The sequence below is a fragment of the Triturus cristatus genome, chromosome 7, assembly GCF_964204655.1.
Source record: "Triturus cristatus chromosome 7, aTriCri1.1, whole genome shotgun sequence".
NCBI classification, from domain to species: domain Eukaryota; kingdom Metazoa; phylum Chordata; class Amphibia; order Caudata; family Salamandridae; genus Triturus; species Triturus cristatus.
Window position 1 is genome coordinate 304,015,279 of NC_140590.1, and position 144,179 is coordinate 304,159,457.

A 144,179-nucleotide genomic window follows, 5' to 3' on the forward strand; every position below is an offset into this window, starting at 1 on the left:
TCTATATTCTCAGAAAAGTAATGCGCAACCTGATTGCAATAATCAGTTGAGGGGGTAACATCGACAGAGACTTGCTCAAGAGAGGTGAGAGATTTAACTATCTGAAAGATCTCCCGAGAGGAGATTTTTGATAGCTCAACCTTCTGAGCAACAATGTGGTCCTGGTACTTCTAATCCGTTCATGATAATCCTTTAGCTCATATGGGTAGATGATTTTATCATCTGCTCTATAGCTTCTATCACACAGGCATTTCTAGTCATTTACATGCCTTTTTCATAACCAAGAGTTCCTCGGAGAACCAGTCTGCTGTCAGTTTAGAGCGAGTGCAGAAGCATGATTTCAGAGGAGCTAAGGTAGGGTAGGGTAGGGTAAGACTTAGATTCAGACAGCGAGGCAGTCTGGGTCACCAAAACAGGGATATGTTGTGATCCCGATGGCACAGCCTGGGGTGTGGGGGGTGATGGGGGAGTTCGCCCAGTTGCATCTTTAGCTCCCAAATCTGCTAATGCATTACCCCGAGAGCAGGGGCCACTAGCAAATGCTAAAATTGGTAGGGCGAAGCGCGCCGAAAACTCACCGATATGTTATCTCTCTAGACGGTGACAGGACGACAAGCAAGGAGGAAGGTGGTTTACTTCTTGCTTATGAAACTAACCAATCCTGGAGTTGCTGAAAGCAGCTTCAGGATTGGTTGGAGCAGGCTAACCCAGTGCTCCTTTTGAGGCTGGAGGCCTGTGCCTGCAATCCTTCTGTTGTTTTACAGAACTGGGATTGCAGGCTTTGAAGCGCAGATGACAGATTGACTGGCACTGAGTAGTCATCCTGCAGTACAAGGAATCTGCCTGCCCTGCCCCCATCATCAAGGTGGCACTAGCGCGTCCGGCAGCAAACAGAATAATAAAATGGTAATTACCATTGTATTATTCTGTGTGTACCTGCTGTACTCACAGCAGGGGGAGCCAACGCTCCTCCTCCTTAACAGAGGGGCCGCCCCTGCACGAGACCCAAAATCCTGTCCATTTTTATGTGCTGCACATTTCACAACTACCACTGCCCGTAGTAACATAAGTGCGTCTATTAAAGCCTCTAGGGAATTCCTAGGCATAGGAATCCTCCGTCTGACTTAGGAAACCTCCCCTGCTCCATCTAATAATTCTAGAATGTACAGTGGTAGTCACATAAGCTGAATCTGAATAGATCGTGGTGACTTTTCCTGCTCCTTGCTTAAGAGCCGCTATCAATTCTATTGCTTGTGCAGAATAATGTGCTGGTAGTGTTCACTGCTTTACTATGTTGAGTGTATCTGAAGAATTATGCTGCTCTGACTACTGCTGCACCTGTGTGTCTCACTCCTGTATCGAGGTCAATAGTAGAAGAACTATCAACAAAATAGACAATGATGCCTGGAATAGGGTCCTTTCTTGCTTGACTAGATTCATTAGGAATGTAAGTAGCACAGTCAGGTGCATCATCCTCAGAGCCTAATATAGGATGAGCAAAGAATGTCGCAGGATTTACCGTATGACACTTCATAACCTTCAAAGACGGTAGTGACAGAATCACCTCATATCTTGACACTCTCTATGTAGTCAGAGTAGTCTTGGCCTTCAGAATGATAGCAAACACGGCATGCTCTGCATACAGCATCAAAGGTACCCCCATGACAATGGGGTGCTCTTCTGCATTGCAAAGGCTGCAGTGGCGAGGGCTTGCTCACAAGAAAAATGTGCTCTCATCTCTGAATCCAACAGTTCACTAAAATATGCAATGGGGTTGTGTCCCAAAGAATATCTCTGCATAAGGATAGCTGTCATCAATTGACCATTGCAATGACAAAAGCGATACAACTCCTTGGTATGATCAGGAGTTCCCATAGTTGGGGCATATGTTATCTCAGTCTTCAATTTCTGAACAGACTCCCTCATCTCTGATCTCCATGATATCTAGTCATTTCTGTATTTAGCTTGTTTGATAGAAGACAGCAAAGGCACTATTAAAGTGTTCTAATCAAAAACCCATTGTCTCATATAATTACATAGACCAAGAAATCTCTGCATTCATTTAACGGTTTCTAACTCAGACATTTGATGAATAGATGCAACTCTTTCAGGGGTTACTCATCGACCAGAAGCTGACTATCATTGCCCTAAATAATCGACTTCCTTTTGCACTTAGTCTCTCTCTACCCTGTATCTTCTCTATTCAAGAGTAACCAGAAGATAGATGGTATCTTTCCTACACTGCTGTTATGTAGGACTACAAACTAGTATGTCGTCAACATACTGTAACACTGAAAGTTTGACAGAGCATTTTTCACCACTCTGTTGAAAATACTAGGGGACTCACACTATTCTTGGGGTAACCAAGAATACAAATGCAAAGTCCTGCAATAGGAAAATGCTGTCCATAATGGTTGTCTGGATGGACAGGGATGCAAATAAAGGCCTTCTTCAGATCGATAACAGAAATGTTCAGCATCCTGAGGAATATTTGTCAGAATGATGGAGGGGTCAGGAACAATTGGAAATTCTGATCCCACTACATTGATCAGAGGGCGCAGGTTTACAAGGTGTTACAAGGAGATACTCCAGGGTATATTGCTCCTTGCTCTAGCAGTGCCTGCATAGTAGGAGCAATGCCCTCATCTGTTTCTTTAGAACGAGGACACTGCCTCACTCTAGGTAAGATAGCACCCTCCTTTAATGTAATTCTAAATAGTGTTATAGTACTGGTACTTGGGTAAGATCTGCTTCCCTAACAGAATCAAAAGCTTTACCTAGGGTGGGCTTCCTTACTTCTAACACTGTCCTCAACTGCATGTCATCCTGAAAGACCACAACTGTTTTTTTAGAATCATCATTAAACAGTTGATCATCCAATATTTTCCTAACCATTTTACCTGTCTCAATGAATATAACACATGTCCATAAAACATGGTTATGATCACTGGCTATCAAAGCGTCATATGTTGGTGTTACCTCTAAGGCCTCTATTTACAATTTTAACTTAGTGTCCGGCATCCAAGAATGTTGCCTTTGTTGCCGGAAAAGGAACTCTTTAGGTAGCTGGAACTCCCTTCCAAGTAACTCTGGCGTTTCTGCTATGATTGTATACAGTGTTGCTCTAAATGCTTACATATCAGCAGGTCGTGCTTTAATTTATTCTCCAGTAGAGAATCTACTTTTACTGCCATAATCCTGGAGTAGAACAAATCATGGTGCCGTCAGACTGAAAATGAATAGTCATATTTAACTTTGTCATAAGATCTGTCCATAAGAGATTAGCTGGGGCAGCTAGAAATAACAGAAAACAGCCATCAATGAACCTCCCTCCTATGTCCATCTCCACTGGTTTAGTAAATGGAACCCTCATTACTTCCCCAGAGAATCCTTGCGTGTCCATTGATCTATTAGAGATTGGTAAGTCTCCCTCTCTAATACAAGAATGGGTTGCTCCTGTATCTACGAGGAATGCATACCTCTTTTTATTGATAGCTACCATCACAGTTGGTTCCTCAACTGGCCTGTGTGTCATTGACAATACTAGACACATGGAAATACTCAGTGGACTCCTTCACTGCTTGTATCCTTCCACATAATTTGTCTGGAGAGGATTTCCTCCTCTCACAATAACACATCCCTGTCCACCTTGCTTTGAGGTGCAGCCACCATTGGCAGTGCCTAATAACTTTGCTGTAGCGGCATTTGTTGCATTTGGGGCATCGTGGTTTAGGGTTGCTGGCTTGGCTGGCCAGGTTGAGTTGGTCCACTTATGGAGCTTTTTTCAAAGATGTTCCAAAGTTCTCCAAACTTCTGGAACACATTCCTGAAGTTCCATTGAGGGTCCCAAAGTATCCAAAATTACTCCAAGGGTCTAGAAGCTCCAAGATGGTCCTTGAAAGTTTGGGACTTCAATTCCCACAATCTACTTGGACGAAACCCTTACAAACTCACTGGTAGTACTCCAGGCTTGGGAATCTTGGTGCTGATGATCCAGGTAAGCTCTGTTAACATGTAGCTTGCAGGGGGTCCACTCTTTACTCCTTTTGAATCAGGTTTGATCCACAAGGCTGTAGTTCCAGATTGTGCAGCAGGTGCAGTTAGTCAGGATGCAGGGCCTGGTTGGTGCAAATCAAACTTCCGGCATGGACCCTTCTTCTTCATTTATTTTCAATCTGCAGATCTGAGTGGTACTGCCCTTCTCAGATACTTATTCAGTGTTCTTGGGGATCACACCGGAGGGCACTCCTGTCCAATGAGGTAAAGGGCAACACCCCAAGCATGACCATATCCTCCAGTGTGGCACAATAGTCTCCCAGAGAGCACAAGTTCTCCAAAATTCAATATGGCTAAAGTATCAGCAGAGAGGCAAGAGCTGGCAAAACCAACCTCTAGGAGGGGCCATCTCAATAGACCCCCACCGACTGGCACCTGCACATTCCTTCCTTAAGCCTCCCATCAGGCTGGATTCAGAAGGTAGGGGCATAAATGAAACTGATTTCTTCTCCTGTCTCCTCTTTCTTTTGAAGATCATTGTTTATGACCCATCACCCTTGCTCTGGCATTCCTATGCAGCAAAACCCTCTCTGCCCAGAATGGCTCTTTCACCTATGGGGCTACTTATCACCTCATCAAAGCATGCTGGCTCATCCACTTAACTCTGACCAATTAGGGCAATTCACTGGAAAGTTGTATTTTGGCTTACAGACAAGAAAGACTTATAACTTGTCTGTCCATCTTAGGATACATTCAACAATTTTAGGATACATTCAACAATTGCCTATTGTTGGATTTATCAATACTATTCTAGTAAGTCCTTGCAAGATATTTCTGATTTTCCTAGTAGTTAATAACTTCTTGCCATGTTAACCTATGTGGCTGGGGATCTTCAATGGGAAAAATGAACTGGACAATTTCTTCAACACCATGGCTTATAAAACATCTTTTATAAGGACCCTGCCTATATCTACAAAACCTCTCACCACTGGAACACCTAGGGAGACTTTAGGGGTTCTGAAAATATAAAAATATTTCAGATACTTACTCCACAGTGCTCCTAGCACAAAAGTCATTTTGGGAAGCACTTTACTACAATTTGGGAAGTGAAATGTGCAACTTCACTAAACCCTTAGCATGTAAAACCTATTTTATAACTACCTGACCACCACCACTGGGACACCTTTAGGAGACCCTAGGGGTACCTAATATGACTAAATATTGTACTTTATTAATTTTTAAGTGCCCTAAACATCAAAGTCGAGTTTGGGCACAATTTACATGTTAAAAGCAGTGCAACACAGAGCTGCTTTTAACCTGACCTCAGGCCTCCACAGTGCACACATGCAAGTGCAGAAAGGGCTGCTGGCCTCTAAACTGCCAGGCCCTATTATATACTAGGGACTTAACTGTAGTTTTGACCTCCCCTGCCCTATTATGTACTAGGGTCTTATAGGGGACGCCATGCCAATCAGAGGTCAGCAGCCTCAAAGACCTGCTTGTTGGGCTAAAGTCAGGACAAACAGAAGCATACAGCAAGCTTAGTTTTGCAGCACATCGACCAGATAGTGCAAAATTGATTGGCTTAGCGCGAGGAAGCTTAGCAACCAAGATGACATCCAGCACTTGTCACAGGCAGATCGAATCTGCTGAAACTCCACGCATGGAGATGTAGGTTGTGGAGGTTCGGTACAGAAAAATGCCCTGTCGCTGGAAGAGCAGGTCCTCCTAAAAAAGAAGGCAGAATGAGTGGGGGACTGACACTGAGACACAGCTGATCAGAGTAGCAGAACCTCTGAGCCCAATCTGGGTCTAACAGGATGAGCTGAGCTTGGTCACTTCTGTAGTTAAACAAAAAAAGAGTGTATCCTATAGGACTGAGAATTAAGAAAGTGAATCACTGTGTTTTAAAAGAACCCTCACTCACCAACCTGGTTGGTGACATGCTTCATCATAGGGTTCCCACCAGAGAGGCCGAATGCCTCTCCGGTGTGCTGCGACGCCTGATTTACAGCGGAGCTGGATTAGGTGAAGTCAGTGCAAATTGTGAAAGTGCAGTTTAAAAAGGTGTCACAATTTCATCCAAAGATAATTTTAATAATAGAAAACTGGACACAGTTAAAAGGGGTGAGGTGGACGTGTAAGCTCTGGCAATTATTAGACCAGCTACATCCTAATATATGTGAAAGGTGGTCAACATGTTTCTGCTTCTGGAGATATTAAGTGAAGCATTCGTCAGGACCTTAGTTGACTACCACGGCGGTATGCACTCGCTAAGGCGCACCCTAACCTGTTGTGTCTAGAACCGCTTGAACTTACGGTTTTTAAATGTGGCCTTCAGGATTTCTGAAAGCTTTTGATCTCTGTTGAAACAAAAATAATAATAAAAGGACAAACAAACAGTAATTCACGACATAAATATCGACAGATAGACAATGTATATAGGATAAATATGTCTGTAAATGCTCTACATTGGTCTTCATGGTATTGTATATAAGAGCACATGCATGCATACAAATACTCTATTCCCAGTCGATAATGGTATGCTTAGCTGGTAGAAAAACAGTAGTGACTGTATCACTACTTAGTATCAATAATTCGAATTAGAACACTCTTACACATCAAGAGGAAACCTGACTTAGGGTTTTTCTGGTTAATAAGTCTTTTTACTATAGCTTAGACTTGTAATAGAAAGGAGCGCCGTCAACAAAACTCAGCGCCAAATTGTTGTACTGAGAAAATGAGGCGACAAAACAGACTTAAAATCTAGTGAAAAAACGTAAGGCTTATCATACTTGATCCGATCGGGTTAGCGGTCTAGTGTTTTTTCACTTGCGCGCATTTGATCGTTAATACGTCAGTGCGTTTACGTCACGCCCTCCTCCCCACAAACAGGACACTTCCTATATTACCCTCGCGGTTTACGGACGTGTCAATATCCGAGTCCTCAGGTGGGATGAAGCAGGTGTCCCGCGGGCGGAATGCTTTGATGTAGTAAGTAGGTGGTAGAGCTCAACGTTCCAATTTAAACTGAGCATGAAAAGTCTTCACTTTGGAGACCTTTTCTAAACCCCCTCGCTTTTTCCTACTTAGAGTGTGACTACAAGTCTCGCCCCCACCAGGACTCATGTTGTGATGTGCAATCCCACTTCATGTAAGCGTCAACCATAAATCCAAATTCTTTCACTTTCCCTGCCATTACGATCGGATCAAGTATGATAAGCCTTACGTTTTTTCACTAGATTTTAAGTCTGCTTTGTCGCCTCATTTTCTCAGTACAACAATTTGGCGCTGAGTTTTGTTGACACGGCTCCTTTCTATTACAAGTCTAAGCTATAGTAAATAGACTTATTAACCAGAAAAACCCTAAGTCAGGTTTCCTCTTGAAGTGTAAGAGTGTTCTAATTCGAATTATTGATACTAAGTAGTGATACAGTCACTACTGTTTTTCTACCAGCTAAGTATACCATTATCGACTGGGAATAGAGTATTTGTATGCATGCATGTGCTCTTATATACAATACCATGAAGACCAATGTAGAGCATTTACAGACATATTTATCCTATATACATTGTCTATCTGTCGATATTTATGTCGTGAATTACTGTTTGTTTGTCCTTTTATTATTATTTTTGTTTCAACAGAGATCAAAAGCTTTCAGAAATCCTGAAGGCCACATTTAAAAAACGTAAGTTCAAGCGGTTCTAGACACCACAGGTTAGGGTGCACCTTAGCGAGCGCATACCGCCGTGGTAGTCCACTAAGGTCCTGACGAATGCTTCACTTAATATCTCCAGAAGCAGAAACATGTTGACCACCTTTCACATATATTAGGATGTAGCTGGTCTAATAATTGCCAGAGCTTACACGTCCACCTCACCCCTTTTAACTATGTCCAGTTTTCCATTATTAAAATTATCTTTGGATGAAATTGTGACACCTTTTTAAACTGCACTTTCACAATTTGCACTGACTTCACCTAATCCACCTCTGCTGTAAATCAGGCGTCGCAGCACACCGGAGAGGTATTCGGTCTCTCTGGTGGGAACCCTATGATGAAGCATGTCACCAACCAGGTTGATGAGTGATCGTTCTTTTAAAACACAGTGATTCACTTTCTTGTTAATTCTCAGTCCTATAGGATACACTCTTTTTTTGTTTAACTATATTAGCCCAGGGGGATTAAGAGTGGCTCCAGTAATTTCCCTCTCTCTCTTGTTGTTAAGTTATACTTGGTCACTTCTGCCCTTCTTCAGGACCCAGGGATGCAGAAACAGAACACAAAAGTGTAAGGGAAACAGTTTCCCATGGACGGTGAACTTGTATACCCGGAAACCTTAAGCTAGAAACTCTAGAGCACATAAGCCTGACAATGAGCACACCTCACTTGGCAAATATGCCTTGAACTACCTGTGTGTGAAGATGCCGCTCAGGATCGTCTGGATGGCATCTGCTGAACTCATCTGCTCTAGCGTTCAAGGACGCTGACAGTCGAGGAAATTCTCTTTAGTTTCAGCCGAAGCCACAACTTCTGCAACTCCAGGCACAGCAAACATTACATCACATTGCCCTGTTTGTTACAGTACCACAACGGTCATGCTATCCAATAACTTGACCAGAGCTGGGCTTGATGAAAGGAAGACAGCCTTGAGAGCCAGCCAGATGGCACGCAACTCCATAAGACTGTTGCCGTACCTCTGCTCCAGGGGAGACCAGAGAACTATGATATACACCTCATCTAGGTGGCCTACACAGCCCAGGGTCAATGTATCCTTCAACACTGTGAGATCTGAATGGGGTAGGGAGAGTGGACAGCCACAATTCATTTTAGAATCCTTTATCGGCCACTGAAGGTCCTAGGATTCACAGGGATGTTGTCCAAGAGGCACCCACAGTACTGAGCACATTGAAGACAGAGGGTCCTACTGCAGAACTGGCATACAAAAATGGCCAGGAAACCAAAAAGGCTTAGATATGCCCGGGCCAGAACACAGGACCAATCCCCATACATGGTAATCATATCCTGAATATCCCAGATGTGCTGCGTGGGAAGAAAAGTTTTTGAACGCCACAGTTTTCAGGATGGCCATAAAGAGAATCCTCTGTACTGGCCAAAGGTGAGATCTCACCTCTAAATGAAGTATGGAGTAAGGTGGTCTGTGACTGATCGTGAGAAGCTCACTTACACAGCCATTCATCAAAGTGCAGGGATACATTTACTCCCAATCTGCAAAAATGGGTGCATCCACCGCCATCATCTTGGTAAACAACCCAGGGGCTGAGGTGAGGATAAGGGACAGGACGGTAAACTGAAAGTGTCCCTACCCCAAAATAAAGCAGAGGAAATGCCTGTGAAGCGGGAGGAATGGTACATGAAAGTATGCATCCAGCAAGTCCAAGCAAACCATCCAATTCCAAGGATCTAGGGCAGAGTGGATCTGGACCAGAGAGATCGTCCTGAATTGTTAAAGTATAATAAGAGCCTGTATTTTATTTAGCACTTCATACAGCACTTCTGCTGTTAATAAGTTCTGGAAATAACAGGAGTTAGTATTTAATCTAAGGTGCCAATCCAACCTCGAAATGATGGTCTTACCAGGATTCTACTTTTTGATCCACAGATCAAAATAGATGTCAGCAACAAGCCTTAACGCACGGATCCATTTTGCCTGTATCAGTTATGGATGGATAATGGAAACCATGTTAGTTGATAGTCTTATGTGCTGCTGAGCTTTTCCATTAGTACATCTTGGACCACAGAGTCAAGCGAGCCTCAAGTTTGAAGATGGTCTATTCACCCTCAGACACAATCAGCAGTGAGTGGAATCAGATAACGAATCCTGTCATCTTAAACATAAAGAAGGGAGAGCACTTGGTCTGGGCCGCATCACTGGCAGCTGCTTCCTTGGGGGTCCCGGTCCTATTCTCTGCAGAGGAAGGAGTGGCTCTCAGCCTGTGGACCATAGGGTGCCTTGGGATCCAAGCAGTGGAGAGTACGTGGGTAGACATGTTGGATCATTACATAGAACTGAGGGTGGGTGTGGGTATTGGGCACTGTGCTAACTAGTGTGTGTATGTGCATGTTGGCTTCCGTCCAACATGCACATAATTATGGAAATTATGGTTTTGGTGTCTACTTAGTCCAATGTCTTATAGTTTCCCTGAAAAAGGTAATTTGAAAATCATTCCTTTGCTATTGATGGACAGACCCTGACAGTCAGCTCAAGATAATAACAAGCATTTTCGCAATTCTTGGAAAATTTCCCAGTTGAGGGAAGCCGCTAGGATCAAGAGTGTTGTGCCTGGTGTGAGGAAAAACCTAGGGAAACCAGATGCCATCCTGGTCCCCATACATCCTCTTACGTATGTGGAGAGCCGCATGGGCAGGTCTGAATGTGATCCCCCATGTGCATGTGTACATAGTGAGACTGTAGACCAAGTCCAGAAGGTCTGATGTGCCTCATCAAGCGGACCCCTTGCTGTATTTTCTCCCTGTAGGAGTGCACCCTGCACACAAGCTGGACATGTGGAGATGTTATACGTGAGCTCATTGGGAGTGAGATAGTAGATGTACAGTTTAGGTATTGGCACATTGTATGGTACACAGCCACTCTGACTGTTTAAATCCACTGGTCGCCTTACTGTCTGTCCCTGCCCTAAGGGGCATTGGAAACAAGGCCTCACCTTGTTTCTGCTATACCTCTCTCACAGGGGTGTCGTCAACGACAGGGGGATGTTTGAAAATATTTTTTTTAAACGCACTTAACTTTTCCGCCTGCCGCGTCTCTCCTCCGCTTCTCTGCTCTTCCTGACTCCAGTCCAGAAGAAGCTGCAGGAATCACCCAGGCACACAAGCTCCTCCGAGCCAATCACAACGCTGCATTGCAGCGTTGCGATTGGTCTGAACACCCTGGATTGGCGTGCAGATCGGGGCAGCGGACCAGTGCATATTCCCTACCAAGCTATCTGTTAGATCTGGGGGTCTCTAGTTGGCAGAGGTAAGTACCTTAGACCAAATAGGGACCCTTGCTTCTAGTCAGAGTACAGGGACACATACGGTAGATAACCCCTGCTCACCCTCTAGGTAGCTTGGCTCGAGCAGTCAGGCTTATCCCCAAGGCAATGTGTTACGTATTTGCACTCAATTCCACAATGACCCCCCCTCGTACACCACAAAGGTAGACCACACAGGTATATATCAAAAATATATCTTTATATAGTGTAGCAGGGGAAAATATGATCACTTACAGGATATGTTGCACACGGACTTAATGGTTGCACTAGGTTACTAGGAAGTTTCTTCTATGTTAAGAACAGTCTCAAGTCTCTACTCGCTATCGTAGGGGGGTATTACAGCAGGGCTGTAATATCCAGTCAGCTTGTCTCACCGTGCGCGTTATGCTGCAGCCTCAGCGTCGGCAGATCTTCCTTTGACAGCCCCGGCCGGTCGCGTCCGCCCTTCCGCCCGCTCTCGACAATCCAACGAGCGGCGGGAAGGCAGTGCGGCCCTTCTCTTCTTAGGTTCACAGGCTGGGGGCACGCTGGATACACTCGCTGCTCCTTCAATGAAGACTGGTCACGCAGATGACTCGGGCACCACTCTGCCGGCTTCTCGGGACGTCCTGAGGTCACTGACCAATCCCAGCGCGGCGTTAGTGAGGGGGCTCGATCCTCTCAACCAATGAGAGGACAGCGGGCTCGATCTTCGCTTCGGGAGCCTCGGCAAGGTACGGCGAGATTGCGGGGCAATGTGCGGCCCTCTGGCAGTGCAAAATCCTCACGGCAACAGGGATTTTAGCAGCTGCAGGCAACTTCCCACTCCAGGCCGGTGCAGCACAATCTTGATAGCTTAGTTCAGTTTCTTGGGAACCTTTTAACCCTGGGTTCCAGGACAGGAGGCCAGCTCTTCTCAGGCCCTTGGAGATTCAGTTTCAGACACAGCACACAGCAAAGTCTTGGTAGTACAAGCAGGCAGGGGCACAGCACACAGCAAGCTCTTCTTCTCTCCTTCAGTTGAACAGCAGAACAGGTCAGCCCTTAGAGCACACAGCAAGGCAATCTTCCTTCAGTTCCTCAGCGGTCCTTCTTCTGGCAGAGGTTCCTCTTGATTGTAGAATCTAAAAATCTGTTGTCAGGGGTCCTTTACTTATACCCCTAAAAGTCTTTGAAGTCTTTGTGCAAGTGGGCCCTGAGCCCGGTCTGATCCAGTTCTGGGTGTTGCTGGAGCACTTTGTTTTCCTGTCTTCTTCTCTCCTTTCAGAGTGAGGGGCAGAGTCGTCAGCCGCCCAGCAGGAGGTGGAGCCAGCACTGTGGCAGGCAGGCACATCCCTATTCACTCCCAGGTGCTACCTCCTCCCTCCACTCTACTTGCACATGTCGCCATTCAGCAAAGGGCCGACTCAGCCAACCTCCTGGGGGATCCCCAGCCCCTGTCACTCTCAAACCAGACAGTCAATCCACAAGCATGCCCAGGCACACAGAAGGGTCAGACAAGAGAACAGCTACTCTCTAGAAAGTACTATTCTCCAACTCAGGATTTAAAAACAACCTCTCCTAAAGGATGTGTTATTAAATGCTGAGCTCAGGGATATCAAACACTCATGTCTTATCTTGTTCCTATGAGAAGATAGGCTGATAGCCATTGGCACCAGCCTCCCCCATGTTAGCCTATGGAGCAAGATAACCTTGCAGCAGTGAACACACAAAATGGCTGCTGTTCACTACCAGAGCATGGTACCTGCACTAGTACATGCTCTACCTTTTACATACACTGCACCCTGCCCAGGGGGGTACCTTGGGCCTTCCATAGGGATGACTGATGTGCACAAAAAGGGAAGGGTTAGGCCTAGTCAGTGGGGACACTGACCAGGGTGACATGGCAGTCCGGGGACTGCAGGCAGGCCTGCGGTGGCAGGCCTGAGACACCATTTTAGGGCTACTCATGTGGGTGGCGCAATCAGCGCTGCAGGCCCACTAGTAGCATCTGTCATCACCAGCCCTGGCACACACAGTGCACTTTACTAGGGACTTCAGGGTGATACAAATATGCCAATCAGGTATATCCAATCAATATGATATTTTACACAGGGAGCACTTACACTCTGGCACTGATTAGCAGTGGCAGAGTGTCCAAAGCATCTAAACCAGCAAAAACGAAATCCAGCACAGCATCAAAAATCCAGGTAGCAGAGGCAAAAGATAGGGGAAAAACCCACGCCAAGGATGTCAGGTCTAACACGTGTCCCCTCCAGCTGAAAGTGGGGAGAACTACCCACCCTCTTGGGAGTTCTCATCACTAAGGCGCAAAAACCTGGACAGACCATCAGCATTGGCGTGTTCTGTACCGGGACGGTGTTCCACCGTGAAGTCCATTCCCTGTAGGGAGATGGACCACCTCAACAGTTTTGGATTCTCACCCCTCATCTGCATTAACCATCTGAGGGGCCTGTGGTCGGTCTGAACACGGAAGTGAGTCCCAAACAGGTAGGGCCTCAGCTTCTTCAGGGCCCAGACCACAGCAAATGCTTCCCTTTCAATAGCGCTCCACCTCTGTTCCCTGGGGAGTAGCCTCCTACTAATGAAAGCTACAGGTTGGTCCCCGCCCTCGTCGTCCATCTGTGAGAGTACTGCTCCCACACCTTGCTCTGAAGCGTCTGTTTGCACAATGAACTCACTCGAAAAGTCAGGTGCCTTCAGCACTGGCGCTGTGCACATTGCAGTTTTCAGGGCATCAAAAGCAGTTTGACAGGCCTCGGTCCAATTGACTTTCCTGGGCTGATTTCTAGAGGTTAGTTCTGTCAAGGGGGCAACAATGGTGCCGTATCCCTTGATGAACCGTCGGTAATACCCGGTGAGTCCTAGAAAGGCTCTCACCTCGGTCTGCGTCTTGGGGGGTTCCCAAGCCAGAATGGTATCAATCTTAGCCTGTAGGGGTGCCACCTGGCCGCTCCCCACCTGGTGTCCCAAATACACCACTGATCCCTGCCCTATCTGGCACTTACTGGCCTTGATAGTGAGGCCTGCCTTCTGCAGAGCCTTCAATGCTTCACAGAGGTGTTGCAAGTGTTCCTCCCAAGTGGAGCTGAACACAGCAATGTCATCCAAGTACGCGGCGCTGAATTGCTCCAGCCCGGTCAGTACCCGGTTGACCAGTCTCTGGAAGGTGGCAGGGGCATTTTTCAATCCAAAGGGCATGACGCGAAACTGGAAGTGCCCCTCTGGTGTTGAAAATGCCGACCTCTCCTTAGCCCCCTCAGTTAAGGCAATCTGCCAGTACCCCGAAGTCAAATCAAAGGTGCTGAGATACCTGGCAGCTCCCAACCGATCCACGAGCTCATCAGCTCTGGGGATGGGGTGCGCGTCAGTCTTGGTGACCGCATTGAGCCCATGGTAGTCCACGCAAAACCGAAGTTCTGGCGGGCCACCGGGTGTAGCAGCTTTCTTGGGAACGAGGACCACTGGGCTAGCCCAGGGACTGCTGGAGGGCTCAATTACCCCTAACGTCAACATCTTGGAAACTTCTTCCTTGATGCTGGCCCTGACCTTGTCAGCTACTCTGTAAAACTTCTGTTTCACCGGTAGACTATCTCCAGTGTCCACATCATGGACGCACCAATTGGTGACACCTGGGGTCAGGGAGAACAGGGAGGCAAACTGACCCAACACCTGGCGACAGTCTCTCTGCTGTTCTGGGGTCAGGGTGGGCGAGAGGACCACACCATCCACTGACCCGTCTTGCTCCTTGGTTGCCAGGAGGTCAGGGAGAGGATCACTATCCTCTTCCCCACCATCATCTGTAGCCATGAGCATTGTCACTTCAGACCTCTCAAAGTGGGGCTTGAGGCGGTTCACATGCAAGACTCTCAAGGGCTGCCTAGGAGTCTTCATGTTGATCAGGTAGGTCACCTCACTCTTGCGCTCTACCACCTCATATGGCCCGGTCCACTTGTCATGGAGCGCACAAGGCTCCACCGGCGCCATCACCCACACTTTCTGCCCAGGATGAAATTCAACCAGAGTGGTATTCTGGTCGTACCATCTTTTCATCTCCTCCTGGATGGCTTCTAGGTTCTCTTGAGCGAGCTTCCTGAAGCGCTGCGTCTGGTTGCAGATGGCCAGCACATAGCTGAACACATCCTGGGGGGTCTTCCCACGGGATTTCTCCCACCCCTCCTTCACCAGTGTGAGTGGTCCTCTAACAGGGTGGCCATACAGCAGTTCAAAGGGGCTGAACCCTAAGGACTTCTGAGGCACCTCCCTGTAGGCAAACAACAGGCATGGTAACAAGACGTCCCACTTCCGTCTCATGGGCTCCGCTAGGCCCATAATCATGCCTTTCAGGGTGCGGTTGAACCTTTCAACCAACCCATTTCCTTGAGGGTGGTAAGGAGTGGTGAACTTATAAGTTACCCCACACTCCTCCCACAGAGACTTCATGTACCTAGAGATGAAGTTGGTATCCCGGTCGGAGACCACCTCTCTGGGGAACCCCACGCGGGAAAAGATCCCCATCAATGCACGGCCCACCACGGGTGCTGTGATTGTCCTGAGAGGGACTGCTTCCGGGTACCGGGTGGCGTGGTCCACCAAAACCAGGATGAACCTGTTGCCTAGGGCAGTCTTGGGGTCCAGGGGCCCTACGATATCAATGCCCACCCGCTCAAAAGGGGTGCTCACCACCGGAAAAGGTTGGAGGGGTGCCACGCACTTTCCTCCGCTCTTACTACTGGCTTGGCATGTTTGGCAAGACTTACAAAAGGTACTGACGTGCTTCTTCATCTGGGGCCAGTAGAAGTGGGTGACAAGCCTGTGATAGGTCTTGTCTTGCCCCAGATGTCCTGCGAGAGGCACGTCATGAGCCAGACCCAGTAAGAAGTTCCTGAAGCGCTCGGGTACCACCAGCACACGGGCTGCCCCGGGCTCAGCAAACTTAGGCTCACTATAAAGTAAGTCATCCTCCCAGTAAATCAAATGTTCTTTGGACCCTAGGCCCGCTGCCTGGTCTGCAGCCTGCTGCCGCACACCAATGAGAGAAGGGCAGAATTCCTCCCTGGAGGGACCACCCTCTTGCTGCCAATGGGTCAGCTCAGGCAATTCCCCCAGTCGGCCACCTGTTCCCCTGTAGGTTCCAGGGCATCCCCCTCAGGTTCTGCTTCCTCCTGGACCGTGGGAACAGTGGGGGCCGGTTTCCCGCGCCCTCTGCCCCTTCCTCTCCTGACAGGTCCCTGGGCCATTGTTCCAGGCTCCAGTTCTACTAATCCACCCTTACTGGCTGTCATGGCACGTGTGGATACACAGATCCACCATGGCAGTCCTAACATCTCCAAGTGAGTTCTGTGCTCTACGTCCTTCCATGGAGAACTCTCCAGGTCGTTACCCAACAGACAATCTACTGGCAAGTTATCACTGACACAGACTTCCAAGGTACCAGAGACTCCCCCCCATGTAAAGGGAACACGCGCCATCTTGCAGAGGCGCACTGAAGTGTCAGCGGCCACTACTGGGCGGAGCACATTGGGAATGACTTGCTCTTCAGACACCCACTGACACCTGACAGATGTCACACTAGCCTCGGTGTCTCTCAGAGCCTCTATCTCCCTCCCATTGATGGTCACCTTTTGCCCGTATTTTTTAGTGTTAGCGGGTATCAAGGTATCCTGGACCATCTCTTGGTCTCCTAAAGAGACAAGGGTCATCATAGCTAATCCCTCCTCCCCACTGGAAATCAAATCCCCTCCCAAAGCTACACTAGCTAGCCCTGGGACTGGAGCAGCAGCTGGTGCTGGGGGTTTCTTGGGACATTTAGGGGCGATGTGTCCCACTTCCCTACAAGCATAGCAAGTAGGCGGTGGTCTGTTATCCTGTCTGCCCTTATGGGGCCAAGACTTCTTAGGCTTGGGGGCTTGGGACTCCTTTTCCTGGGAACTGTTTTGGGGCCCTTTAGAGAACTCCTTATTGTTACCCTTGTCCTCCCCACCTTTCTGCTGGGGACCCTGTCCACCCTTGGCTGGGATACTTACCACCCCTTTGTTGACCCTGGTGCTAGTCCAGCGGTCTGCCTCTTTAGCAAGCTCACTGGGATCAGTTAACTTGCTGTCTAAAAGATGCTGGCGCAGCTCTGGAACACATAGACTACTCAAGTGCTCCCAACTAATCAAGTGACACAACCCCACATAATCAGTAACTTTGCTGCCCTTTATCCAACCTTCCAGTGCACGCGTGTACATACTCACACACTCCACCCAAGTACTTGAATCAAGTTTCTTGAAGTTCCTAAACTTCTGGCGGTACTGTTCTGGTGTAAGCCCATACCTGAGGCATAAGGCCTCCTTCATAGTGGGGTAGGTTAAGGTACCTGCTGCTTCTAAGGGTGCTAAGACATCCCTCCCAGAGGCCTCAAAATGCTTCCACAAACCTGCTCCCCAACTCTTCTCAGGCACTTCATTCATCTTCAAGGCAAGCTCATAGGATCTAAACCATGCATAGATATCCTCACCCCTCTGATAATTCTGCACCAAATCTTTCGGTATGTATACTTTACCCGCCTGTACTGGTTGTGCGCTGTCACCATTCGGACTGGACTCCACCTGTTTAGCTTTAATGTCCAGCTCCCTCATGCTCAACTCGTGAGCCAACTGGAGTTTTCTCTCTTCCAAAGCGAGAGCATTCCTCCTCTCCTCCGTCTTCTTCTCACTGTCAAGGCGCAGTTTCCTCTCTTCTGCTTGAGCTTTGAGCTTAAAAAGTTCAATCTCATGGGCCCTAATCCTCTGATTTTCCTCCAGCTCCTCTGGAGAGAGGCCCCGACTGGAAGGGGTGCTGCCAGCCCTAGACGCTGGTCTATTCACTGGCAAATCACTGGATCCAAATCCATTCTCCTGTGCACCGTCCTCTCCAGTCAAATCCTCTGGCTCAACATGTTTGGCCTCCCACCAGGCCCTCAGAGCTTTCTGTAGCTCTTCTTTGTTAGCTAGCTGCTTGCAGAATTGCTTCAGCTGCTCTTTTTTGTATGAGAGCAACTCCTTTACTTCAAATTGCAATTTCATCTCCTCGCCTGCTCCATTCAGAGACATGATGCTTCCTAGGCCTTCCAAAAATAGGTTTCAAAAACTTTGTGCAATGCAACTGCTAACTAGACTAGTGATGTACAACGAATCACTGTAGGTCAAGTGCAAATACTGGTTCTAAGCCGCACCGCTGCCACCAATGTTAGATCTGGGGGTCTCTAGTTGGCAGAGGTAAGTACCTTAGACCAAATAGGGACCCTTGCTTCTAGTCAGGGTACAGGGACACATACGGTAGATAACCCCTGCTCACCCTCTAGGTAGCTTGGCTCGAGCAGTCAGGCTTAGCCCCAAGGCAATGTGTTACGTATTTGCACTCAATTCCACAATGACCCCCCCTCGTACACCACAAAGGTAGACCACACAGGTATATATCAAAAATATATCTTTATATAGTGTAGCAGGGGAAAATATGATCACTTACAGGATATGTTGCACACGAACTTAATGGTTGCACTAGGTTACTAGGAAGTTTCTTCTATGTTAAGAACAGTCTCAAGTCTCTACTCGCTATTGTAGGGGGGTATTACAGCAGGGCTGTAATATCCAGTCAGCTCGTCTCACCGTGCGCGTTATGCTGCAGCCTCAGCGTCGGCAGATCTTCCTTTGACAGCCCCGGCCGGTCGCGTCCGCCCTTCCGCCCGCTCTCGACAATCCAACGAGCGGCGGGAAGGCAGTGCGGCCCTTCTCTTCTTAGGTTCACAGGCTGGGGGCACGCTGGATACACTCGCTGCTCCTTCAATGAAGACTGGTCACGCAGATGACTCGGGCACCACTCTGCCGGCTTCTCGGGACGTCCTGAGGTCACTGACCAATCCCAGCGCGGCGTTAGTGAGGGGGCTCGATCCTCTCAACCAATGAGAGGACAGCGGGCTCGATCTTCGCTTCGGGAGCCTCGGCAAGGTACGGCGAGATTGCGGGGCGATGTGCGGCCCTCTGGCAGTGCAAAATCCTCACGGCAACAGGGATTTTAGCAGCTGCAGGCAACTTCCCACTCCAGGCCGGTGCAGCACAATCTTGATAGCTTAGTTCAGTTTCTTGGGAACCTTTTAACCCTGGGTTCCTTGACAGGAGGCCAGCTCTTCTCAGGCCCTTGGAGATTCAGTTTCAGACACAGCACACAGCAAAGTCTTGGTAGTACAAGCAGGCAGGGGCACAGCACACAGCAAGCCCTTCTTCTCTCCTTCAGTTGAACAGCAGAACAGGTCAGCCCTTAGAGCACACAGCAAGGCAATCTTCCTTCAGTTCCTCAGCGGTCCTTCTTCTGGCAGAGGTTCCTCTTGATTGTAGAATCTAAAAATCTGTTGTCAGGGGTCCTTTACTTATACCCCTAAAAGTCTTTGAAGTCTTTGTGCAAGTGGGCCCTGAGTCTGATCCAGTTCTGGGTGTTGCTGGAGCACTTTGTTTTCCTGTCTTCTTCTCTCCTTTCAGAGTGAGGGGCAGAGTCGTCAGCCGCCCAGCAGGAGGTGGAGCCAGCACTGTGGCAGGCAGGCACATCCCTATTCACTCCCAGGTGCTACCTCCTCCCTCCACTCTACTTGCAAATGTCGCCATTCAGCAAAGGGCCGACTCAGCCAACCTCCTGGGGGATCCCCAGCCCCTGTCACTCTCAAACCAGACAGTCAATCCACAAGCACGCCCAGGCACACAGAAGGGTCAGACAAGAGAACAGCTACTCTCTAGAAAGTACTATTCTCCAACTCAGGATTTAAAAACAACCTCTCCTAAAGGATGTGTTATTAAATGCTGAGCTCAGGGATATCAAACACTCATGTCTTATCTTGTTCCTATGAGAAGATAGGCTGATAGCCATTGGCACCAGCCTCCCCATGTTAGCCTATGGAGCAAGATAACCTTGCAGCAGTGAACACACAAAATGGCCGCTGTTCACTACCAGAGCATGGTACCTGCACTAGTACATGCTCTACCTTTTACATACACTGCACCCTGCCCAGGGGGGTACCTTGGGCCTTCCATAGGGATGACTGATGTGCACAAAAAGGGAAGGGTTAGGCCTAGTCAGTGGGGACACTGACCAGGGTGACATGGCAGTCCGGGGACTGCAGGCAGGCCTGCGGTGGCAGGCCTGAGACACCATTTTAGGGCTACTCATGTGGGTGGCGCAATCAGCGCTGCTGGCCCACTAGTAGCATCTGTCATCACCAGCCCTGGCACACACAGTGCACTTTACTAGGGACTTCAGGGTGATACAAATATGCCAATCAGGTATATCCAATCAATATGATATTTTACACAGGGAGCACTTACACTCTGGCACTGATTAGCAGTGGCAGAGTGTCCAAAGCATCTAAACCAGCACAACGAAATCCAGCACAGCATCAAAAATCCAGGTAGCAGAGGCAAAAGATAGGGGGAAAACCCACGCCAAGGATGTCAGGTCTAACACTATCCATTACAGCCTGGTGGAGAATATACAAAGTGTAACCCAGCACCGCAGCAACCAAAAATAAAATGATAATAACGCTCAGTTAATATCATTTTATTTTCCCCTCTTTCACTGCTCTAAGAGCAGTGGGTGACACTCCACCTTAGCAGCCACTGGTGGATGGATGAGTGAAAGAAGGGATGAGTTAAAGGGAGGGTAGATGGATGAGTGAGAGGATGAATGCATGGGTGGATGAATGAAAGGATAAATGAGTGGATAGATGGATGGATTAGTGAAAGGGTAAATGGATGAATGGATGAAGGGTGCATGGATGAGTGCAAGGATGGATGGTTATGTGAAACGGATGGATGGATGGCTGGGTGAAAGGGTGGATGGATGGAGTTGTTAAGTTATTTATTTTTCTCGAGCACTCAATTACCCAGAAGGCGTCTGGGCCCTAACTGAGATAAAGAAAGATGCCCCAAAAGAAAAATATTATTGAACATAGAAGAGCCATGTTTTCAATGCCTTCCTAAAGGCCAAAAGATTTGGCATAGTTTTAATACAAAATGGAGTGAAAGGGTGGATGGATGGATGAACAAAAAGGTGGATGGATGAATGAGCAGATGGATAAAAGGGGGATGACAAGTGAAAGGATGGATAGACGGGTGGGTGGGTGGATGAATGGATCAAGTGAAAGGATGGATGGATGGGTGGGTGCGTGGATGGATGAATGGATCTAAGTGACAAGGAAGCTCTTCTGGGTAGGGTCGCAATATCTTGCTTTACTTGCTTGGGGCTGAAGAGCTTTGGTTCCAAGTGGGGGGGTAATTTCATTTTCTGGCTACTCCCTTGCTCTCTTACGTACCACTCTCCTCTCTTCATCATCTGTCTCTTTCTTCTATATGACGTCTCTTGTCCTCCATTTAGCTCATTTTCTCTTCCCGTTTTAATCTTTGCTACGTTCCCTCCGGCCTCACACTCCCAATTTCTTTATTTTCCTTTTTGCTGTCTCCGCTTCTTTTCTTCATCCCACATATCTTGGTTTCTCTGCTCTTTCCTCTCTACTTTTATGTCTATTTCTCCCCCTCCTTTCGCTCATCACTTCCTCCGTAGGTCACTCCCCAACTTATTTCGCTGTTGTTCCTCGTGCCTTCGTCACTTTTTCCCTTTTCTAGCTTATTTTCATGCTCCTTCCTCTCCCTCGTTACTTCTTCATCTCTCTCCTTTGTTTTACCTATCTCCTTTGCCCTAACCTTTCCTTCCTCTAGTTTCGTTATTACAGCCTCTCTCTCTTTGCTTCTCTCCTCTCTTGCAGAACTCCCCATCTGCTCTTTCTTTTCCCTCAGGTCTCCCCTCTCTCTTAACGTATCATTTCCTTTTCTCTTTATTCTCAGGCTGTTTTACTCCTTCCCCTGGCTCATTTCCCACATCTCTCTTCGACACTCCTTTCCCTTCTCTCCCTTGCCACGTGTCTCCTCCTCCTCACTGCCTTGTGGCCGTGTTATCCCCATCGCCTCCATTCTCCTTGTCCCCGACTCCCCACCGCCGCCTCTTCCTCTATCTCCTTTTACTTCTCCCTCCCCCGTTCTCCTCTTGCGAAATGTATTTCCCTGACATGTGTTGGCCCCCTTCCTTAGCCTTGACTCTCTGCCCAAGCCTCGGCCCCAATCTGGAGGACATTACGGACGAAAGAAAACAGAAGAAACCCACTTTCAGGAAATTCCAGGAATGGCCCCAGGGGTCAAAGAGCGATGGCTCTTTTCCTGGAATTCCTCAAATGTCCGCTTGGAAAGAGGCAGCAGATTTTCCTCCAAAGCCACGTCCAGAAGGAGGTCCGTGCAGAAGGCGCCCTGCCCCAGCCCCTCGAGGAGGGGCTTCGCCACATAAGAAAAGATACGGCGAGAGGGGGGCGGTGTAACGAGTAACATTTGGGGTTTTCGTTTTCTACTTCATAATGCACGGGCTGGGAAGGAGCTGCAGGAAATGAGGTGGGGGTGGTCTGACATGGCTCCAAGCCTCTTAACCCCTGGCGGGCCGGGCTCAGCCTGGGTTAGACAGAGGAGGGCTCAGGCGCCTGTTACTGAGAGGATTAGATGCGTCAGAAAACAATCCTTTTAGCCCAGGTTGACCAAATGATCCATGTCGCCGGGATACTAGTTTCCATCCTTGTCCAATGCTTTCTGTTAGCAAAGCAGTGCATTCTGGTAATAGTAATTTTGGTTCCATTTGGCACACCTGAAAACAGCTGAGCTGGCATAGCCCTCGGGATGACGGAGGGGACACGTCGACACGGTGAAGACGCGGGAGGGGGGCGGGGACCCTGGCTGGGCCCTAAAGCTGGGGTCCTGTATATGGCCGCTGCTATATGATATTATATAAAGGTGTTCCTCGTCGCCGCCTCGTAATTATTACACAGCTGCAATAAAGTGGTAGCTGCCACTACACAGACGAGAGCTGTCTTGGGTCTGATATATATATTTATATATATTATATATATATATATATATATATATATTCACTGAAAAAAACATAGTTTCAGGGGCGTTATAGTTAGCTGAACATTTCACTAGTACAAAACCATAGAAATTCCCCCGTTATAGTTAGTCCAGCTAACTATAACTCGCGCGCCCGCAATGCACTGCTGATGACGTCACATATTACATCACTCATGACATGGTCAGTGACATCACTCATGACATCACTGATGACATCTCAAATGACATCACTGATGACAGTGCATTGCGGGCACGCGAGTTGTAGTTAGCTATAACGGGGGACTTTCTATGGTTTTGTACGAGTGAAATGTCCAGCTAACTATAACGCCCCTGAAACCTATGTTTTTTTCAGTGAATTTCTAAGGTTTTTTAAATTCGAATTCCTAACTATAACATGTCTGAAACCTATGGTTTTTCAGTGAATTGCAAAGGTTTTTTAAATGCTAATTCCTAACTATAACATGTCTGAAACCTATGGTTTTTTCAGTGAATTTCAAAGGTTTTTTAAATGCTAATTTCTAACTATAACATGTCTGAAACCTATGTTTTTTTCGGTGGATTTCAAAAATTTCTTAAGTATCAATTTTTAAATGTAATAATAGTTATATTTATTTTTTTGATACTGATTTTCTACATTTTTTAAACTATTTATTTTTACTTATTGTAATTTTTAAATTACATTATATATTTTTTAATATAAATGGAATTAAAAAAATATGTATATTGAAACTCCAATTTTTTTGTTTGATATTTTCTTTAATATATTTATATTATATTCTTATTTTTTTCTTTCAATTTCTTTTTGGGATCGTGCACCCAAAGCGTACCTTTCTCGATCACTGCGCGGAACCTAGCCACCATTTTAGGATTGTTGTGTAGGATCCGCGTAAGATGTGCGATGGGTGCATGTTTTTGTGCGCGATCGATATGCGACTGGTACACCACTCCAGGCGCATACGCGACACATTCCTATTACTTTACGTGATGCTTGCGTGCTTGCGCGTGACGTCATATACGTGTTCGAATTGCTGGGTGCGCGACTCCTGAATTTTACCGTAAAAAAAAATTAGCACCTACCACTAAATTCTATTCTCCCCGGGGACCCCATCCCCGGGGCCTATATACAACATTGGGGACAGTGGGGGAGCCCCAATGCCCCCACGGTCCCAGCCGCCTCCCCGCCTCCTTCGGGAGCCGGCATTGCTTTTCCACATGGGGAGCTGCTAACATGCAGTTCCCCGTATGGAAAAGCAATCTGGTTTGCATTTTGAAAGAGAGAGCAGGTTTCCCTGGTCTCTCTTTCAAAATCCAAACCAAGTTTGCTATTGCAGGGCGGGAGCTGCGAGGCTCCCACCCTGCCATAGCAAACTACAGTGTCCCGGAGGTGGGTACCCTGGGACACTGCAGGAGCCGGGCCTGGGTGGTGGCGTCCCCAGGGCCATCAAGGGCTCCAGGAGGGGGGCCGCACGGCCCCCCTCCCACCATTTTTTAAAAAAAGCCCCGGGGGTGTCGGTCCCCAGGGCTGCGGGGGGGGCCCTGAGCCCCCGCATATATTCTAAAGTAGCCCGGGGGTGGCGGTCCCTGGGGCTTGGGGGGGCCTTTGAGCCCCCACCCATTAATATTGAAGCCGCGGGGGGTGGCGGTCCCCAGGGCTAGGGTGGGCTGTGAGCCCCCGTGCATAATTTTATAAAGCCCCGGAGGGTGGCGGTCCCCGGGGCTGGGGGGCCCCTCTAGGCACCCCATCCACATAATATTATTGCCCCCGAGACTTGGCCCCCCGGGGGCTATTTACCAACAAAGCCCACGCTTCGTTTTTTTTAGTTTTTTTTTTAAATCGGCAGGATCCGTGCACCCTGAGCGCATCTTCGCGTTTAGTCCTTGTGGGACCTACTAAGCAGGCCTAGGGGGTCAGGGTGTTTCTACCCTGCCCCCTTTTTGCGTTTTGCGCACTTTTTTCAATGATTTCTTGTGCCTCCGTTCTACCGAGGCACAAAATGGCTGCCAACACTTCCTGGCCTCTGATGGGCTGCTCCATTGAGCAACGTGGCCTTATGGGTCATGTAGTCCGCAAAATAAAATCCCAAATGGGCGCCTGGATTGTTGACTGGTGATAAAAGTTTAAAGCCCTCAGATGAGCCTCAGCATGCCGTTTTGTTCATTAATCCACACCCGATGTCCCACACAGCAGCTCCGTGTGATACGAAGTTCGTGGCCCCCAATTGTAGCAGGGTGGTGCATCTATTACGGCTGGGCTGCCGCGAAAAAATCAGGTAGCAGTAAGCCATTTATTGGTAAAGAACAGCAACAGCATGCCAATTCGTAATTCCAGCTTCTTGTCGTCGAATTGCCTGTACTTAATGGCAGTGGTTCCGCTGTGCCTGCAAGACTGTCGAGCCTCTGAAGAAAGTGCTAAAGGCACTGAAACGCGTCAGGCAATTCGACGACAAGAAGCTGGAATTACGAATTGGCATGCTGTTGCTGTTCTTTACCAATAAATGGCTTACTGCTACCTGGTGTGGAGTGCATCTATGCCTAGGGGGCAATCTTGGAGCTTTGATTTTTTCGCGGCAGCCCAGCCGTGATAGATGCACCACCCTGCTACAATTGGGGGCCACGAGCTTCGTATCACACGGAGCTGCTGTGTGGGACATCGGGTGTGGATTAATGAACAAAACGGCATGCTGAGGCTCATCTGAGGGCTTTAAACTTTTTTCACCAGTCAACAATCCAGGCGCCCATTTGGGATTTTATTTGCGGACTACATGACCCATAAGGCCACGTTGCTCAATGGAGCAGCCCATCAGAGGGCGGGAACTGTGTACTTAATGGCAGTGGTTCCGCTGTGCCTGCAAGACTGTCGAGCCTCTGAAGAAAGTGCTAAAGGCACTGAAACGCGTCAGGCAATTCGACGACAAGAAGCTGGAATTACGAATTGGCATGCTGTTGCTGTTCTTTACCAATAAATGGCTTACTGCTACCTGGTGTGGAGTGCATCTATGCCTAGGGGGCAATCTTGGAGCTTTGATTTTTTCGCGGCAGCCCAGCCGTGATAGATGCACCACCCTGCTACAATTGGGGGCCACGAGCTTCGTATCACACGGAGCTGCTGTGTGGGACATCGGGTGTGGATTAATGAACAAAACGGCATGCTGAGGCTCATCTGAGGGCTTTAAACTTTTTTCACCAGTCAACAATCCAGGCGCCCATTTGGGATTTTATTTGCGGACTACATGACCCATAAGGCCACGTTGCTCAATGGAGCAGCCCATCAGAGGGCGGGACATGTGTACTTAATGCCAGTGGTTCCGCTGTGCCTGCAAGACTGTCGAGCCTCTGAAGAAAGTGCTAAAGGCACTGAAACGCGTCAGGCAATTCGACGACAAGAAGCTGGAATTACGAATTGGCATGCTGTTGCTGTTCTTTACCAATAAATGGCTTACTGCTACCTGGTGTGGAGTGCATCTATGCCTAGGGGGCAATCTTGGAGCTTTGATTTTTTCGCGGCAGCCCAGCCGTGATAGATGCACCACCCTGCTACAATTGGGGGCCACGAACTTCGTATCACACGGAGCTGCTGTGTGGGACATCGGGTGTGGATTAATGAACAAAACGGCATGCTGAGGCTCATCTGAGGGCTTTAAACTTTTATCACCAGTCAACAATCCAGGCGCCCATTTGGGATTTTATTTGCGGACTACATGACCCATAAGGCCACGTTGCTCAATGGAGCAGCCCATCAGAGGGCGGGAACTGTGTACTTAATGGCAGTGGTTCCGCTGTGCCTGCAAGACTGTCAAGCCTCTGAAGAAAGTGCTAAAGGCACTGAAACGCGTCAGGCAATTCGACGACAAGAAGCTGGAATTACGAATTGGCATGCTGTTGCTGTTCTTTACCAATAAATGGCTTACTGCTACCTGGTGTGGAGTGCATCTATGCCTAGGGGGCAATCTTGGAGCTTTGAGATATATATATATATATATATATATATATACACACACACGCATCTTGTATTAAGTTCAGAAGAGGGTTATAAAATGTGTGTGTGTGTATATATATATGAACATATACACGTACTTTTAATAACCCTCCTCTGATATTAATAGCAGATGAGACCAGATCTTTCAAGCACTTTGAGCGTCACCGCTTTTGGCCTTTATTTCACTGGTTCCACTGGGGTTTTGTAAGTGTCTTTTGGGCTCTGCTACCCACCCCCATATCATCCCCAAATACTCTGTGGATGTTCAATATAAGGTAATTAATCCGATCTTCTTAAAACTTGGTGCGTGCATTCCGAACCATATTTAAGCTTGTTAGAGTCATAATCTTTTTTGATAGAGTTTCATAATTATGTTTTCGATTCACGCCGATTCGGATAACTCGGTATAGGATGTTTCTTTGAAGAGCAAAGCGTGTCAGCCAAAGGTTTTCCACCTTCTGGTTGCGTTGGGAAGATTTGTGGCGCTACGGCCAGGGCCACTGACTACGGAGTGCAGGGGCTCACGGTTTGATCCCCGGTGCCGGTGGCAGCTCAGACCCGCACCATGTGACTCTGGGCAATAACTCGCTACTATTCCTGACGACCCCCAGCGCCTTGACACCCTCCGGTAATTAATCGCGCCTTACAAATACTGGACATTTAGTTTATCCCTGATTACACCTGTGCTGACTGGGTGTCAACATCTCCTGCACTCCAGCTGCCTTGTAATTGGGACATATGTATTTGTGATCACACTGTCACTTCTTTACATTTCATAAGTGATTACTGCTACCTCATGTAGCTGCGAGAAGTGTTCATTGGCCCATTACAAAAAATGACTTCCATCAAATATTGTTATTGCTTTTATGTAACGCTTACTACTCCTGACGAGGCGTTGAAGCGCTTTTCGGCGAGTAGCATTCTACTTTTGAACCCAAAGGTGGATCAGTGGTGGATCGGTAAGGGGACAACAGATTGTAAATATTTGAGACCAGTCTCCTAAATCCAATTGTAAGGTGGAGGACTTTGCAGTCTTGATCTTGATGGAGATGCTCAGTTATTGTGCTGTAAAGTCAAGCACACTTGATGGTTTTTGGTCGACTAGGATTTGCACCAGCTGAAATGTGTCACTTTCTGTGGGAATTTATGGTACATAGTGTTGCATCAGACCACTTTAGCACAGGAGTGGCTCTAATAAGATTATTTAGATCTACCAAACAAAAAGTGACAGTGCGAGGCCACCATGCATTTGATTGCACTTGCAGTGCAAACGAGAAGTTGTTGTCTAGCATGTTTTTGACTGCAGATACCATGGTTTAGAGCAGGACAAATAAAATGAGTGGATTCCTTGTTCTACTTGTTAGAAGATAACAGTTCCTGAATATTTTCATTCAAGACTACTGTCTTTCATCCAGCCTCATGAGTGGGACAATCATGTGACTTTTGACACTGACGGGGTAACTTTCTTGTCCTATACTTGCAGTGAAGGGCAGTCTGCCTGTATTTAATTAAATCAGATGCGTGTGCTTAGCCCCAGTCAGTGGGAGTGATAGCTACGGAGAAGAGGGCGGCCGGGGGCTGGCCCTTCCCCGTGGGAAGATTGTGTTGGCAGTCGATATGAAAGGGCCCATTGGGGCATATTTCAGAGGGTTCGAGAACAGAGGAGAGACAATGCCTCCTACGCCACGAAAGAGCATGTTATTATCTATTGAATCGAAGAACAGCAATAGAGTTCATCCTGATGGGGACTGCTTAAGAATCTCTGTCGAGCGGTGCAAGGGTTAACGTCGCTTTCCTGCTGACTGTTTGCAGGACACAGCAGTGGCTGCCAGCTGTCCAACAGGGAGTTGTCTGATGTTTATGATGGATGCACATTCCAGGATTGCAGGGCGGAAATAAATATTTGATGTTTGAGACAATCAATAGATTTTGTTTTGGTTTTTGGGTAGGGGGTATACTGCAGTGGCGGCTGCTGGGGCATTAAAGTGGTAAGGCAGTGCACGGGAGGCAGCGCAGGGGAGGGACAGCGCGGGGGCTAGCACTGGGAAAATAAGTAAAACAATGCTTACTTGCGATCTGCAGCGTCAGTGCTCTTCTGGCCTCTGCTCCTCGACTCCCGGCATGCCACAGGCTCCCCTACGCCAGTCCAGACGCTGGTTTAATACTGGTATTACCCAGCATGAGAGCAGTGCCGTGACTGGTGTGAGCGCCCTAGTTAGGTGGTCACTAAGGGACTATCACCCTGTACTTGCTCTCTAGCCGACTGTGAAGCACAGCTCGGGTAGAGAGATCGAAGTGAGCATGACGGTTTGGCCGGCCTTCGACAGCCGGCCATACTGTCATGCACGCTTGAAGCTGCGCCACCGCTCCTCCTCCTTCCTGCAGCTGCGTCGTGTCAGATTGAAAGGCCCCGCCCTGCCCTCAGCCCGGCTACAGGAAGTCAGTGAGGAAAAGTAAAATGATAATAACCTTTGTTATTATATTTTTCTTTTTCAATTTTTAACTGCTGAAAAACAGTGAGGCGGCGCTCCTCCGCCTTAGCGGAGGAGCCGCTACTGGTACTTTCTTGGAAAGAAGCACTCGTGATGGCATCAGCACTAACGTCAACACTCCCCAAGCTAGGGTTAATAAAACTTAAAGGCACATTCAATTCTGGGTTTAAAATCTAGGACATAGGCCACTTCAAGAGGGTAGATATTAGAACCTGTGAATGGCTTTCATCACGCATCCAAGTCCATAGAGGAGACATTTTTGACCGAGGGCTCACCAATGGTTTAGAACTTTTAAATCAATCCGGAAACTCTGACTTAGAACTTTAAAAATGTGAGCTCTCGATTAGTATAGCTTGAAGTGGAACCTAAAACACTGTGTATTCCTCAGTTTTTCCACTCTGTGAAATACGGTGTCAAGGTAATCATTTTCTTTCATGAAACTACGTCTAAACGTGTTTCATTTAGTGATGCAGGGTTCTGAGTGTTGTTGCCATCTTGCTACGGGAAATGGTCATAATGTCAGTTGTTCAGTGGAACAGTCATCACACTGTTCATTGGAGGGGTCTTAGAACTGGTTCAATAGTAATTCTTTCATCCTACCCCTTAAGGAGATGGATGGTTGAGCAGTACTAATTTATGGGGAGATGTTGTACAAAATTATTGGTGCTACCCCAGAAAATGGGTTTGCATTATCTGAAGTTTTTTCAGTGGCTTTGGGTGCAAGGGGGAACACCTCTGGGGAGAACCATATTTGAATACTAGCTTCCAGTGATTCTTGCACCAATTACTTCATCTCCTCGTGCCTAAAAATATGTAACTTAATCTGGTGCTCATGTAAAGCGCTGTGATGGAGCAGGTAAAACAACATTTTGTATACCTCCTCTAATTTGCATGAAATTATTTACGTAATAATTCTAAATCTAACGTGTACTAATTGGTTTGACGTGAAATTTTCTAACCAACTTTTACACCTTGATAAACACGAGATACACGTGGGACTAAAATGCTATTTGCATGGCAGAACAATTAATTAATTAACTATGGTACGCAAACTAACTTTAGATTGTGGTGAAATACCAAATGGTGAGCATTTTCGCTTTAAATGTTGCTACAGCTAGGGAAATACTAATATATATTGGGATTAGTGTGGGTGTAAACATTAGAATCTCCATTTCAATATTTTAATTACTGTTATGTCTGTTTTTGCTTAAGTTGGCATTCGGGCCTACTAGGCTGCAGTACCCAAGATGGAGTCTCCCCCGTGAACGCCACCATGTGAGCGCGATGACTTTTGCGCAGAATCGGATGGCTCTGGAGATCTCCAAATGACCTTAGATCTGTGACACCGTGTTCCTTGTCAAGGATGAATGTGTTTGGCTGCCAACTGGCTATGCTGTGAGAGCAGAGAAGGGGACAATACAGAACCTGTACTGAAATGCCTTCTCTTCTTTTCAACATTACATTTGCAACTTTTGCCTGTGAATCGGCACTCTGTCTTTAAAGCACAGGAAATATGATAAGATAAAATTAAAATTTAAAGGCACCTTAAACCTTTATTGCTCATTCATCTTCTCAACTCCTGCGTGGTTATTTTGGGGGTGCTACTGCATCCCCACTCAACCCTACTTCCAGCGTTTGTGACCAGTTACTGCCCTGACTAGTTTCCAAAGCCACAAACATGGGGGGCACTGATACTTGAAATGGGGTAAATGGGCTAGCAGCCTCTGTCCGTCTCCTGAGAGAACTAAATGTAAGGAGCCCATATCTTGCGAATGGCGTGTTGCTGTAAACCTGTTCAGGTGTTAGGGGTAACCACAACACCTAAAGCACCAGGGTGACCCAGGAGCTTCCTAGTAGGGGAACTGAGATTTAGGAGCCAGCTAAATTTTAAATCACAATATCTCGGGAACTTGAAACACAAGAAAGAGTATTAAAAAATGGCAACCAGTCTCTACTAACAGGCCACAATCCTAAAACGTAGTGGTAAAAGGAAAGCTCTTCTGTCCTTCTTAGGCTTTCAAAGCAGCGATACAGTCTCTCATAAAGTCAGGGATGGTGTATGCCAGTACATGAAGGGCAATAATATCACGCTGCAGTTATAATGGATCTAGTATACCTCCTACCACTTCATCATTATGCAAGTATATTATTAGTTCCACCTGTATATCAGCGGTGTAACCCTATTAACTAGTGCATGCACCTATTATACTTAACCATACTGCTGATGTAGTGATATGACGATGTGGGGAACAACCTTTACAACGCAACTTTTACAACGCACTACACTTACAACGCATTTTTTACAACGCACAATCCATTACAACGCATGACATTACAACGCAGGACACTACAACGCATTTTTAAAAACTACCTTTACAACGCATTCCATTACAACGCATACTACCATTACAACGCATACCATTACAACGCATAATATAGTAATATACTATCCAACACTTACCCTACTGTTGCACCCCCTGGAGTTAGAATAGTAATTTTTACCCCTATACTATCCAACACTTTCCCTACTGTTGCACCCCCTGGAGTTAGAATAGTAATTTTTACCCCTATACTATCCAACACTTTCCCTACTCTTTGCACCCCCTGGAGTTAGAATAGTAATTTTTACCCCTATACTATCCAACACTTTCCATACTGTTGCACCCCCTGGAGTTAGAATAGTAATTTTTACCCCTATACTATCCAACACTTACCCTACTGTTGCACCCCCTGGAGTTAGAATAGTAATTTTTACCCCTATACTATCCAACACTTACCCTACTGTTGCACCCCCTGGAGTTAGAATAGTAATTTTTACCCCTATACTATCCAACACTTACCCTACTGTTGCACCCCCTGGAGTTAGAATAGTAATTTTTACCCCTATACTATCCAACACTTTCCCTACTGTTGCACCCCCTGGAGTTAGAATAGTAATTTTTACCCCTATACTATCCAACACTTACCCTACTGTTGCACCCCCTGGAGTTAGAATAGTAATTTTTACCCCTATACTATCCAACACTTACCCTACTGTTGCACCCCCTGGAGTTAGAATAGTAATTTTTACCCCTATACTATCCAACACTTACCCTACTGTTGCACCCCCTGGAGTTAGAATAGTAATTTTTACCCCTATACTATCCAACACTTTCCCTACTGTTGCACCCCCTGGAGTTAGAATAGTAATTTTTACCCCTATACTATCCAACACTTACCCTACTGTTGCACCCCCTGGAGTTAGAATAGTAATTTTTACCCCTATTCTATCCAACACTTACCCTACTGTTGCACCCCCTGGAGTTAGAATAGTAATTTTTACCCCTATACTATCCAACACTTACCCTACTGTTGCACCCCCTGGAGTTAGAATAGTAATTTTTACCCCTATACTATCCAACACTTTCCCTACTGTTGCACCCCCTGGAGTTAGAATAGTAATTTTTACCCCTATACTATCCAACATTTACCCTACTGTTGCACCCCCTGGAGTTAGAATAGTAATTTTTACCCCTATACTATCTAATACTTACCTTAAATGCAATTTAATATTATGCGTTGTAATGGTATGCGTTGTAAAGGTAGTATGCGTTGTAATGGATATGCGTTGTAAAGGTAGTTTTTAAAAATGCGTTGTAGTGTCCTGCGTTGTAATGTCATGCGTTGTAATGGATTGTGCGTTGTAAAAAATGCGTTGTAAAGGTATGCGTTGTAATAGTATGCGTTGTAACGTCATACATCCGACGATGTAGTACATTCAATTGTCATGCAATATAACACATATAGTACAGTAGGGAAGGCTTTCAGTGAATAGTGTGGGTCAAGTCAGGCAAAGACAGGCTTACCACACTCATGGCCCTGGAACGTGTCTTGCTGGTACTACTCTCTTACCAAACAGAAGCCTTCTGATAACTTTGAAACAATGTGGATGCAAAGACCTCATCAGTCCTCGTTCACTAATGTCTCGAGATGGCCTCCATGCATGCTTCATTTAGCCCAGCCTTGTGTCTTATCCTGCTAGCCTGGTTAGAGGTCAGCTCCTCTCCCCATATCAAAGAGTACAGTTTCCACTTCTTCAATGGATGTCACAGCAACCTGGTTTTCTCTAGAGTCTTGTTCAAGGTGGCTTGTATATATCTTTGGAGAGGTGTGGCGCAGCGTCCAGAGCGGCTGATTTCGGAGCGCAGGACTCGCGCTTAGATCCCCGGCGGCAGCTCAGCTCAGCATCATGTGTCTCTGGGCAATAGCTCAATCTCCCCGACGGCCCCCAGCGCCTGGATACCCCTAGGGGGGATAAGTTTGCGCTTTACAAATATGGAATTAGTTAAATTACAATCTAGAACTGGGAGCAGTGGTCGGAAACCAGGTCCAATCAAGCTGGGATTACGCTTCAAGAATCTTAACCAGGCCACACCCAGACTTACACATAGAAGGGGAATGGCAGGCACCAACTCATCATGGAAATGTGGGTTCCCTAGGAGTCACAGCAGACTGCATGAGTGGGGTCTCTACACATTCTAGACAGTTCTCACCACAGCACAAAAGGTCGTAGATGCCAAACCACCAGAGGCTGCGGGAGTACATCTCACGACACTCGAATGCCCCCTAAGCAGGAGTCAGCTTATTTCCAGGCAGAGGTGCCAAGCAGCATAATCAGTTGTTGCTCGCATAGTTAGGTAAAGGTCTGTGGTAGGTTACAACTACATAAAGTAAAACTGCTATCAGTCTACAATTGGTTGAACTGTCAAGTGGCTCCAGATTTTAGGAATATTGTGGAAATGATAATATAACTAGAACATTACACGCATCACCAGGGGTGTAGCTTCGAAGGGGGGGTTTCGGTTGAGACAGTCCCCAAATAAATGCCTTCTTGGTTTGGTAGTTGGGTCTGGAGGCCCTGAGTGGGGTCTGCTCTCTCTGTTTTGGATTATTTTGGTCGTTCTCAAAACTCAGATGTTTTTATTTGTTTATTTTTAAAATCGGAAACTTAAATATAAAAAGGGACCGGTTTACCAACAAATGAGTAAATCTGCACTCATACAAGTACTCCTTTAATGAGTGCAAATTACTACTTTTTGGAGGTCACAAACATTGGCAGTAGTAGGTTTGGAAAGCTGTGCCAGTTTCAGATTCTCAGGCCTACTACTGGCAATCAAACACCCAAATATTGATGGGATGAATGCTTGCAAATAGTCTTGCCATTGGCAGTCTCTCAGGGTAACATCCAACTCTTTGTTTTTCGCCCACTGTTCCAATTTAGACAGAGGCCCACCTAATGTAAACCAATACTGAGCCTGTTCCTCATGGGAACACACCAGTCCGAACCGTTATCATCTCGCCCGTCCACCCAGCTGTCCTTCGCCTTTTTTAGTGTGCCAGGCAGAAATTTAAATGACACCAGCATAATTTGTGTAATTTCAGGAATGTCACATTACCCTTGTTACGTTACACTTAAAAAATTACAGAATTACACCACATTGCATAATTCCATTCCATTCGCTGAAATAATGTACTGCAAATGAGCCATCTGAGGTAAAAATTTACAGCAAATGACCAATTGACTGTAAAACTTTACTATAAACCAACGAGTGCAACAGAATGAGCGCAGCTGTTGCTCAGTATCTTTTTTTTTCATGTCTAAACAATTGGCACAACCGCACATTGTGTGCTCACATACACAGCTTAATGAGGGATTTGCATATCATATAATTATGTGTAATTTTTCCTGCAAGTTTCGAAAACCACTATTTTTTAGTTGGTAAATTTGAGCCTTACCCCTCCCCCGAATATCACTGACTAAGCTTCACCTCAGAGCCTCACTTCCTCCGCCTGCTTTTGCCAACTCTCAAAGCAGGGGATTTTTCAGTATTTTGTCGAAGAATCGCGCCCAGAGTGACGCAGGTGAGCTTAAGACAGGTATTTGTTGTTTGCTCTTGCAGACACCCTAATTACTTGAGCCAACAGACACCCCGGCTCCCCTGCTGTTGATTATTTTAGCATCATGTCACTGCACCACTGAAGCAGCCCATCTCTTGGGCGAGGACGGGGACATGTAGCAACCACCATCACTTCAAGTTACTCACTGGTGGACTTTGTGGTTATCTCTCTTTAGTCAACATTGTGCAGCCTTCTGCTTAGTCAAACAGATAGAGAACAATCATGCACTGCAGGCCCTACCACTGGGTCGACAAAGCACCCCCCTGGACGAACCACTGGCCATGGACTGAGTAAGTGTGTCTCTAAACCCGATGGACTCTGTATTCAACCGGATGGACAGGACACTCCCAGGCAGGTACCAGTCGGACGTTTTGCAGCTGATCAGGCAGTGACGTAGCAAGGGCACCAATGGTCCTAACACATGAAAATGGCCCTGTTTACTGTTGGTGAGGTAGTATAATACAACTTTAATCAAAGGTCAAAGGGCCTGTTAAGACTCTGGGCCACAGTGCCACTGAACCTGCTGCACCACCGGCCGCTACGCCCCTGTGATCGTGCCAAGTTGAGCTTGGGCAATGCAGGTACTGGTTTACTCTCCATCATTTGACTAAAAGACCTTAAAACTAATCCTTGTGGGTCTGTCAACCAGGTTGGTTTGACCAACAAAAGAATATGCAGTACATCTACCCTGGGGGCCATTTGAAAAACACAAAGTAGATTGACACCGTAGCAAAAGATGGAGAGAGTGTGGCCATCACGAAGGTTTGTTTTTTTATTGCACTTTTGAGAAAGCTGCAGCTTCAGAAAAACAAATAGGCGAAGACCTTGGAAACATTCAGGCAAGTAATGTAGTGGTTTTTGGAAACTTGTCTTTATAGAAATATTCCAGCCATTCTAAGTTCCTGGAATTGTGACATTTTATTCCCAATATTCAGCAAAAGAACTAATGATAGTCATGCAAGTTATAGTCGGCTAAATGTTGAGACAGATCCAGCTTTCAATGTCTGCACAAAAACTATGAGCTGTACAAAATGGAATGCTTGAATTAATCTCAGCTGGCTATTACGCAGGCTGCATCCCAGTCCATCCTCATTTTGCACGCCATGCAACTTCAGTGTGGACCCAGACATATGCAAATCAATCTTGGCTTACCCCTGCCACTGAGATGGCTGGTGTGGAAAATGACATTGGACTGGGATGAGGCCCAGAGTTATTACCAGTGGTTGAGTTTAATTCAAGCATTCCATCTATCACTTTTCTTGAAGACTTCACTGAACTTCTGGTCACCCATTTACAGAACTGGGTAGAGGAGAAGGGGCTAATCAACATATATTTTATTAGGGACATTATTTTAATATTATGTAGTCTAAATGTCAGTCATTAGTGCAGCTCAAGGCTGTCATGAAAAATCATTCCCCATGCAGATGCCCTCCCCACATACCACACCTAACCCACCTTCACACAAAGGCTGATTTTTCCCCCCACTTTTTTGGTTTGACCTACAAACTTCTTTAGCTGTCACCAACCGTGTGTTAGAAAAAATCACAAGCAATAAAAATACATACATTTATACCCACACAAAGGTACCTTGAACCACTGTTTTAATTGTTTTTACAGAAGAACAATATAAAAAAAGAAAACAAACACTGGCAAAGCCAATAAGTTGCGCTTCTACAAGAGCTATTGACTTTGCCAATGTGTTTTTATAAGTGTTGTACACAATCTTGGCTGCTATTCAGCATGGCTAAATGTTTGTGGTTTAGGGGAGAGTGGCCTGGAGTGTCGTAGAGTGCAATAGAGTGTTGTGGAGTAGAGTAGAGAGTCGTAGAGTAGAGTGGAAAGTCGTGGAGTTCTCCACGTGCCTTGCAGGGGGGCCCCCTCGAAATTCGTTACACCAGCGGTGGAGGAGAGTGGAGTGAGAAAGAGTGGAGTGGTGTGGAGCAGAGTGTTCTAGAGTGGCATTGAGTGGAAGGTCAGAGAGTGTTGTAGAGTGTTGTGGCATAGAGTGGAGCAGTGGAGTAGAGTGTTTTAGATTAGAGTGTCGTAGAGTGGAGTGTTGTAGAGTGTTGTGGAGTGGTATAGATTGGATTTGAGTGGCGTGGAGTGCTGTAGAGTTGTAGAGTGGAGTGGTGTAGGGTGGCGTAGAGTTGAGTAGAGCAGAGTAGAGGGTCGCATAGTAGAAGGGCATAGAATTGAGTGGCGTAGACTGGAATAGAGTGGCATAGAGGGGAGTAAAGTGACCGGGTGTCGTAGAGTGGCATAGAGTGGAGTAGAGTGGCCTAGAGTGAAGTGCCATAATATGGCTTAGAGTGGAGTGGTGTCGAGTGGACTAGAGTGGCGTAGAGTGGAGATGAGTAGCCTAGAGTGAAGTGGCGTAGAGTGGAGTGGTACAGAGTTGAGTGGAGTAGATGGTTGTAGAGTGGAGTGGCATAGAGTGGCGTAGAATGGAATAGAGTGGCGTAGAGTGGTGTAGAGTGGCATAGCGCAGAGGGGAGTAGAGTGTTGTACAGTGTTGTGGAGTACAGTGTTGTAAAGTGGAGTTGCATAGAGTGTAGTATGTATGGTGCAGTAGCTCACTGCCATTACAGGCAACACATTTTATATTGAAATGAGTGTTACATTTGCAGAAACAGTTTTACTGATAAAACTGTGCAGCACACAAATGATAATGTATGGAAATGGCATCACCTAGTGTGCTTTTTTTATCGTATTCAAATATCTGTTTCCACCACGCATCAGTGTTACAGAAAAATGTGCTTCATTTGGGCTTTCCTAATTCTGATATAGTCTGAAATATTTGCACAGTTTATTTACAGACATTTAAATTTTGCTGTGTGCTATAACAAAATAACATCCTACAGCCTTTCATCCAGCATACACTTGGTAACCAGCAACATTGTCATGTAAATCCTCTCACTTTGAAGTCAGGTAGAGAAAAGTTAACACCAAGCTTTCTTGGAAGACAGAGCCTGATATCTGACCGATGTCTTAGAAAAGTTAACACCAAGCTTTCTTGGAAGACAGAGCCTGATATCTAACCGTTGTCTTTGAATACACAGCAAAGGTGACAAGATGAGAACAACATTTAAAGGCCTGGTCACAGAAAGTGAGCATTTGTGGAAGAATACAGTAATCAGACTATGCTCCATGGAAGGGACGCAGACATGCTAAATAGCCTAAAACAAATAAAACCAGGAAATAGAAATCAAGCAAATGTGATTTACAAACCACAAAGCCAATGATGAGCAATGGGCAAAAAACATTCCCAGGGAAGCTTTCAGAATGTCCGCAAGTAGTCTTTAGCCTGAAAATTAATATTTTTAGCCCTCTGATCCACATGAGAATAATTTGCAGACATCTTTTTTCTTCCACAATCTATTGCTGACATGCCTGTGCTAGGATAAACAAAAATCTTAACTCTGTTTCTTTCCTCATAAGTGCCTCGGTTGCAGAGCTCTACTCAAAAGTGATTTCACATCCTTTCATTGCTCCATTAACCTTTTTCAGAGCTGAGATTGTTCAGTCATTAATTCAACAGCAATCTAGTATGCAGTGATGCCCGCACAGGTTCTCTGTGTGAGCATATAGTCACCACCAAATTAATGTAAATCTGAACAGTTGATGGGCGACTCAGGGTAATTATTGTATACATTTCTTTTAACTGAGTTATTATTTCAAGATAAAAATGTCCAAAATATGCTGTATTATGGATTCTGCAAAGGCCTAAGCATAAAATAGTTCAGAAATTGAGTTAACACACCCTATGGGTGCACTCCAACAAATTAACCCCTACAAGCCCATGAAAATAATACATGAACACCATGTGAGAAAAATATAAAAATTAATGGAACCTTCCTAATTTGTCAGGATGTTGCCATGTAGATCTTTGTATTTTTTTTTTTGTAAAGTGCTCATAGGATCAAAGGCAGCTACAGAGCTCAGAGTAGGAAACGCAATCAATAAAATAATTAGGACCCTGACATTAGGGGGGGGGTTTCAGGTGTTTGCGGAATGAAAGAAATGTGGCTTCCTAGTGGAAATGCAATGGAAGAGAGTACTCGAAGGCGCAGCCTGGTTGGTGCAGCGATCGTGCTCTAACCCATTTCATTTTTGACATGGTGGTTGACAGACCATGTTGGTAGGCCATACTTAGGCTTCTAGTTAGGCAGAGCAGAGTAAATATTTTAATAAGTTGGTCTGTCCAGGGCTTTGTGAACCAAGAAAATGGTTTTAAATGTAATCATTTTTAGGTCTCACTAGCGGCAGCGCATGCACTTCATGTGTTCTTGTTTGCCAGAGATATTGTAAACAACAAAAGGCTTACAGTCCGCCCACTGCTTAACATTTGTTGGTTTGATTGTCACTCCTATTTACTGCCTTCTAATTGCCCAGCGCGCACTGGCTTCACTTCCTCTTCTTTCAGCTGGAGCATGGACCGAGTGCTGACTGCTTCAGCTTGATTGCTGTCCATCTGCTGATCATGCTGTGATTGAGGTACTACTTTATTTTGTCATCTTTCCTGTCATCCTTGCTGTACCTTTTCCCATTTGTAGCTATGTTTTACTATTCCACATACACTTCAAAGAAGCCCTGTTTTCCCTTTGGAATAGATGTTTATTTTGACAACAGATGCTATCTGCTTTAATTGTAACAACAGATGTTAACTACTTCAAAATATATTTTCACTAAGACATGGAAAGGGTGCCTATTGCTTTAAGTGATATGATTTTCTGACAAATGTCATATTTTTTTCTTTTTCATACATTAACTGATTTATTCAGAATCACAGGGGTGTTGTGCGGAGGCCTAACAAGCATTGGCATATTCAGTAAATCGCGCCTTTGGGACTATTGGCTCTGCCATTACTTTTTTGTTCATGCTCTACAACATGGGCATTACTTACTTTGGTAAACATGATGTTTTTATTATTATCACTTTGACAGCTGTGCAATAATGAAGAATATTATAATTTAATCATAAATTCATTTTTATGTAGCACAAGTGCCCGCCATCTAATAGGAAGATGCTACTAATCGTCCTGTTCCGTTCATGTCTCCCGCCGAGTATGGCTCCAGAGTATCCAGGATACTCTGGAGCCGTACTCGGCAGGAGCCATGATTGGAACTCACTACATAAATATGGATTTACAATTAAATTGGGACCAGAACTAATATTAAGGACACTCCTATAAGAGGTCATTTACAAGTTGACTTAAAGACTATAAGGGTTACACAGAAGTTTCGGTGCATGCAAAGTGAAATATCCTTGCAGTTTTTACCAGGACGGAAGTAGAACTGGCTGGGAGATATAAATAAGTGATATTCCATGAATACAGCCCTGATGAAGTTAGCGGGAACACCCTAAACGATGAAAGACCTGTTGGGTGGCTGAGCAAAAGAGAAAGAAAATTAAAGACCAAGAGGAATACAAGAAACGCGTCATAAAATCTGATTTGCTTGATGGGACAGAGTATGTGCTCGGGAAGTGCATTATTGTTACGGAAAGATCACCTGTGGTCTCAATCGAGGGGGTTGGGTGATTCCCCCTTCCCTTGGAGCACTACTATTTAGGTGGATAGAAGAATACTCACACCCGTAACTAGGGAACCCCAGAATAACCCGGTGTATCATCACCCAATAGTGGTGAATCAAATTGGGAGTTATTGAGGATGCTATGCTCCTCCATGTGAGCAGAGGCTGTGCCATAAGAAAGGCACAGCTGCCATGGCCATGGCCTTATAGCACTATCAGCAGCCCCTGGGTCTGCAGTCCGTGAAGTCCATGGGTCTACAGTCTGTACAGTACGTGGGCCGATGGTCCAGACAGTTCATGGGTGACTACATAGGTTTCTATTGCAGAACCTTCAGTTGAAAGCCCTGAACCGAGTTTGATCAGGAGATTACTAGCTTTGCTAGCCTGTGGGTTCTCATCCTGTGTGAATCCAACCGCCCCCTCCACCTCTCAGGCACTCATCCCAGCAATCTACCCACAGACTGTAGCTGCTTTAGGATCTCCCAGGAACCCTGACACTGCCCCTGGACTCTTATCTGACCTTGGCCTATAAACAAAACCTGGGTTCTGCCCCCTAGGCCTTCTTCTCTGCGTTGCTCCCCATGTAATCCTTTCTGCTCTGACCTCTTGCTGCTTATATCTTTGCCTTCTCCTCCTGTAAATGTAAGGGGCTAGTCCCTTCAGGGTCTGATGCATAGCTGTCAACTTGGCCTTTTTGATGAGAGTATTCTTCAGCCAGACCTGGTTTCTTAGCAAACGGCACTTGGCATTCTGGGACTTGTAGTTTATTTTATCGCATTATGCGCATTGCAGAACACGGAGTGCTGTTGGCTTAATAGCAGTACTGGCTAAAGGTGCAAATCATCACATGTGGAAAATATCACATATGTTGACTGCTAGGGTTACCAGCTCCCTTTATGTACAACAAAAAACTATATATATCCAGAAACAGAGTTTACTTTTATAAGTAATCAATTAAGACTACAACCCCCAACATGAACTGGTTTCTTGACTGACAGTCCGGACCTGAAAGTACCTGAAGTGCTCTATTAATCCTAGTGAAATCCCTGCTATAAACAGGGTTACGCCCCCACTCACCAGCTCTCTGAATCTGTACTTGTCCTGCCAAGTGCCCGCATGTGGTTGTCCTGGTGGTTTGCCTTAGTTTCTAAGCGTGCCCTTCGTGTGCATGCATGCATGTAAAAGAAGCATCCTCTCTCTTCATGGTTTGGGCTTTCCCCTGCGGTCTGTGATGTCTCCTGCTGTCCTTGAAATCTGTCCCCTAGTTCAGTGACTTCATAATCTCCAAGCATGGCCTTGTGTTAGAAAAAGCTGCAGTGGCCCTGTGGCCTGCATGACATCTTTAGCCAGCAGAGGGTTAGCAAACAGCATTTTGCAGGATTGGGTTTTTAAGCCCATGCTTATAATGGTAGGAAGAAAACTCCAAGACCCCAAAAAGCAAAGTGATAGTGGCTTTGACTCTAGCAGTAGCTGAAGGTGTGAGACATGCAAGGGCTCAAGCTCGCGAAATGGACAGCGTCCACCAGGCCTCACCTAATGTTTCTGCGTGGCATAATCTGGCATTAGTAAAAGCAACATACATGTCACAAGTACATTTCAAAGAGAGGTTATATCAAATTGTGTTTCATTTTTGCTCCGGAGCACCCACTAGCATCCTTGCAAGTAGAAACTGTGTATTGACTGACTTTCTATGTTATAATCTTAATTGTGATCGTCCCGGATACATGACCTTCTCCCCTATTCCATTGTCAATAAACTCAGTCACATCATCGCTCCAACTTGGACGAACATCATCAACTGCTCCTTATCCAACGGCTCCATGCCGGCCGCCCTTAAACTCTGCCAAATCACCAACCTCCGTCTACTTGCTAAAACCGTCAAAAAATGTGTCCCATCTCAACTTAACAATCACAATGAGAAATGCAACTTGCACAACACATTCAAATCTGGATTTAGGAAAGGCTGCAACACAGAGACTGCAATCCTGAGTATTGACCTTCACAAATCCCTTATCCTCATCCTCCTGGACCTCTCAGCGTTTTTTGACACTATCAACCACAACACTCTTCTCAACACCCTCGCACAACGGGGCAGGCAACAACAACACCATCCTACAATGGCATTTTACCTGAACGAAAGATCGAACCTAATCAAAATAAACAAATCCACATTAACAATAACACCAGTCACCTAAGGAGTCGCCCCAGGATCAATCCTATCCCCGATCCTCCTCAACCTCTACATGGAACCTCTTGCACAGATCCCGAAACAGCCAGAATTGCCTATCATCTCTATGCAGATGACACCCAAATCTATTTCAAAATTGCTTCACTCAAAGACATCCACCATCTCAACAACACTCTCTCCCTGATACTCACCTGGCTCAACAACAACCACCTAAAAGTCCAAACAGAACTAAACTCCTCCTCTTCCAGCCCAACAAAATCCTCACTCCATCACCACTGGCTTGACAGTTTAACTGCAAACTTTCTTCATCGAACTCCGTCAAATCACTTGGGATTACACTGGAAAAAAGAACATATGAATATAGATATGAAAGAACATAACAGCGCCACTGCTAAAAGTGTCTTCTACACCCTGAAACACATGAAAAAAATCAAACCTTAAATCCCCTCTGAGAACTTGAAGACTGTAATCCAATCCCTTGTGCTATTCAAGCTGGACTACGGCAACGCTACGATCATGGGCACTCCTAAAACTCACCTTCTGCCAATGAAGTCCACACTCAAGGCAGCGACCAGACTGATCTCCGGAGAGGGACTATTCCACCACGTCACTCTCACCCTCAAGAAACTCAACTGGCTACTAATCGAAGCAAAAAGTATATTCAAAACAGCCTGCGATACACACAAAGCTCTGTACTCTGCTAATCCCACATACCTCGCTAACAAACTCACTTAAACTGGCCTCAAAAGACTACTACGAAGCTCCAACACCATTCTCCTCATCCCTTCCAAATTCAAGAACACCAAGATCCTCACTCAGTCCTTCTCTGGTAACACCCCAAAAAAATTGGAATGCCCTTCCTAAAGAACTGCGTGACAACCAATCCTACCTTCACTTCAAGAAAAACTTAAAACTCTCTCCTCAATAAATTCCTAACTAATCCACCTAAACTACCCTGCCTGACCTACCAAGTACCCTGTTTAACAAACTCACTGATCACTTGAAACTTGATCTCAACCCCTCCCCTGGACACCCCACAACTGCCATATATTTGCTCCCCTCCTTTATCCTTACCCTGTAAACGCGCCCTGTTTTAATGCTTCCTGCCCTATATTGTATGCCTTTTCTCTCTCTATACTGTATGGCACTTTGCTGCGCCTACTGCAAACGGTGTAAACGATGCACATGCAATTCTTGTAAAGCTTTATACTATGGTTATCGTTCTTGTAATCAATCTTTATGTAATTCTTCTAAATCGCTCTAAGGCCCTTGGGTATAGTTCACGCTATAAAAAACTCAGATAAAACCAAATAACATGTTTGGGTACTTGTGATTTGTTCCTGGAAAGACTAAACAATAATCTATTACAGTGGAAAAAACATGACATGAGTCCAGTTTGCCACTAATCTCTCTGCAGCTGCTGCTACATGCTGTGCTGGTGAATGGCTGTTACATAGTAATATTAAAACTGGCCCCGCCCTCTGCCTGCTTCTCTAGTTACCTGTCTCTTACTTTCTGGGAGTCTGTCTATTCCTGTTGCACGTAGGATTCCATCTTCTGCCTGCCCCGCAGATTTTCTGAGCTAAGATATTGAAGGAAAGTGACGAGTTTATTAAAGAGATGCAGGTGAATATTATGAGCAACTTTTGTCTTGCCATAAAATATGAGTCAAGGGTGCCAAACTTTTCCTTAGGAGTCCAAAGCTGGCACGACCCAGAGCCAGGATTGCTGGGTATCAAGTCTTCCCAGGCTTGATGAAACCTCTTGCATCTTTCTTCCACCACCCTACCCTCCATGCCGCTTCATCTCACTCTTGTAGATTATTTTTCAGTCGTGATTTCCCTTCCTAACCGGTTTTTCCTCTCTCGTCCCCGTTTCTGTCTTTCTCTTACTCTGGGTCAATCAATCAATCATAGTATTTATAAAGAGCGCTACTTACCCGTGAGGGTCCCAAGGCGCCGGGGGGGGGGGGGGGGGGGAATGGGGCTACTGCTCGAAAAGCCAGGTCTTGAGGAGTCTTCTGAAGGTGAGTAGGTCTTGGGTCTGCCGTAGGTGGGTGGGGAGGGTGTTCCAGGTCTTGGCGGCGAGGTGGGAAAATGATCTGCCGCCGGAGGTCGCTCTTCATATGCGGGGGACAGTGGCGAGGTCGGCGGAGCGTAGCTGGCAGGTGGGGGTGTAGAAGCTGAGTCATCTGTTGAGGTACGCTGGTCCGGTGTTGTGGAGTGCCTTGTGTGCGTGGGTGAGGAGCTTGCAGGATATCCTCTTGTTGACGGGGAGCCAGTGCACGTCTCTCAGGTGGGGTGTGATGTGGCTGCGGCGAGGGATATCGAGGATCAGGCGTGCCGAGGCATTCTGGATGCGTTGGAGTCGTTTCAGGAGTTTGGCCGAGGCTCCTACTTAGAGGGCATTTCCGTAATCCAACCTGTTGCTGACGAGGGCCTGGGTGACCGTTCTTCTCGTTTCGGTGGGGATCCACTTGTAGATCTTGCGGAGCATGCAGAGAGTGTTGAAGCAGGAGGACGAGACGGCGTTGACCTGCTTAGTCATGGAGAGTGGAGTCGAGGATGAACCCTAGGTTGCGTGTGTGGTCGGTGGGTGTTGGTGCTGTTCCCAGTGCGGTCGGCCACCAAGAGTCGTCCCAGGCAGAGGGGGTGGAGCCGAGGATGAGGACTCCTGTCTTGTCCGAGTTCAGCTTCAGTTGGCTGTTCTTCATCCACTCGGCGACGGCTTTCATTCCTTTGTGTAGGTTGGTGTGGCGTAGATCCAGTATGCGACATACCTCTTTCATGAGTCGAGAGATGAAAGGGGTTCCCTGATCCGTCAATATTTCTTTTGGGAACCCCACTCTGTCCGTGACCTCCGGCACCTCCCACCAGTCCGCCCCATGCAATCCGGTGTCCCGGCTCGCCTCGTGACAGTTGGTTTAGGCGGTGTGGGAGTCCTTGGTGAGGGAGAGGATCAGCTGTGTGTCATCGGCATAGGAGATGATGTTGAGGTCGTGCAGTCGGACGACCTCAGCCAACAGCATCTCGGAAGACCTGCGATGTCTTAGAGGGGAGTAAGGTGAAATGAGAGGATGCAGTTTTCCCAAAATATTCTGTAAGCGAGAGCTTTAAAAGCAAAGCGCTTCTTTACCAGAAGCCAATGAAGTTTCAGAAGTGCTGAGCCCATAGAGGACCTCTTAGCCAAACTTAATAACAGCCGAGGTGCTGAATTCTGGACACGTTGGAGCCTACTCAGTTGTGATTGCGGGACACCCGGATATAAGATGTTGCAGTAATCTAACAGCGAGAAGACTAGGGCTTCGATCACTGTCTTTGGAGCCGAAACTGGATGAATGCCTGTGCTGCCATCTGCCACCACCTCCCACCTGTGACTGCATGCCGAGGGTCAGCGTATTCTCGCCGCCTCTATCTGCTCCTTATGTGATAACGAGATCTCAACTTTCCCACGTCCAAGTGTGAGTAGTTCACTAAGCCCAAGATTGTATATGCATTCCGCTACTTGTAATTCTGTTGCGCTCACAAAAGAAGGGACTACAAGTACCAGAATGCAAAGGGAAAAAGCTGTCCTGTGGACCTGGAAGACTTGAGAGTTCTTATGGAGCTGCCATTCACAAGCCACAAGTGCCTGCTCAGGCAAAACTGGCTTTAGCGAGTTACTGCGCCGGCCACTCAGGCTGTGTGCCAGCCCCTGGTCTGCACTGCACACACCCCTACCTGGCCTGCCTACTACCTGGTTGCCTCTCAGTGCATCACAAGGCACTTTTAGAAGGACAAGTCGGGCAAGAGTTGACATTTACAACGTGAAATACACTAAATATTAGTCTACATCAGAGTTCTTCAATCTGTGGGGCGCGACCCTCAAGGGGGTCCTGGAGTCCTGGAAAGGGGGTTGTGCATTCCCCAGCTTCACTTGTCCCTGCAATCCAAAAGGTTTGCTTTCCTTTTGGAAAAAGACAGCTGTCCTAGGATAGTTAATTTAGATCATTATCCGCTGCTTGCCTGAATGAACTGCAAATCAGTTAACCCACCAAATGTAAAGGATGAGCAGTTCTGGCTTCAATTGATAAAAAACACCAAGGTTTGTAAAGACAAAAAAACAAATCTCTTAGATGAAGTGCAAAGAGTTAACAATTGGGCTGGGAAGTGCTTACTTGTACTTTTAACTGCATTTACACAGCCCTTAATACACCTAAAGAGGTGTTGAAGGGGCCGTTATGTAAAAAAAGAAAATTGCACTATATAGGCTGTAGTATTACTAAAATCTACATTTTGGAAGCACCATTTCATAGTAAAACTACTTGCACGTTTTGCAGCACTCTATCTTACACTGTGTGTAATGCAAGTTTAAAATAATGATTGCATATTTACAGTGCTTTCTGTCACAGGCAGGGACCTCGTTGCACTAAAAATACACATCACTATTCTCCACTGCACCAATCCAGATCTGCTTCTGTAGCTCTCTGGTGACACACAGACCTCTGCAGTGCATTAACTAATAGAAGGGCCATAATGTACTACAGTGCATTTCCCACTGAGTATCAACTTTTTAAATGTATTTTTCATTTACGCTACCCATTATTTTATATGTAGATAGCTGGTGGTTAAAGACCTAAAAAACCTACAGAATATATTCGTGCTTATTAATGAGAGACTTGCATCGCTAGAGCATCACTTTTTTTACGCTGCCTATGTTGTTGCTAGGCAGCAATTTGTGTGCCAACACAAGGGAAGAGGAGAGGAATTCACCGTATTTCATAAAAAATGGTGCATTCCTGCCCTTTCACATTGGCATAGGGCAGCACAGCAAGAAGACTTGAAGCGCTGCCCTACGCCAATTCCTCATAAACGCGGTCCCTTTGTTTTTAGCTACACCTTCGACTACACCCCCATGCTCACTGACCTTTGGTTCGCTAAACACTGTTTAATATTATTTCCCCACCCCAAAAATTATTTGCTGTTGGGATTGGGGGCTTTTATGGTTGTGGATGATGAGGAGTACCAGGTTCTAGAACTTTTTGTCAGACGGGGGTCCTTACGTCTAAAAAAGTTTGGCAAGGGGGGCTCAGCATCCAAAAGTTTGAAGACCTCTGGTCTACATGGTAATGGCTGTTTTAGTAACAAAGTGACATCGTAACGCTTTTGGTGACCAGCATAAACCTATTGGCTGCATTCTCTGACGTCCTTGTATAAGGCATTTTGTTTTTTGGGGGCTTACTTAAAAAAAATGTCAATTTTCTCTGTCTCTATATTTACGCATGTCCTCTGGCTGCATTCGTCTATTCCATGCCCATCTTCCTGTTTCAGGTAAAATGATCCCTTAGCCCCGCCCACTGCTCATTCCAAGCCACATGCCCCCAGGACAGGCGAGGGCCCCTCGCTGCTCCCTGCACCCAGGGCGAGAGGACCCCTGCGGTGCCCGCCAAAGGGATCAGAGGGGCGCCGAGACGGGGGGCGGACTCTGCTGCAGACAGCGCTCTGCAGCCCCCAGGGCAGTATCCCAAGGCTGCGATTGCCCGCTCCCCCGGCGAGCGGGGGAAGGGCAGGGGGTGGAGAGGGAGGTGAAGGGGAGGAGAAAAGGAGGAGGGAGCGGAGGGAAGAGGAGATAGAGAAGGAAAACTGTATTCGGGCAGGACAGAGGAAGAGGAGGACTGGGGAGTGCTACAGGCAGGGCAGCTCCCGAGCAGACCGAGGTCTGGCAGCTGCAGGAAGCAGGGTCCTGGAAGGGGAACGCGCCCCCACCCGCAGGAGAGCAGCGGCTTCACCAGGTGAGCTGATCGACTCCCAGCCCGAACGTGTCCCCTTAGATAACGCTTCCACGTGACGTGAGGCAACCCCGCTCCGGCCCCACCGACATGCTGCCCCCACTCCCGCTACCCATGGTTTGTAGGGTCCTGGCAGTGCCCTATCCCCAGGAAACAAACCCACTGGACTGAGCTGCCCGGGATTGGAGGAGGCAGAGCCCATGTAATATTGTTAAAAATACTATACTTCTTTGAGGCAACAGTAAAAGGTTTTTTGAGAAACTCCACTTATATTTGTTGCGCCAAAGGTTCTTTTGTAAAAAATATTGTTCTTTTGGACTTGTTGATTCTGTAGCAGTAGGCGGCGGGGCGCAGGGTGCCCTCTGGTTTTGGTTGCTGGCACTGTGCTCGGCGCTGGGAACTCTGGAGGGGGGTGATAATAAACGCTGACGTCAGCTACGCTCCCCCAGGCTCATCCTGCCGGCCCACTTCCTGCCTTCTATTGACACACAGACCGGCTCTAGCAATGCTTTGAAGAGTGGAGTCTCGGAGAGCGAAGTAGGTGCAGATACTTTCGAATAGCGCCGGTAGTGCGAACAGGTTACGACTGCAGAGCACGGAATGTAGCGCGCGTGAGTACTCTCCGCCAGAGTACTCGCTGAGGGAACTCTGGCACTCATTGATTGGAGGTCCTTGCAAAATTGCTCAACTCGGGATTTGGAAATTTAGGTTCCAATCCCAGCGTCGACACCTAACAAACAAAAGTGTGATTTGCAGCAAATCGCTCATTTTCTCCACCTCTGAAGTGTAATAATGGAAAAGGTAGCTGTATTGCCCCAATTAAATGCTCCCATCCCATGACTTCCTGCTTTATATAACCCGAACGGCCTTCACGCCCCTTAACCGTCCCAAGTACCTGAATGAACATATTGCAATAAATCTTTGAAAAGGTTTAGCTGCGCGTTTGGGGTTGGACATATAATAAAAAAAAAATATGTTGCTACAAAACCAGCAGGATCAAAGGTACATGTTAGGCGCTAAACATAGCTGTGTTGTGAGTGGTACTGATTTCCGGGTGTTTTAAGAGTACTGATTGTTTTGCGTATAGAATCGTGGAGTCCTAAGGTTTGCTCGGTGTGGATTGCATTTGTCTAAGGGCACAAATTGGTACTGGAAAGTACTGTTTGATTACCGTTTATTAGTAGAGAAGGATACAAACTGCAGAATACCGCCTGATACCTATGCCGGGTATCTAATTGTATCGATTACCTGGTACGAATACCATGGTAATGAAGCTTGCTGGGAGGTAGAGGGGGTACTGATGGATGAGTACCGAAGGATGTTGCTTGCAGGATGCTCATTGTTCGTGGGCCCGTCATGTGATACGTCGTTTGATACTGACTGAAGGGTACTTTAAGGTTCATATTTGCCGGGTCGGTTGGTGCTGGACACCTCTCCTTGGGTGTGGATTGCTGGATACCAGGCAGTACTAGTTGAAGGCGCCGACGGGTGGGCGGTGAAGGGCAAGGCACTGCTGGTGGTTTTGCAAGTTGCTGTGCGCCGTTCTGTACTGCTGCGAGGTCGGGAACACAGGCTGCTTGTTCAGTGTTTATTTTTTGGTACCAAGGCCCCCCCCCCCAGCTGGGAACTGAAGGGTGCTGATGGCTGGTACTTGAGAGAGTCTGCTTGTGGGGTTCCGATGGTGCTGAATGCTGTTTGGGGTCACTGGCTGTGCACTGTTATTAGTGGTGGTGGGTGGAGGTTTACTGATGAGCACTGAAGTGTATGCTGGTTGCCCAACAGTACTTATTGCAGAGTACTGAAGGGAACTTAGTGAACGGTGTACTCGGGGGCTGTGTTTGCATGGTGCTGTGGAGAGCTCACTGTTGGACACTAGGGCACTGGTGGATGTGTATTCCAGGGTGTCGATACCTATTAACATGTACAGATTGATTGGTACTCTTTGCTGGGTACCTGATGCGGGCCCTGCTAGCTGGGTAAAGAAAAGCTACCGTTTAATTTCTGCGTGGGGCCTACAGGGTACTCCTGTGGGGTGCATATTACTAGGTTTTGAGGAGCATTCTTCGCTGGGCATAGGGTGGAGCTGACAGGTACTGAATTGTACTGCGAGCATGGCTGAGTATGACGAGCAAGTCTAGCCTGCACTGAAGGCTACGGATGGTACGGCACTGGCAGCTGCGGACGCCTTTGTGTCCTTAGGGTTTTTAATTAACACAATCGATTACCCAGAGACCACTTCTGTGAACACGTGGGGACACTTAAAAAAGAAAACACAGGTGTATGATGGCGATGCTGGATACTGCGCTGCCCGTTTGAGGTACAGGACTTGCCGGCAGTGCTTTAAATGGGCCGGTACGTAGTACTGACACTTTTTATTTTGAGAGGAAGAGTACCGGCACTAATCAGAAACAAGTACGTACTGTGGTACGGAGTACCTGCACGTCTGGTTTCCCATTCCAAGAACTATTTGTCGGTACTGTGTCCCGGGGTAGCTTGTGGTGAGGGGCAGGTCTCCAGAACACTCCGCCCACTGCTCGTGACATCACTGTGATAAATGATGAAGTAATGTGGGGCGTTGCACTTCATTTAGTGGGGTGGCATCGTAGTGAGTAGATTGTGAATCTAAAATCCAGCATGCATTATTGACTAGACAGAAGCGTAGGGATTTATTCCACTTTTAAGCCTTCTGCAAGTCTACCTCCTCGATGCCAATTTTAAATTATTCGGTTGTTTTATTGATTTCAATGTTGGGGTTTCACGTGCACTCCCATTCTGCCAGGGCGCGGCCACGGCAGTGGGCAGGGCTAATTCTGGGCATTGCACTTTGAAAGGGGTGCTACTATACACGACCCATGATTACCTTTCACTGGCCGTCCCAGAGACCCTCTGCCATCCCAGAGGACCGGGCAGATCAATAGTCTAGACATTTACGTTTTAGTAACTTTTGGCCATTTGAACTAGAAACATTGTTTTGGTGAAATACGAATGTTATGCAACAGAAAATTGATTATATGGCAAATCCATAGTCCAGCACAGAACTCTGACTGCAGAATCCTGTAATTCCAGTACCCGTCCTCGTACTATTGTACTATAGTTTCTTAGTTTGAAATGCAAATAATGGCACTTGATCTGAATTGCTACACTGTGGTTCAAAGGTCCTCTTCCTTTATTGCTGTTGACCTCCTAGTAAAGTGAACTAACGTTTTTAGCAAGATACCCACAAGAACCTGCTTACCAAGGCACTATGGCCAGAATGCATTGCCGGACTACTGGATGTCACCAAGCACCCCCTATCGCGGTTTATTTTTCCTGTAAAATCTAGAACTCTAGTGCAGTTGTTTTACTTGAAGTGAACTAGGATTACAAGCCCCACAATGCATAAGATAGTTAAAATAAAAGCCCAAGATCTAATAAAAATGTTGGTTGCATGGGCAGTCCTGTTCTTCTGGGCTAATGGTGCCATTAGAGGAGCATGATCAGATGGCTCAGGAGAGAAGAAAACTTTGTTTGAGACACAATCTTGCATCTTGTTTAAACAACACACATCTTAAATTAACCCGGTTCCCTAAAGGAGATATAGCCCACGGTCCCAACATAATTTCCCACGGTCTCAACATCATTTCTTACGCAGATGACACCAAACTCATCCTGTCTCTCACAAATGACTCCATCACTACCAGAACCAACTTCCACAGATGCATGACAAATGTTGCTGGCTGGATGAAGAACAAATGCCTGCAGCTGAACACACACGAAGGAAGTACTGGTCTTTGGCAGCAACAGCATCACATGGAACGACTCCTGTTGGCCATCAAATCAGGACCCGCAACCACTCCATCCAACTATGCCCGAAACCTCTGAATCATCATTGACAACAAGCTCACCCTGAAAACAGTCTCCTCCACCTGCTTCCTTGCTCAGCACATGCTATGTAAGATCTTCAAGTAACTACCCCTACACATGAGCTGACCATGATCCAAGCCCTCATCACCAGCCAACTGGACTACAGCATTGCCCTCTACTTGGGAGCCACAGCACATCTTCTACAGAGACTTCAGACCATTCAGAACGCTGCAGCCAGTCTTATCTTCGGCCAGCCTTGACAAACCCACATCACACCCCACCTCCGTTAACTCCACTGGCTCCCCGTACAAAAGAGATGCCAATTCAAGCTGCTGATCCGCACACACAAGGCTCTGCACAACAAAGGACCAGCCTAAATTAACCACCGCCTTATCTTCACCAACCATTGAGAAGACTACAGTTCACTTCCCTCTCACTTGCCCATACTCCCTGCATCTACGGAAACAGAAGTGGAGGACGTTCCTCCCACATCACAACAAAGACCTGGAACGGCTTTCCCCACAGACCTCCGGACCAGCCGCGGTCCACGCATGTAAGAGCGGTGGGGCCGGGTGGGGGGATTTTGACATACAACCATGAGGGAAATTTAATTATTTATTTAATTTTCCCTCGCGGTCCTATGTTGAAATCCTCTGCCCATCCGGCCCCACCGCTCTAACAGTATGTATGTAAAGCGCTCTGGTACCTACGGGTCAAGCTAGCGCTATATAAAACTTTTAAAATAAATAAATACCTGCACGGACCACGGCTGCTCCGGGCCATCACCTCACTTCCGGAATTCCAAATGGGCCGCAAGACCTGGCTGTTGGAATGAGCCTCCAGATCCTGCAAGCACCTGCATACGCTTTGGGGTAACTTGCCGCACTTTTTAAGTCTTGATTGATGGAAAGAATTACATATTTGAATTTTGAAGACTTTAGTGTAGATTTACTTGTGGGTTGTACGTAGTATCTGCATTCCAAATACTTTATTGGCTCGTGGTTACAGCCATGCCAGACCCTTGGCTTTACTCGTGTTGTTATTTTATTTGATCACCTACCCCTACCTAAAATGTCCAAAACAAAGCAACCCGTATTTACAGCTCTCCTACAACACCTGGGACAGTGAAGCCTCGCCGGCTCCTGACATTACGTCGGAAGCCTCGAGGCCAGCTGCCTGGATCTTGGCGTGACGCCATCCACAGCGCCCTGGCGTAGTCTGCGGACACGCCCAGCCCCGCCCCTTGTATTCCGTCCTCACCACACTCACTCGGAGGCCGCCTCGCCCGCGCGGGAGCCTGTCCGACCGGTCCCAATCACTTTCCATGGGAAGCGGTCGATAGTTTTTATGTCTGCACGGAGAGCCGGCAACTCCCAGGCCCGAGAGGCAGCCGCTGCGGGGTTAGAGGGCCAAGAGGCGGCGTGTCAACAAACGTTTCCCAGGTGGGATGACGCAGGTTAACCGTGGGACTTTTGAAGTAGGCCGTGAGTTCTTTACCAGCGGAAAGTCGACAGGCATGATCCACACCCCCAGGCCATAGGCTGCGGCCCGTCGGGGAACCCAACGATATGATGATCCACACCCCTAGGCCTGAGGCTGCGGCCTGTCGGGGAAGCCCACGGTTTGATTTTGCGGGGCAGATTAGGGGTTGTCACGGAGACCCAAAGAGTGCGAGCCATGCGTAGCTCTGAATTTGTGACGTTGTGCCCACACGTCCTACTTGCTTAATTTTTTGTTGTTGTTGTTGATCTGTTCCCATTTTGGGGGTGGGGTCGGTGACTTGGTTGGCTTCCATAAGTTATTAAGAGGAAGTCAATTGAGCGTGGACCATCACACTTTAACCACCAGAAGCAAAGTAACTTATCCTAGCACAACTGTGTGTGTAGAGGTCACATAGTAAATAGACACTTCATTGAAGTCTGTGGGCTGTCGTCGTCCGTGCCTTTTATGGGTCCATGTTGAGGTTGACTCTGCGGAATATTGCTGGTCAGCATCTCCACTACTGTGGAGGTTTGTCTTGCTCCTTTATTTATGGGGGTTCATCTTAATTCTGAGCCCTAGACTCTAGTTTGTTGGTTAGTTTGTTGGTGGATCTGTTGTTTCTTTGGTTGTGTCATTATTGGGAGAGGTGTGTTGGAGGGATGTAGTTTGGGCATTGCTTGGGGGGTGGGCATGTTGCCTCATTACATAAGCGTTCTTATTGGCTCATTCCGTTGAGTAATTGGGTCATAGTTTAAATGAACCCATTGGTATCACTCAAGACTCGATAACCAGGGCCACTGGAATTATGCTGGTCTGTGGCATTTTCTGAATAATTATTGATTTGCTGGAGTTGCCATGCACTCACTATCTTTTGCATAATTTGCAGATTTAAACAAAAAAAAAAAATTCTATCTCAAATGGATAAAAAGTTACTAAAAACCTATCAATAAGTTTTGCCCTGCATTGTAAGGTCCTTCGCAAAGATTGACTGGTTGTATTTGGGTGTTGGAATAGTACTAATGAGGTGAGACCTTTGCCCAGACATTGTTAATCTGTAACAATGACACAGTAATGAAGTCCTTTTACAAAATGTGTTGCATCATTCCGCATATTTGCTTTGTTACTGCATAATTTAGTCAACACTATTGCATAATTTGGCCCTTACCTGTCTTTTAAATGTAGTCGCCCTGCCCCAAACAGCAGCCTGGTTAGGAACTGGCAGTGTAGCCTATAGGAAGCTTTGCTTTGAAATGATCTACCGTGCCAAATCGTTTGTCACTGTAGACAATCGCAAGTTAGGTGCTGACATAAATGCCTTGGCAAAGGGGTCTCACCTCAAACTAAAACTTACATTTTTTTAAAATTCTAACCCGTCTGAGGTAAAACGAGCTGTCAAAGCTTTAAATATCTGGGAAGTGGAATATGGATTTTCCATGCGGACCACCTTCCTGATCTCCAGACACCCCTATTAAAAGCAGTGATCAATACTGCAGCTAGACTGAGCTCAGATGTATTAATCATGCTTGAATGCCTCGCTCTTCATGCACAGTGTGCATTCAGGTCAGCTTATATCAAAAGTGCTCTAAAGCTCTGTACATCTCACCACCTATGGAAAAAGCTTTATATCAACGAGAAGCGTTTGCAGCTACCAATAACAATCACCTAGAAACTAAATTCCTCTGCAACAAGACTTCTGCCTTATTGCATTCCCTCTCCTGCTACTCCCCTAAAAGTTGGAACCAGATACCCATTGAGGTAAGGCGAGACCTTCCTTCACCTCTTGCAAAGCCAGACTGAGAAATAACCTTCTGTTGACCCTGCTTACACACCCTAAGGCTATATTTATATCTTGCCCTCCTTCCTGTATGAGCGTATGTAGAATGCACAACGTAAAACATATTTAACTTTCACTACTGTCCGCATGACCACCAATTTTGATCCCCATTTCTTTTTTCGAATGTTAGGAAGATGTTTCATAAAATTAGGTTTCTTGGTTAAAAAGAAATGGATATTCTCTCCTAGCGTCAAAGCACGTTAGCATCGCTTAGGGCAGTGTCTGCTCCAGACAGAACAACAAATACATGAATTCAATAAAATTGCTGAGGGCGCTGGTGGGTCCATCATTTAGGAGACTACTGGGGCTCACTTTGTGGGTTCTAGTTTGGTCATTGCTTCAGTAGCTTACTATTACTGCTTGCTACTCGGGCATTGGGTTTAAGTGCGAGTTGAATAGCTTGGGTGGATTGCATTGACATGTTTGGGGTTGGAAGTGTCGGGCCCATCGGTGCTTTGTGAGATCGACTTCTAAAAGAGTTTTTATTTTATTTATGTGCTCTACCAATTATCGTTGATCACTCTCCCTGCCCTCCTCAACCTCCAATGAGAATCTGAAGGGAGCCAGTGAGTCTGGATCATGGTAACTAGAGCTCCTCCACTTGCAGCATGTTCAGCTGAAGTTACACTGGGCGCATTGAGGGCACTCCAAGGGCAGGAAGTCGTTGCACGTGCTTGCGAGCATGGGTTTTTCGTGTGCTTCTTTATTGGTCTTCAAGGATGCTCGGGGTGCGTCGTGGGAGGCGCAGGCCTCTATCCTTTATGGCAAGGAAAGCACATTTGGCATCCGTGAAAGATTTTCTTATGGATCGGTTATGTATTCATCTGTACACGCATGACGTGCAGCAGGGCAACCTTCCTTCACATCCTTGACAAGTACAGAACAGGTAGCATCGGGGCAAGATCTTGCACTCGGTTTTGGCATCCATTACACACCCACCTACATGCTGCAACACGCACACCAGGGGCAGCAGTGTCTTTGCACACAAGCTTCCACAGCAGCAGCTAAGCTTCCTAACACCAATCTGAACCAAACAGAACAGCAAAGCAGCTCGCTTCCTCTTTTTACCTTTCCTCATATTTTACTTTTTTTTTTTCTTCCTTTCTTCTTCTCTTTTCCCTTTTTTTCCCTCCCAAAGCATTGCCCCAGTAGTAGTGCAAGACGAATACAACACACAGCAGTGCGAGTATTCCTCTAACACACCCTTAACAGTGTAGCACGGGCGAAGTCTTGCAAACGTCCACAGTATAAATACATAAGGCTGGCAGTAACTTGAGTTTTATTCATTTATGTAGTCTTGGAAATTTTGATTTAAAAGCCACATCATTCATAACATCCATTTATCTTTGTGGCATCTATAGCGCGCATTCTGCCATTGGGATGGCCTCCTACAAAGCACGTTAGGCTTCATGGGTGATTATTGATAAAACCACGAACAAAACTTAAACTTCATTAGTACTAATTTACTAAGTGTCTTAAATTCACAATAAGCTCATATTTACATAAAGTGTGATGTAAAGTTTTTTTGAATACCCACAAAGCACAAAAGCAATTATTAGAAGGGCCTACTTTTTTCATCCTTATGGTGGATACAAGTTTCTTTGGTCGAATGGAACCGACAGATGGAACCAGCCATTAAACATGATTCTGATTCTTCTTAATTGCAATTTTTATAGGTAAAATGTACTTGGAGCAGTAATTCTGAAGATTTCTAGTTATATTTGGTGTTTCCACAGATGCCTTATTGTTTTCCCAAACAAGCTTTAACCCCTTCCATGCTCATGACGGAACGGTTCCGTCATGAGCCACGGTTGAGCTGTGCTCATGACGGAACCGTTCCGTCATGGTCCCGCCCGCGCTCGAACCCTTCAGCACCGCGGCGGAATTCGCCCAGCGCTGAAGGGGTTAAGTTGACCGAACTTTTATTTACAGAGATCCTTGCAACCGTTCATTTTCAGATGCTTTAAAAGTAGCATTTTGGTATGATGGCCTCAGCTTTTCAACGGAGAAGATAAAAAGTCCGTTCAAGAGGTGGGCAGTAGTTTTATGTGTAGGTCATGTCTGATAATTAAAGTGTCATTCCTCCTTTGCAACAACACCTGAGGAGGAGTGGGTATGTGTAGGGGCTTTGTAGTAATGAAGTGGTTTCAATTGGGGGCTGCTTCAAAGGTATTATCTTCACTCACTAAAGAGTGTTATCTTGTTTTTCAAATAGTGGAGAGTGTTCAGCTTCAAAGTTTTTGAATATCATCTGATCTGTTAGTTAAATGATCTTAGCGTGGAAGCCATGTCAGTTTATTTAGAGGTGGTGTGATGAGGGTGAACTTTCTCTTAACCAGTCTTGCAGCTGCACGAAGGACAGCCTTGAAAGGGATGGTCAGGATGGCTGAAAACCAATCAAGATGGAGACCCCTAATCCCAACTTTCATTTCTCACGCCTGTACTACCTGTTTTAGATCTTCTATGAGGATATCCTTAGATCAATTTACTCAGTCATGGCTGGTGTTGAGCACCCTTTAAAAGTCTGTGGTTTTTTTTTGGGGGGGGGGGGGATCTCGATTTAGCGTGTGTAGTATAAACCTTAGGGAGTTTGGATTATGAATCGACTGGCTTTGTCTTGGCTCGGAACAAAGACCTGCTTCATAGAGATGTGCTCACTGTTTTCTTGCTGTACTGTTTGTGATCAGATGATTACCTAGAATACAATTTGATTTGTTTCTATTTGGTAATCCAGTTTCATTTTTTTGGAAAGGGAGTCTTTTATATGATGGGAGATTATGTTAATCGCTATACAACTCCTCATGCCCTCAGCAGATTGATGGTAAGGCTATGTGTATTAGGAAGCCCCCCAAGAGATTAAGGTGTGAGGGGTGGGGCGCATCATTGATATTTTTTTAAACCTGTAAGATATTGCTAATGGGGTGAGGAAAAAGTCATTTATTTTCGCTACCTGGCTGTCGCCTGAATCATTGCTACCTATAGTAAAGACTGTGTGGAGAGGATGAGTGTTGAGCAGTATATCATAGTCATTCGTGTTGAAGCCTGTTGATGGGCTCAGAAACATTGACATGCCTGTTTTTAATTTTATCCCGCATTTAGTATTCATCAACTGTGATGTTAACTGTAGCTGTTCCAGTGCTACACTCTGAGCAAAAGCTAGATAGTTGCTAACACGCGTGTCCTTTATTTTCACCAGTGAAGGTAGACTAGTGACTGGATGATTATTATTTTCGTAGCACTTGTGGTAAACCAGGTGACTTTGAGTTATTGTATTGACAATTCCTTTCGATGGTGAGTACGGAGGTGATTGTTGATTCAGGTAGGTTTGTTGGAATTTGGCCAGACTAGGTGGCCTGTTTGAGACCATGAATTTCCCTAGATTTCAGTTGGCCATACAGGTGAAATGATGTTCGGCCATTAATAGGTAACTTCCTATTTAGGATTCTGGCGGACATGAATTATCTATGCTATGACAATTCCATTGTAGATTTTGTCAAAGAAGCTTGCCAACTCATTATAGCAAGTGACTTGTATTTGGGCACTAAACGTGGATATGTCCGTAGTGAATAGTCAAACTATTGTTCTGTGGATTCATGGTTTGAATTTTTATTTGGTTGTTGTAGTAATGAAGTTAATGAATTATTCAGTGGAAGCAGTTTTTCCCACAGAGCATGATATCTTAAGCTGATATTTATTAAGCAGGTGTTGTAGATCTGGATGTTAAAGTGCATGCATTTAAAGAACAAGATTTTTGGAGCTGTACGTCGAGTGCATCTAATGTGTCGTCCTCTGTCTCTGGCCCTGTTTTCTATGTCTTCTTTTATCTCGTGGAATCATGTCCATAAGGGGGTGCACAGAGTCTGCAAGCAATGCCTGTGCTAGGTAGAGGAAATCCTGCTGCTTTTCATTAATCGCACCTCCAGTGGGTGGTGGGTCGGATACCGCAGAGTGACCGTTTAGTACACTTCAATTTAGATTGTTTAGCAAGAGTTTTTTGATAGTGGTCTTCACTCAGTTTTATGAGGGACTGTCTCCTCTTCGGCTAATGGCTATTAGAATAGTGGATGGTGATATATTACAGCTTTGACTAAGGGCCAGTTCACCCCTTGATCTTGTCTTCATCATATATGAAAAGTATAACCACAGTCTCGGAGAGGGCGATATGAGGGAGTGGATGCTTTTGTCAAGATAATAGGAAAGGGGTGGCGTCACATATCCTTGGCACCTGCTCTTCATTTGTACTAGGTGAGATACCGATCCACTGCGCAAGTATGTACATTGATGATTTTATTGGAATTTGCGAGAGCAGTTAGATTGAACCTCTAAACTCCCCAGACAGTTAAGCTACTGACCTGGTAAAAGGGACTTCAAGTACACTAAACAAAACAAAAAAAATCCCTGGCTTCCTTGCTTATCAGAAATTAAAATCTGAATCTGCCTCTGCATGCACTGCTAGCAGATTGGGTAATATAAGCCTGGTAGATTAGTCGTGTATGTGTGTTTTTAAAAATTATTATTATTTCATGATTTGACTTCCAATCCATGATTCTGGGGTCTGTCCCAACAGTTAAATATACATGAAAAGAGGATTTAGAATAGTTGCCCATTATGTTGGATTCAAAGTCGTAGACCATCAACTGAGAAGGACTTTGAGAGGAGAGGCTCTTTAGACTTTAAATTGAGTAATCTGGAAAGGTTACAACTTCACCACTTAATTCTCCATAAGGGCAACATGCTTTGACTAGAATACCCCATTCACTGGGATTTCTCCTCCTCCTGAACCCTTCACAGCAAGTAAACAAAAGCAGACTTAATTTTTAGAACCTCTAACACGTACGTTCCTTTTAATTTTTTGAAACTCTACTAGTATTTTTAGCGTTCACTGCTATGTATTTTCTTTTTTTTCAGATTAATTTCGCCCTATTTTCCTACACGTATGTTTATCTTTAATATGTATCGGGTTCAGTTATGCTGTCTAGTCTTTTGCAAACAGCAAATTATCCGACAATCTGGGAATTAGTATATTTGAGGAAATTATCAAAAACTTCTAAAGCAGTATTCTCCACCAGTGTTTGATTTGGCAACCACCAGACCCTGTATTCTTAGGTTACCTCCGAGTGTTAATTTAGCAAATAGGTCATTATCGTGACCAGCTAGAGATGTAGGATCTCGTGCATTGGCGTCTCTTTCAATAGGCTGAAGTACCTTGAAACTTGTATAAATATTTACGAAGTTAGAGAGTACAGCTGCAGTCGTTGGAAGGACAATATATACATCCAAGAGTGGTTTTAACTGCAGGGATGTTATTTTGAGTGCATTTGCATAGCATGTTACCAGTGCTCTGTAGTCTCAAAGCGCATTCAGAATCTGGGCACCCTTCACGTTCTGGGTCTGTTGTTGGCCGGAGTCCGATTGGTCTGATCAAAGTGCGCTTGCTTGTGCTACATGTTTTATTGCGGTCTCTCGCTGGATAGTGGCCAGTGACGTTGGGGGTAGATTAGTCTATTATTTAGATATTGATTATACTGAATGGGGTAGCCATAGAGTCATGGATCGCTGCGTGAATGGATGTGTTTTATGAAGGGCTTTGCTGCTCTGCTAAGAAGAAACACGTTTTGAAGGGTAGACCATCAATCACATTAGCATTAAGACTACCTACCCATCCTCCCAAGCACGTCCTTCTACGTGGTTCCTCCTGGACTGTCATCGTAATGATGATATTTTAACAACAACTAATTGAAATTGGTTAGATCCCATACATTAGATCAGTTGGCAAACAAATGAAGTAAGTTGGTGAGAAAGGGGATTTCTAGATGGTGTAAGCGCTTCCCTGCCAAGCATGTGTGGGAACTCTAGCATTTAATAGTCTGGGAGACTGGCACTGTGATTCATGTGAACAGATAATTGAGTTTCAAGTAATTGACGCAGAACATTTAGTAACTCCCACGTGACAATATCAGCCTGCCCCATTCCATGACCCAGCAGATCCGATGGGCTAGGCCCTGACTAATCTCCGTCGGACAGCAGAGGTACACTGCTTCTAAGTAATACTGATGGAAGGAAGAGTCCAGGAAGTTGTAATCTGGTTAGCGAGCGTCCCATGATCTCGGCCTTGTTACCTTTGTGTAAATCTATATTAACCACGCCTTTCCCGATCACACATTTTGAAATTACTCCGCTTGGAAAACGACATCCCATCTGCCTTTTAAGCTATCTGGCTTTGCCCGAACTAAGACTCTCTAAATGTGGAACACAAAGGTGATACACGTTGCAGCTCTGCGCCCACTATTGTTACCAACAGAAGAATCTGGGTCACTTTTTTGTTTTTAAATTCCAGTAGTTGTTGAGTATAACACAATAGTACATCTGTCTGTTCGGATAAAAACTTGTGTGTGCCTTTATGTGAAAATAAGGACTGACTTGTGACGTCGCCTTAGGGCACTCGACTTGTTTTTTCAGAAACTTTACCCTAGGTTAGAAATGAGGAAAATGCATTTGTTATATTTTTCTGGTTGTGTAGTGCAAGCTGACTGATGCAAATACGTATTGCTCCCCGTCGTTGTACAGGGGAGGTTTGGTGTGGGTAAATGTGTATTTCTTATTCTATAATCATAGCAAAAAGTGTAACATCTTTATGGTGCGCTTGTTGGCCAGGTGCATCCACTGGTAGCCTCTTACACTGTCACACAAACAGCAACAATGGTACAAACACAATTGTCGTGCATTTATTTATTTAGTTTGCTCCTATAGAGCAAAGTTTCTGCATTTGTGCTGTTATCATTTTCATGTTACCCTGGCCCCCTTAGCTTTTACACATCACATTCCCGAGGGATGATTGATCGGATCGGGTGTTTTTTTTTAAATGGGGGATAGGAGATATGTAAGATCTGAGAAGCCTTCAGCTTTCATCTTCCTTCATCTGTTTTTTTTAATTTTTATTTTAATATGCAAACCTCGGGTATTTAAGATTCCCTCCCACACAATGGATTCAGTGCAAGGTTCACTCGAGCTCCAAGGGCATCAGCCATGTAGGTTTCCTGATCTCTGAAAAGCGCAGAACCAGCGCAAGCTCTGCTGATGCTCAAGCACAATCGATAAAGCACAGCTGCCAGTAGTGCAAGTTTCCCTCACACACAGAATAATGTACAGCACATGCAGCAGCCTTAGCTTTCCTAATATATAGGCCACTTCAGAGCATTTGGCAAAGCAGATAGTTTTGGCTTTTGTATATTGAACACTTCTGGTGAAGCTGAGCTACGCCTTACCTTTGGCCCAGGATCATTAGCCCTGAACCATTTCTAGTGGCGAGGGCCCAAGATAAAGTACTGGTCCTGCTCATTGATCTGGCTGGATTGACGTTTGGCATAACTAAGGCGCAGGAACTAAATTATAGTGCGGAGAGCTGGCACTGAAGGCAGGTTATGGTGTGGCTCTGGTGGCAGTGAAGAACTAACATTGGTAGGCCATACAGAGCTGGTGGTGGTCTGTGTGAGGAGTTGGCACTCAGTAGACCAGTTGGCTGAATGAAGAGCTGCCTTGGTGAGACGCAGTGCTTGTAGTGGAAATACAGAAGTGCGGGTACTTACTATTGCAGAGTTCCTCTTCGGTACTGAGAAGCGCGCGTGTTGTCCTTTCCAATGTTGAAGATGTGCACTGACTCCGTACCGGCTCATTTAAAGCGCTGATGCCCATTGTGAGGAATGCGCAATGGAGGCAGTATGGTTTATGATGCTTTACAGACTGCAAATTCATCTACTCCAAAACTCAAGTGTTTTTTCTTGCTCATTTCAACTTAAGATGTTATAAACCTAAAAGATCCATTGCATTAATTCGTTTTCTGCTGTTGAAAATAAAATGTGCCCTATGCTTTTAATATAATCAAAAGATCAATGTAGAATGCTTTTTTTGTATACAAATGGCCTTCAATCACAAATACCAGTAGCACTGAAACTGTTTCAATTTAAACAGTAATTTAACTTGGTGCTTTGACCTGGTACTATGCGGAATAATCAAATAAAGCTGGTAGGCAGTCTGAGGAGCTAGTGTTGTGCGCAACAACAGGTGTGCCTGTATGAAGTGATCTGTGTCTGGAATGGTTGGGTAACAATAAGGAAACCTTCTTCGAGGGATCTTTGCTGGTGCTTGCATCATTGAGTGTATGAAGATCAAAGATGCTCGGCTAGTCTAATTGCACTAATTGTGTCTAGTATGCAGTTTTCTTCTACACTTTTATGTTTAGAGACCATGATGCAATCAAAGCTGTACAAACAAGCTGTAGGAAATGGCCACCTTTTGCGTAGTGTACTCCCCCTAGATTTCTGCCTTTACTGTTTTTGCTGGCTGAAGAATTCTGCACTTTACCACTGCTAATTAGTGGTTAGGTCTCTATGACCCCCACCCCCTTTCATCATGTGATGAAATTGATACACATCTTATTCCTATATTTAACTTACCTAGAAGTCCCCAGTGTATGGTACAAAGTGTACCCAGTGCCTGGAATTTAAATGCCACCAGTGGGCTGGAGCACATATTGTGGCATCTATTTCAGAGGCAGTGCCAACATAGCTTTAGGCCTACCAATGTAGCCTGGCTCTAGCATTGTAAAAACTGCAATTCGGTCTGTCAAAATAAACCCTTTGAATAGATAGGTCAAACCCCCCCCCCTTTTAAATATTATTAAATCACTCCTGTATAGGGCTTGAGGCACACCGGCAGGGCGGTATGTAGGAAGAGGGTCACTCACTTGGGCATGCCTTTACGGCAGGGTGAGTAGGCTGGAAAAGGGGGTAGTAAACGGAGACTGCACTCGCAGCCCAGAACCGCCGGGTGGTAGGGCACAACAGGCATTGGCATAGCCAATAGGTCTCGCCTTTGGGACCTTATAAGTGTTTAGCCATGCAACAGTTGCATAACTAAATACTTATAAGGTCCCAAAAGCCAGTCAGTCAGTCATAATACTTTATTTCGATAAATCAATATCATAAAAAGACAGAGGAACAATATATATACAGTCGATCCAAAAAAACAAGTAATTAATACAGAATAAGTTCATAATATATATACATAAATTTACTATTTACATGTGAATAATACAAAAAATATATACATCTATAAAATCCAGTCCTAAAAAAGCATTAAGAAGAGGTCAGTTAAGAAAACAAGCTATACACATCACTTTCATAAAATCTTCGAATTAAAAAAAATATTCATGAAGTAATCATTATCAAATGGCAATATACGATTCATCTTGTTTAAGGACCCAAATACACAGGATTATCAGACAACAACCTTTTCTTGACCCTAATAGCCCCCACTAAAAAATTAGCAACATGGGATATTATCCTTGGAGTCTGTAATAGCTGGAGAAACAAAAGTGCTGGCTTGACCTGTATGAACCCAGCCTCCTTAAGGATCGGAATTAAATATTTCCTTCTTAAAGCCGTGAAGTGGTCACAGAACATTACAAAATGCAGTGTGTTCTGAATCGAGAAGTTGTCACACTTACACGGCAAAGCGTTTTCGGGAGAACACCAAGTCGGAAAGTGACCCAAAGATAAATGGATCAGGTTCAACCGAAAACGAGTTAAGAGGAAGCGATGGTAAGGCAAGTTAACAATAGTTAAGTATGGTTCTGGGCCAAGATAAGTACACAGGATAATACCCGACCTTACCGTTGGTTTCTTAAGTTCTACTTGTTCCCTGTCTAATCGTAACATATCTCCCATCAAGCCTTTAATCAGGACTATATCTTTTGCAGTTATTGTGGACGGGGATAAAAAGAGATCTGGTCTCCCTAGCTTAAAAAGACTGTTTTTAATGTAGGCCAGCCACGGTATTTTACTTACCCTGTCTAGCTTCAAACAGTCTTTTAAGATGGTATGATTAAGGGGAATTTCTTGATTCAGCCAGATCCTGAGCCAGGCCAGAACAGGGGCCACTTTAATCAGGTCTGAGATGTATCCCATGCCAAGTTCAGAATGAACAATATATGTGGAAGTTGACTGGGGAACGGAAAGGACTGATCTTAAAAATTTGTTTTCGGTAATCTGCATACTTTCCGTAGAACAGTAGCCCCAGATAGCACTGCCATATGTAGCAATGGCCAGGCTTTTTGCTTTGTAAATTTTTAACAAGGCAACTATTGGTCTTGCTCCCAAAAGCGAGACCTATTGGCTATGCAAAGCGGCCGTGAAAGTGATCGCGATCACGATCACACATCAAAGCGGCCGCGAAAGTGAAAGTAATCGCGGTAAAGCGCGGCGCGCGCCCACGCACATGCACTGTAGCTCTAGGCTGGCCTGGTAGCACTTTTTGGAGCCCTCTCAATAAGTCTCGCCAGACCAGCGCGTGCGCTGGGTCAGGCGAGACCTAAAAAGGGACAAACAAGGTAGCAAGTTGAGGCCTAACTCCGGGGAGAGGCTACCACCCACACGCAAGTGGCTTGAAAACCAACAGAAGGCTTTTATGACCCCAAAACCAGCAAGAAATTATTTATGCCTGCAAAAAAGTGGAACAGCGAACTGTCTGGGTTGTTTTATGAACCTTGTTGGCCACAAGGCTGGGTGCCTGATATTTAAAAGTGGGACATGTAGAAATGTTATGTTAACATGTCCTTACAGTGGCTAGCACTAAAAAGAGATTTTTCACTGTGGGAGAGGTCTAGCAAGAGTGCAGATTAGGAATTCTAATACTGTATTTCGGGAACGGAATTATCTAGGAAAATAATTAAACAAATAATTGTAATAGTTATTAAGAATCCAAGTGAATGGTGAAGTCTTATTTTGAATAAATACTAGGGAAAAGTAATTTGACACGGTTTGAAAACTGTTCCCAGGGTCTAAGTGTGAGGATGGGATGTTTTCCCCTTAATAGGATGACCAGTGAGGTTGTGCCCGGGAACTGGATTAACTTCAAAGAGGCCTCCCCTGTCACAGGCAAATGTTAGCTGACCCTTGCTGTGTCACACCAGACTTGCGTCTCTAGGGTTTTTACATAGAACACTGGGGGTGCACTTTAAAAATGCATATCTCTGGTTACTTTTTTGTTGGATTATATCATGTTGGTGTATTTTTTTTAAAATTTTTAATTTTTTTTTATTTTACTATACATGTCTAATTCCGTTTGGACTTTTTATTGGTTTGCATTTCAAACGTGTTACTGTTTTGGTACTACATAACTACTTCACACATTGTCCTAATTAAAGCCTGTCTTCTTTGGGCCATAGCTACCTGGGGATTGAGCTCCAATTAATTTAGTCACTTCCAGCGTTCACCCGTACAAGGGTTGTGATTATTCCTGAATGTAGGCAGGGGATTGAGCTCCAATTAATTTAGTCACTTCCGGCGTTCACCCGTACAAGGGTTGTGATTATTCCTGAATGTAGGCAGTTATCGTCACCAAATATAAGTTATTACACCAGGATTCTTAAAGAGCCAATGGCATAGAAAAGGGACTACAATTGGGGCATTGCTTCATCTGTTGCATGGAACAAAGGGTTTTTTTGTGTAACATGGCCCCAATTATTTCATAAAACAGTATTGCTACACCATGGTGCTTACACTTATTTTGCCCTCCGTAATAGAACCACACTTATGGTAAGGTTCACCTTCATTATTTGCTTGCAATGTCCTGCCAAAGAACCCTTTGTCCTTGTAAATACAAATGGATAATTATTTTACAGTAAACCTTAAAAGTATGGGCTCGCGCTGGATTGGGTGGTGATTTAATTTTTAAATTGCGTGAAGATTTGTTTTATTGCAACAATGAATACATTGATTGAAAGTTTGGCACATTGAAATTGGTGTTTATTTTTACACACTTGTTGCCATTTTGACAGAAAATAAAATTGTATTCTGAAGAAACTATTTCAAACATTTTGCTTTCTTTCCCTATCTCTGTTTTGCTTCAACACGTTTGTTTACTTTTAACATTTTGCTTACTTTAGTATGTGTATATATAATATGTATATATTAACTTTAATCAAATCTTACAAAATCAAGGTGTAGGGATAATCTTCTGCTGCCTTAAAGGCTCCTCCCTCTGATTTGACAGATTGTGCAGGCATGTGCCTTGGACGGGTCTCCTGTAACACAGATAATCCCATCTTAGCATGTGAGGACAAGCCACGGGAGTTGCACAAGGCATTTTGAAGATGGTATCCCCTAGCTGGCATACCTTGCCTGCCTGAAAGCAGAAGTAAAGCTTACGTTTGTGTACACTCTGTGTGGGCCCGAGATCCTCTCAATGGTCCAGTCCAATGGGGAGAACCAAGCTGAAGACAATGAAGGACTTCATGATTTAAGATGCGTACAGTGGGCCAATCGTGCAGATAAAACGGGGTAAAACTTGATACTTCAGAGCCCATCTCTCTCTACGAGTTTCTAAGCTGTCTTTGGTCGCAAGGAATAGACGGACCCCATGAGGCAGGGGAAGGTGTGAAAAAGAATGCTTTATTGAAGACCGGTGCACCTACCATAAACCTAACCTTGGCCTTGCCGTACAACACGAAACCTAACTATACATTGCTTCATCTACTTACCTCCCCCACACCTAATGTTTCCCCAGCATTCCCCTTTAATTGAAACTATTCAACAACCCCAACTCATTCCTTAACTGTTGAACCTTTAAACCCTGTAACCTATTAGCTACTTGTCTAAAGATCTAATTAACGAAGTATCTCCTATCTTAACCTTCTTACCTGCTTCCGTATTAACTTGTTCCCAACCCTACAGTAAACTGTAAACATGTACATAACTAGCTCCCAGACGCCACTCGGAACAGTCCTCAGACTTTCTGACCCCCTTTAGGACCTCCTGGGGTACCTTCTAATATCTAGTAACATATCTAAAACCTCCTTAATCAGAATGAGGTACAATTCCATACCGAAGCGCGACAGATGGACATCGTCCCCCCTGAAAAAATATTGTCGCAAACTTCAATTCCGGGTGCTCCACCCTCCCAAAATCTGCTTCTTTACAAAAGGCTCTCATGTCCCTATTTATCTTTCTCCTAGTTTTGTCAATGGCTGTGGGTCTTTCGCCCCCCTCCACTGCCTTCTAGGTATGAACTCCGTCCAAATTACATAGCACCCTGACCACCTCTGCGTAATCTCTAACAAATCCCTTGTCGTTTGCTTAATTAATGCCAAACCTTTACAAACCACCAGGTCACTTTCACCTAGGTGTATAACTAAAACATCAGGACAGGCATGTCGATGCAACAATAAATTTTAACTTGGAATAAGCTTGTGCCAATGCATGCCACCTTTCCCATGCCAACAAATGTTAAATAGTGCTGGGTCCAATCCAAGGTTCACACCCTTTCCTTTCTGAATCTAATGCCCTCCGCCCACGAAAGAGTGACCAACTATCCAAATGGATAGTGACTCCGACCCCGCCACTGCACCTGAAAAGACACATGCGTGAGAAACGCAAACTACATGGCAGCATTATCCCCACCCCCTTCTTGATTTAACAGGCACCTCCCCCAACTGTTGCAGAGCCCTTCTCTTTACACCCAGAAGCTGAGCCCGTCACCCTTCGTCCTGATCTTCTGCAGAAAACTTTGCCTGCCTCCCCCATCTCGTCCCTTCAAAATGCACCCCCCCCCCCCCGCAACCCCCCCCGCCCACCTCTGCACCGGGCATATCCTCTGGTCCTTGCTGCCACTCAATACTATCCATTTTCCTACTCCTCTCTGGTCAGTCTTCGAGAGCTTGATAAGGATATGTATTGCCTTATTTCCCATGTTCTGCACCTCTACCTCCTCCCAAAGGAGCCCCGGGGACCCTTTCTTCCCCAACAGTTCTGATACTCTGAAAGCCCCAAAATACAACCACGGCATTATGGATGAGAACTACTTCCTCCTGGCAGTAGTATATATCCGGAAGTGCTGCTGATAGCCTGGCTAACAGCCCAATCGACAATGGCCTCCTGACTCTAACCTGACTGCCTGGCCCAGCCTGTGAGCATTTCCTTCCCCAGTTCCCCTGCCAATGGCGCATAGTCCCACCAAAGCTTGCCCATAAATGTGATCCCTGCCAACTTCGCTGTAATGGTCACCCTCGAAAGGCCTTTTTAGGTCTCGCCTGACCCAGCGCATGCGCTGGTCTGGCGAGACATTTAGTAGGTGGGTTTAGAAAGTGCTACACACCTTTTTGTGCTGGCGACAAGCTATAGTGCACGATGGCGTGCACGCGCACAGCTGCTCCCCGCATTCCCCCCTCCCTTCTCGCCCAGCCATCCTGCGCCAGCCTTCTGCACCATACCCCTCCCCCCAGCTGCTGCGCGTGCATCCCTAGTGTGCGTCATCGCGATCACTTTCGCTTTTACAGCGATCGCGATGAGGGATTGTCAGTGTGAGACCTCACACCAGCACACATCATCTACCTTTCATTTTTTGTACCTGTCTCTCTCCCATACTTACCACCCACCATGCTCCTTCTTCCGCCGAGCCTCCGCTCTGTCTTCTTGCCCCCAGCCCCTCCCTTCCTGCCACACTCTGTTGTCTTCAGTGTACCTCCACCTTTCCCACCCTCTGTTGTCTGTGTGCTTGCTCCCAGCCCCTCCCTAAGCCCTCCCTTGTTGCCCTTGATTCGATGTCTCTCCCTCTGTGTTACCCTCTGCCCCCTCCCTCCAAATGTGTTGCCTTCTGCCCTCAATAAACCCCAAAAAATGCAATGATGCAATCAGTTTTGTGCTACCCATATGCCTTGCCTTCCTCCGTGTTGGCAACGCTAGCAATAACAAGCATTGGCATAGCCAATAGGTCTCGCCTTTGGGACCTTAAACGTGTTTAGCCATGCAACAGTTGCATAACTAAATACTTATAAAGTCCCAAAAGCGAAACCTATTGGCTATGCCAATGCTTCTTCTATCATGGCCAGTATGAACTGTATAACGTCTTCTTCTCTTTCTCAAGATCCTGTCCTCCTGCACCCTTCCCTGTAGGAACTCCAGACAAGTTCGGCCATACGCCTTTCTCATGGACACTGCGAACGATCCTACCACCAATTGTAGCATCCTTTGTCCCCTTTAGCCCACAGTTCAGCTGGCACTTGGGTCTTAAGGGTGTCTGCCTCCATGGCCAGCCCGTGAAACCTCTCCCACTGCGAACGAGACAAAGCATCCGCAATGTCAATGTCCACCCCAAGGACGTGTTTCGCTCTAAACTGAATGTCGTGCTGCAGACAACTCAATACAAACACTCTGTTAGACCTGTCAGCCCTTTGGGTGGTCCCTCCTCATCATTATTTATTTTGTCCCACTTTTGCCTCAAACCCTGTTTGAATTTTTTCCTTTTTGGGAACCACCAGACTTTTTAGTGTTGCTACAGATTCAGGGAGCCATTTTAGCTACCCCTGAAACTTCTGTCTGAGGGCCTGAAGCACAAAATGGTGGCCTCCTATGACATCACCAGCATCCACTGGAACCTACCAGCACCTTCCAGAACATTCCAGGAGGTTCCAGAACTCTGTGACAGTTGGAGACCGTTTAGAATGTTGGGAGGATAAGAGAGGCAGTTGGCAGTTGGAGCTGGCAGTTGGCACCTGACTGGTGAAGAGAGAGGAGCACAACAGTGAAGGAGGAAGGAGTGAAGCAGCAGGGGTGGAAACTTGTGCCTGGAGTGGGGTCCATAAACCCACCCTTGATACTTGTCCCTACTGATGGATCCCAGCCTATAGCCCTGTGTGGGAAGAAGACAGAAGAAAACCATCCTAAGGACCTGGACAGCAGGAACAGGCCTTAGAACCAAGACAACAGCAAGACTCTGACCTGAGAACTGGTTTCCCTGGAGTCCGGCGTCGAGTAGCCTGAAGACCTGGAGCCCGAGGTGGAGAAGCGGCGCTGACTGAAGTAGCAGACGTCGTACCCGGAGCCGCCTGAGGTCGTGAGAGGGCGCCGACGGGGGTCGTGAGGAATACCAGAGGTCGAGGAGGAAGTGAACCGAGGTCGAGCGAGCGGCGTCATCGGAGGAGTGAAGTCCGCCCTCCGGAGTCGTCGGAGACCGAGGTAGAGGAGCACCGGAGGTCGGGAGTGAGGATCGCACTCCGGAGTCGCCTGGAACCTGTGAGGAGGAGCACCGGAGGTCGGGGGTGAGGATCGCACCCCGGAGTCGCCGGAAGTCGACATCGAGGCCAGGCCGGCCGACGTCATCGGAGCCGAGAGCGCCATCGGACCGGAGCCGCCCGAAGTCGACATCGTGAAGAGACTGCCCGACGCCGTCGAATCGGAGGTCGAGATCGAACCGAGGCCACCGACATCGGACCGGAACCGCCTACCGGCGTCGACAAAGAACTGACACTGTGCCGAGGCCGCCGAGACCGAACCGGAACCGCCTCACGGCGTCGACACGACTCCAGCGGCGTCGGAACATCAGAAAAGGGCAGTAAGTGGAGTAGAGGGCGCCTAAGGCCCTGTGGAGACCTGAGAGACTGCTCTAAGGGGCTAGGGAGGTGCTGAAACCCACCTGACTGTGCCTGGGGTGAACTGGGACTAACCTAGAGAGGTTGTGTGGAGAAGGAAAGCCAGGGCATTGGTATTCCCCCCCTTTGATCTACCTCAGTTTAGGCCTCAGCCTTATCCCAGCCAGGGAGTAGCCCCCCCTCAAGCCTTCCACAACCCTACAAGCTGTGCCTGGGCCAAATCAGCCCTTAAGAAGTGAAGTGTCATCTGATTACAGGAGTGTTGCTGTATACTGTTAATTATTTATTGGGGGTACTGTATTTATTGAATTTTTATCTATTTATTGCTGCACTATATTTATAGGTCCACAGGACTTGGTGGTGTACAATATTTATTGGTACAGTATTTATTGCCTCAAAGTATTTAATTGTCTGTATATATTGCACTTGAATTTATGCCCTGTTATTTATGATCACCCCTATTTATTTCAGCAAACAGCCAATATTTATTTGACCTGCACTAATTGACAATGTGTATATTGTGATTGACCTATTTATTTTTCCAATCAGCAACTAAGAGAAAAAAGATAAAGAGAGAATATTTTCATAATTTTTACGGTGTAGAGTCGTTTTTGGAACGGATGCACGCATGGTTATTGTATGGGTATATTGTATGCTTAGCACTGCGCCTGTTTCCTGACCACTCGAGCCAAGCTACCACAGTGTGTTTGGGGAGTCCACCACCACCCTGCGGAGTGGGAGTGGGCGTTTCCAACATAAATTGGTGTTCAGTGGTGGGATAGAGCTGTGCCTACATATACTCAACAATAACTGTGGGTAGTCCATAGGCCTACACCGGGAGTTTTCTCAAAGCGGCCTTCCTAATTGTGGGTTTTTGTTTTTTTTCCAAATTTACTCTGGTGGTGGGAGGAGGTATTATTAAAGGTACCCCCCTGCATTGTTACTGCACAAAACCTGTCCTCTAACCTGAGTGGGCAAGATGGAGTTTGTTCTTGAAAATCTAGACACGTACACTGTGGCCCAACTCAGGGAGTTTTGCCAGCGAGAGGGGGTGTACTGTCCCCCAGGAGCAAAGAAGGGTGCACTCCAAACCAGCTTAAGGGCTTGGGGGGAGGCACGCAGGGAAAGCAAGGCTGAGGAAGAAGACAGGGATGGAGAGCCTGACCCTGAGGGGGCTGAGATGTACCAACCTGAGGTGGGGAACCTGTCCGCAGGGCCCAGGACACTTTCTAGGAAGGGCAGCACTGTCTCTAGTGGGGGCTTATCCGAAGTGGAGTTAGCAGACCGGAGAGAGAAGAGACAGCTCACATGGGACTTAGCAAGGCTGGAAAAGGAGAAAGAGGAGCAGAGGATGGCCCATGAATTGCGACTGAAAGAAATAGATCTTCAGATTTTGAGAATCGGGGCACAACCTGTTCCTAATGGTGGCAGCCAAAACCAAGAGTCCACCCGGGAATCCAAACCTTACCTGCCAAAGGACATTGTAGCGAGCTATGGGGCAGGTGACGACATCGCCAAGTGGCTAGCAGCCTATGAGGTCTCATTGAGGGCCCATGGGGTTCCAGTGAAGTATTGGGGAGGGGGATTGTATAAGTACATGCCTCCAGCTGGTAGGGATGCTTTATTGGCCCTCGAAGAGGATGAGCAAACCCACTACCCCACCATGAAACTGGCGCTCATCAGAAAGTTTGGACTAACTCCGGAAAAGTACAGACAGAAGTTCAGGGGTAGTCACAAACTGGGCACACAGAATTGGGTGGACTTCCTGGACTATGCAAAGAAGGCACTGGAAGGTTGGATTCAAGGCAGTGAAGTAAGGAACTACGAGGAGCTGTTTGACCTAGTATTGAAGGAACACCTACTCGAGAAATGTTTCCCTGAACTGCGGCAACACCTGGTGGATAGCAAGCTGACCAGTCCCCGGAAGCTTGCTGAGGAGGCGGACATTTGGGCTAGTACCCGGGTGTCCACAAGGGGGACTGGAGGGGATACTCAAAAGGCCGGACAGGGCGCCCCCCAGAAGAAAGAGGAAGGGGAAAAGAAAAAGGAGTTCTCCAAAGGCCCCCAAAATAACTTCCAAGGGAAGGGAACAGGATTCACCTCTAAGGCTAACCCACCCAGAAACCCTAATCCTGGCCAGAGTCAGCAGCCAAGGGTTGTCCATTGCTATGAGTGCGGTGGCGTTGGACACTATAAAGGAGATCCGAAGTGTCAGAAACGATCACCCCCTCCCACTGGAGGAAAGCCCCCCGGAGTAGCTAGTGTAGTGCTCGGGGAGGAGATGCCCTTAACTAAGGGAAGGGAGTGGGCGGGTGTCACTTTAGTGTCCCTGGGAGAACGGGAGATGGTTCCTAAGATCCAGGTGCCCGCAAATACCGCAAAGTATGGGCAGTGGATCACCATCAACGGCCAAAGAGGGGAGGCTCTGAGAGACACAGGAGCCAGTATGACTATGGTACGTAGCCAACTGGTGTCTCCAGAGCAAGTCATTCCCGATGTACTCCACCCAGCCGCGATGGCTGACGGCAGAACCGGCCACTATCCCGTGGCTGAGGTTCCCTTTGAATGGGGGGGGGGTTGCAGGTTCACTTCGAGTTGCCGTAAGCCCTGCCGTGCCAGTCGATTGTCTGCTGGGCAATGACATGGAGCACAACGCTTGGAAGGAGGTGGAATACCGGACTCATACCGAGATGCTGGGTACACCTGACTGGGCCTGTGTTAGCACAAGGTCCGTGACTACCCGAAGAGGGAGTTCATTCCGGCTGGAGCCTGGAACAAAGGCCCAGCCAGCTGCCAGTCAAGGGAAGAACCGAGGACAGGAGGAGCCTGCCTCGGCGTCTCCACCCCGTGGGACGGATAGGCCACCGGAGGTGGTGGACCAGGAGTCTGCGGAGGGGGACGTTACCAACCTGGAGAACCTACCCATCCCGGCCGAGTGGCACGTGGAGGGAGGCCCGTCCAGGGAGGAATTCTGCCAGGGCCAGAGGGAGTGCCCTACCCTTGAGGGGCTGAGGCGACAGGCCGAAGCCCAGGCAGCAGGGAACGTTGAAGGGAACTACAGTGTTTACTGGGAGGATGGCCTCCTCTACAGTGAACCCAAGGCACCCCTACATGGATCCTCACGAGCCTTGGTAGTCCCTCGACGTTATCGAGCCTTCCTTTTAGAGTTGGCTCACGAGATACCATTGGCAGGACACCTGGGGCAAGACAAGACCTTCGCCCGCCTTGTCCCACACTTTTATTGGCCTCAGATGAAAGTGTCGTCCGATACCTACTGCCGGACATGTGTGTCTTGCCAAGCCAGTGGGAAAACAGGGGTGAAGCTGAAAGCTCCCCTGGAACCACTTCCTGTCGTTAGCACCCCCTTTGAAAGGGTGGGCATCGACATTGTGGGTCCGTTAGATCCGCCAACATCAGCTGGTCACAGGTTTATCCTGGTTCTGGTGGATCATGCCACACGGTACCCAGAGGCAATACCTCTGAGGACCATAACAGCACCTGTTGTGGCTAGGGCCCTGATGGGAATCTTTACCCGAGTGGGTTTTCCCAAGGAAGTTGTGTCCGACAGGGGGACCAACTTCATGTCAGCATATATGCGGGCAATGTGGAAGGAGTGTGGAGTGACCTACCGGTTCACAACTCCTTACCACCCCCAGACCAATGGTCTGGTGGAAAGGTTTAACAAAACCTTGAAGGGCATGATCAGAAGTCTGCCTGAAAGCCTGCGGAGGAAATGGGACGTCCTCCTACCCTGTTTACTTTTTTCTTACAGGGAAGTGCCACAGAAGGGAGTGGGCTTCAGCCCCTTCGAGCTTCTGTATGGGCACCCTGTACGCGGACCTCTTAACCTGGTGAGAGACGGATGGGAAAGAACTCCCAGAAAGCTCCCCCAGGATGTGGTGAGCTACATGCTGGCCTTCCGGAGCCAAATGGCTAAGTTGTGGAAGCAAGCTTCTGACAACTTGGAAGCCAGCCAAGCAGTGATGAAGGCGTGGTATGACCACAACGCTCACCCGGTGGAGTTGGAGCCTGGCCAGAAGGTGTGGGTGATCGAACCAGGAGAGCTTAGCGCCCTCCAGGATCGCTGGTCAGGACCCTTTGAGGTGTTGGAGAAGAAGGGTAAGGCTACCTACTTGGTGGACCTGAAGACCCCTCGTCAGCCCCTGCGGGTGCTGCATGCCAACCGCCTCAAACCCCACCACGAGAGGCCCGAAGTCATCTTGATGATGGTGACTGACGGAGGAGAGGACGTGGAAAGCGAGCCTCTCCCTGATCTGTTTGCGTCTCAAGAAAAGGATGGGTCGGTGGAGGGAGTGATTCTCTCCCCATCTCTAACTCCTGAACAGCAGGAGGACTGTCGCCAGGTCCTGGGGCAGTACTCTTCGTTGTTCTCCCTTGTCCCGGGTAGGACTCACCTGTGCGTCCATGACGTGGACACAGGAGACAGCCCACCTGTGAAGTCCAAGATCTACCGGATGTCAGACAAGGTGAAGGCCAGCATTCATAGTGAAGTCACTAAGATGCTGGAGCTAGGAGTGGTTGAACCTTCTAGCAGCCCCTGGTCCAGTCCGGTGGTGTTAGTACCAAAAGCTGCACCACCGGGTGCCCAACCAGAACTGAGGTTCTGTGTGGACTACCGGGGACTGAATTCAGTGACAAGGACTGATGCTCATCCGATCCCTAGGGCGGATGAATTAATTGACCGGCTGGGAGCTGCCCAATATCTGAGTACCTTTGACCTTACTTCGGGGTACTGGCAGATCTCGTTGACTGATGGAGCAAGGGAAAGGTCAGCCTTCTCCACGCCCAATGGCCACTACCAGTTCTGTGTGATGCCCTTTGGGCTCAAGAACGCACCTGCCACGTTTCAGCGCCTGGTAAACCAGATCCTCACCGGAATGGAGAGTTTCTCTGCTGCTTATCTGGATGACATAGCCGTCTTCAGTAACAGCTGGGAGGATCACTTGCAGCACCTGCAAGCTGTTCTCCAGGCCCTGAGACAAGCTGGATTGACGATCAAGGCCAGCAAGTGCCAGATCGGGCAGGGGTCGGTAGTGTACCTTGGACACTTGGTGGGTAGGGGGACGGTGCAACCCCTCCAGGCGAAGATCGAGGCCATCATGGCCTGGGAACCCCCCAAGACACAGACTGAGGTCCGAGCATTTTTGGGCCTCACGGGATACTATCGCCGCTTCGTGAAGGGGTACGGTACCATCGTAGCCCCTCTCACGGAGCTCACGTCCAAGAAACAACCTCGACGGGTAGTCTGGACGGAGGCTTGTCAGCAAGCCTTTGAGAAATTGAAGAAAGCCATGTGCGAGGCCCCGGTCTTAAGGGCCCCAGACTTTTCCAAGAAGTTCATTGTCCAGACAGATGCATCAGAACATGGCATTGGGGCAGTGTTATCGCAACTCAACGAAGAGGGTCTGGATCAACCCGTGGTCTTCCTGTCCAGGAGGCTACTTCCCAGGGAACAGAAGTGGAGTGCAATAGAGCGTGAAGCCTTTGCAGTGGTATGGGCTCTGAAGAAGTTGCGGCCATACCTGTTTGGATCGCACTTCCTAGTTCAGACCGACCACAGACCCCTTCGTTGGCTGATGCAAATGAAGGGGGAGAATCCCAAGTTGTTGAGGTGGTCTATTTCCCTACAGGGGATGGACTTTCAGGTGGAACATCGGCCTGGAGTGGACCACGCCTATGCAGACGGTCTCTCAAGGTATTTCCGCCTTAGTGATGAGAACTCCCAAGGGGTTGGGTAGCTCTCCCCACTTTCAGCTGGGGGGGACGCGTGTTAGACCTGTCAGCCCTTTGGGTGGTCCCTCCTCATCATTATTTATTTTGTCCCACTTTTGCCTCAAACCCTGTTTGAATTTTTTCCTTTTTGGGAACCACCAGACTTTTTAGTGTTGCTACAGATTCAGGGAGCCATTTTAGCTACCCCTGAAACTTCTGTCTGAGGGCCTGAAGCACAAAATGGTGGCCTCCTATGACATCACCAGCATCCACTGGAACCTACCAGCACCTTCCAGAACATTCCAGGAGGTTCCAGAACTCTGTGACAGTTGGAGACCGTTTAGAATGTTGGGAGGATAAGAGAGGCAGTTGGCAGTTGGAGCTGGCAGTTGGCACCTGACTGGTGAAGAGAGAGGAGCACAACAGTGAAGGAGGAAGGAGTGAAGCAGCAGGGGTGGAAACTTGTGCCTGGAGTGGGGTCCATAAACCCACCCTTGATACTTGTCCCTACTGATGGATCCCAGCCTATAGCCCTGTGTGGGAAGAAGACAGAAGAAAACCATCCTAAGGACCTGGACAGCAGGAACAGGCCTTAGAACCAAGACAACAGCAAGACTCTGACCTGAGAACTGGTTTCCCTGGAGTCCGGCGTCGAGTAGCCTGAAGACCTGGAGCCCGAGGTGGAGAAGCGGCGCTGACTGAAGTAGCAGACGTCGTACCCGGAGCCGCCTGAGGTCGTGAGAGGGCGCCGACGGGGGTCGTGAGGAATACCAGAGGTCGAGGAGGAAGTGAACCGAGGTCGAGCGAGCGGCGTCATCGGAGGAGTGAAGTCCGCCCTCCGGAGTCGTCGGAGACCGAGGTAGAGGAGCACCGGAGGTCGGGAGTGAGGATCGCACTCCGGAGTCGCCTGGAACCTGTGAGGAGGAGCACCGGAGGTCGGGGGTGAGGATCGCACCCCGGAGTCGCCGGAAGTCGACATCGAGGCCAGGCCGGCCGACGTCATCGGAGCCGAGAGCGCCATCGGACCGGAGCCGCCCGAAGTCGACATCGTGAAGAGACTGCCCGACGCCGTCGAATCGGAGGTCGAGATCGAACCGAGGCCACCGACATCGGACCGGAACCGCCTACCGGCGTCGACAAAGAACTGACACTGTGCCGAGGCCGCCGAGACCGAACCGGAACCGCCTCACGGCGTCGACACGACTCCAGCGGCGTCGGAACATCAGAAAAGGGCAGTAAGTGGAGTAGAGGGCGCCTAAGGCCCTGTGGAGACCTGAGAGACTGCTCTAAGGGGCTAGGGAGGTGCTGAAACCCACCTGACTGTGCCTGGGGTGAACTGGGACTAACCTAGAGAGGTTGTGTGGAGAAGGAAAGCCAGGGCATTGGTATTCCCCCCTTTGATCTACCTCAGTTTAGGCCTCCGCCTTATCCCAGCCAGGGAGTAGCCCCCCCTCAAGCCTTCCACAACCCTACAAGCTGTGCCTGGGCCAAATCAGCCCTTAAGAAGTGAAGTGTCATCTGATTACAGGAGTGTTGCTGTATACTGTTAATTATTTATTGGGGGTACTGTATTTATTGAATTTTTATCTATTTATTGCTGCACTATATTTATAGGTCCACAGGACTTGGTGGTGTACAATATTTATTGGTACAGTATTTATTGCCTCAAAGTATTTAATTGTCTGTATATATTGCACTTGAATTTATGCCCTGTTATTTATGATCACCCCTATTTATTTCAGCAAACAGCCAATATTTATTTGACCTGCACTAATTGACAATGTGTATATTGTGATTGACCTATTTATTTTTCCAATCAGCAACTAAGAGAAAAAAGATAAAGAGAGAATATTTTCATAATTTTTACGGTGTAGAGTCGTTTTTGGAACGGATGCACGCATGGTTATTGTATGGGTATATTGTATGCTTAGCACTGCGCCTGTTTCCTGACCACTCGAGCCAAGCTACCACAGTGTGTTTGGGGAGTCCACCACCACCCTGCGGAGTGGGAGTGGGCGTTTCCAACACACTCTCAACAACTTCAAAACCTGCTGGTCACTGGCTGACTGCTTGTTCACCACCTGCACCACTGACATGTTATCCACTCTGAGAATGACCTTCTTATGCGCTAAGCTCCAACCTTGTACTGCAACGGCCTTGACCAAGGGGAACATTTCCAAGAAAGCAATACTCCTCCCTCCATTCTTCCATTGGTGCGGCCACTCCTCAGCACACCATCTGCCCTGCCAGTACAGTCCCAACCCACAGGCCCCTGCCGCGTCACAAAATATATCTACGTCCCAGACCCAATCCGTCGGTTCAGCCATAGCAAGCCCATTGAATTCCTCAAAGTCTACGCCACGTGCGTAAATGCTCTTTCGTCCCTTCTGACGGGCTCATGTGATGATGGGGCAATGAAAGACCCGCCAATGACCTGCCCAATCTCCTGCAAAAAGTCCTACCCAACCTGACCAACCTACAGGCAAAGTTCAGATGTCCCAATAGCACCTGTACCATCCTTACTGTCACTTTCTCCCTGGCTAACATGTCATCAATCATCAGCCTCATCTGCAGTTTTTTGTCCGTCGGTAGCCCCTCCTCCATGGCAACTGAATGCAAATCGATACCAAGAAATGACAACACCGTACTTGGACCTTGTGTCTTCTCCCGCACCAAAGGCACCCCTAGTGCCCCCATGAGCTCTTTAAAACTTGCCAGCTGTTGCTGACAGTCCGCAGAACCAGGCTGACCCACTAGAAAGAAGTAATCAAGATAGTGTGTCACGGTCTCTTTTCCCGTTCTCCATGAGAACGCCCATTGCAGGAACTAATTGAACTTCTCAAATAGAGCACATGTTATTAGAGCATCCCATGGTCAAGGCCTTATCCACAAAGACCTTCCCGTCCAGCTGAATTCCCAGCAGCTGAAAGTCCTCAGTGTGTACTGGCAGGAGCTGGAAAGCGGCCTTAATGTCACACTTTGCCATCTAAGCACCTCTGCCAACCCTTACGACCAGTCCCCTGGCTACGTCCACTGACGAATAAGACACCGATGTTAGCTCCTCTGCTATGAAATCTGTCACCGACGCCCCTCAGACCTCCCCCCCCCCCCCCACCCCCCACCCCCCCCCCCCCCCCCGTGGCCAGGGTACTGGCCCGGCTCTTTTTTGGTGACCACCCCCACTGGGGAAATGATCAGGTCCTTAATCGGACATTCCTCAAATATGCCATCCATGCTCCCTTCAGCAACTCCGTTCATCAATTTGTCCCAAACTACTGCCTTGTGTGACGTTACCGACCTCAAGTTTTCCTCCCAACGTGTTGACTGGGGTCCTCTGTAGCCCAACCTAAAACCGTTACTCAAAATTTGTGTGCCCTGCATTTTTGGGTAATGTCTCAACCAGGCGTCCAAACACACTATATTATGCTAGGCTGGGTAACTGCGATCAGTTAATCTACATATTGGATTGTTGTATACAACGCTGGCGTCCAACAGATTACCAGTTCGTAGCTGTTTACTCTTGATTATCACTCGCCCTCATCCTGTGGTGGGACAGGCCAGCACTTTCCCTGCACTGAGGCCACATGACGGGTAATCCATTCTCTCTGCTTGTTGGGGCTGTGGCCTGGGGCCTTTCATGTACACGATGTACCGGCCAGGCCTTTGCAGATCTGGCCCTGCGAGACTCCAGAGGGGAATCTAACCGGGTTGTTTTTAGCTCTCTGGCAGGAAATGGGAGTGTAGAGGGGCTGGGTCCATGTGCGGAGCACATCCAGCTGTGCGGGTTCTAGAGGTGCCGGGGGAGGGCAGGAAGTACACCGCCATCCCTTCCAAAACCCTGCATCCCTTCTGCTCCCCAGGGCTCAGTGTTGTAGCGTGCAGTCGACGGTCCGCGATCAGCTGGACAGCGCTGCCTAATTGAATACGTGAGTATGTAAAGTATTTTGGTCTCTTGAGCGCTGGTCATTTCCGTTTCCGGGCTAATCTACGTCTATCCTGTTAATGACCCAATGCCTCTTTCGGGCATGTACTTAGATTTATTTTTATGCGCTACCCTCTGTTTTCATCAAGCGGGCTCTTAGCGTGGCTTCGATATGTACTCTTTACAATGACTTGTGCTTTGCATATTTGATGTGGGGGTTTGGAATACGTTTCTGGAACCCGTTAGTTGAGAAAGTCTTCGTCTCTACTTCACCCGAGTCGCACGCTGACAGATCTTGTCCTGTACACGGTTGTGGTTTACTAATGTACCACGCTTTTTTTTCTTCTTAGATCTAAAGCACACATTTAAGGCTGGCATGGTAAATCATGATAATGCCATGCTGTGATGATTTTGGGCCCGTGCTGTTACCACCTAAATTAGCCTGTTCTGATCATCAATGGAAAATAACGTGTAATACTGCCTTTCAGAAAAGCTGCAGTACTCCGTGTGTGCTAATTGGCACGTGTGTACGCCTTCTACCACTTTCTCATGTTGTAACGATGATTTTCGGTTGTTCAGGGTGTATATTTATGCAAACACTTTCATCACAGACCGGAGTCGGATTCAGTGTTGTGAAAGCGCGAAGCCAGCAGGATGAGTGTCTGTTTCTGGTGCATCAGACGAGAGTGCTGTGCCAAATTGCTTGTGTTTCCTCAGTTGTTGGGGGTGCACGTTATCCCACGAATGGAGTTGTGTTGTAAGTATTTGCCTGTAGCAAGTTTTATTTTTGGATGCTTTAACAGCCAACAGATTGCATGTTCATTCTGTGCTGTTTGGACGTTTGTAGTTCTGCCTTAATGTGTGATGTTGTAGGATGGTGTGTGATGTCTTTGTGGGCCGTACTGTTGAGACACGCGATACCTGGCTGGCTTAGCACGCATGCTTGTTTGAGGCCTGTTCTGAGACGGTGCTCCATTTCACCCCTTGTTTGTGGGTGCCTAGGTTAGAATACAGTGCAGTGGGTGCATCAGGCTGATTGTAGGACTGTTGCATGGGCTAGAATACAGTGCAGTGGGTGCTGCAGGGTGATTGTAGGGCAGTGGTATTAAAATATAGTGATTGTTTTTAAGGTTTTAGTATTTGATCTTTGGTTTGCCAGTGGTGCTATGGGCCCTTTTATTGATATGTTGCCATTGTTAAAGCCAATGGGCCTTGCCTTTTTGACTTATTGGCATTGCCAATGCTTTTTGGTGATGCTGTACACCATTGATAAAGACCATGTTGATGCTTGCGTATGCATCATGATGCGGCTGGTGGCAATTCTGTATGTACATACATTAGTCTCTGCGCCTGCACAGACCTACAGAATGATGTGGTCGCCATTATTTTCAATCTAATCTTTTGAAGGTGGAGAATTCCACTGGAGTGGTAAATTAAAAAAAATATATATATTTTACATGTACAAATGAGGTGTGTGTGTGTATATGTATGTGTATATATAATATATATTTTCAAGGCCACCGCCTGTGGCCGAAAGGCGTCGGAGACAGCACCTATGAAATAAACTTTTGAATCTTGACACAAGCTATATACGTTGTCCGTGTCCACGTTTGTGCAGGACTGCACAAGGGATTGCCCAGGAACATCAAAGGATGGGGTTAGTGGGAGGGGAAAAGGAAGTGGTGAGTGGATTAAAATTGCTAGGGAGGAGGAAACGGCGTGTATGGTGTTTGGGTGGCAGATATTTGAACTGGTCTGTGCAGCGCAAAATGAAAACATGGTGGAGAGGAACAATACATGATACTCCTATGGAATGTTGATGGCAAAAGAAACGAGCATTGGCAAAACCAATTGGTATAACTATGCAAGACCATTGGCTTTGTCAGTGTGTTTTAACCATGTTGTACACCAGGGTGGCTGCTGTTCAGCATGACTAATAAGTGTAGCTTTGTGGCATAGAGGGTTGTGGTATAGATCGGATGAATAATAGTACCTCAATCACAGCACCAGCAGCGAATGGACACTGATTAAGAGAAATCAATTTGTACTTTGTCTATGTGCCGCACAAAGAACGGAAATGATGCTTGAACTGATATCAGTGACACGCGGCAGTTAAGAGTGATAGTGATGCGAACAAATGGTTAGTGATGGGTGGGCTTCAATCCCCCTTTAAATTTATACAAAAGTGTATCGTAAGCGAGAGTACCTGGCTCGCGCAGGTCGACCTTAAAAGTAGTACCTTGACTAGATAACTTGCATCCTTCCACTGCTCACAATGAAGAGAATGGAGTGGTCAAAAAGCTATGTTCTGAGGGAGGGACAAATGGGAGTAGAAAAAGGATACCCATCGAATGTGAAATGAGCAGAGTGACTACTGCAGTGCGCTGGTGCAAAGCCCAGTGTATGTTTGTTGTATGGTCCACAAGCCATCTTTTGTAAACCAGGAGCATGAAACTGTCTATAGGCAAGACCAACATTTGTTATTGTTTCACACGCGGGATTGGCTATGGAAACAGGTTTGTTAACCCCTTGCATGCTCATGACGGAACCACTCCGTCATGAGCCACTGGCTCCGTGTGCTCATGACGGGAGTGGTTCCGTCATGCTGCGGCCGTTTGCGGCCGCTCCGCCCACACGGCGCTGTTTCCCCGCCTGTGCGGACGATCAGCGCAAGTGGGTGGAGTCATGACGGAACCACGCCGTCATGAGCACAGCTCGCCCGTGACTCATGCCGGCGTGGTTCTGTCATCAGCATGGCAGCGCCGCGCTCACCCCAAACCCCCCCCAGCGCTGCGGCGGAATTCGCGCCGTAGAGAAGGGGTTAAATTGGACTAATTTGTGGAGTACTTTTTGCTGTATTCCAAGTTGTCCAAGAAACCTGGGTATAAATGCAATGCATTTTCAAACTTTAATAGACCTCGAACTTGTTTAATTGGATATGTGGGAAATTAAGTAAAGGGAGTTGGAGGCGATTGTTAGTGGGGTTGCAGGGAGGAAGGAGGTAGAACATGGGTATGGCTGAGGGAGGAGATGGCTGCTCTTTGGTATGTTTTAAATAGAAGTGGGCGAGCTACTGAAAGTTGGAGCCAGGCTTGAGCCTGAAGCTCTGCGCTGGCTCACCGCTAGGTTCCGGTGCAACCTCGAGCCTATGCCGAGCTTTCGTGTGGCATCTGCCTGCCACCTCCCCCTCCCCCTGTTCGATCGTGGGCGCTTGACCCACATGCTGTGGAAATGACGAACACCAACACAATGATTATCGTTACTAACAACGGCCACGAGCACGTGCACCTGGGCTCCTTTATTGGCAGGGTCACATAACTGGTGACACCAGTGTTGGATGGGTGTGGGGTGGGTGTATGGGCCAGCCCTCGAGGGCGTGGCTGGCGAAACACTAGACTGTCCAGCTGGGTACAACACACTCTACTACCCTGAATGTGGCGTTAGGGCCAGCACTGTCGACTTTGGACTTGGGGAAGCAATTTCTGGTCTTGGCGTTGGCTCAATATTCTGACTCCGTGCAAATAGCCTCATCTCACCATTCCTATAAACAATGATTGGTAATCTTGTATAATGTAACAGGTTTCTGTGGAAAGCGCTTTAAAACCTGTCGGATCGAGAACGCGCTATATAAAGACTGCCAAAAGGGACACAAAGAGATAAAAACAAAGGAATGTTGCTCTATAATAATCTGGCCACTGCAGGGTTTACGTGACCATCCATTGTCTTGCATTTTAAGTCACTTAAGGTACATGTTAAACATTGTGGGGTATTAATGTCAAAGCTTCCCCATGCCAGAGTAATAAACTTTAATACATTTTGAAGAGTCTTCATCACATTTTGCGTGATGTTTGGTTTATGATTTACATAGCAAACCTTTTCAGGGCGTACTCGTTCACGGGCTCTTAAGAACCGAACCAACCCTTGACCCGTGGCTCGGCTCGCCCACCTCTAGTTTTGAAAAGAGGAGGCTTGACTGCAGCAGGAAACCATACGGACCGATTCCCCAAGAAAGGAACTCCTTGATACGCGTGTGAAAAGCAAGTTACGTCTAACAGTATGTGACTGAGGTGGTGTTGAATTCGATGAACGAGGGACTGCATCTGATGAGTATTCAGGAGAGGTACTTCCGGTAGATGTATTTGACGCCTCCTGACTGTTTTCGGCGAGAGAGAGAGGCTTCTGGAGGCGCGGGAGCGCCTCCCCCAGAACTGGGCCAAGGCAGCTTGGATAAAACCTCCATGAAGCAAAGGGGTGAGTTGGCGATACTGCCGTGCGGGAGGGGCCATCGGGGTGACGAGGAATCTACTTCCCGACAACAGGAAGTCTTTTGTAATGTTTGAACTGTTCACACTGGACTCATTCACAGGTGGGCCTTGGGGGGAGGGGTCGGAGACCAGACTTGGAGACTGGGGCGGAAAGCACCGTATTTTCCTATGTACAGTGGAAGCGAGGTTGTATGCGCGAGGATCTTTTGTAATGTGGATTTGGTGCTTGCGAAAGATGCTAGCTTTAGCTTTGGAGAAACAGTGCTAACGCATATGTATTCCCATGATGTTTACTTATGAAGCTTCACAAGGTCATACAATGAAACAGTCCTTTAATGCCAGATCTATTGGCGTTGCCAGTGCTCGTTTCTGCTTTTTAAAGGGCCCAATAAAGACTTGGTTCTCCTGCAACCTTTTAAAGCTCGTATGTCTTTCTTCGAGTACGTTTTCTCTCTGCTCCTTTCTCCAGTGTACTTTAGACCTCTGTTTCAGTATGGAGACATGGTAGTAGGTCCTGCTCTTTGGAACTACTTTGAGTGCATATAGTGCCTCTGCAAAACTTGCGAATTTTCTGCGGATCCAGCTTCCTCTGTGCGCGTCCCCGCGTCTGCCGTCGTGCTTTGGGTACATAATACATCTCGCCACCGTTATCTTTTTAAATACAATTACAGCGAGTTTGGTGCTCACAGGACGGTGAGCATACGAAATGCGAAGGATTCCACGAAAAGCCAACAGTACAGCCCCAAGTTGTTAACGTGCCTTACGTCATCCACATCCCCGACGGCGGAATCTTTCACGGACCCTGCCCCATTGTGCACGAGGAGGAAGGAAACTGGTGGGGCCGGGGGTGGGCGAACCTCTGGAAGCACGTAGTCCATAAATGGGTCACCAAAGACGCAGAGAGCGGGCGGCCAATTAGGAGGCTGGAGGTCAAGGGCATTTTGCACGAGAGCCTGGTGGGCGTCTTCACACCTAGCTCGCGCTGAATGTGACGTCCAGGTAACAGAAAAGGAATATTTTAATGCTAAGGACTGAAATATGTCTGGGGGAGGTGAGATCGTTACATGCGGGTGCTCGCGAAACCTGTAAGATATGTCAGCGGCTTGATGTGCTCTGCAGAGACGGGTATGATCTTGAGGCCACTGGTTCTGATCTCAGCAGTGTTGACTCCGCCTTTCATTCTTTATTGGCCGATAAACCTAGCACCATTAATCAGGTACCCATAACTTCCATCATTTAATTAGCAAAGGATAATTTAATTTGTGGAGTTTGGTATATAATTGTTCCGTATTATTCTTATGTTGGTATTCATGTTCGTGTTACGCGTTTCCTTCCACACCGGAGTCCGACACAACGACAAAGGTAGTTCTCCCAAATTACTTTATTAGCATTTTATCGAGGGCTATGACGCGTTTCGGCAGGATCCCCTGCCTTGATATATAATTTAATATATGCTGCCCCTTGGGTTCCTGGAGTGTGGTTCTCTTTGAGGAGCGTGTTGCGGAAACGTCGGAGCCATGATTGGGAAGACTGCCATCTGGTCTTTCCCGTGCATTTCGTACTCTGTATGGTGCTGCCCTCGCTCTTGGATCGGTGCTGACCGCCCGAATGTGTTCTTTTCTCTGGCATCTTTGAGAGGACCTAGTTCCGATAGTCTTGTAGGTGAAACAGTCGGTCTTGACGTTGATGGGGGGGGGGATTGTGGCCCTAGCCAGTATTATTCCTTCAGTGTGGGTACCTGCACTTTAAACGGACAACCTTTAACCCCTCAGGTGGTAAAGGTACACAGGAAACTCATGCAGTACGCTTCAGCCATTCGGAATCAATGGGACATGCAGCCCTTTACCTAGATTTTAAACTGACTGTATTGCTTACGTTTGACAGTGGAATGTAAACGTGGGCTCCCCGCAAAGGTATTTGACGCTCCTCCCCCCCCCCCCCCACCACGTCATGCCCGGAAGTGACGGCGGTGTGAGGAGCAGAACGCGTCGGAGAGAAGTGCGAGTCCTTCCTCACCCTGCCTACTAATAGGCCAGGGCTACGAGGGAGTTTGCCATAGTGGATAACTACTGACACTGGCACAGCAATATGCAGCCCTGGCATGTCGAGCAGTGCCTAGATATCATTGGCACGCATCACCAGCCATATTAACTGCCACTTGGCTTTGTGTGTTGCTTCCCTGCCATTGGGCTGCTCCCCCATCTTTTTTTCCATATACTCCTCACATTGAACATCTGCCCTGGTATTTGGCATATGGTTCGTTTATCTAGCTCTGTGTCACATTGAGCTGCTGCCCTGGCTTATTTTGCGTGACCCTGGCATTTTGACATCACTTGGGTTAGGCATATGGAGTATTACCCTTGTGCAACGTTGACGACCACCTTGTTATATTATGTCAGCAGGCTGTCTCCTTAGCTGGCAATCTGGCACACTAGCAGCACCCCTGGTACATTTTCCATGGCGTGCCATGCTGTATCCTCCTGCCAGCATCACGCTGGCTTTTCTGGCAGTTCTGTGGTTTTAATACCAGGACCCGGTGTTATTTGAGCAGCAGACTCTTGCACAGCAGGTGCACTGTGGAGTATTAATTTGCACCGCGATCAATACTAGCAGCGCCTTGGCATCGGAATAATGAAATGTTGATGTTCCATTTTCCTACACTGAAAGTATTCAGCAGCAGAGGAACAGTGATGGCCACCAGATCTCCTGACACTGTATTTAAACAAACCTGTTATGCTTTCATCCACCACTTCCAAATCACATTTATAGGGGCGAAATATGTTTCTCGCTGTGCAGAAGTAATGCCCTTCTGTGCTTTCAGGCTTTATATTGGCAAATGCGCAATGAAATAAACAGCTTGGCGCCATTTAACTGTTGCTTTGCCAAGAGACCCTGTACCCCTGAGAGTTATAGAGTGCTTTTACACATTTACTTGTAGTTTTCGTAAGGGATACCAGACAGGATTATCACTGCGCTTTATCACTCTGAGAATTATAGAGCTGTTTTTAGGTCGAGCCTAACGGCGCGCATACGCTGCTCTGCGAGGCTTGCTGTATTCTATTCTATGGGCTTTGGCTGGCCCCGCCCTTACTGCCGATTTGGTTCAAGTGTGTGTAGTTCTGAAAAGCTTTCCTCTGTATGGTTTATTGGCCTTATCTGTCCCACCTTCTCCTGTCTTACTCCTCCCCTGGAGTACTGCCCTTTTACAGATATTCTTTCTTGAAGTTTTTTTCCTTTTGGGTTCACACACTCTTTAGGTCGAGCCTGGGCAGCGCATGAGTTGCTCTGCGGCATGCTGAATTGGAGTATGGAATAGAAGCCCGACCCACTCTCCGCCCATATGTGTCATTTGCTTGTGTCATTGTCCAGCGTAAATGCTGATTTCTGATTCCTTAATAGGCTTGTTAGTCCGTCGCCTTGTCTTCATTTGCAACCTCCCATGAGGAGTGGACCCTTTACTTCGGTTGTTACACGGTAAGTCTGTAAGCACTATTTTCTTGAATGAGTTTCTCCTCCTGCAGCCACGACATGCTCTCCTGCAACATTCAGTGCGCCATGTGCGCTTTCACATTCCGAGCAGCTCGGGACAGTGGCGGACGCTTCTTTGAATAGGTCTCGCATTTATAAGAGTTTGAGCTATTGGCATTATAAATGACTATGCCTTTTTATTTATGCGTTAGTTGGCAAAACGGATAAATAAAAGGCATTGTCATTTATTCGAGACCTATTGCATTGGAAATGCTTGTTTCTTATATTTTTTTTTTATGTTTCAGAGTGTATGTGCACGCTGCATATGTTACACTATCCGTACCCCTCCTGCTCCGTTTGTTCCCATCCCTTCCTGGCTCTCTCTCCTGCCGGGCTTTAATGTCCTCCCAGTCCACCCCTTCCCCCAAACCGTTGTTCTGTCTGCGCTGCTGCAAGTCTTCAGTTGCGCATGAAACACTGCGCTTTATGTGTTGTTCTTTTAATTATTATTGCCAGTGAGCACTTCTTAAAAGTGTCTGCACCTTTAAACCTTGGCTTGCATGTAGCTGCTCTGCTTTCACCCTTCCCTCTTTCCCTCTCCCGTGCTGGATGTGTCTCTGCTTGTCTTCTTCCACAAGTACCCCAATGGCTACCAAGGTGCCACATTTTGTTCTTGAAATATGTTGTCTGTCAACTCAGGCAAAACGGTGATATATAAACGAGGAGCTGTTTTTTTCCCCGTGTACACGGGTCGCGGTCATTACTAGCAGAGCTGCTGCAACTGTTTTGTAAATATAAACATCATATAATTGCGATAATGTCCCTATTACCGTGTCAAAACCTCCATGTTGAAGAACAGTAGATCTTGCAGCACCCAGCATAATGTAATGCATGGCTAAATACTTATAAGGTCCCAAAGGCTACCTTTAAGTTCCCAAAAGCGAGATCTATTGCATTGCAAATGCTTGTTTAAACCAGTGACCGCAGAGCCTCATCGGTAGCTGATGTCTGGTGTAATCTTCTGCACAAGGAACAAATGGACGGAATGCTGAACAATGCAAACATTCGCCCCCAGTCACAAGGATCTGGGTTTAAGCAATCGTTCTTTTGCTCACCACCCCAGTTTCGACCTAGTCCTATGCAAATCAGTCTTGACCCTGTTGCTCATGGAAAGAGTCCAGCCCGAACTGCTTCGGAATCTCGGTGATTTTGGTCAATCCTGTTCGGCCCTTTTAGACATAGACCTCCAGAACAGCAGACACCCCTAGAGAAGACCTAACCTCACAGCTGCACGTGGCATGTGATCATTGAGCGCCTGTTGAGCTGGCAAGAGCCCCCAGTCCCATCTGGCCTCCAGACCATGCAGGCGTCGCAGGCCTCGCCCAGCGCACTGCGGCTGCTGCACCTCTCACGCTACAGGCGACTGCTAGTGAAATAACAGAGCGTTACACAACTCGACTATATGACAACATTGGGGCCAATTAAAATTGCAGTGCCTCGGGGTGAATAACTGCTGTCATTGTACTAATTTAGCCCTCACTACCTCTGACGAGGCCTAGTTTTTTTTTATTTTTATAAGGAATGCTGTCAATGGAATTGTATTTGTTTATGCGGCCTCGGCCCCCTCCGCATAATTATGAACGTGATTTGGGGACATAATCCACAATCTGATGCATAATCTGCAGATTTCAACATCAAAAAAAGTTTCTTGCTGAAATGGCTCAAAGGTATTAAAAGGGCGGTGACGTGTTGCTGCACAGCGGAAGGCCACCCGCCGAGGTTCACGCCCACAGCAACAGTGACCAGGTAAAGGGGTACTTGAGGTAAGCCCTTCGCCCGCATAGTACTAACGTGAAAAATACCCATGAAGGGCGCCCGGATCAGAAATCTGATGCTTGTAAAGAGCGGGCGGAGGTACATGCGGAACTGCAACACCTCTCCTCTAGACCCAGTGATGGATGGGACCTTCTCCGGGCATGTTAGGCCAGCGCAGATGGGTGGGGTGATTGACGGCTCGCAGGGGCAAGTGTCGCCCCCCCGGCTCGGTAAAGTCGGATGTTTAGATTCTCGCTACGTAAACGAGGTATGTCTTGAGAAGTCAGGCGGAAGCGCAGACGTGGAACTGGACCAGTTATCCCTCTATTCGTTTCTATACTTGCAAGGTTATCCGAAAAGCAGGTCAATGATCTACTAATGTGGCTTTGTTTGCATGTTTGGCTCACTGTGTTTTTAAATTTGCAATACAAATTTAAGGAAAATGTGTTTAAAATAATCCAACATTACATATAATTTGCCTTTTTCTTGTCTCCGAATGTAGTCAGCCAGCTGTATACTTGGGTTCTTCCCTGCTACATAACACCGGTGGCCTCGTGTCTTCGGTCTCAAGCCTAGCAGCTTGAAACCCTAACGGGGATCCGCCGCAGTCCGTGTTCATTGCATTTAATGCAAGGTATGAGCAGAAGAAGAGGGTGGTAAACGGACATGGTGGTGGTGCACTGTAGCAGAGTCCTCGGTGTGGTATTGGTTTGCATAACATTGGTGCGTCTCGGGCCATCGAGTGCGGGTTACTCACCTGCCTCCACCCCCACACAGGGCGCAGGGCTCCACGCATCATTCGCCGTTCTTCTGTTTGCACATGTGTGCTACATACGACAAACTGTAATCCTATGATCAGTGGCTACAGACAGGTAAGTCACTATCATGTATGTGTGCATTACCCCGTTCCTTTGGAACAAAAAGGGGGAATGGACTCCAGTCACTTATTGGCATCTGCTGAAGTTCTCATCCGACACGAGGCCTCCTAGTCAGCCCCCTCCCATGAGGAGTGCTGTCGCTATACAAGAAACGCGTAGTTCGCAAACCCTAATACGAGTGTAAAACGGATGCCTTCTAAGCCTGTGTTAAGGACAGTCTCTCAGACACCACGGAGCACCTTGAAATGCCACAAACCGCCTGGGACACTTCAGCCCAGACTGGAAAGGGTGCTGACGTCGCCAGCAAGAAATTATTTTCACTCAACTTATGGGCTACTCCAAGTGTATCGGCCACACGGTTGACTAGATACGGCCTGTGCGTCAACAAACAGGAGCCATATCATTTTTATAAATAAAGAATGCTTCAGTTGACCGCATAGTATCACTTTCGTTGCGACAGGTGAGGGGCGGGTTCCCAGATTCACTTCTCCTTGTTAGTTCTAAACAATGCACAGGTTTAGTCCGTTGCTGTGTCACGCTGTTTACTATGCACATGAGTCTTTCAAAGGAGCACGTTCTTCCGGTTATTTGCGTGGTGCCTGGAAGTTTTTGCTTCGCGTTTGACTTTTTTTAAACATGAATTTGCATCTGATTTGTTACGTGTATATGGCCTTTAAAATACACTGCTTAATTAAAGTGCATTGTAAGTGCAGCACACACATTAAAAGGGTCACTTGGCGCTAGGAAAGTGGAGGGTGAAGAGAACCAATTACACCAATAGATCTCTTACCATCCCATGTGCAGCCATGAGGTGGAGATTTGCCCAAGATGGCACGGTATTTAGCCCTTGAATGGGAGAAAAATGCAAACACCCGCCTCTACTCTGAAGCAGAGTGCACCCCCGCCTTATGCTGGTGGAACATTCTAGACTTGCGCAGAGTTCCACGTGGCCTGCCCTGGCCTGTTTTCTCCCCGTCGGATTCCACGCGGAGATAGTCATGCAAGAGAACAAAAACCGCGATGTGCGCATTCCAATAGCGGCTGATGGCTGAGTCACCTGTAGCTTTGGGGTACGTCTGCACTGGGAGACCCCGCCTCTTGTAGCAGAGGTGGACGGCACGAAGACCTTTCCAGACAGTCCTCTGCGCCTGAATATGCTGCGATCTGAATGGGTCAGTCGCATGTCAGTCCCTCTGACTTTTGACTGACTTCTCGAGTCCTGCTAGACTCTTTTTAAGAAACGGACCAGTCCCAGTGCAATTGACTGTCCCCCAGTACTACCAGCTTTCCCAAGCTAGATTAATCTACATATGGTCGTCTGCCATAATTCCACTGGCCTTTTAGAGACTTGTGGCAGACACTTCAATTACCCCCGCCCCAAAATAGTCCAGCCCCGCCCCAAAATAGTCCAGTCCACGACTATAGTGAGGGATCAGGTTTCTGCTTGGTCGCACCAGTCACCAGCGCATTAGGAACCCCATAGAATGTGCCTCTACTTGCCTTTTCCGTGAAGCTTCCCAGCCGGAGTGATATGGGGAGGTGGATTTCTCGCCTTTGGTCCTCTGTTAGCCTAGATGGGAACCAATTGAAGCCTGCAAGGGATGACATCGCTCCATTCTTGGTGAACGTACACCCTACTGTAAGGGGCTGTGAAGGATGTCCTGGAAGAGCTTGCCACCAGGGGCTGTGCTGTTAGTGGCACGGCAGATGCAGCGACGCTGGGAAGCCAGGGGCTCTCTGCACTACAACCATAGCTGTTTTATTTCCCCCGTCCAAACTGGGCGATTGGGCCCATATACGTACGGGTGGCATTAATGCCTGTGGCACCCGTGCTAATCTTCTGATTCGAGTTTATACTATAGTGGTAGGCTGGGGGTCGGGTTGATCAGCTTTACAAAACAAAGGAACAAGTAGGTGAGGATCGAGGCGCTTTTACAGGGCAGAACAGGTGGCTCAGTACTGGAACAACACTGGGTGCTCGATTCAGGGCTGAGGGTCCTTGGCTGAGGGTCCTTGGCATAGGAGTGCATGGGTCTTAGGAGTAGAACACTAAGAGCAGGGGCGGTGGGAGGCTGCGGTGTTTTCTGCATAACTATTCATTTTCCACATAACCAGTCTCATGTATAATTAGTATATTTTAAGAACAGAAATGTTGCTAGCTCAAATGAATCCACTGCTGCTAACGCTCATACACATGTTGACACGGGGTGAGAGGAAGGCCTTTTGCAAAAGATGACTGGTCACCTTTCAGTTACTTATTGCTCTGTCTGGGTGTTAAACTGGTACTAATTAGTTTAAATCTTTGTCCTGTCAGTCTTAACATGTAAAAATGACAAAAGAAATGAACGTGTTCACAAAACGTACTGCATTATGCCGCATAATCTTTTTCTTGCTGCATCATTTATTCATATGCACAAGGAGTGGCGGTTGGGGGGCGCTAATGAAGATCCAGTTTCTAAGTTCTTAAAACGTATTCACTAAATTAAGAAGGTACTATTCCTGTTGAAGGAAAGAGGCTAGGTTGAAGAATCCCCGGGGATCCTAACAGTTATTTCTTAGTGTCCTCTTTTGAGCAACTGTCGGTGCTGTCATTCATGAATTCCGGCCAACTTCTAAGCAGATTGCCAGCATAGGGTGTTAAAATAAAAAAAAAAATGGTTGAGATTTCCTTAAATCTATGCATATCTCGCCATATTTGTTGTATACTGCTAGTATTTTCATAAGAGGTGTGTTTTATTGTATTTGGCTATTTAATGGGAAACCTGACAGGCATCCGAGTATAAACCACTCAATCAGGATTTTTATAGCGCTGCTAACCACCCAGTAGGGTATCCAGGTGATTGCAGTTCCCAGATGGCACATTCGAACAGCCAGGCCCTGAGGGCCCTCTGTACTCTGGAAGTGAGGTGATGGTCCAGAGCTGCTCAGGGGGTGGGGTGGCTGTTCCAGGTCTTTTCTGTGATGTAGGAGTGTTGTCCACGTCTGCTTTGGTAGATGTAGGGCATGTGGGCAAGTGATAAGGAGGTGGAGTGTAGTATTTTCAATGGTTGGTGGAAGTTCAGGCAGTGCTTAATGTAGGCGGTCCCTTGGTTGTGTAGAGTCTTGTGTGCGTGGGTCAGCATCTTGAATTGGCATCTACTGTACAGGGAGCCAGTACAGTTTCCTAGTGTGGGATGTGATGTGGGTTCCTCTGGGAAGGTCGAGGATGAGTCTGGCTGTGGCGGTCTGTATGCTTTAAACTCTCTGTAGGAGGTGTGCGGGGATTCCTCAGTTGAGTGTTACCATAATCCAGTCAGCGTGTGTCCCAGTGCTTCTCGTGTGGATGGGTAGCCACTTGAAGATCTCCCGTAGCAAGCGCAGAGTGAGGAAACACATGGAGGAAGGAGACTGTGTATCTGTGATTTCATGGTGAGCTTGTTATCAATGATGATTGAGGTTTCAGGAGTGGTCGGCGGGTATGGGTGCCGGTCACAGGTCTGATGGCCACCAGGAGTCGTTTCAGGGGTTGCTGCTGTTGTCGAAGATTAGTACTTGCGTCTTGTCCGTGTTCAGCTGCAGGCAGTTGTTCTTCATCCAGTTGGCAATGCTAGTCACACATCTGTGGAAGCTGGTTCTTATGGTGGTAGGGTCATTGTTGAGGGCGAGGATGAATTGGGTGTCATCTGTGTACGATATTATGTTGTCTGTGTGCTCTGACAATGCGGACCAGTGGGATCATGTATGCATTGGAGAGGCGGGCTGAGGGATGGGCGCTGGGGAACTCTGCAGACGACATCCTTGGGTTCGGAGGTGAAAGATGGTAGGCGGACCGGACCCTCTGTCCTTCCGATGAGGGAGGCGGTGATTCATCTGAGCACGCTTCCTTGGATACCGACGTGGTGGAGTCTTTCAATCAACGTGTTGTGGGCTGTGGTGTCAAAGGCTGCTGAGAGGTCCAGGGAGATAAGAGCAGCTGTTTCTCCTTGGAGGAGTGTTCGGATGTTGTCGGTGGCTACGATTAGGGCGGTCTTGGTGCTGTGATTGCTGTGGAAACAAGATTGGGAGGCGCGGAGTAGCTGGTTCTGCTCCAGTTGTGTCGTGAGTTGCTGATTACATATTTATTAGTTAAATGTAGACATATAAAAAGTACACATTTTTTATTTATTCTGAAAACCAAAATAAATATGGCTAAATACCAGTAAGATGTCAAAAAAATAAATATGTATAAATACAGACGGAAATGTTAACAATATACATACCATAAAATCGGGAGCCCTATTTATAATAATACGGAAATAGTAGGGGCTGCAGGACTGGATTGAGGTGACATGAGAGAGCAGTACTAGAATATCTTGGGGTTCTAGGCGTCAGGACCAACGTTTGCCGATAAAGCTTGTTTCGGCCTCACCAGTGCACGGGTTCGAATGGAACAGTGTACATCCTATAGGTCAGATTGAGATGCATTAATTCACCTCTGTGCGAATCTGGCACTGCGACAACAGGTGAGCCACATAGGCAACGCTCTGAGGCTTTCTGGGTGCTGGTTAATTGCCGGGCCACTGCAGGACCTCGTTAGCTGCGTCAACCGTATGGCTGCATTTGGGTACTTCGCACCCGCCCGTTCATAGATACTCTTGTGTTTTGCACATTTTGCAAGTATTGTATCCTTATTCGTGCAGCGTGATATTGCGGCTGGCATGTTGAGACAGGACCGCTGTTTTCTCTACTGTAGCTCGAGTGGCAGGAGGGGCGTGTCCCGAGAGGGGGGACGGGGATGGTCTGGTGGAGGAGTCGGACTTTGGCATGCAGCCGGCTGTGTTCAGCAGTTGATAAGACGTGACAGGACATGCAGCCTTCGGGCCCACGCGCTGCCTTACCTCATTTTGGGGTTGGAGTTTGTGGTCCAACTCCTGAAGCAGGTGCAGCATATGCCTGGGCCCGGGTCTCAGATGTGCTTTTCCTCGACGCGGGAATGCCATTCGACTCTATTCAGACGGGAGGCAGTCAAAATAAAGCCATTTTGGCTTCAAACATCGGCAATTTCCGTCCTGAAATTGCCTCGTCTTCAATAAAAGTCAATGTGAGAAATACATTCTCCCGACTTTTTGTTTGTTTTTGTATCTCCCACTTTACTCTTAGAAAATGTTTGCATGTATGTCGACAGGACCGACAGTCGCAGTGCCCGTCCGCACTCAGCAGTCTACAAACTCTGAGAACACAGTTCTGACCTGGTTCGGCTTGCATCAGGCTGCACAATTCGTGTGGCCTATGAGTGGATAAGGCGGTGAGGCGGTTTCTTGAAAGACCGACTGATTGCTGGAGTCAGTCACATTCAAAGCTTGACCGCTTCTGACAGATCGGCAGGGTTGAGGAAGAGTCATGGTACTACCAGGGCTTTAACTGGGCCGGGTCCTGCCGGTGCCGAGTCTGGTCCCTACCGGGCTCTTTATTTTTACCTTCGGGGTGGGGAAAAAAAATCTTAGTACTACCCGTCAATGCTTTTGGTGTAACTTCAAAGAGGCTCATTTTTCAGTTTTATATAGCGCAAACTTGGAGCAAACATCAGCACCAGTTACATTATACAAGGACATACTCCTGTTTTGAATCACAGGATGTTGATTGAGCAGACTGGAGGCTCCAACCTTCTTTCTCAGCTCCAAGTTAGTAGCTCCAGCCTTAGCCACAATCTCCCCCACAAGAGCGGAAGCATTTTCAATATTATATACAACATAGTTGTTGCTATTTATCTTATGCAATTTACAACCATTGACAAAGCCAATAGTCTTGGCTTGTTGTAGGTGTAATGTTTGTTGTGTTATATATCTGGATGAATGGACAGAAGCAGCAAAATACCAGTGGGGCAGCACACTATGCTATGCACAGACTTTTAGCTGAAGTGTTTTAAGCCACGCCCTTAATGACATCAGCCCCCCACCCCCCAAGTAATTTCATCCCACTTAAAGCCCTGGCTACTACCATGCCATTACCCTACTTCACTTTGGAAGCACCTGGACTTTTCCTGGCACCCTCTTGGGCCAGTCAGTTCGCTTTTTTAAGTCTCTGTATCTGTGGGGGGTGGGTGGACAGGATCACTGGGGGATGGAAACTAGACAGTGGCGTCATCACACCTGGAGATATATAGTCACCATGAGCGCTAAAACCAAGTTCAGCCATATTTCCCTCGAGCGCTTTTTTGTGGGTTCTCTGTACTGAGTGTGCGTCGGCCACCGGACTCCGTTTTAACAGGATGTTTTAAAAAAAAATTTTTTTTTTTTTTTAAATTTTATTAGCATTTCACAATGAAAAATAAGTGACATATCCGGAAGACATTTGGTAAGATATACATGGTATGGCACATCCTGGCAAACATTTGTAGTGCATATTTTACATTCAACAGTAAGTATCCTCTTTTAATAATTAACTGCGCATCAGCAGAGACTCCCACCACCCCCACAGTGTCCCTATCCTCGCAATTCATTCACTATCTTCCGATGTAGATTCTTCCTGAAACAGGATGTTTTTGGTTTCAGTAGATCTGAATTCCTGTTTAGTGGGCAAGGATTTTGGTTTAGACCTGATATTTCTGATTTAGAGTGAGGACTGTTGGTTTATGGGCATAGGACCCAGATATTTTGGTGGGGGGGGATTTCTATTGATGGGGCTTCTGGATAAAGAGGGACTCCTACATTCAAGGTTTTGGTTTACTTTGTGGAGGAGATAACGCCTGTGGGAATGGACCTTCTGGGTCTGAAGGACAGCCCTTTCGTACCTGTCTGGTGCTTCTGCTGCATTTTGTGGGGTTTTGATTCTGTGTAAGGGGCTTTGGGATCAGTTGTTGAACTTCTAACCCAGGGGTCCGTAAGCAGACCATTCAACCCTATTTGGACGGGCTAATCTCTGTTTTCAGAACAAGCACTTCATAATTTTTGCAGAAATATTGACTTTCAGTGCACATGTCCTTCAAATTGGTTAACTCCAATTGAAGTATAAAACTTTAATATTTTTACCGGAAGCCCTGAAACTGATCTGCCCCGACCCAATAACTTTTCGAATACACCGGATGCTGGTAATTTCTCCCTGCTGTTCAGTGTGCTCGCCTGTCTCTTGGATTTGTCGTTGCATTTACAGGCTGTCTGCTGGGCCCCAGACACAGTGTGATGGCGTTGCATATGTGGCCCGCTGGCTTCAGTTCTGGGGAGTTGAGGGGCGCAGCTGTGCGAGTCTATGACGGGGAGACCTCAGCCTTTGCAGACCGTCTATTGGTATACAAGATATGTGAGCTGGACTATGCATAATGGGTAACTGCATTATATGGTCCAGTTTGCCACCCAGGGGTTCTGATGTCTTAAACCACGAGGCCACAGACCCAGTGGTTTGTGAGTGTCACCAGAGCCCCGAGATGGCAATATGTTACATTAGGTGCCTTTTTAAACGGGTACAGCTTTCACGCACTGTGTCCCCCTACAGACAACTTCTCAGAAAGGCTAGTTAGCACTCGAGAAGGCCCAGTCCTGTGTTAAGCACAACGTTTGACGTGGAGCTTACCAAATCCAAATTTTCTTTATTTCGGCCGATTAGGCCATAAAAGATACAATCATACAATATCATTTAAAACAGTCACTTAGAATAAAAACAATTAATAGAGTCAATAAAATCAGTATACAAAGGGTTACGGACATATAAGCAGTGGAATTCATTAAACAGAACTATCATTAATTAATTTAGACCTTATCTGCCACATAGCCGTTAAATTTTGCAACTGCAAAGACTATATGCGGAACAGTGTTCGTTTTCAATATTCTGTACACCTGCAGATGACTCCTAATGCCCAGGTTTCTGCATAGCGGAACTAGCCAGTATCTTCTTGGTCTATTATAAGCTGGGCAAAAGAACACAATGTGAGTTTCTTCCTCATCATGGATGCAGCAGCCTGGGCAGATTTTATCATTCTTTTTTGTCCAATTGTGGGTAAAAATTTTAATAGGGAGAGTCCCTAGCCTCCATTGTATGAACAGTTTTCTAGATAAGATGGGGAAAATAATGTCCATAAAACCCTCAAACTGATAAGAGTCCTTGAAGATCAAGAATCGATCAGTCAGGGACCCTTTGTTAGGTGCAGAGACCAGGGAGGCATAACGTTTCTCCCTGTATATGCCCACAAGGCGTTTGCGAGAAACCCCATGACAGCCTTGCTCAGGCGACTCCCATAATTCGGGGAGTCCCAGCCGATGAAGTTCTTTCTTTATGGAGGCTAGCCAGGGGATTTTATCGCAAAAATTCAGATTCATGACATGTACAAGCTCTTGCCTATAATGTAAAAGCTCAGCAGTAGACCAGAGCCTGTGCCAGAACCTTAATGGCATAAGTTCCAGGTCATCTTTTATAGAGGGTAGGCCCATATCTAGTCTTAGGGGAAGAAGGGGTGTACCTCGGGGGAGGGCCAGGAGACGCCTTAAGAAATTATTTTCTACATTAATAATTCCTGTGCCCGCCTTGTATCCCCAGAGTTCTCCACCATAGGATGCAGCTGCTTTGGCTTGAGACTTGTACATTTCAACTGCCGGGCTAATTGGTTTATAGGTGGAAGAATTTGCCACCTTCAGAATTCCCCCCGACAGTTGGGAGAGCTTTAAGCGACTGGTTGCTACATGAGGTTCCCATGATAGGTTCTCATGCAGCGTTACCCCTAGATACTGAAAGGTTTTTACTCTCTCCAGTGTTACTGAACTCAGGGATGGGTTTGGTCTAGTTTTAGCTGTGGGATTAAATATCATAAACTTGGTCTTCCCTGTATTTATTTCCAGGCCGTGTTGGCTACAGAAAAGGCCAAAGCCATCTAAAATCCGTTGGATCCCCATCGGAGATTTGGACAGCAGGAGGGTATCATCCGCAAACATAATAGCCGGTACCCTCCTGCCGGCCAGAGACTGGGCATCATTATCATGAACATTGTCAAGATATGTAATTACGTTGTTAACATAGAGGCAGAACAGGGTTGGGGCAAGGACACAACCCTGTCTAACCCCTCTATGAACTGGAAATTTAGATGTCAGCGCACCCGTCCTTCCATACCTGACCTGTGCAAAATTGTTTTCATGGAGCCTAATAATGGCATTTAATAAGTGGAGTGGGACTCCCAGCCCCGTTAGCGTCTCCCATAATTTCTTCCTGGGGACCAGGTCAAAAGCTGACCTCAGGTCCACGAACACCATGTACAGCCTTCCCCTCTCAATACTCACAGTTTTCCAATATAGGAGTACGAGGTGGAAGATCTGGTCCATGGTGGACGTGTTTTTCCTGAAGCCAGCTTGTAGGTGGCTGAGAATTTTATTTTCCTCCATCCACTCCGTGAGGTGGTTTAGGAGTAGGCGAGAGTACATTTTTTTGGGGGACATCTGAGACTTATTGGCCTGTAGTTGGCTGGGAGTAGAGGAGAGCCCTTTTTGAAAATGGGCACTATCTCAGCCCCCAGCCAAGTACAAGGAATCTCCATCCCACCCAGAATGGCATTAAAAAGGGTGAGAAGATAAGGGCCCCATATGTCTGGGTGTGAACGAAAAAGATCGCCAGGCAACCTGTCGAGACCAGGGGCCTTCCCCCTCGCCAGGGCTAGAATAACACTGACCACCTCAGAAAGAGTAAATTCCAAGGCTGGTGCTGGGGCAGGGGCAACAGTAAAAACCCTGTCCCTGCCACCGACATTTTGAGGTGGTTCCTGGTATAGTTGGCCAAAATGGGCCTCCCAAACAGATGCTGCAATATTTGGCTCTATTGCAGCTTTGGGATCTGCCAGGCCAGTATTCACCAGGGACCAACATTTCCTCAGATCTTTCGCTTCAAATGCTGATGTTAAATCCTGCCATTTATTCCAGTCCCAGTCTGCTCGCGCCACTGCCATAGTTTTCTTATAAATCCGTCTAAGCTCAGCAAGTTTGCGCTTGTCCGAACCTTTTTTAACACACTTCAATAGTTCGGACTTAATCTTTTTTACAAGATGCATTATACCAGGTTGGGGTTCGAGTTATTTTTTGCCTTAAAGGTAACACTGGGTAAAAGACCTCGCCTAAAAGGGCCACCAGTTCTTCATGGATTTGGGCTAGTTTCTTGTTGAATTCCAGGTTTCTTGGCTGCGAGATTAAAATGTCCGTTTCCATTAGCTTCGGTAGTGCTAGCCGATAAATTTTACTTAGGGACTCTTCTGAGCTCGCCAGTTTGCCCCATTTAATCCTAAGTCTATTAGAACTGATTAGCAAGTTCCCAGGATCTTGACTGGGCTCAACGGCAAGTGATCGGGCAGCACCTTTGGGGTGCGCCATGTACATTACAAGTGCATTATGATCACTGTCCGTTCTTGCTATTATTCTAAAATCCTGAATCTTAGGCCAGAAACTAATATCTACAAAAATATAATCTAACCTAGATTCGTGGTTCATCCTATTAAAAGTGCATGCAGAGGGGGTGTCCGAAATACTGCGACCATTGCATGCCCTTAAGGAGAAATTTAGCGTTAAGGACAGAATTTGTACTACTAAGGGGGACCAGATTTTAACATATGGAGAAAGGAGTCCCAGTCGCTCGTATCAAGTTTGTTGGCAATGCCAGCGACATTCCAGGAAAGAACCTTTAAAGAGTCGTCAGACGGTTCTGGATCATTTCCACCAATTTTAAGCGGGGCAGCTTCCGTCGATGAAGCCAAAGACATAGGCAAAGATATTTCCAGAGTTGATGGTTCCATCAGGTCTGCTTTATGATGTGTGGAGACTGTCAATTTTAACTTGTTATTAGTACAGCATAATATAGTCTTGGATAAATCAGTTTCTTGACCATGGGGGTTAATAGTTGTCAGGTTCTCCCCACGAGGGGCACCATGTTCTTGAGTGGCGATATCTATTTCGCATCCACCGTGCCCCTGACCCTTAAAGTCAATCTATCTGTTCAAGACAGCTGTATCTATTAGGATGTAAAAAGTTACCAAAGTTGGTACTGGGAGCATTACAAGTGGGCCTGACTCTACGGCCATCAGCAGCAGATCCGACCCGGGTCCAACCATTGTCATTATTCAAAATTGGATTATGGATGTTGGGATAAAAATATGACAGGTGGACCACTTCGATAGATGTAGATCCTATGTTCCCAGTCCAATTGCAAATATAGGGCACAATTTTGGGGTTCTTAAAATTTACAATTATGCAGTCACCAACACATTTCTTATCGGTATAACCGCTTACCATGAGAATTTCTCCCTTAGAATTAGGAGGTAATGGCCTATGGATGTTTAGCCAGCTAGTGACCTTGTTGTGTAAAGAGTCGTAAGGTTCCACCACACTTCCCTCGAGCGAGGGTACTCCCTTCAGAACAACAGAATAGGCAGCAGCCTCGGGAGGCAAATTTATTACTTTGCGCCAGTTTTGATGGCTGTCTTGCCTACCTGTAAAGTTCCTTACATCATTTGATAATTTTTCCTGATCAAGACCAGAGGCCGAGCCGAATAAATTCGGCCTGCTGGTAAGTCCTGTGATGGATTGGTGGTTACAGGGTAATGCAGGAACAGATTTTGACAAGGAAGCTAGCGGAACATTTTCCAATGAGGTAACTATGGGAGGTGCAGGAGACGAGGTAATAGGATTTGAAGGTAAATTAGAAGTCCCTATGGGGTCCCCAGCTACTGCATGCGTACCTACTCTTTGGTCTGCGACTAGACCTAGTAATCCCTTACGCAGATCTATTAAGCAGATTTCTATGTTGGCCAAGCGGTCTTCTATGGGAGTGAGCAATTCCCTCAATAGGGTGCGTAAACCAATAAACATAGGGTCATGCATCCCAGCAGCGTTTTGTTGGCTAGGTGGATTTTTTGCCGGGGTGTGTTGATGCAGGGCTTCGGGTTTACGGGATGGGACCAGCCCTTTGCTAGCTATGTCCTGTTTAGTTCCCCTGGGCCTAAAGTTGGCTTTAGGGGCTTTAAGTTTCCCCCCCCTTGTTATATGAGCCCTTTTTTCCATTTTCGGGATTGCTCCCTCCTTCTCCCCCTGTGTGGGCTGGATCAGGTCCTTATTAATGCTTATGTTCAAATCGGTGACAACTACCTCAGCAGTAGTTTGTGCTATGGGGCCCTTGCAATTTGGAAGAGGTAGTATACTAAGCTCTGCATGCTCAGAATTGTCACAATCAATAGAGGAGGTAATGGAGCAGTTAATATCAGATGAGACTGGTACAACGGACAACCCAACTGCCCCCCCCTACAGGAAGTGATGTAGGATTTGGTGGCTTGACGGGAGTGGTAGCGTGTGCAATGGGTCCCAAGGAAGATCTCCTCACCCAGTCTATTTCTTGGGAGATGCGTCTTTCAAGAATGGAGATCTCATCCACAAGAAGAGACCCAGCTTTAGTAAAGTACGTATCCAATGTACCAGTTGGCCTTCCCGTCGCCATGGCACTCTTACTCCTAGTTTCTCTCGTAGTCAGTGTCACAAACAGCACCTGATATATGGAGGATTGCAGACAGGCTGAGGTGGCCCACCCTCGCCCGTACTCGAACGGCCTCAAACGGTCTGCTCTTTGCCCGGTCTTCGCTCCGGGTGCGTTCCGCTGGCGCGTGTGGGTGATAGGCTTATACTAAGGGAGGGGTCCGAAAGGGGGCGGGGCCGGGAAGAGTCACCAGGTGTGCCGAGTAAGTTGGTCAGAGAGCACCCTGGTCCTCGCAGTCCCGGCCTCTCAAGCTCCGCAACGGCCCCTCCACAACCAGCGCAGCTTCCCCTCCGGTCGATGAGCAGCAGCAGGGCAGAGACCAGCTCCGAGGTAGCCCACAGTCCGTATCAAGTTCGGCGATAGAATCTGAGCCAATTTCTGGAGTGAGACAGATAAAAAAAAAAGCCACTTTTAGCAGCAAGAATACGGAGCCTCCCCTATCAGTGTGTATGTTGTCTACACGGCTGGCACCCGTGGAGCTTACACCTGACGGGAATACCATTAACTAATGGTTATCGTGGGTGTCCTTTCGAACAACTCAGATGTAAAATGGTATTTTTAATTAAGCAGCAAGGTTATCAGTTATGCATTAAAGCTATCGAAATTCTGCAGCAAAGAAATCAGATTAGCAACACGTTCTCTCATGGAAGTTTTTTTCCTCCATGGCTCAAATCAAATTTTTTGACAAATATGACAACAGCTTGTCAAATTATGTGGCAAATGCTGTAACTCCATATATATATTCGATAATCCGTGCAGTCAAAAACTTGCAAGTGACCCTCACCATTCCCCATTGTTTTAATGAAAAAACATTTCTTTGAAAGGTGACTCAAACCTGAACATTCTACTTCCAGTCTGAAAAAGCACAGCAACCAGCAGGCACAATCTTAATCTCTCCAAATACCCGTTTGGTACTGGTATTTCCGTCCGGGGTCCGCTCAACGTCCAGCGTTGAGCTTTACACATGACTGGTCCTTCTCAAGTGCTTACTAGCTTTCAGAAGAAGCTGCCTGTAGGGGACACAGTGCGTGAGAGCCCTACCTGGCCTTTGACCACCTGCCTGTGCTCAATTTATGTTCTGCACATGTTGGCTTCTATTGCTGCGCATCCCAGACTGGTCCTCATGGCTCTCAAATAGAAAACCGGCCCATCGAAGGCTGGATTCATGAGACAGCAGGGTCTGTCTAGCTAACGTGACGCTTTAAGGTAGTGCTTTGCACGAAAACCATTGCAGGTGGGGCTGGGTTTGTCAAAAGTTTTTAGAATGTTCATTAAATGCAAATCTCCTTACAATTATTTCAAAGATTTTTTTTGTTTGTCAAGCATAGTTATGGTGGGTATGCCGAAACCTATGTTGGAGTTTGTTCTTTGATAGGCCAGCCAAGCCCATATCACGTGCCACAAGTATATCAATAATCAAAATGGATGCTGCTTGGATAATGGCGGAAGTAACATGCCGCCCATTTCCTTGGGTATAAGCCTATCATTTTTTGTCTAATTTTAATACTGCAGCTCTTGGGAGTTGGCCACACTGAGGCAGCCTGCACGCCAACCCGTTAACCTTAACTAAGCCATAACTGAGAAGTGACTTCTTTCTAAGGGGTGCAATAATAAGTAAAACTGGATGCTCATTTAAGCAATACATTCTCTGCCTATTGGTCCCTCGTTGATGTATGGTGGGGCTGGCTTTGAAAGGGCCTTACTGTGAATGATGCCAGAATATGCCCTGAAACCCAATCCGACTTCATCAATGAGTATTTCTAGAATCCCTGCTAGTGATGATAGTTGGGTGATGTAGGATTGGGTGAAGTGAGCTCAATGTCTTTCTTTTCACCAGAGTGCGCCTTCAAGCTGCGACTCGGAAGAACAATTCAGCCCTACCTACCTTGAATATCCAAGTAGATACAAGAAACAGTTCAGATCTACAGCTTGCTTTGTGACTGCGAAGAGAACAATCTGGCACTCTAGAAGGGGCGTACAGTCTATTTTTCCTGTACTTGCTTCCAGCAGTTGATAGCCTTTTCCGCTGTATCGCTGTACCCTACACTCCATACCATAGCCATTTCTCCTTTAATGCATGTGCTTGTTAACAGGTAGTAGGTTTTGTGTAGATATTTGAACTACTAAACTCTGTCTACAACCGGTTTTTCCAACGAGTAACTTGTGAGCTATTGGTAGCTGTGCAGCTAATTCTACGTATCTGTCCAGTGTGCACCCCAGCCTACTAAATTATAAGTGTTTGCTTGGTTGATCCGTGTATTTACACCAAAATAAAAAGGTATGTATTGGGGATAAAAATCTGTGTATATTCAAAACTCAAGCTGATGTTTGGAGGGAAATGTTTAAATTTTCAAAATGTATTTTAAAACTATTAGAGAGGCTTACTACTAACATAATTGATTACAATGGTGCATTGGCCATTTTGCATTACCCACACAGAGCATTCTACATTGTCAGAAACTTTTCTGAATTACTAATGGCGACCCTGCCTGATGCACTAAGGTAATCATTGCTGATTTTCTTGCATATGGTAGCCACTAATGTAATCTTATTGTCTTGCATATGGTAGCCACTAATGTCATCTAATCTGCTCTGCTCACTATTACAACACTAATAACAGTAGATCGGGTTGATTTTCATTGAACTTAAGTTATTCTTACTACCGGGAATGTTGTAGACCCCTGGTGTATAACAATGGGATACTTATCTCCTTGACATGGAATAATGTCGTTGCTACCCTCCCTCTAGACAGAGAAAGAGTCTCCCCCTTCCTCTCTCCCTCCTATTCCCATAAATGTGAAATTCTGCAAGTTTAAGAATTTCATTGAGGCTGGAGGGCACACCTGTAACAAATCTAGGCGAAATGTTTTATGAAGTAGTGGCATTACCACAATAAATATGCATTTTAAAACGAAGCAAGCCAGATTTGCTGGTTCTATTTTTCGGTTGAGCCTGGGCAGCACATGCGCTGCTCTGTGAGGCATGCTGTATTCAGGTATGGACTTGAAGCTCTGCCCATCTTTTCAATTGGCTCCTGTTGCTGTCTTTTCTAAATGGTTGCTTTTGATTCATGAATAGGCTTAGTTGTCTCTCCTTAGTAGCGCCATACTACATTTTTGACCTCCCATGAGGACTGGACCTTTTACTTGGGGTGTTCCACGGTCTGTTTTATCAACGCGCTTGCTCCTCATTGCCGTCCCGCCAATGTGCTAAACTTTCATCATTGACAACAACACTGGTGCAACGCTTAATATTACAAGCATTTACAATGCAATAGGTCTCGCAATGACCATTTTAAATGACAATGCCTTCTATTTGAGCTATTGGGGTTGCAAATGACAATGTGTTTTATTTATGTTTTGGTTTTTAACCCCTTCGCTGCTGCGGACATTCCGCTGCAGCGCTGGGGGGGGCAGGGGGGCAGCGCGGCGGGCCTGTGCTCATGACGGAGCCGCTCCGTCATGAGCCACAGTTGAGCTGTGCTCATGACGGAACGGTTCCGTCATGACTCCGCCCATTTGCGTTGTCGCCCCGCACAGGCGGGGAAACAGCGCCGCGCAGGCGGAGCGGCCGCCGGCAGGATTGTCATGACGGAACCGTTCCGTCATGAGCACACGACAACCGTGGCTCATGACGGAACGGTTCCGTCATGAGCAGGGAAGGGGTTAAAACAAATAAAATGCATTGTCATTTGCAATGCTAATAGCTTAAAGTTTCGCAAATGTGCACCTTTACTGCATATTTTGCACTATTGAATTGACCCAAGGCAGCACTGCGCAGTGTATGTAGGGTTTGTACGAACATCATAGGTGTAAGAAGTTAGATCCATGAAAGATTTCTAGGATATACAATCATACATACAATGGAAGCTATCAAAATACAGACATAACGTAATTGCAATTGTTTTACTAACTATGGGGTAATCCTGAAAATCTGGCTTGGATCACTCCCTTTTGACCCTACGATGGACATCTCTCTATAGACAGTGGATGAACGCTCACTTGTGCTCACACAGCCCGTGCATAGAAATTTCCAGACCAGAGGCTCTGCCTCCTGCTTGGTAACCAGTTTATTTCTGTTAATAATGCAGTGCACATGGTCGACCTGAGCGCAGGGCTATACAGAAAGTCACTCCTATTTTCCTATCCTTAGCATGGTACCTAATGTACAATTGAATCCATGTCCACCACTGAAGGATTTATGTAGGAAATGACCATTTTGCTCCAAAATAATCTTGCTGCCTACTAAAAGTGCAAATATACATTAGTTTGAAACTCCTTTTATTTGTAAAAGGCATCTTGCTGGTGTGACAGCACATCAAACATTGCTACACCAGAAACGCATAATTAACTTACATCTTGAAAAAATCAGTATGCAAAAAAGTGGATTTTGTGTACAGTGCCAGTGGTGGCCGTCAATGGTGTGAGCTGGTGAGTCAGAGGTATTTTTCTCCATCAAAGGCAAACCAGGACAGTTTGCACTGCTCCTCCGAAGCCATGTAGTCGCATCACACATGCACCCTTGCTCAGTCTCCACTGAGCCCAAAAATATCAAACATGCTACCTTTCAATGTGCTGTTTCGAAATGACAGTGTCTGCTGGGAGCCAGCTAGGAGCATAATTCGCCAAAAATTAAAACAATCCCCTCAGGAACAACTCCTAGCCCTTCCTGGCCATCGAAGCTTGACATTACACTACTTCAGTGAGGGTCGTGCAGACTGGAAAGGATTGCTTTCCCTAATTCTTAAAATGAATTTTTTTTTTGAGAGTCCCTCTGTAACCTTTCGCGAATCCTCGTCGTGTAAAAACAATCCAACATCTGCTTACAGCTCACAAGTGTGATGTTCCCTTGAGGTGCCTTTGAAATCACACAACACTTGTTATAAATCGGCAGCCATGCACCACCAACAAAAGTGTGAGGTGCAACCTTTCTGCCTTTTACACCGGAGCGGTTATTTAAATTTTACTGAGCTTATGACATGGTCGCCATTTCATAAACCTTCAGAGCAGTAAAACCAATAATCAAATCAAGCTACCCATCTCTATGCATAACATTACAGCTGCAGCCAATCAACTCTGGTCTTTTAAAATCCATTTCAAACCCCCTTGTGTTGAGTTTTACGTGGGCGGACTGTCCAAACATATAGTGCCAGCCTGTCCATGGCGCTCGGGTGTCTTAACAAGACAGTCGTTTTCCACGTGGGAATGACCGAAAGAGTGAATGGGAAGATGAATAAATAAATGAATGCTTGAGTGTAGCGCAGCTCTGTAAACCAGCTCGATACTGGCCACATCACAACAGTACCTCTAAGTGCATTTTCCCAGTAGAAAGCGCCCCCCCGGCTCTATTGGACGAAAAGTGTTTTGTCTAATGAGCACAATGCAGCCACACCTAAGCTGTTAGGGTCACGTAAGATAAGGTGACAGCCTCCGGCACCTGACCCCCATCTGCTTGGACAGCCCAGCTCTCATTATGTTTAGTTCACATTGATGCATCCGTGTCAGTACACTGTTTCTTGTGTGTCCTTGGCTTATATTGACTGTACCCATATCCATAATCCCATATAAAGGTTTCTCGGCTGGGATTTTAACCGGAACAGCACGGTGACAGACCCCTCTCCTTGGGGGGTTGCACAGGCGCCAAGCACATGGCCCTTTATTTAAAAACAAACCACACGCCTAATGCTGCGGTCCTGACCGCAGAACCACCCGTCGGGTGCGTCCTGCTGACCCCACTGTGCAGGATGCCAACACTGACCCCTTCCCGTGCCACCTGCCTGCTGCCCTCCCAGCCCTGGGTTACAGAAGCCCCAGAGCCGCGCACTGCCCCTCTCACGGGCACAGCCGCACGGGTACTCACTGGGCTGCTGCAGGTGCTGTTGGCTGCGGAGCTGCTCTTCCTCCAGAGTGTCAGGCAGCTTCTTAGAAGGCCGGGCAGCTTGTGCTTCAGCTGCACCCGGTGGCCAGCCTCGCCCCCGCCGCTGCCTGTGGCCATGTCCTTGGAAGCGGCGGAGGCGCATTCAGGTGGGGACAGCGTCCTCCCGCGCCCCAGCACGGTCATTCTTCATCGCTCACCGTCTGCTCGGTCCGCATTTGAGGGTTGGCGGCGTGGCAGTGTTCGCGAGTTGCGATGGTTGCCATTGGGTGCCACGTGCTAGTCCGAGAAACCGAGCTGAGCTCGCATCCTGTGCGCACACGTCTCAAACATTACACTGTCAGCATGTATCACAACTACGATCGCTTCGCTAAATATATTTTGAAAAATTTCTATTAGTATTGCACTACTAACATGAGGTGTTTTGTTTGCAATATTGCATGACTGCTGGGAAGGAGAGCCCGGCTGGGGTGTGTTGGGGGGAGAGCTGCACTCACGGAGAGACAAACCAACCAGAGGCAGGAGGCAGCATGACGGTTACCTTCATAGCTACACGCACATCATCGCCTTTGCTGCCCATGAGACAGCGAGTCTACAGCCTGTCTTGATCATGCTGCCTGCACGCGCCAGTAGGCTCTCTGATTGGTTGACAAGGTCCACCAATCACAAAGCTTATTTGGTGGTTGCCAGCCAATAAGAGACAACTAGCCCGTGCAGACAGCGTGAACAACACACTGGGCTGAGTGAAAACATATGCGCTTGTCGCGATGGGTGGCCTTACAAAACTGCAAGGGCGGTAACAAAAATGACAAAACTGCAAGGGCGGTAACAAAAATGACGTCCAGCTAATTGAAAGCCAGAATTAAACCTAAATCAGGACGCGAGAGAATCCTAAACGATTCAGACACAGGGGCGTGGATTTAAGTCCCCTTCTTTCTTGTGTTTACTATAGCTCTCGCAGGCGAGGAGCGCATGCACGCTCCAACACCAGGCAAGACCTAAAAAAGGCATTATTATTTACAATACTAATAGGTAAATGTTTCTAAAATGCAAGACCTATTGCATTGCAAATGCTTGCTGTTTCCAAGCGCCCCATACTGCGCTTTGACGTTGAGGCCACGCCCCTTCCTTTAGACCAGCTGTGTCTAAAGAATGGTCCATGGTTGCTATTCAAGTGAAAGCGCAGTATGGGGCGCTTTTACCCGAAAAATCATTTGATTGCAAATGGTGCGCTGAATGTAGCTGGAAAAGCATGCCGTGCCTGCAATAGGAGAAACTCATTAAAGAAAATAGTGCTTACAAACTATTTAAGACGTACTGTGTAACAACCAAAGTAAAAGGACCTGTCCTCATGGGAGGTTACAAACTGAGACATGGCGGTAGGTACTAAGGAGGGATTAATAAGCCTATTAATGAATCAAAAGCCAGCTTTTATGAAAGACAATGACACAAGCCAATGACAAATATAGGCGGAGAGTGGGTGGTGCTTAAAGTCCATACAGTACAGCATGCCTGGCAGAGCAGCGCATGTGCTGCCATGGCTTGGCCTAAAAAAACAATGTGGTGTTTTCTCCTCACATGTCCTGAAAACAGAGCCCAGTATTCAGGAGCAGTGTGTCCTCCCTGCTCCCCACCCCCTCCCTCCACTCGATTCCTGCTTCCCGTCTTGCTACACAAGATACCGTGCAGACATGACCAGCATTTTCAATGCAATAGGTCTCCCATTTGCGAGATATTGAGCTATTGGCATTGTAAATGACAATGCCTTTGATTTATGTGTTTTTAAAACCTGTAAGTACAAAGTGCACATACATAAAAGGCATTGTCATTTGCAATACCAATAGGTCAAAGTTTCGAAAATGCAAGACCTTTTGCATTGCAAATGCTTGTTTCTTTTAGCCTGTCCAGCTTGAGTTGGACCCTTTTAAGGCGTCGCCTGCGTGTGCTGCGCAGTCTCGCTGGCGAGATTTAATGATTTTAGGTATGTTCTGTAACGGGCTTTAAGCCCCGCCCCTCTTTTCCATTGCCTGGCATCACCGTTTTTGCTAAAAGGTGGCCACCCATTGGAAAAGAGCTGTTCGTGACGTTTTTGTTTGGCTTTTTGAGCCGTCCCATTTGGACGGGCTCGTGTGCCTTCCTCCCGTCGCAAAAGCTTTCTTATCTTTATGGGGCCATGTGTTTCAAACCCATGGCCCCATAAAGACAAGAAAGCTTTCACAACGGACGAAAGTGAAAGCGGACCGTGCTTGTGTTAAATACTAGCTGACTCCATCGCTTTATTACAGAAGGTAATGATGATCCCCTTAAATCCAACTTCCGCAGGACCCGCTAGACATTGATATACGGTTATTTGTACATGTACACTGGATGTACAACCAGGATGTATTCACAATGCAAAACTGAGGAATTGGTATTGCAGATGTTTAACTGTCGATCTTGCTCCACAGTAAAGTCAGCGCCTGTAGCTCTTGGAGAGGCGATGCGTGTTGTTAGTGGAAAGAGTAAAAAAATTAATTACCTGCTTTATATGTGTGATTTGGGGCTAAATTGCGGCGTGGCTCGAGTCCTGTTGCTATAAGGACCTCACCTCCCGGATCCTTGCAGGGGCTGCCGGTGCCTCAGTTCGCCGGTCCCTCCCTCCGTGCGCTTCTGCTCACAACTGGGGCGGGCTCTCCCGCAGCTCCCTCCGCGGAATATGGCTGAGACCAGGGCGAGAGAGGACCGTGAGCCGGAGGATTAGGCAGCAGAGATGGCTGTCGCTGGGTCCCTGGGGCCAGGCGGGGATGCCCATATTGATATTTTAACGGATAAAAATAATCCCAAATCTTGGCGACTTCCGGACCCCACCACAGGCAATCACATGGCAAAAGGTATTCTGGAAATCAACAGGGCCCTCGTAATGTGTAAACAAACCTGGGATTGGCACATCCTCTACATCTCAGCCAATCGTAGTGCGCAGCAGAGATTTACGAATTACTCATTGGCTTTAGTTACTCACATTCGTCAACGGTGTATAAACACTGATCGTTCAACAATAGTGGGGGCACAGTTTAAGGGTTAATCCTGGAAGTGGAGCGGCGTTTGATGGGAAATTGGGTGGTAGTTGGCTTGTCAGTTTAAAACGTTACTGACCTCAGGTGGAGAACTGCCACAATTAGTGATGGTCGGTCCTTATGACGGGTCAGTCATCCGAGGCGGCAGTCGGATTTCAAACTGGTAAATTCACGTCTGCAAGAAGGTTGTAGCCCAATGGTGGCGAGGAAGTGTTGTTTGTTTTAACTAATGTTCTCGGCACGGACTCGAAGGTTCTGCTGGATGCTGCTTGCAGCACACCAACAGTTATGTGACTTGGGTCAGGTCATTGGTTTTGATAAGGTGCGCAGCACGGCGCCACAGGCTTATATGGCACGGTTGGTTTCTAATGACACAGCGCCAGCGCCCAAGTTTTTAAACAAGCATTGAAAATGTAATAGGTCTCGCCTTTTATTAAGTTAAAGCCTTTGCTATACAATACCATTAGCAAAGCAAATAGCTTTAACTTAATCAAAGGAGAGACCTATTGCATTTTTAATGCTTGTTACTGTACTCCACCAGTGCTTGATTTAGCTAAACAGGCCTTTAAATCTTGTTCTAATGTCACATTTGCTGTGCATGAAAAGACAGAGGTCATATGTCAGGCTCTGTCTTATAAGGGAGGGGGCTTGCTTTTTACTTTTCTTACTCTGACTTTAAAGTTAAAGGTTTATGCGAGAGTCATGCTGGCTATTGGGGGTTTGCTTGAGGAAGACTGTACATTGTTAACTATTTTCTAGCACACAGCAAATTTTAAATGTCTGTAAGTGAACTGTGCAGGTATTTCAAACAAATGAAACCTGTTTTGGTAATTCTGAAGTGTGGTAGACACAAATATTTTAATGTGATCAAAACAATTCGATACACTAGGTGATGGCATTTCCGCACATTGTGTGTGCGCTGTATACTCTTATCAGTAAACTGTATGTCTGGGCAAATATAATTGTAATTTCAATTAAATGTGTTTTGTCTGTAATGGCTGTAGTCTACCACACCATGCATACTTAACATTATCCCACTCCCTCTGCACCACTCCACACTACTGCAGTCTACCCTGCACCACTCCACTCTATCCCACTTCACTCTACGCATCTACCCTATCCCTCTATACTCTGCCAATGCACTCTACACCACACTACTTTACTATGCACCGCTCCACGCCACTCTACCCTGCAACACTGCACTCTGTGCCAGTGCACTCTACTCTGTACCACTCCACGCCTGGGCACTCTAAATCACTCTAATGTACTCTACGCCACTGTACTCTAATATGCACTACTCCACAACCATCTACCCTATGCCACTCTACTCTGCGCCACTGTATTTTACTCTGAATCCCTGTACTCTATGCCAATGCCCTCTGCACCACTTCACTAAAAAACAATGCTTTCTACGCCAATCCTCTTTACACCACTCCACTGTACACCATTCTGCTCTATGTGACTGCCTTCTTCGCCGCTCTCCTCTAAACCACTACACTCTGTGCCAAGGTACTCAACACCACTTTACTCAAAACCAATGCATTTTACTCCACTGAACTCTACGCCAACTACACTGCACTCTACTCCACTATACTTGACAACACTCCATCACTGCACACTATGCCACTCTACTCTATTGCGCTCTGTGCCAGTGCACTCAACGCCACTCACTTCTACTCTGCATGACTGCTCTCTGTACCACTCTATACTACTGCACTCTATACCACTGCACTTTAGTTTACATCATTCAACACTACGCCACTCTACTGCACTTGACAACAATTCACTCTGCCACTACACTCTCCATCACTGCACACCACACTACTGCCGTCTACACCTCTGCACTCTACCCTGCACCGCCCCACTCTACTCCACTCGATGCGACTGCACTCTACATCAATATACTCTGCACCACTGTACTTTACGCCACATCACTCTAGGCCACTCTGCGACTCCCCATTCTGACGCTCTACTCCATTAAACTCTGCTCCACTCTGACACTTCTCCACTTTGTGCCACTCCACTCTACAACACTATGCCACTCTTGCTACACCATTCCACGATGCTCTATGCAACTCACTCTACTCCACTGTACGCCGCTCGATTTTGACAATCTACTCCACTTCACGCCTTTCCACTTTACCACACTCTACTCCCTCCACCACACTCTACTCCCTCCACCACACTCTACTCCCTCCACCACACTCTACTCCCTCCACCACACTCTACTCCCTCCACCACACTCTACTCCCTCCACCACACTCTACTCCCTCCACCACACTCTACTCCCTCCACCACACTCTACTCCCTCCACCACACTCTACTCCCTCCACCACACTCTACTCCCTCCACCACACTCTACTCCCTCCACCACACTATGCCACTCCACCACACTATGCCACTCCACCACACTCCACTTCGCTCCATCCTTGCTACTCGATTCTACTCTACACCACTCCATAACCGTCCACACCACTCTCTTTTACGCCACTAACTTTTAGCCGTGCTGAACAACAGCCACGCTGGTGTACAACATGGCTAAAACATATTGGCAAAGCCAGTAGCTCTTGTGTTGGCTGGCTATGCCAATGCTTGTTTGGAGTTGAAGAAATGAAGCATCATTGGTAATTTGAAGGTCCTCCATTGATCTACTTCGAGCCAGGACATGAATGACCAAATATGCTACTGATTGCCCATTGCAGAGCCTTGCTGTGTTTTTCAGTGTGATGACTGTGTGCATTCTTCAGGGATAGACTAAATGCTCCTCTTTGCCCGAGCCTGGCACCCGTAGACGCCCATTCACGCCCAACAGTTTGAAGACTACTGGTTAATAGCATCAGGAGAACTCGTTGATTTGCCTTCTTCCTTAGCTCATCTCTGAGCTCTCCCTGTAAGATCCAAACTTGCTCTTTCTGTTTGGGTGGGTTATGTGCCTTTCATGGTGCCTCAGTCTCTCATCCACGTTTGCCACGCAGCTACTACCCACCAGAAGGAACATTCAAGCTCTATACCATTCACTTAGCCGGCTCCTGACACACTGTAGTAATTGTCATTGCAGCATGAAGTAGCCTAACTTATTTAGCTTAAATGTGAAAAATGCATCCCCACCAGCTTGCCCACAGTACTGTAGGTAATCTGTTTACCACACATTTGCGTCAGTGATCCTCGCTGCACACTAAGTCATTTACCTCTCGTATTGGGGCCTTCGGGCAAAGTGGACTTTTCAATTTTCTGTAACTGTGTGTTTTTCCCATATTCTCCCACCACCTTTCTAAATATTCCTTTATGTTCACTGCTAAAGACGTTCACCTCTAAAGACACTTGAGCAAGCCAATTATTACTAACCTGAATTAAAGACATTTGTTATGTCCTTAGTGTGGTGAGAAAGGGTGAACTCTTCACTTCACAGGAGGGAAGAAGCTGTGAGGAAGAGATTGTCGAAATACCCTCATCCAGTCTTTTACATAAAAAAAGCATTTTAAAGTATTGTTGGCCTCAGGGTGTTTAGTGTGTGGGAGAAGGTTCAGGGGTACACTAGGAGGTGACCATGATTGTGCTTTCTAGGTGCCACCTTAACTGGAGAGCAGGTTAAGGGGACCTTGCACTTGCCATTTTAAGTGGTGGTCTTAAATCGGCAGTTCTTTTACCCCTGTCTGCCCAACTCTTACCCCATCATTGCATTACTCGCATGCCTTGAAGCACGTCACAGCTTTGGTATTAGAAGCATGCCTAAAATCCTTGAGGCAAGGAATGGTATTTAGCACAGACTATGGTAAGAATCTGTGAATGTGACCGTAAAGGCTTTCAAGACGAAGCCTTCAGTAGCTGACATGCCAGAACTGCTTAGCTTTTATTCGTATTGCTCCCCTGTACCAGAATGTGATAGTATTGTTCCAGTGCATTGTACTTAATGTGAATGTTTCTCTTCCAGGTTGTGGGCCAAGATGCCGATCCTCAAGCAGTCTGGAAAGAAGGGTTCCCGCATTGAGCGCCTGACGATCAGTGCCCCTCTCAATGACTTTAGACACACCATGCATGTTGGCAGGGGAGGTGATGTGTTTGGTGACACCTCATTCCTTAGTAACCACGGGCCTGCTCAACATTCTGAGGTTCCACCTTCACCCAAGGAAAATGGAGCACCACGACCGGTTGCCGAGGATCGGAGTTTCCCAGATGGCAACATTAAGGCGGGCTCTGCAGGCTCTCTCAGCCAACTCTCACTGTCCTCTGGGATTGAGTCTGGGACAGGGAGCTGGACCTCTAGCCCAGTCAACTCTGGGTCACCCAAAGGGGACACCTCTGAGGCTTGGAGTATGAATACGAGCAGGGGAGAGGTCGAGCACATCGACTGGCTGTCCCCAAGCAGTGATTCTGGCATGAAGCACGCAGAGTCCATCTTGTCCTTTCATCTGGATCTGGGCCCATCTATCTTGGACGATGTACTTGGAGTGATGGACAAGGGCGTCCCTGTAGGAGGCTGGAGCACCATTGACAACCAGTATGACTTTGCCTTTAAGTTAACCAATGAAGAGGTTGTTTCTTCAAAAGTCACTACGCTGTCACCTACGCCTTGTGCTATCACAGAACCTCCAGCTGTTCAGAATGGCCTGACACCCCCTCCGGTTATTGACAGAGTCATGGATTCCCCTACCAGCTCAACATCTGGGACTCTGGAGAAAAACCCCTCCTTCTACGAGGGGGACAGTGAGGAAGAGAAGCGTTCGGTGTATGAGGGCATCACAGACGACCCTCGACGGGATCATGTTGACGGGAGTGGCAGTGGCCATGGTGAAGATGAAGATGAAGAGATTGGGCAAGGCTATACATTTGATGATGACTCTGATGATGAAATCGGCCTGTAGGGTTGTGAAGACCTCCATCTACCCATGCTGCCATCTTCTGTGAATTTTTTTTTTTTTTTTTTTTACTCATTTAGCACACTATCCGAGTCCCAGTAAGATCATAATGGAGAGAGGGAGGCCGTCAGCAGGAGGGAGACATGGGATCCGAAACCTGCTGAACTGTGTGTGCGAAGAACTTCTTCAAACGGATGTACATTTAAAAAACTATTTTGTGGGGATAAAGAAAGTTTGATTATGTTCGGATGGCATGCAAGAAGTTGTTCTAGACTGCACCTTCGATTACCAGTCCTGGGTAGTAAAGGGGGGTGGGCTGAAAGTGAACTCAGCAGAACTAGTTTGAAAAGCACAAGGAAGTTAGCCCGCCACGAGTCCTCTTCAGAGATCGACCCCCCCCCCCTCCCTCACCATTGGATGCACCCCAATCTAGAGGAGGTATTTGAACTTCAGAGCATGTCAAGCCCTAGAGGGAGAAGGGTGGTTAATTCCCGCAGGGTAGGAGGGGAGGAGATTCATTTGCAGATCAGGTGAGCTTTGGGATTTTCGAGCAAAGCCAGAATAGTACTTGTGAATATTCCACCTTATTGAAGATGTAAATGGTGCCTCCTAAAATCACCCCAGATGACCAACATGAGCCAGTGAGCACCTAGAAATATGTTGCTGCTTCTTTCGAGAATGGACAGTGTTTCCAAATGGAATATGAAGCCTGGTCACATCAGCTAAAATGACTGTGGAATGCACCAGATATTTTATATATTTTTATAACTATGTTAATAACGAGAGGTTTTTTTTCCTTTTATTTTCTTACATATTTTGGGGAGCACAGAAGGTGATCCCAGCCGGTATGCATGCCATGCACTCAAACTATGATTATTGTTAATATACAGTGGGTAAATACATTTGAAATATATACAGATTATGTAGAAATATGATTTGTGGAAATTTTTGCTTTTTTTGCTTTCTGTGGGTGGGAGGAGGGGCCTCTGCTCGGCTGTTGCCAAACAACTTTCCTGCCCTGAGTTCCTGTCTTGTGGAAGTTTCCCTGGACGCCATTTCTGCCCCTTCAGGTCCGGGGAGCAACTGCAGAAACCACTGTGGCTTACTGCCAGTCGCAGTGGTAAATGCGATTTTAAGAAGCAGAAGAATCGCATGGTGATGTTTTAGAAGAGAAAGCTTGTTGTTTCTTGTATAACATTGCCATTCGCATGGCTGCACGCTCCACACCTCAGACGTCACTCTAAGTTGGATAGCTGCTATTATACTTTGAGTTGTGTGGTGTAGATACCACTATGTTCTAAAGCCATTTACTCTGTCCAGACTTGAGTCAGCGCTAGTTTCGCTGATTAAACAAGCCTTGAAATGCAATAGGTCTCGCCTTTTATTAAGTTAAAGCCATTTGCTTTGCTATACAATACCATTAGCAAAGCAAATGGCTTTAACTTAATCAGAGGTGAGACCTATTGCATTTTCAATGCTTGTTTGAAACCTGCTGGTGGGAACTCCTTTATCCTCTGCAGAAATGTGCTTGACAGCAGCTCCTTCTGAAAGGTTGGACACTTCCATTAATTGTCCACTCTGGGTCTGTTGCAGATGACTAACCTTTTGCGCCCAGCATATAATTCCTATCACAGTCAAACTCTTGAGTTAAAAGCGATCTTTATGGGTGTGGTGGATGATTTCCCTTGAATGGTTCATGGCAGGATCGGCCTAGTCTAGACCAGCAAGACCACTGAAGTGTGATCACTCTGGTGCGCTTCAGAATACACTGGTTGACAGACTCAGTTCACTGACATGTCCATCCTAGATGGGGATGTGGCAAGACCCATGCTACCTCAGAGGGCGAGCCCTCTCAGCAATGGGATAACTTTTTCCATCCATTCACATAATCCTAGGATGGCTGAATCCCTGCCATAGTTACAGGACAGCCGAATGTAATTCATTAATGTACACTGGTGCTGAGAGGAAATGATTGATGTAGTCAGTGGTTATCCTGACACTCTGGCCTGATCTGAGCCCAACTGGATCTCAGTTGGATACTCCTCCCCTAATCTCGGAGTTTGGTTGCTTAGATCAGGAGGCACAAGTCAGCAGCAATGTTGTGCTTTCTTTCTCAGGTTAAATTTGACTTGAGCTAGGCTGCAGAGAAGTAATCCTCCAAAGCATGGGACTTTGGTTATAACACTAGGCTCTTAAGAAAAGCATTTGTGTCAGGCAGCCTTGTGGAGTCCTGCAGATCTCATTTAGTAGCAACTGGCAGCGATAGGAACGTAGAAGATCAAGATTTCTCAATGCTAAGAATGGAAAGCTGGGCTGGACCTATTCATGGCCACTGAGAAAGTCTCGTATAAGGCCAGATGGTGCCAAACAAATTCACTAAGGTATAGGGTCCCTGGTTACGTCATTATGGAACTGAATTGGGATGTAGGGTTGGACAGATCAGACACACAGACTCATGTTGAGTGATGACTCCTGCACTAATGTAATAATGTAGAGTTCGTGGCCTCCAAACTGAGTCGATGTATGTTGTGATCCGAAGTATAATTGCTCTCTTGTATCTACGCTATGTTTGGTGTATGCTTCTGATTGTTGCGCTGCTAACTGAAAATCAAAGAAAAATATTAATTACAAAAAAAAGATGTTCGAGGCATATGAGCTGCAGATCACACACTGAGGATAAGATCGCCATCTGGTGTTGGGCTCGGATGATTGCAGGTTGTTGTTGTCTTCGGAAGAAGCCTTTGGTCACGAGATAGGTGTCTCCTCCCCTGGACAACAGTGCGCATGGGCATCCACTCCATCGTCAGATTGTTTTTTTCCACCATTGGGTTCGGATGAACTTTTTTCCGCTCCAGCAGAAAACTTCCAGCAATCAAAATAACTTCTCAATCTTCATTCCATCGACATCGAAATCAACTCGGACCGGTTCCGGAAGCGGCTGATGGACAGGACACCCTTTAAAAAATGCCCCCAGTATGGAGCGAAGTTCCCCCACAGTGACCACCACGAGGTTTGCAACCTCTGCCTGTCGCCGGAACACAACGAATCGAACTGTCCAGCTTGTGCCGCTTTCCGTTCCAAGAAGACCCTCCGGGACCGAAGAGCTCGACGCCACATTATGGCCAAACCAACTCCAGAACCGGAGGACATCTTTGCTCAGGATGTTCCTGAAGATGACACCGAAGATCTCGATCGTGTCCGAGGCCTACGATTCCGATGACCTCATCACTCCAGGGCAGCGTGTGAGTACCACTCCCCCTGCCCCTACCCCATCCAAAAAGACATTGGTCAAGACTCCGCCAGCTGGGCCCAGTCGCGACTGAAAATCCTCTTCAGAAGCCCCGCCCTCGGGCCCGGCTCCGAAGACATCTAAGCCTGTAGGTGGCTCGGGCTCGAGCAAACCTCATGTTATTGTGCCTATAATACCTTCGGCACCGAAAACTCCACTGTCTGCACCGAAACAGGCTTCAAGACCGAAATCTCCTTCGGCACCAAAACGTTCTTCGACATCGATGCCTAAGATTCCATCGGCACCGAAGATTCCATCGGCACCGAAAACTCCGTCCACACCCAAAAAAGTTCATAAAGATCCGAAACTGCCATCGCCACCACCACTTTCGGAGCCGGATGAACTTTTTCGCCCAGATCCTAATCAAAAGCGGATCTACATCAATCCCAAAACCGGACATGTGACTGCAGTCCCATACAAGAAACGGAAGCTGGACATCACACCACCTCCAGCTCCCATACGGAAGGAGGACTGTGCTACTTCACCACTTCGTCCTTCCTCTCCTGTGTTACCTCCTAACCCATCCCCCCCTCCTCCTCCTCCTCCTTCTCCTTTACCTTTACTGTCTCCTTCACCTCCTCCACAGGATGATAATGATGATTTAGGAGGAGGGGCGGACCCTGATTTATTTAATGATCCTCTTGATCCAAACGACCCTTTTACGTTCCCAGACACAGCACCAGTAGATGACTGGTCTTATCCAATACCTGACATGCCTGACCCCGCTACCTACCCTTCCAAGCCCTCCCCTCCTGATGACCATTTGGGGTTTGGCCAACTCATAAATAGGGCAGCAACATTCCATGGCGTCACGATGCACACGGACGCCCTTGAAGAGGACTTTCTCCTCGATACTTTTGAGCTGTCACAAAAAGCTGTTCACATACTGCCCATGATTAAAGGGGTTATAAAGCATGCCACTGAAGTCTTTAAAGACCCTGTTAGAGCTAGGGCTCTCAACCCCCGCATCGAAAAAAAAAAATACAGACCAGCCCCGCAGGACCCTGCATACATTAAAGCTCAGCTCCCTTTAGACCCCTTGGTCATGTCAAATGCCAGGAAGCGTGTTAACTCACAGACAACTGGAGAAACGCCTCCCCCGCACAAGGAGTCTAAGCTTTTAGAGGCCTCAGGCAAACGAGTCGCCGCACAGGCGGCGAACCACTGGCGTATTGCCAATACCCAAGCCCTGTTAGCCCGGTATGATAGGGCGCATTATGACCAACTTGAGGACCTTATGCAACATCTGCCTGAGCCCTTTAAATCCCAGGCTACTGACCTCATTCAAGAAGGCAAATTAATATCTAATGCCTCCATTAAATGCGCCTTAGATGCGGCAGACACTGCTTCTAGGGCGGTCAATACCAGCGTCTTACTCAGACGACATGCCTGGCTTCGTATTTCCGGTTTTAAACCGGAGGTTCAAACCACAATTCTAGCTCAACCTTTCAACCAAGAGCAGCTATTTGGCCCTGCAGTGGACACTGCATTAGAAAAAATGAAGAAAAGATAATGAGACTGCCAAATCTATGGGAGCACTGCAGTTTCCTCAAACCCGGGGTTCCTTTCGTCGCTCCTTTTATAGAGGAGCCTCCAAAAATCTGGGAACTGAGACCACGTCCACCTTTAAAAATTCTGGACAAACATCCCCTAACAGAGGATATTTTCGAGGGGGTTATAGGGGAAACAATAACAAAGGTCGAGGGCGGGGCAACAACAACACCCGCACCTCCCCAGCCACTAAACAGTGACTTGCCGCCACTCCCCCCAGACCATTCCACTCCGGTCGGGGGCGGCTCCAACAATTCCTACCTGTCTGGACTTCCATCACCACAGACAGGTGGGTAAGACAAATTATCCAGTCTGGCTACTGCCTCGAACTAATACAATTCCCCCCCCCAAACATACCGCCCAAACAACGTCCAATGTCCTCACATCATCTCTCTCTCTCCTCAAACAAGAAGTTCAATCCCTGTTACAAAAACATGCGATAGAACCAGTCCCTCTTCAACATCAGGGAACAGGAGTATATTCCCTATACTTCCTCATTCCCAAAAAGGACAAAACGTTACGGCCCATACTGGATCTCAGACTACTAAACCAGTATATACAATCAGATCATTTTCATATGACCACCCTCCAACAAGTCCTCCCACTATTACAACAGGGAGACTTCTCGCCACATTGGACCTCAAGGACGCGTACTTTCACATCCCTATGCATCCCGCTCACAGAAAATATCTACGATTTGTAGTAGATGGGCAACACTATCAATTTACAGTTCTCCCATTCGGAGTAACAACAGCACCCAGAGTGTTCACCAAGTGCTTAGCAGTCGTGGCAGCGCACCTCAGAAGACAACAGATCCATGTCTTCCCCTATCTGGACGATTGGCTCATAAAAGCCAATACTCACAAAAAATGCGTTCTCCACACTCATCGCACTATTCAAACCCTCCACAACTTGGGATTCACTATCAACTACCCCAAATCCCATCTACAGCCCTCCCACTTACACCAGTATCTAGGAGCAACCATAGATACATCCAAAGCCATAGCTTATCCCAGCACTGCCAGGATAACCAGTATACAAAATCTCATCTCTCAATTTCAAACTCATCAATCTCTTCCAGCAAGAGTGTTCATGCAGCTCCTAGGCATGATGGCGTCATGCATCTCCATAGTCCCACACGCACGACTTCAAATGCGTCCCTTACAGGAATGTCTAGCACAACAGTGGAACCAAGCTCACGGACAACTTACCGATCTGGTGTTGGTGGACAGTCGCTCACTTCGCTCACTGAAATGATGGAACACCATCAACCTGTCCAAAGGGCGGCCGTTCTTAGAGCCTCTTCCACAAGTTGTGCTGACTACCGACGCATCTCTCACGGGGTGGGGAGCCCACCTCCTCCAACATACCACTCAGGGCAGATGGACCAGTCAACAAACACTGCTCCACATCAATCACCTAGAACTCCTAGCAGTGTTCCTGGCACTAAAATCCTTTCAGGTACACCTAAATAACAAAACTGTCCTCATACGCACAGACAACATGACGACAATGTATTATATACAGAAGCAAGGGGGGACACATTCTCTCCAACTGTCCCAACTGGCACAGCAAATCTGGAAATGGGCAATTCCCCAAAACATCTACCTGTTAGCAGAACATCTCCCAGGAATCCACAACCAGGTGGCCGACCTCCTAAGTCGCCACACACAGCAGATCCACGAATGGGAATTACACCCCAAGGTTCTACTCCCATTCTTCCAAAAATGGGGACAACCAGACATAGACCTGTTCGCCACTCCCGAAAACACAAAATGCCCAACCTTCGCCGCCAGGTTTCCACACCCACAGTCGAAGGGCAATGCCCGATGGATGAACTGGTCAGGCAGATTTGCATACGCTTTTCCGCCTCTCCCACTCGTTCCATTTGTGGTACGCAAACTGAAACAACAGTCGCTAACACTAATTCTGGTAGCTCCCACTTGGGCACGTCAACCGTGGTTCACCACACTTCTGGAACTATCTTTAGTTCCACATCAAAAGCTACACCTCTCCCCGGATCTATTAACCCAGAACCATGGAGAAATCAGACACCCAGATCCTCAAACACTGAACCTAGCGATCTGGCTCCTGAAGTCTTAGAGTTCGGGTACCTTAACCTCCCTCCAGACTGTATGAATATCATAAAGGAAGCCAGACGACCTACTACTAGAGCATGTTATGCCGCAAAATGGAAACGATTTGCCATCTACTGCGCTAATAATGACATACATCCATTGGATGCTTCCATCCAAAACATCATTTGCTATCTACTACACTTGCAAAGATGCAATCTAGCGTATTCCTCTATACGTTTACACCTAGCAGCCTTGGCAGCCTACTTGCAAAATAGGCAACACCTGTCCCTCTTTAAGGTACCAGCCAGCAAAGCGTTTATGGAAGGTCTGAAAAGAATTCTTCCCCCAAGATTACTACCTTCCCCAGTGTGGAATCTCAATGTTGTTCTAACAAGACTTATGGGCCCCCCATTTGAACCTATGCACAAATGTGAATTACAGTTCCTAACATGGAAGGTAGCTTTCCTTATCGCAATCACTTCCCTACGAAGAGTAAGTAAAATACAAGCCCTTACGCTAGAGGAACCTTTCTTACAACTACACCGTAACAAAGTAATTCTTAGGACAAACCCTAAATTTCTTCCAAAAGTGATTTCCCCTTTCCACCTTAACCAATCAGTAGAGCTACCGGTCTTTTTCCCTAACCCAGACTCCGTAGCTGAAAGGGCCCTACATACCTTAGATGTTAAAAGAGCCTTGCTTTATTACATCGACAGGACAAAACCGTTTCGAAAGACAAAACAACTTTTTGTTGCTTTCGCACCACCACATAAAGGCAATCCCATCTCCAAATCCGGTATAGCTCGGTGGATAGTTAAGTGCATCCAAATATGCTACCAAAAGGCTAAACGTACTCTTACAGTTCCCCCTAGGGCGCACTCCACGCGCAAAATTGGGGCTTCTATGGCCTTCTTAGGTAACATTCCCTTACAAGACATTTGCAAGGCAGCCACGTGGTCTACCACGCATACCTTCACTAAACACTACTGTGTTGATGTGCAAGCCAAACAACAAGCCTCAGTGGGCCAGGCTGTCCTAAAAACTTTATTTCAAACTGCTACAACGGATACAGGTGACCACCGCTAAGGGGAGACACTGCTATATAGTCTATCCTCAGTGTGTGATCTGCAGCTCATATGCCTCGAACGGAATATGCTACTTACCAGTATGCATCTGTTCTTTTCTTGGCATGTAGAGCTGCAGAGTCACACGCCCACCCGCCTCCCCGGGACCTGTATCTGTTCCAGCATTTGTCTTACTTAGACATCACACATGGACATCCTTTCTTTTCATTCCTATACACTCCATCTTTTCCCATCATGGCGAAAAACAATCTGACGATGGAGTGGATGCCCATGCGCACTGTTGTCCAGGGGAGGAGTCACCTATCTCGTGACCAAAGGCTTCTTCCGAAGACAACAACAACCTGCAATCATCCGAGCCCAACACCAGATGGCGATCTTATCCTCAGTGTGTGACTCTGCAGCTCTACATGCCAAGAACAGATGCATACTGATAAGTAGCATATTCCTTCTCAATGCTGAACCGAGTGTCAAAAGACATTTTGATTGGGTTCACTTTTGTACTACTGTTGGAACTCAAATCCTGTGTGCGATTTTAAAAAGTTGTACGAGTTCTAGCTAATAACTCCTATGAACCTATAGTACCCAGTGATATTTAACTGGTGCTATAGAATACTGTGCATGTCACCCCGCAATGCTGTGTTTTGTTCACGTGCAAGGAGGACAATGGCCATGGCCAATGCAAATCATCTTCTTTTACAGGAAAGCTTCAGAAACCAAGTAAGTCGTAAGACATTCTTAGCCAGGCTCCTGCAGCTCCTATGACCGATCAGGCTGCCCTAGTGGATTTATCCAAATGGCAAGAAATCTAGTCATGTTGCCCTCTGCAGTGTTCACAAGCTTCGTTCATGTGCCTTGATGTCCAAGAAAGTCTGTCTGAAATGTGGATAGCGGATCCCCACAAAAATGACTGCCCAGTTTGGGATGAAAAGTGAAATGTGTGTTCCGGAGAAAGGGGCAGTTTCACAGAATATGAAGCACTCGGCGCTAAAAGGCAATATTCACTTGTGACTAGTCATTCCTAAGAGTCAAATAGTGTGACTTAAAACCGCAAAATCACACCTCAAGGAAAAGGCACAAACATAGTGGATTATTCAAGATTTGAACGTCATCAGTGCACCCTTGCAAGAACCCTGAAAGAAGAGGCCGGATTATGTGTGGAAACGAGATTGTAAAATTGCTTTGTGTTATCAAATCCTGCATCACTGAAGTGAACTCCATAGCATAGCTTGATCCTGCAGTGCATTCAGAGCTCGTTGTTGATGACAGTTCTGTGATCTTGGGCACCACCCTTGTGAAACGTGAATACGTGAAGCGAGTTACCATATCACTGCACATGCCATTCCAAACCTGATGAAACATGAGAAGGCCTGCTCGCATGCTGAACAAGAGCCACCCAGCTCTGCACATGCACAGCCTGCACCAGAAATAGCCCCGAGCTGCAGGAAGTGAGCTCACCGGAAAGAGGCAGGGATCGGGGGAGAGGAGGGATGGAGAGTTAGGGGGAGGGTCCGGGGTGTGCAGGAGGAGGGCACAGGGTGTGCACACCAGGAGGAGGGCACAGGGGGCATGCATTAGCACTCTCAAACACTGCCAGGCACTGGACAGAGTGTCAGAGGCAGGGATCGGGGAGAGGAGGGACAGAGGGTCAGGGGGAAGGTCCGGGGGGGGGGGCGTGCACTCCCACTTAAAGACAAACACAACTGGGGGGGGTCACACTGGAGGGAGGGGGCCCAGAGGGTCAGAGGGAGCTGGGTGTGCACACCTGGAGGAGGGCCCTGGTGGAGTATCCAGGAGCAGGGCCAGGGGGACTGAACTCGCACTTAAACAAGAATGTGGATCAATTTCCACGCCGTACAGGAAAAAGCTTTTCCGTTGCTAAGACCCCAAAGTGCAAAATGGCGTTGGGCTGTCCACGGTCCCTACGGACACACGCATGCTATCTGCTATGGACAGATGGCAAGAGCAGCCATGTTTGTCCATGCAGACGCGTGCACGTAAGCCCTCGGCAGAATCGATTCCAAAAGGTACTCACAATAGCGAGAGCAGCGCATGCGCTGCTTTCGGTAGGCGAGAACTTAAAAAAAAAAAAAAGCGAGTTGTAGCAAATGAGGCTCTAGCCAGTCCTTCCTCAGTTGCAATGACCCAAAGTGCTCTGGGTGAGGGCGGCTTCTGGAGCTCAGTATCTGTTGCAGTACAGGGTAATGATCCCCGAATTCTATTGGCGGCCCAGTGTATAGAGAAATGGCATAGGCACTACTCTTCTGGAGGGCTTGAGCCTTTTCACGGCTTCATAGACCCCGCCCGGGCTTGGGAGCCTAGTCACCCCTTTCATCCCTGGGCCGATCAGCAGCCCCTGACATCTGTCAGCAGGAGGGAGACTATTACCCCGAGAACAGCTGGTGGAAGGATTGCTGGACTATGGAAATAAGCTCCTGGTCTTGGTAGTGGACTGTGGAAATATGCTCTTTGTAACAAGGGACGTTCTCTGTGTTTTGCATTGCTTAATATTTTTTCTTTAATGGTATCTCCTGTCTTAAGGTGGTGCTTCTGGGAATCGGGTGACAAGGCTTTCGAGGCAACTTTGCGACGTGCAGACGTTTTCGGAAGCCCCAAACGCTGCAATTAGAAGTGCATAGTTTTCCCAGCAGTGCCCTCAGTAATAGTGTTAACACGTTGAAGGGTGACTCGCTACTTTTACGCCCCTTCCCTCCCACCGTGCAAATTCAGAATTCATGCTTTATGAGGAGACACGTTTGAGTGAAAAGGTGGTTTGGGAACCTTTATAAGTGGGTGCAGATTGTGTTGATTATCACTCCAGGCATAGCACCTCTTGGGCCACTGACATTGCACCTCATGCAGGGATGTGTCTCGCAGAGTACCACACCATTGCCTGTGTCCAGTAGGCTGTGGATTTTTGCAATTAACCTGCTTCCCCAAGCAGAACATAAATTGTGCGTGTGACGCAATAGTTGCGGGGTTCGAGACCTCGCAGGTTCATTTCTTATATTTAACCAGGTGGCAATATATACCACACCATATTTTACTGGCCTTTTCAGCACATACACAATACAAAATTATTAATAAAAGGATACAGTCGACAGTACAATTATCCCATGGAAACCCAAGTCTTGAGCTCACTGGATTAACGCCAGAGTGCCTTATGCGAGCCGAACCTCCCCCCCCCCCCCCCCCACCCCCCCCCCCCCCCCAAAAAAGCCAGGGAAAAAGCCAACACTGCAAACAACCAATGCTGCACCGAAACCCCCACCCCATTGCTCAGTCTAAGGGTACCCACCTCAGCACCACCCAATAGGTGCATATATCTAACTCCAGCAGTTTAGGAGGCACTGCAGTCAGGGAAGGTAAAGCACAACCAGGTGACAATATTTAACCCCCACTAGCTGCTAGTCGGCTTCTTTATACTCTGCAACTTTCACATGGGCATGTATATATAAATATTCTAGCATATTGTATATTTTCAACAATAATGAGTCGTTATGAGTTTATGTATATTAATATAAAGCTGTATTTCTGCATTTAAATCGTGTTTTGGTCTTCTTGGTAAGTAGGAGTCTTACAACCTCAACGTACGCCACTTTATTCCTCTGTTAGCACTCAGGGCAGTCGCATGGTGGTACATTTACAAATTTAGTTGGATCGACTTGGATGCCGGGATTTGTCCCATCTGACATTCTTCATACGCTGTTCGGAGTCGGTTATTCAGTAGAATGCTTTTCTGAAAAGATCTGAATTTAGGAGCTTCTTGACCTGCATTCAGCAAGTTTCTACTCCTATGGGGGTTTAGAGTTAGGGGCCGTGTAGTTCTCCGTAAGGACCACCACGCTTAGCTGATGGAAAGGTTGTTTCTGGAGCAGGTGAGAAGATGCTGAGTGGAGATTCCTGGTACGTGTGTCGATGGTGCTGCTCCGTGTGGTACTCCTTTGCTCTTGTTTTTTCTAAGATACCTTGTGCACGACTACACTTTGAACCAGTTGAGGGCTCCAGGAACAGTCTAGATGTTAGTCCTGTTCCCTAAAGCGAAGACTCACTTTGGCAGCTTTCTTCCGCTGTCTCGACTCGTGAGTACCTCTTTTGGGAAGCCTGTATAGATGACACCGCTGTAGTCTCATTGATACAGCACCAGGCTTCAGCTGAGCTCTATGCAGTGTGATATAGGAAAGAATGGGGTCATTTCTGATGCTTGGACACTTGATTATTGCCCCAGCAGTGATTTCGGCCATCAACCACAGGTTTTTATCAATTTCCAAAGAAGGTAATGAGGTTTAAAATCCAATTGATTCAGTATTCTGTGTTTTTCTTTATCTCCCCCTGCCCCCCCCCCCCCACCAAAAAAACGTTCAAGACATTAATGAAGTTCAAATAAGATTTTTCTTTATTCCATCACTTTATTTCAATCTAAAAACAGGACATACGAAGTCAACACGTGTTTTTAGACTATAACTTGGTTTTGTCACTTCTGCACGGCTAAACTATTTCATTTAGCAATTATTTAAATCTTGAGCTGATATACTCGTCACAAAATTAAGAGGTATCCTTTTTTTAGGCCAAATTTCATGTAGCTAGGCATGATAATCCGTCAGGTGTGCATTGAACTGAGCCAGAAGTAAAGGTTGGCTAGATGTGACTGCATTGTGATATACCCGGTCGGTACTAGGATCTCTTCTGTGGCTCTGTTATGGCTAAGGAAGCATTCTCTCGTCCCATGGTGATGTTTTTATGGGCAAACGTTATGCTTTTGGCTAATTTCTGATTAATTAGCCGTTGGACCCAATAGGAAACAATCCATTTGTTTTCTCTGTCTTTGCAGTCGTTTGTGGATCGGTGGAGTTTTGGTTGTTGAGAGCTGCACTTTAGTTAAAAGCATCTCTGCTTAGTTCAGTTTCCAGCTGTGTCCTGAGCTAGAGAAAACTGGTCTCTGATTTTGCCCTCGTGCATCCAAAGGTTTCCCCTTGTGCTCCTAAAGCCGTAGTTTTACATTCTTTTGGAACGATCTTGTAACTTTGCAGGTGGGACTCTGCGCTACCAATCTTTAGGACTAGCCAGGAGTTTTGCTGCCGTGATGCTTGTGCTTGGCCGTAGTATTTTGAATGTGGTCGTTTCCTAGTGGGTAACAGTGGACGACTTTAAGATTCGTTCATTGTACAACCGTTTTCAGAGTTGTGGGTCGGATCGGCCGACAGGCGGAAGTCTGCTTTATAGATTTTATTTTGGGGGTTCTGGCGGGGGTTGGGGGTTAACGAGAGGCCGCTGAGTAACACTGCCGTGGGCCCATAGAGTTTGAAGGTTGCAGTCTCCGATGGAATACTGCTCATGCGCCAAGATACAATGTTTTGTTTTCAGTACTTGCGGGTATAGCCGTCTCTAAGACCCCACGCTTCCTGTGGCTCTGGGGGTGGTGAGATAGACCAGGAACCTTAACCCCGAGGTGCCCCCTTGCCAGAAGAGTCTGGGGCGCGGGTGGAGGAGGATACTGCCTTTACAGACACGCCCTCGGACCCTCTCATACATTTTGCGTTTGTATACAAATCTTGACGTCTTTTCTGTGTGAGCTGAAGGTCAGGAGCCTGTTTGGCTTCAGCCAGCCCCACTGCTAGACGCCCTTATATTGTTGGGGCCGAGTGCTGTCTCTGGTGCCCCGGAGCAGAGCCAGTCCGCGTCAATAGAGCAACCATTGGTGCCAACCTCGACCCCCGCCCTCCCTCTGAAACTGGGGGTTAATTAGTGAACAGGCTTCATGCGGGTTCGACCCTTGGCACAGCTACCAGCCCGTACTCACCTCTCTGGGATTGGCCATTATTTGGTGGGGGTGCTGAGAAACCGGAAGTAACTGCATGGGGTGAAATATTTACCTCCGTGCACCTTTTTAGGAACGTTTCTTGTTTAGTTTTGAAGCTTTTAGTAAGTGTCAACAAGGCCGGTTTAGAGCGTCTCTCGTTTATAATGAATTAAGCAGGAAAACAAAATGGCCAAGGAGCTTGTATCCTTCCAAGTTACCGTCTACGTCCATAACCTTTGGTTTACATTAAAGGGAAGCTGCTTGGTCTAGAAGAAAAGAGGATTCCATGGTTATTTCAAATTCATGTATTTAACAGGTTCGTGGCCTTCTTGTTCTATACAGTTAGGCCCCATACGTGGGCATGGCGCCTTTTGAGGCAGTTTTAATCCGGGTACATATTTTAATACCATCGTCCACAATGAAAGATCTGTTAGTGTGCAAGAAATGTTTTCAAAGCTGCTGGTCTGTGGTCAGTGCTGCACGGATGTCTACTGGGGTTAAGATGGAGTCCTAGAAGCACGCGGTCGGTTGGGTGAATGCATTCGGCCGTCTGTCTGAGTGATGGCCAACTACCTTAGTCTTCGAGGTGGTCACTCAGAAAAGGTCATTGGAGAGAGGGAGATGTCGCACTTCAAAATGTCTGCAGCTGCAGCATTTCCGGAGCAGGTGGGATTGGAGGTTGAAGGAGTGGAGCAATCTAAGGCCAGTGGTAGGGGTTTACTGATCTTGAGCACATTCTTGGAGATGGATATATTCTCAAATTGAGTCTTATGTGGGCTCCCCATGCAGGAGCCCTCGGAGGTGGTCAGTCTCTGCAAAGATATTTGTACAACAACGTGTGTTCGTCAGGCAGTTTTATTATTTCATGAAACCTCTCTCTGTTGGGAGCCATTTTAAGGAGGGAAGGACTGGTGTGATACGGTCTAAATGTGAAGAAGTTTGATATGAGATGCAAGCCTAAGACCGCCAGGCTGCTCGTCACCAGTTGTGAGAAGTGCATTGTTATAGTCGAGCTGGGAAGGGACGTCTACGTCCTTGTTAATGATTCTCGTGCTTGACCTACGTAACTCCACCGCTGCCTCATGGGATTGATAATTTCACGAATCATGCGGTCTGACTATTGTGCACATAAGCAAGCTGTGTGCATTTATAGGACACACAAAGCCCTTCTTTAGCATCTGAACTAGGCAAGACGGCAGCCGGTCATGAACACGTCCTGTTGCTGGCTCTTGGAGAACGAACATTAAAAACTTGTTGAGGCACTTGGATTTCGGTTGCTAAGAAGGCGTTAGCACGGAGGCTTGATACAGCAGCGCTAAAAGCAACGAGTGTGCCAATGCAATAGTTCTGTAGAAGTGACTTCGTATTGCAGCAGTGCTAGTGTGGGTGATGCGCACATGTTGACGCTTTTACGTCATTGCATCACACTCCTTTACAACGCTGCCACGTAGGGCCTCTGAGTTAACGTGCTTTGCCTCTGCAGTACCGGCCCACCATATTAAGTTAATGCTGCATCAGATTCCTTTGCGCTGATGCAATGTCAAAACCCACATTAAACTTGTTAGAGTTGGAACATCAGGCTGCTGCAGTCAGTGGCTGTCCTCGGAGCCCTACAGTGTCTTGCACTTGTGTAATAGTCATGCACGCAGCTGTGACATCATCCTCTTGTGCCAAACCCAGTCACTCTCTTACATCTTCATCAAGAAGGCTGATGCAACGACCCGATGTTGCAAAGAAGTGGAGGGATTTGCGGTGCCCGCAATTGCAGTTTTCCCCAGGAGAGTGACAGCGGAATTTAGTTTGACCCTGCTGGTTAGGTTCACAGCCACGTGTGTCCGTTTTACAGAGGTGCTTGACAGCGAGGCAGTTTGCAGTAATGGTTAGCAGCTTCATTTTGGAACGGTGTGCAGGAGTATGACGTAGTTCCGTGAATACGTTTATTTTTTCTATACTGCGTACAGGGCAGAACTGCCTTGCTTCCAGGTGCCCGAGTGTGGATAATCGGTACTTGACTCCTACAAGAGGGGTTACTTGTGAGTAGTGCCAGACGGTTGTGCTGTGTGTACAGCGCAGCAAACACGTGGAGGAGTAGGATTGTGCGTGCAGTGGCCGGGGCCTTGCTGTCTGGGGTCTGGCAGTTGCGAGGCATAATTATTTACTTTAACGATTGACAGTATACAGGCCGGATGCTTTAACGGGCTTAGAGCAGATGTCTGGATTGCTCTGGTAGGTTGTTTCAGAGGTCTAGTGTGTGCCTCTGGTTCTAGGGGTCACAGGGAGAACCCTGTTGCTGAGCCTGCATTTGTAACTTAGGTGTAGAATCTTGAATGTGATGAAGTCGTTTACTGGGAGGCAGTGTAGGCTTCTGACATTGGGTGCTATAGGTTGTTTCTTAGCCAAAAATCAGTCTGTGTTCACCATGTTGTACTTTTTGTACACTTTCAGTAATTTCGTAGTCCGAATTTACGAAGCTGTGGGTATCTAGTCTAGGCCTGGGCGGCAAATTCCGTTCCGCTCGCGAAATTTGCGGAATTTGGGTAATTTTGCGTTCCGCGGAGAACGCGAAATTGCCCAAAATTCTGCGTTCCGCGACTTCGCGAAATTTTTGCTTGTTTGCGTTCTCAAAATGCGTGTTCGCGAGATATTTCTCCCCGAGCACGCAAACAGCAATTGTGAACAGGAAAAAAGCATCGCGAACAAGCAATTCCGCGTGTTTGCGGAGATTTTTTACCGTTTCGCAGAGATTTGCGTAACGCGATTACGCGGATTCCGACCACCCCTAATCTAGTCTTGAGTTGATGAAGGCCTCACTGCCAGGGTTAGATGTTGATGAAACTCAACATGTTGTTGGAGTTGGCTATTTCAAGGAAATGCCTCTTTTTATAAGGTTATTCCCAAAGTTTTGGACAGATGCTGCTGGTTTTTTGACCACGAAAGTGCAGTGCGGCCTGCTAACCAGACCTCTGTACCAGTGCCCTAATCCTTAGACATGTATGTTTGATTGGCTCATGTCCAATTTTCACCACCTAACTTACTCCTAAGATCTTAGTATATGGCACCAGGGGTACCCATGGCATATACATTAGAGGATCACCTAAAAAAAATGTTGAATTTGCTAGTGCTGGATCATGATTAAGTGAAAATTCCGGATCTGTTCCTCTGGTGGTTCTTTTTCATTTTGGTGTCCATAAATTTATAAAAATATAATCTATTTTTATAAATTGGTGTCTGATTTTGTGAGTACTGAGTTTCTTTCTTCAATTGTTTTGGTACTGTTTCTAAATGCTTTACGCTTATTCATTTGTGACTGCTGAGAGGTATAGCTACCCAGGGTTGAGCTAAGTTTTAACAAACTAAACCGGACTGTTCCTAAAGGGGGTTGGTAGTGTATTGCATGGTGAGGTCACACAATATAACTATATAATACACCCAACCCAGTGTTAAATTTTAACCGATGGTTGCCAGTGGGGGCAGGCGGGGGTTGGCACCAGCACTTATTTTTGGGGCCCAGCACTTATTTCGCCACATCAGACATTTCCTAAATCCAACAGAGGGAAAAACAAAAAGGAGGAAAAAACACAGAAAATCCGTCACCAAGGAAGAAAATGGACCCCTTTAAGAGTGCAATAATGTGGCGGGGAGTGACTGGCAGTGAATTAAAGAGACCTGAGGTGGATTCGGGAATGTGCACCCTTACTGTTCACACTGACATTTTATAGTGCCAGCCACTGGTGTCTGAGCAGAGCTTTGAGCACCAACCCCTATAATTTGACAAATCCAGCGCTGAATACACCCCATTTTCTCACAGCTGTTGTACAGTACATCAAACTGGAAATTTTGGGGGAATTTGCAGCACCGCGACACAGCAACATCCAGTAACTCCATCAAAGTTTCTGACACTGCACAACACCAAGGCACTTCAAATTTGTTCAGATAGGCAGGGCTCTGCGTCCAGTGCCTTCATGTTGCTGCAACGTTAAGCCATTGTATTAGATTCCTTGCGCCTGTCACACCTTTAAGGCACTATATCAAGATACTTGACTTTGCTGCAGCTGGAAGGAATGTGATCGGGCGGCCTTATCAGTTTTTCGGAGGAGATAAATGCAGCAGTGTGAAGTGTTTTGGCGCAGTAGTTTCACGTCGCAGCAGCGCGTGCAGGTTTGATGCTGCTGATGGACAGCGTTGTGGTTTGAAGTAATTTGTCTTAACGCCTTGAGGTTTCAGCAGTATTGCAGCAACTTTCGGCCTATGGCCTAGTGGGGCAAGTATTGTAAAGTACTGTGCAGCTGCTTTATAGCACAGATGAAAAGAAGGTTGCTCTCCTGCAACATCAAGTAGATGCATCAGCCTCCTTCCCAACACTCCCACTTTAAACCAAATGGGTAAAGTTCTCTGCACTTTGCAACCTCAAGCTGAAGCATCAGCTTCCCTTGCACCGCGGCAAATGACTTACCTGCTGTTAGGGTCCTGTGCTTTCACCAAACTCATCCACTCACATCAGTGACATGAAACCAGGGCACCAGATTCATTCTCAAGTCTACAACGCCAAGCTGCTCTTCCAAAGAAGTTTGATGCAAGGGCTTCATATCATTGTGATGCAAATGCATCTGGCACAGCACCATGGTGTTGCAGCAGTGCAAAGGAGCTTAATGCAGTCACTTGATTTCACAGAGCTACCAAGTAGTTTGATACAGCATTTCAAAGACCGCAGTTCTAAGGAGTGTGCAGCCGTTGTTTGATGGTTTAGTGGTGGAAAGGACTTGGACACTGGTTTGATATCTTAGCAGAACAATGTTTGCCACAGCAGCTTGAAGTTGCAGTAGTGCGAAGAAGTTTGACACAGTCTCTTGATGCCACAGCAGTAGTAATGCATATAAGCAGTGGTTTGTTCCAGTGCTATAGAAGAGTTTGACTCAGCATTTTGTTGTTGCAGTAGCACATAGGAGTTTGAAAAGGCAACTTGATGCGCCAGTAGAACACTGGAGTTTGAGGCAGCAGTTGAATGCTACAGTAGTTAAAAGGAGTTTGATGCAGTGACTTGAAGCACCAGTGGAGTTTGATGCTGTGACTTGAAGCTCCAGTTGAACAGTGGAGTTTGATGCTGTGACTTGAAGCTTCAGTTGAACAGTGGAGTTTGATGCTTTGACTTGAAGCTCCAGTTGAACAGTGGAGTTTGATGCAGTGACTTGAAGCACCAGTGGAGTTTGATGCTGTGACTTGAAGCTCCAGTTGAACAGTGGAGTTTGATGCTGTGACTTGAAGCTTCAGTTGAACAGTGGAGTTTGATGCTTTGACTTGAAGCTCCAGTTGAACAGTGGAGTTTGATGCAGTGACTTGAAGCACCAGTGGAGTTTGATGCTGTGACTTGAAGCTCCAGTTGAACAGTGGAGTTTGATGCTGTGACTTGAAGCACCAGTTGAACAGTGGAGTTTGATGCTGTGACTTGAAGCTCCAGTTGAACAGAGAAGTTTGATGCTGTGACTTGAAGCACCAGTTGAACAGTGGAGTTTGATGCTGTGACTTGAAGCTCCAGTTGAACAGTGGAGTTTGATGCTGTGACTTGAAGCTCCAGTTGAACAGCGGAGTTTGATGCAGTTACTTAATGCACCAGTAGAATGGAGTTTGATGCAGAGGTAGAACAGTGGAGTTATTCATAATATCTTGAGGCTGCAGTAGATCAATGGAGTTTGAAATGGTGGTTTAAAGGCTGTAGCATTGGAAAAGCTTTTGATGCAGTGGCCTGACAGATCCGCAGTGCAAGGAGTTTGGCTCAACAGTTTGATGTCCTTGAGGTACACAATAGTTTGATTTTGTGCCAGCACAAGGAGTTAGATGCCGCAGCCAGGGACATCTGAAGGATTTTGAGGGCCATGTGCCACACATATTTTGGGGCCCTCCTGCTCGGAACAACTCTGAATGTATTATCCCTTTTAAACTCCTTCACGCTCTCTGCAACTATGGTCACATCATTGAGAGCACTCTTTGGCCTGCTCAACCTTGGAGCAAACAGTGCTTCTCAGCACCAGAACAGAAAGGCTAGTGGTGTAAACAAGCGTGGTGCAGTGTCCGGGTGTTTCACCCTTTTGGCCTGTAAATATGGAGGGTGCTGTTTTTTGTTCTCGCCTGGCGTTAGCAGTGCATGCGCTGCTCTTGCCATGCAAGGCTTCTTGGAATCTATACGGTTTGCGAAGTTAACATTCGATTCCGGTCGTAATTTTAATTGGTGTGCGTCATTTGATGTCACCAATTATGCTACAATGGGTGTACTGATTGTCCAGGAAGCTTTTTAGTCCCTCCTGGTTACCACCCTGTCCACTTTTGGCCCCACCCACCGGGACTGGACCTTTTGCAAGCGGATTTACACGCTCTCCTTTAAAGGACAGTAAGCACTTTTTTCTTTTCATTTGCAGCGTTGTCCACACGCTCGTAATGGCCGCTCGAACAGCCTCTCCTGCTTCCGCCCCGCCACCCCTCGTTTTATATTATTTAATCGCACAAGTGCGGTCCGTTTCGGCGCTGTTTGTGTGTTTGTTATTTAATCTCAGCAGCGCAGTCTGATTTGCCCGCGCTTGTCTATTTAATTAATTATGTAATCCCACAAGCGCGGTCCACTTCATGCACGTGTGCTGGTTGTGATGCACGCTGTCTTGTTGTTGCTTACACTCTCTTGCCTTCCCCTTTCCAACTTCCGGTGCTTTTGACCTCTTGGGCATATGGTAATGTTTAAAACACACTGACATAATGTTTCACTTCTATAGGGTTTACCTTCCGAGCTTTAAAAACGAAATAAATTAAGGCAGAATGCATAGTCCTCCCGTGGTAACAAAAACATCGAACATGATGTAGCACTTCCTTAGGGATGTTTAGCCGCCATGATTCTGTTTTTATGAAAAGTGAACATGGACTTCCCAAGCGCTTTAAATTTGTGCTGCAGATAACTAACAGAATCAGGCACACTTGAAATGCCACGAAAGCGGGTCCTTCGAGCGTGACTTTTGAAGTGGCCCGCCGCCCAAGCTGTTCTGTGGCTTTTAGCACAGCGGTTGGGGGGCCAGTGTATGATCTTAAGGGCGAGCGTGTGCGCCCCGACATGGCGATTTGTCAAAAAAACACTTTCGTTTACGGCGAACAAAGTCGAGATGGCTTTGCAAACCCTCGGGTTATTGGGGGGGAAAAACACAAAAGGAAAAACAAACTAGAACGTTTAAAAGCCCAACTTTGTGAGATCCTTAAAGATATTGTATCTGTTTTATTTGGTGCTGCCTTAAGTCCTTGGCTGTGGCAAGAGTGTTTTTATTTTGGCAGAACAGAACTTGCTATGCTGTTGTTTCTGGGTGGTGTACTGGCTCCCTTCGATGCTCGCCAGAAAAAACACCTCCAGACTGGTTGAGCACAGGCAGCCTTTACTGTCAACTAACATTCACCAATTCCAGACTGTCTAGCGGGGCAGGCAGTGGACAGCAGACTCATCACCTGGAGCTTGGGCCTGGGGGTTGCAGCCACCTCTCAGCCCCCCCCCCCCCCCTTCCTGCTCGTGGCAGGATTGGGGAGAAGGGTCGGACCTCAGTCAGCAACCGGGCCCCCGGACTCATCCTGGAGGAAAAGTTCACCGAGTGCGGCGTCGTGCTTTGCAGGAAGTGCTGGGAAATGAGTCTGTAGCTCCAGGAGGCAGGAGCGAGGTAACGGCGCAGGGAGAAGGGAAGCACCCGGGCGGGATACGGACTGCCCGGGGGAATGCACCTGATTTGGTGGGGGGGGGGGGGGGGGGCGAATCCGGCTTAAAGAGAGGGCAGCCAGGTAGGGCGTCTGCCTTAATGGGCCTGTAAAAAGGGTTGCGGGAAGAGTGGGCGGTACAGGACATCAGAACACGGTATTAAACCGAGAACAAATCGGTCGTGCACCAAACTGCCCTAAGGACTGACGCGACCCCTACACAAGGGTACCTTCCTCGGTTTGCACTTTGACTGGCCTCTGCTAGGGGTGTTGTATTAAACTTTTCGCCCAGACCGTCTTACATCATACTGGAATATCCTGACCATAAAATTCCCTGTGGGATATCCCTTCCCGTCGTAAATGAGTCACACCAGGAAGATGGCTCAGCGAGTTGCACGGACGCCTGGCATCTACTGCAACCCACAGTTCGAGTCCCGGCAGTGTCAGTTTAGCCTCTCATCCCTCCACGGACTTCCTCTAAACGATACTACAGTAATGCTTTCATATTATGGTTTGAAAAGACAAAATGGGTGGCAGTGAACACTATACAAGACACTTACTGGAAATTTTGTCACGTGCTAGTCGGTCGGAAGAAAAAGCAAAGTGTTCTCTCTTGTGATTCCCGGAATCTGTACTTACAAGAAACCCTGAAACGCTCCTCCAAATCAGAATAAGTCTCAACAGAGGGACGCTTTGATTTTAGATGCTAAAGCGAGAGTGTCCATGTTACTTAGACACTAGTCCTTCAGCAGTTAAGAAACCAGCATTAAAAATGCAATACGTCTCGTCTTTCATTCAGTTAAAGCCATTTGCTTTGCTATACAATACCACTAGCAAAGCAAATGGCTTTAACTTAATCAATGGCGAGACCTATTGCATTTTCAATGCTTGTTGTTAACTGATGTAGTCCCTGCTCCGTGAGGAACAGGGCCTCAGACAGGTGGCACTAGGCCGTGATCCCACCATCCAGCAATACGTGTTTTCATGTGGACAGTGCCGTCACGGAGGGAGCAAATGACGCCGCTCTGTACTGCGCAACGGCTGATGGTCTATCCTCCTGTAAAGCAAGATTTTTGATCCGACCAAGCCTTCTACCTACAATTTGTGTTGTAGTTCGTGTGATATCGCCATCTGAGCATACAGTGCTGATGGGTGTTTTGTTTACTGCTCTCCCTGTGCTGCGTGAGACTTATTCAGACTCCAAGGCTGTTATTGAAACTAGGGGCAGCAGCTTCACGGGGATGATGCAATCACAGAGCGAGCACACAGTGCATATCTTCACACAATTGGCACATGCTGAATAAAGGCAAAGGCCCGTGCAGCTGGACTGGGCCTGTGCGCTTTAAAAGGTTAGAGCGCTTGCTGAATAGAACCAGATCAAACGGATATTTTCCTTTAACTCCCTCTAGCTCTCAGGCAGGGGTTGGCTTCCAGAGCGTACATTTTCTCGAAAGAAGTAAGTAAACAAACCGGTTATTTTAAAATTCTAGACGGTCTGGGACAGGCCCAAAGGCTTCCGTGAGGGGGAAGGGAGGCGCTTGAAATTGTGGGGCCCTGGGCCAGAGCCTACTTTGCCCGTGCCTTAAACGGTCTCTGGCAGCAGCTTGACTTTACTCCAGCGCAAATAAATTGGAGCTCGGATCGGCGGTGTGAAGGAATTTCACGTTGACGGAGAAGGGTGTTTTGTCCCCCGGTGGCTGCCAAGTAGCCATCTGTGCAAGAGAAAGGGATTAGAGGGCGTGCGCGTGAGGGTGCGCGCGGATTACTGCCAGCCCTTGGTGTGCTGGCCTCCGGGATGCAGCCAGCCGAGCCTGAAAAAGACGCGCATAATTGCACTAATGAGGCAGGCCTGAAGTGGGACCCACCCAGGCCACAGCCGGCTTACCTCTAACACCGAGGCATCCTTGGAAGTAATCCTCTCAGCTCCCCGCACATTCCCCGCCGGCTGCCTTCACAGACAGACCTGTGCCATGTTAGCTGGCCACAGAGCCCCTGACTTAGCCAGGGCTGGTCTGACGGGGCCTGCTGGTATTTCTTTTAGTTGAGCCGATTATCCCGTCTTTGAACCGTCTGACCTGGACTACAGGAATGGCATCTATTTGTGTGTCTTGGTAGGAATGTTGCCTTCACCTCTTGGCGGTCTGACCTGTGTGATAATGCGGAGATTGCCTACATGCTGGTGCCACGGACAGGCCTTGGGGGCTGGGGTAGAGTTGCTACCGTACCTCGCTGGGGGCTGGAGGAGCCCTTTACATATGTGACCTACTGTCCCCTCTCGCAGGCCTGGTATGACATTAGCCATATGAAGCCTTTAGGTTTTATCAGCCCCCGCAGTGCAGCACCCGAAACGCGTACTAGGCAGACCTATGAATGCCACCTTTCTGTGGTGTCGGGCCATAGGCCCGCATGACATGAAATAAAGGACACAGACACTGGGGCATGGTACAGTAACTGGCCTGGAGCACGTGCACTCTGGCCCCTTTTATTGACAGGGTCACCTGATAGGTGATGCCTGTGGAATATGGATGTTCAGTGTGGGTGAAACACTAGAATGTATCTAGCCGGATACTACATCCCTCCCAAATTTTTATGAAAAGAAACAAACAAAAGTCCAACCCGTAAGAAAAACACATAAGCAAAAATCACCACCAAATGATTCTCTTCAGGCCGTGTACTGTGCAGTGTTAAGTTCTGGACCGCATAGTCAGGATGCCTTCTTCGGCCTTGGCGATGTTCTGTAGACCGGCCTGGTCTTGCGGTGATGAAATTTATGTATACAAGTTCCCTGTCGATGCACCTGGAGCTGTGGTGAAATCCACTTTGGTGTCGGAAACGATCTCTGTGAGTGAGGCCTTCCTGTGGGGCTGTCGTGCTTGGTGACTCTCCTTACTCCTGATGGCTGAGCGACGTTCGACTTGCCTCTCTCGCCTGGACTCCTCTGCCACTGGAGCCTCTTGGAGTGCTTTTCCTGCTGGCTGCCATGGGACCGTGTGGGGGCCTCGTGTGAGCCGCACGAAGGTGTCGCTCCGTCGAGGCCCATATCACCTGGACTGCCACGTGACCGTGAGGGCTGTGCGGGACATTGAGCAGGCCACTCTTAGGGGTTGCTGCAGAACTCCCAACAGGACCACGGCCGAGTCTTGTGTAGTCCCCAAGGGCGGATCTTCCAATGGCTGGGTGTGCTCGACTTCGGCAGGCTGTAGATTGACTGGGGTGCACAGACTGTTTCTGGGTGATTCGCCTCCTTGAGCTCCGGTTGTTCGGGGTGTGTGTGGATTCACTCGGGTGGTGCGATGCTCCTTGGTGATGATGCACCTGGAAGATAGTAACAGGATTTTAGTTTTCTTTAGGGAGCAGACAGGCGGTGCTCTTCTGTCAGTATGACCTTAGGGAGTGAGGAGGACCTGAGGGACTTCGTGGCACTGCTCCGTTGTCTGCGGGCAGGTGCACTGCGAGGTGTGGTGCGATCGATACCAAGCAGCCAGTGAGAGGACGGTCGAACTGCGAAGTGTGGGGCCAGGACGCAGACTGCGCTGCTAGAGGCTTACGGTAGGTCCTCCAGCTGAGCTGTCTCCAGCAACGTCTCTGCACCCCGGTGGCTGGCTTGTGTGGATGAACACCTTCCTCAATGCTGGTGCGATTCCTCAGTCTTGTCGCTCTTCTCTGTTCCATCTTGCGCGCCTGTGGTGGTTGTCTGCCCTGTGGCGTCATACCACTGTTCTTTCCTCCTTTGCGGAATGGCATTGCGCCACGCTCTTCTTCCGAACAGGTTTTTCCTTGGATGTGGCACCCTTCCACCTGTCTCACGTTTGCTTCACATGGACATCTCACTGGTCGCGTCGATCTTACGACGGTCTTCCCTTCTCTCTTGTGGGCCTGTTGCAGGCCTGTCCCGTCCGTCGGACTTGCATGTGCTTCTTGGGGACTTCCATTGGCACCATCCAC

The 144,179-nt window shown here is 47.1% G+C and overlaps 1 protein-coding gene across 3 annotated transcripts; it reads left to right on the forward strand.

The window, feature by feature from the left end:
* The first annotated feature begins 48,426 nt into the window (after positions 1–48,426).
* On the forward strand, positions 48,427–119,656 carry CDC42EP5 (CDC42 effector protein 5). Of its 3 annotated transcripts, none has more exons than XM_085616343.1 (2): positions 48,427–48,834; positions 117,797–119,656. In XM_085616343.1, exon 2 carries the CDS (start codon positions 117,810–117,812, stop codon positions 118,725–118,727), a length of 918 nt encoding a protein of 305 aa, XP_085472469.1. In that variant the 5' UTR covers positions 48,427–48,834; positions 117,797–117,809; the 3' UTR covers positions 118,728–119,656. The 3 variants fall into 3 exon arrangements, with proteins under 3 accessions (XP_085472469.1, XP_085472470.1, XP_085472468.1); XM_085616344.1 differs by lacking the exon at positions 48,427–48,834 and adding an exon at positions 49,347–49,368; XM_085616342.1 differs by lacking the exon at positions 48,427–48,834 and adding an exon at positions 53,947–54,116.
* Positions 119,657–144,179: the final 24,523 nt, after the last annotated feature.

Bases quoted from the DNA above. Each gene is read 5' to 3' on its own strand.
- CDC42EP5 (XM_085616342.1), top strand. From the start codon at position 54,022: ATGTCTGCACGGAGAGCCGGCAACTCCCAGGCCCGAGAGGCAGCCGCT. The intron at 54,117-117,796 runs GTGGGATGACGC...TTTCTCTTCCAG, and splicing joins TGTCAACAAACGTTTCCCAG to GTTGTGGGCCAAGATGCCGA.